At 52.9% G+C, this 143501-nt stretch overlaps 1 protein-coding gene and 1 long non-coding RNA gene across 2 annotated transcripts; one reads left to right on the top strand and one right to left on the bottom strand.

The window, feature by feature from the left end:
* Window positions 1–29914: 29914 nt before the first annotated feature.
* Window positions 29915–139272, bottom strand: KCNK9 (potassium two pore domain channel subfamily K member 9). The gene is made up of 2 exons (XM_070802400.1): window positions 138161–139272; window positions 29915–41649 (listed from the first exon to the last, which is right to left on the bottom strand). The coding sequence occupies exons 1-2, from the start codon at window positions 138828–138830 to the stop codon at window positions 40808–40810; spliced, it is 1512 nt and encodes a 503-aa protein (XP_070658501.1). The 5' UTR covers window positions 138831–139272; the 3' UTR covers window positions 29915–40807.
* Window positions 138285–143166, top strand: LOC139186863 (uncharacterized). The gene is made up of 2 exons (XR_011570469.1): window positions 138285–138389; window positions 142767–143166. It is a non-coding gene; the product is annotated as an uncharacterized lncRNA (long non-coding RNA).
* The last annotated feature ends 335 nt before the right edge of the window (window positions 143167–143501 follow it).

The raw sequence follows: 143501 nt of genomic DNA, 5'->3' as shown, positions 1-143501 counted from the left end.
AACGGACAGAGGAGTCTGATGGGCTGCAGTCCATGAGGTCACAAGAGTCGGACGCGACTGAGCGACTAAACAACAACAAGGCCCATTTACCATCTATGATGTTAAGACCACAGACAATATATTATCCAATAGCTGTTGTAGTATTCTGTCAGTGCATAAATGACATATTAACATTGTTTTTAGATACACCTGGCATGCTGCGATTCATGGGGTCGCAAAGAGTCAGACATGACTGAGCAACTGAACTGAACTGAATAACAAAATAATCTGTAAAATTTCAGAAACATATATACAGAGTTATTTCATGGTTATTAAAAATATCTAAATTTAGCTTTAAGTACATAATCAAATTTTTGCATGATAGAATATACCTACAATTCAATCTTGCAATTTTAGCAATTTCATAGGTATTATAGAGGTGAAAAATGAATCACCATTAATTTGCTAAAGCCTATTAGCACTTTGCTATAAAAAATATTTTCCCTAACGCAATTTGCAACATCTGTCAAATTTGACAGTTGTGAAAACTCAAATTTTTCACTTGTTGAAATAAATACAGTATAATATTACAATTCTGATTTGTTTAGATCTGTGGTGTTTAATAACTTTTTACAGAGCTCCAAAAAAGTAAGGAGAAATGAACTAGCCAATCTCCCCTTCCCTTTCCACTAAAAGGTAATTGCCTCAAACCTGAGTTTAAAGACTTTTTGTTTTATACTAAGGCCAAAACTTTCTCTCTTGGTGATTTCTAAGCACAGTCATTCTATCCTGATTGCCTATTCCTTTTACTTAAAAGGGAAATTAAAAGTTAAATCATATACTTGATATTGAATGCCTAATATTCAATAATTCAGACTTTATTTTGCTTTAAGATACATAAACCATAAACCAATGAATTTTTTTCTTAGTAAATAAAGTCTAAAATTTATCAAGCATTCAACTTGGCCAAGACACAAACTCATTATAAATAGATTCTAAGCATCTGACAAATTTAGCAATGGAAATTTCGTGTCTTCAATTAAGTGTCAAAATTGACTGTTGAGAAGGCACCTCTCCAAACAATTACTTTCAAAACTTTGCAGATGTTGAGCACTAATTTCAACCCAATTATCTACGTATATATGAACAAATCAATGTCCAAACCCATTTCTTAGTAAAAACTGTTCTTACGGAATCCTCTTGCCATAATCGGAATTTTTTTTTCCTCCTTCAGAACCTCAATGATTCTGGCTCTGAGTCAACAATTTCAGGAACATATTTGTTTTGTGTGTGCGTGTTGGCTATTGTTTTAAATTTGTTTGGGGGAAAGAACACACTCTGGAATAAACCAGAGTTTATTCTGTTTTTTCTCTGTGCCGGGGGAGTTAGAAGTTCAGGTACTATATTTGCCAGACCCTTACGTCTGGGATCCTAGATGTTATTCACATTCTGCTAGTGAGAAATCCTCATATAAGCCTGGAAAAGTGATACTGAAACAAAATCCATTTCTTCACCTCTAATGCATGTGCTTGCCAAAATCAGACTTAAGCAGTGTCCTTTAAGAAGCTGCAGGGGAGCTGTGAAGTTAGCAGTGGTTTCAGAAGCATCCTAACTCTAGGTAGCAGCTGCTCTATGAGTCTGCAGCAGAGAAACTGAAAGAGTTGATCCCTCTAAATTTGGTCCCTCCATTGTTCTCTAAATCTGATCATTTCTGTTTGAAATACCTACAGTGGTTTTTCTGTTTTCCTGGACCCTGAATTATATGGCATTTGACGGAAAATGACATGGTCTGCCTATTTCTGACGGTACTAGAGAGATCACAGAACAAAAATGACAAGCTCAGGCCAACGTTTTTTCAGTGCAAGGCATTGTCAGAATTGAGGAGCTTGTTTAAAACAAAACAAACAAACAAACAAAAAAATCCCTGAATATCTCACCTATTGTAGCTATAGGGTCAACGTATTATAACATCAAACCGAATTTTGATACTTCAAGTGGTGAAAGAATTACAAAACTTAGTTTCTTATCCACAGAAGGGCTCTTAATTCGTGAAAGTCAGATTCATTGAAATATCCCCATTCCAGGTTTTCAGGATTCTATTTTCAAATCAGTCATGAACTTCCAAGTCCCACTGACCTTCGTTTCTGCCAAAGTGTAAAGTAGCATCTCCTTCCTGATCTTGGCTAGTGGCCTCTAGCCACGACTTCATCTGAGGAAGTTGCCTTGCAGAGGGCTCTGTATCCCTTCAAAGCCCACTTCCACCAACCCTCTTTCTCTCCAGATCAGTAACTGCAGTTGGATCCAAACATACCAGGGAGACACGTTGAAAACAGGAAACAAGCATGTACACAGTTATAATCACAACTTTTGGTGGTTCTACTAGCCCAAACCTAGGTGTATGTGGGGAAATAGATCAGAAGTGCGTTAAACCAGGGAAGAATTGCATTGGTCCAAAATCACCCGCAAGAGTGCTTATTATACAGGTTCAGCTCTGATGTGTTATCTTAAGCAGCTAGGAGTAAAGATGTTGGTTTAAATAGGGGTTCAGTGTTGGCTTTTATCAAATGTCAAGATGCCAGAACTTCTTTCATAAAATGTAGAAAAGAGAATTCAAAGACTCGGATGAATTTTTATGTAGCGCTTCCCAGGTGGCCCAGTGGTAAAGGATCCAGATCCACCTGCCAGTGCAGGAGACGCTGGATTCAATCCCTGGGGCGGGAAGATCCCCTGGAGGAGGAAATGACAACCCGCTCCAGTATTCTTGGCTGGGAAATCCTATGGACAGAGGAGCCTGGCGGGTGGCAGGCCATGGGGCCACAAAAAATCAGACACAACTGAGCCACACTCACAGTCGCTTTACAATGCTATGTTAGTTTCTGCTGTTCAGCAAAGTGCATCAGCTATGTTATACATATATCCTCTCTTTTTAGGGTTTCCTTCCCATTTAGGTCACCGCAGAGAACTGAGTAGAGCTCCCTGTGCTATCTAGTAAGTTCTCACTAGTTACCTGTGAAAGGTATCATGGTGTATATATGTCAAGCCCAACCTCCCAATTCATCCCACCCCCCTCTTTTCCCCTCCTTGGTCTCCATGCGTGTTCTCTACATCGGTCTCTGTTTTGCAAATCTATACCATTTTTCTAGATTCCACATATTTACATTAATGTGTATTTGATTTTCTTTTTCTGACTTACTGCATTCTGTATGATAGTCTCTAGGTCAGTCCATGTTGATTTAGGGATTTTTGCCCCATCTCTCACTCTCCCGGTCTACATTTATGCTTCAGCATTGCTGCAGCAAGTACAAAAGTGTAGTCTGACAACCTCCTATTAATTGCACCACATCTGTCTTGCTTCCTGCCCCAGGGCTTCTGTTGCCACTACACAAATACCTGTGGGAGTCCACATTTCCATTCTGGCTCAGCCTCAGACGTGGAACTGCAAGGCGGCTACCATTTGGCCAGAGGGTGATAGAATATTGTAGAAATATACTCCCCTATTTCATGCCTTGCACAGCACATTCTGCGTGGTTCCTCAGAGGGATCCAGAAACTTTTAGAGAGCTGTAGCTTCCGGTAGTGGTCAGGACCCCAGTAGCTCACAGTAGCAGATGCTACGGGTGTCTCTGCAGTTCTTCCCTGGTAGCCACCAGCATCTTCCCCTCTCATCGCACAGCTGTTTCTGGCCACTGGAGGCTGCTCTGTTTGTGCACATGCAGACCTAAGTGCCTGAGAATTTCACCTCCCAGGAACCACCCTAGCCAGGAGCTGAGAGAAAGCTGTACAAAAATATCTCCCTCCCTCGCATCTTAGGTGGGATGATATTGATGCTTGGAAAGATTAAAGGCAAAAGGAGAAGAGGGTGGCAGAGGGGTGGGATGATTAGACGGCATCACTGACTCAATGGACACGAATCTGCGCTAACTCCAGGAGAGAGTGAAGGACAGGGAAGCCTGGCATGCTGCAGTCCACTGGGTCACGAAGAATCAGACATGACTTAGCAACTGAACCACAGCAATCCAGAGTCATGTGCTCTGGGTCAGTCCCCCGAGTTCTCCAATGGCATCCATCTCTGGTTCCACAGGGTTAGCTTGCCTGAGGATGTACCACTGACTGGAGGATGATCCCAGGAGATGCTGGTGAAGGAACAAGGCAGTGAACTTGCCCTTGAATCCTTGCCCCAGGATTCGCTCCTATGGGGACAATAACTAAGGTGTTACTGGAAGTGGTCTTAGGAGGCAGATGCTCAGAATGGGGATCTAGTATCAAACCCAGGCACATTTTAAAGATTGAAAGGCTTATTTGAGCAAAAATCCATTCAAATCACATAGCACCAAACTGGAAGTGGCTGGGGCACTCAGCCAGCAGGAGCTGGGGGAAGACTTACATATACAGAGAAAGGTGCAGAGGTGGAGAAAGGAAATTGATTGGCTATAGCTTAAAGCCTGTTGGTCTATGATTAGCTGTCCTCAGGTTTTGGTGTTGTAACCTTGAGGCATTTATAGGCTTAGATTTTGGTTTGGTGAAGTAAGCCAGCGTGGCAAGGGTCTAATTAAACACTAGACTTGGATCACTCGCTGGCCAGTCTTCAAGAAGGAGCCCATCGCTGATAATAAAAGGGTAGGACAGCCCCTGGCAATCTGAGGGTGACGCTGCTAGTTCCCTCCCTTGGGCAGCAATACAAGTGGAAGAGAATGAACATCTCCTGTGGTGTCTAGTGTTGAACACTTGGCAACGTCTAGAGACAGTCCTGGTTATCAAACAGGCTTGGGGAGAGGATAGTTAGCAGCAGTTAGCGGGTAGAGGCCAGACAGCTAGATGACTCAGAAGGCACAAGACCCACCCCCCCCAGAGAATTATCTGGTCCAATGTCACCCAGTGAGGGTGAGAATCCCAGGTACTTTTCAAGTCTTTGATTATGCTCATCTCTGAGGGTTATATTTTTTTGAAGTTAAAATGCTTAATTTTCCGTTGAAATTCAAATAAAATGATCTCTCAAACGTCCGTGTGCCAAACAAAAATACCCTGATTTTTAAAAGCACTTACAAATAAGTAAGAAAGGAAAGTTTAAAATCCCCCAATAGTAGCAAATGTAAATAAATGCAAGCCTCAATAGAAACAACACAAACACTAACAAATTTGTGAAAGGAGAAACCTCAACAGTAGCAAAAAAAAAAAAAAAAAAAAAGGTAAAGAGAGTCAGTTTTGTTGTTCCATGTTGATCCGTGGGGTTGCAAAGAGTCAAACACGACTTAACAACTGAACAACACAAAAATATCTGCAGATACTCACCCACTATGTTTAAGATAGAGGAAACCAGCTAAAATATCCATTGATAGGATTTTTATTGGAATCTGATTGCTTTACAATGTTTTAGCTTTTACTGGACAGCAGCGTGAATGAGTTATATGCGCACACGCAGCTCCTCCCCCTTGAGTCTCTCCCCCACTCCCCGCTTCCCTCGCCCCGCCCCTCTAGGTCATCACGGAGCAGGAGCTGAGCTCCCTGCGCTACACAGCAGCTTTCCACGAGCTACGTACCTTACAGATGGTAGCGTGTTTATGTCAATGCTACGTGCTTCTACATCACACACCCAGGGTCACACAGCCATCAGATGTAATGAGGCATACTTGTATTTCTTGATACATTCTTTTTCTGTGACCTCCATGGTCCTTACGGAGAAGGCAATGGCGCCCCACTCCAGTACTCTTGCCTGGAAAATCCCATGGATGGAGGAGGCTGGTGGGCTGCAGTCCATGGGGTCGCTAAGAGTCGGACACGACTGAAGCGACTTAGCAGCAGCAGCAGCAGCCACGGTCCTTACGATAAAATCCAAAATTCTTACCTGCAGAACTCTGGGTACAATGGCCCTACCTTGCTCTCCTGGCCATATCTTCTGCTACTTTTCCCCACGCCAGCTAAGCCTCAGCCACGTGGTCACCTTCGGGGGCTGCTTTCCCTTCCAAGGTAACCCTTCACATTGTTACCCTGCCCAGAACACACTGTATGATGTATATCATCTGATTTGGGCATTTATGTATAAGCACATGTGAATATATGCGTAGAGGAACTGGATTTTAAAAGGAAGATATTCTCATATTTCTGTATCTATGGTTATATTTGCAACTCTATGGGAGCTTATTAAATTACTTTGCAAAGTGAACAGTTTGAAAAATCTAACAGAAATGATACTTGCAACTTCATGACAAATTTGTAAACCTAGTGGAAGCAGACACTTTTCTAGCCAAAAGGTTAAAAAAGAATGATTCGACAAGAGGTAGAAAATTTGACCAACCATAGAAAACCTTTCTGTCATGGTTCACGTGTTTCTCTTAAAATGCAAGTGGGTACATTTTATAAACCAGTTTAAAAAGGTATTGAGCATGTAGAAGGGTGTTTACGACCTAGGAGTATTTGCCTTATCTTTCTTTGAAATATACATCTACTATTCAAGTTAATCAAACATTTTCAATACCTTGGAAGCCCTCTGTGTTCCTCCTTCATAGTATCCCCTGTTCCTCCCCGCACCATTAACACAGAAACTAGCGGTATGATCCTGATTTCTTTTGTTGTTCAGTCACTAAGCCCTCTCTAACTCTTTGTGACACCATAGATTGCAGCATGTCAGGCTTCCCTGTCCTTCACTATCTCTGAGTTCGTTCAAATTCACGTCCACTGCGTCGGTGATGCCTCCAACCATCCCATCCTCTGCTGCCCCCTTCTCCTTTTGCCTTTCCTCTTTCCAGCATCCAGGTCTTTTCCAATGAGTTGGCTCCTCACAACAGATGGCCAAATATTGGAGTTTCAGCATCAGTCCTTCTGACGAATATTCAGGATGAATTTTCTTTAGGATTGACTGGTTTAATTTTTAATAAATGTAATGGCCATAATAGAAATACCAAAACAATATATTGGATAGCTTTTTAGAGGCCGGATAACTAGCATAAACCTGACTAAGAAAAGAACACTGTAATTTCTGTTAGACAAAGGCTCCTATGAGGGAAAAAACAGACTCCTTGGGTCTTAGCATGCAGTCAGCTCCAGCACATTCTGGTCCAGCTAGCAGACAAGCTTATGAATGAGTTCTGGGAGACAAGAAAACCACAGCTGGGCATTAAGATCTCCCTCACTTGCCTCCAGTTCTGAGGAATCCATCAAAACAGAACAGTTCTGTGTTTAGAAATTGCTGGTCTCTGGTGTTTCCAGCATTGGGACCTAGAGGGCAAGAACTCCATCAACATCAGCTCAAGACAAACCAAGTAAGGAAAAGAAGGGAAATTTCTCTTATCTAGAGAAGTCACGCTTTGAAAGAAATGTGTCTTGGATTGGCCACCCTTGGGAAACTCCTTTTAGGAACCCAGCCACTGTGAGAAGTCCAAGCTCCATGAAGAGGCCATGTCCCTAGCTCAAGGATAATAGAGCACCCACCAAGCCAGCATCCATGGCCAACTCTGTGGGTGAATCACCTTAACATCCAGCTCAGTGGAGCCTTCAGATGACTTCAGACGGTAAATCTTATGTGTCACCTTGGCTAAGTTATGGTACCCAGTTAGTTGTTTGGCCAAACACCAGTCATTTTTAGATGGGATTAACATTCAAATCAGAAGACTTTGAATAAAGCAGATAACAAGGGTGGGTTTCATCCAACCAGTCGAAGGTCTTCAGAGCAAAGTTGACATTGCCCAAAAGGAAGAAATGCTGCTTCCAGCCTGCAGTATAGAAGTTTTGCCTAAGTTTCCAGCCTCTGGATTCAAGACTGCGATATCAGTTCTTGCCTGAATTTCCAGGATGCTGTCCTGTCCTGAGGGGATTGATGTTTACATGTCAACTTGGCTGAGCTACAGCTCCCAGATATTTGGCCAAACATTATTCCGTATGTTTGGGTGTCTCTGGAGAGTGTTTTGGGATGAGAATAACATTTAACTTGGTGGACTTTGAGCAAATCCAATTGTCCTCAATCATGTTGGTGAGTCTCATCTAAGCCTGTTGAAGACCCAAATAGAAGAAAAGACTGACTTCCACCAAACAAGAGAGAATTTAGCCAGACGACAGGATCTGGACTTGAACTACAACATCAGTTCTCCCTGGGTCTCCAGCCTGAAGGTCTACCCTGCAGATTTTGGACTTCCCAGCCTCCATAATTACATAAGCCAATTCCTTAAATCTCTCTCTCTCTTATATATGTATATATTCTATTGACTCGTTTTCTTTGGAGAACCCTGAGTAACACACGTACCCACTACAAGTACAAATACACAAATATAAGCCCCGTCACGTGTGCACTCCCAAGCAAGGACCACTCAGCTGAGTCCAATCAACCCACAGAACCATGAGACATATTGAATTGTTTTGAGCCACTAAGAATTTGGATGGCTTCTTACCCAGCAATAGGTAACTGGACCACTATGCTTTTTTCACTCACAACCAAAAGCATCTTCACACACACACCATCTACCGTCTCTGTTATACTCTTTCCTGCGAGGTCCTGACCCTGGAGGCTTGTTTCTTCTTCTCTCCAGTTTGCCCTAGTAACTCCATTTCACTGGAGACTATTTTCTTTTTGTTCAGATTAATTATCTATTTTCACACTGTCTTTCAAATATCTGTAAAGAATCTCAGTCTGTGTGGAGGAGAAGACAAAAAGCAAGTCCTTCTCAGCACTGGTTCTGCAGCGATGTCTGTGTTTTCATTGGACTCTTTCCAAGAATACACTAGCACTATATAATTGTCATATTTTATTAGACTGGTCATTTCAGCAAGATTTGGGGGAAAGGAATCACACATATAAGCATAATAGGTGTTCTTAGAACTTTGAATATATCATTTTAGACCTCGGTACTGAACATATCATCAAACTATTTCTGCCCATTGTGAACTGGACCATTTATCAATACAAAAAAGCTCTCATTCCATTTCCTTCTGTGTCTGAAATCAGTATCTCCTTGCCACCTTCCTGTTTGTCTGCTTCGTCCTGAAACAAAAACGGAAGGTAAAGACAGAAAGATAAATAAGTCTGTGAGTTTCTTGTTGAGCAAAATGTATCTGAATTTTTTTGTAGCCCAGTTGGAGAGTCAGGCATTTTTGTTTTTAATAAACGAGTTTAAATTAGTTCATCTTTCCTAATTATGGGGCTCTTCTGCAATATCAGATGGTGCTTTCAATTCTGGCTGTTCATAAACAAAGGCAAGTCGCCTTTAGGTATATGAACATGGTCTTAGAACATGTATATGTATGGTCTTAGAAGTTTACTCCCCAGTAAACTTTTTCCAAAAAAACGGGAGTAATGGTGTAAAAGAACTGAAACTATATATATTCAGCCAGTTAAATGTTGCTATGGTTTGATTAACCATGCGTTCATGCGTGCTCAGCTGCATCTGACTCTTTGCAGTGCTATGGATTGTAGCCCACCAGGCTCCACTGTCCATGAGATCCTTCAAGCAAGAATACTGGAGTGGGTCTCCATTTTCTCCTCCAGGGGATCTTTCCCACCCAGGGATCAAACCTGTATCTCCTGTGTCTTCTGCAGTGGAAGCCGGATTCTTTACCGCTGAGCAACCTGGGAAGCCCATCTAAAACCACAGTACTATTGCAAGGATTAAATGTGAGCATGTACATGTCTAAACTTTAACTCCACATACACACAAGTTAAATCTAGATAAGTCTTGATACTTGAATTGAGTTTAACTCTACCCATTGTTGAGAGAATATAATGTTAGATGGGCTAGTTTTAATAACAGTCATTTGGAATCTAAAAAGTGATCTGGATCCTACGATGACAAAAGCTTGAAATTTGATTTTCATAGTAAGAGTAGGGAAGGCAAGCTAAATTTTTAGTTGGTGCCAAGATAAATGCCCCCCTCACCCTCCCTAGGTTTCAGAACACAGAGAACCTAAGAAGGAGTGGCAGGTGAAGCTCCAGTGTATTAGTTTATTATTGATAAAGGTGGAGCTGGGTATTGTAACTCCTTGTAAGAACTAAAGGGCTTGCTAAGTGAGCACCAAGGTCAGCAATCACACCCACCTCATTCCAGACATGCAATGTCCAGGCTTGGCCTGAAGGAGCTGGGAGGATGGTGTTCTCTCTGGCCAGCTGGTACCCAGAGGAGGGGAGGAAGAGCTGAGCTGGTGTGTGTGCTCAGTTCATGCTTCCCTAGCTTACCAGCTGGTCAGATTACACTCTCCCTGACGCCAAATGAATGAAGAGGTGTCACAAAGCCAGGGGTTAACATTAAGGGGGAACTCTGCCCACCTAGGAGGAAACATCTGGGGTAAAGAGGAAAGATCCCCCTCTAATAATCATCTTAGGGGGGATCTAAATGACAGCTACTGTGGAGCCTCAGGAGCTTAGCGCCACTCTAGGGGCTTCCTCCCCCTGCCCCTGCCTCTCCATCACCTTCACTGCATTGTCTTCCTTGACCCTGCCTTTAAGTGTCAGAGTCCCGGCGTCTACTCCTTGGTCCTCTTCTGTACTCACAGCCAGACTCCTAGGTGAGATGGTTGAGGACTTTATAAGTACCAGAAACAGATGGAAAGCTCACCATTTCATTTTCTAGAACTAACATAACAATATCAATCTAAACTAAATCTAAAACCACATGTATTATGAATATAAATGAACATCATGCCGCTGCTCGGCACATCGATCCATCAGTTGTAGCAGATGATATGGTTCATCACACAAATCTCGCACTACCACTTTTAAAGTTTTACTTTTTAATTGGAGGAAAATTGCTTTACAGTGTTGTGTTGGTTTTTGCTATACAATGCTGCTGCTGCTAAGTCGCTTCAGTCGTGTCCGACTCTGTGCGACCCCAGAGACGGCAGCCCACCAGGCTCCCCCATCCCTGGGATTCTCCAGGCAAAAACACTGGAGTGGGTTGCCATTTCCTTCTCCAATGCATGAAAGTGAAAAGTGAAAGTGAAGTCACTCAGTCCTGTCCGACTCTTCGCAACCCCGTGGACTATAGCCTACCAGGCTCCTCCATCCATGGGATTTTCCAGGCAAGAGGACTGAGTCATAATTATCCACGCACCTCCTCCCTTCTGAGCCTCCCTCCCCCTCCCCCAGCCCACCCCTCTAGATTATCACAGAACACCAGGCTGTGCTTTAGTGCCCCCCTGTGTAGCTCTCTGTTTCACACATGATAATATATATGTGCCACTTTTGTTGATGGGATTACTGCCAGCAGATGGGAGTGTTGGTGGCTGATAGCTCTCAGCTGAGACCTTCCCTGGGCATTGACCTTGACTAGACAGAGTGACTCCCCAGACTCCAAGGTTATATAATAACCCCTTTCTTAGTGGGTGTAGCAGGTACAAAGGCCCAACCACCCTGTCTCAATCTAAGACCTCTCAATCCATCAGTTAGTCCCAGCATCCCCTGTAGGGTTAGCAGTTCAACATCCCTTTCTGTCCAACCCTGCTTCCTTCTCTCCCTCTATTGCTGCACACAATTCTCCATCTAAGAACCTGTTTCCATGGAACCCAGTCTCCAGCATCAGTAGACAGTGACCAAGTCAGTTCTGGTCTGAGAGAACAGAGAGAATTCAACCTCAGGAACTCTAGCCTGTGAAGGTAATAAATTACATGATGGAGGTTAAATAATTGTATCAATGGCTACCAAATTGGCATTTTCGTACAGTTCAGTAATTCCTAATAAAAATTTTGTGAAATAGGATTAAATAGAAACTACTATGTATTAAAGGATTTTCATTAAAATCTAGAGCATCTAATGTTTGTTACTAGATATTATAAAGACTATCAAAAACTATTAATATTTTCAGAGCTATTAACACGTATAATAAGATATGCAAAGTAGATGCCTAGGACAAGTATTTGAAAAAGACATCTGGGACTTCCCTGGTGGTCCAGTGGTTAAAATTTCACCTTCCAATGCAGGAAATATAGGTTCCATCCCTAGTTAGCAAGCTGAGATCCCACAAACCTAACGGCTAAAAAAAAAATTTTTAAGTAAAAAACAGAAGCAACATTGCAACAACTTTAATAAAGACTTTAAGAATGGTCCACATCAAAAAAAAAAAAAAAACCTTTAAAGGAGGCATCTTTATTTACAGATGCTAGAATTGCATAACAATAAATTCAGGAAATCTTAGACACTTAGGTAAAAAGAAAAAAAAATTCAGACTTTCAATTTCAAATGGCAAAGAATATCCAGATATACATTAACAAAGGTTTTCTCTAACAATAAAAAGCTAGAAATGAATAAAACCCATTCATAACAACAATAAATCTGAATAACCCCAAAGCTGAAACAACCCAGATGTCTATCACCTGACGAATATGGAATGTATAATACAAAGTGTGGTCTCCACCCACACACTGGAACTCCAGCAAGCAACAAAAAGGAATGAAGTAGAACACTGATAAACCTCAAAAACACTGTGCCCAATGAGAGAGGTCAGACGTTCAAGACCGCACTTTGTATGATCCTAGTAATACAAGCTGTCCGCAGTGGGCAAATCAACGGAGACAAAGATTAATGGTTGTCTAGGGCTGATGGGAGTGACTACTTTTGAGGGTGATGGAAGCATTCTAAAATTGCAGTGACTTTTTTGGTACAACTTATAAAAATACAGCCTCCAAATTGAATTTTACACTTATAATATGCATACCATAAAATTCAGTTTTATCTCAGCATGGCTATTTTTAAAAAGCCAACTCAAATATTTTAAGAGTTCAGGCTCACAGAATTTAGCATATATCTTTTGGCAACTGAGATTAATATTTTTAGATCAACGAAAGCTGAGCTTTTTCTTCTCTGATTTGTCAGTGTTAAATCTCCTATCCATGTTAAGTATAATACAAGCATATGTTTTTATTCTCCTGGGGGATGTTCTTCCAACACTGTTTCAGGTTTACAGATCAAAGCAGCTGACATTACTCCTACATGTTCAATATTATGAAAAATAAATTTGTATTTCTCTAAATCATTCTTGTGATGAACTTGTATCTGTTTTGTGGTTTGTCAGCTTGAAGACAATTTCCAAGATCTTTAGATAACTTAAACCCTTGGACTGATATTAAATTGACTTAGTGATCCTCACTGGATGCCCAGATAAGTTTTGGGTGAAATAGAATTCTGAAGCCCAGATCACAGAGCCTGACTTTAAGGTTATGTGATTTCGCTTCTTGTTTTTGTACACTACTGCATCTTTGGGTCTGTTAAGAACAGGTTTGTTGCCACTGAGATGTTGTATGAGGAATGTGTGTGTCTATTTAACTGTGTTGTGTGTTTCCATGAGCCCTGACAAGCTCAAGCGCTGGAGTGCAACACATAGCTCTCATTTATCCCCCAGTTTTCTGTAAAATATTACTTAAATAACTAGTATAGTTAGTATACTAATTTATTAGATAAGTGTTCCATACTTCACCTGGGAGAGTGGTTGCAAAGACATAGAACCATGCACGTGCTTCTGTTTTGCAAGGGAGAGTAGTTTTGTCCTAAAGCACAGTGTTGAAGGTATTTTTGTCCTCCAAACTGCCTTTCCATTCTTCAGAGTTCTGTGGACTGCTTAGCTAAAAGTCTAATCTGAGATTCCTTATGAAAACTTCCAGCAAAGCAAGCTTAGGGCCTATATGGTAAATTAACAGACTAGGTATACCTGTGTATACAACCAGGCCCAAATTAACAAGACCAGCCTTACTCTGTGATCAAGAATAGTTTTTAACTTTCATTAAACATGTGGCAAGTATATACTTCCATGGAAAATGTGGTGTATCTATAGCACTCTCTCCCTCAAGTGATTCTGAATTTATGGAAGTTACATGACAACTCTGCAAGCTGGAGATAAGTGTCAACAGTGCAAAACCATTCTTGCAGTGAAATGCAATGAACCCTCCACCCCGTCCAGCATCAGACAAATCCATTTCAGCTCCGTTGGCACATCCATTTCAGTATTTCAGATCTATAAATGTGTTCTTTGAATTCTCCTTTGAACTGGTTGTACCACCTCACCAGTTTTCTCATTATTCAGTTAAGCAAAATATTTAATGTTTTATCTTTACATCTGGGTGAGAATCATGATTGTGTTTTTAAAAATTACGATCTGATTTGCTCACTCCATGATAAAGACTGCATTTCAATTCAATGGGAAAGTAACTGTCTAGGTTGTGAATGTTGCTGGTATAATTGGCTCCCTATTTGGAAGAGAGCAAAGCCAGACCCCCAAGTCATACCACGTGCAAAACTGAGCACCAGGTGATTAAAAACGGAAGTGTACATATGTGAAAAATGAACGTAAAAATGTAAAGATTTAAGTAATAACAAATGTGCATAATAAAACTCCTAAAAGAAAATTTAGGAAAAAATCTAATAAGCTTGGTGCGCTGGAGGCCTTCCTGAGTAGGACAGAAAAGTGTGCTACTTGAATATTAAAAATGCTAATTTTTATCTTTCATATGGGTTACATAAGACTCCTACCCATTAAGTTGGTATTATAAAGATAAACACTGCCTCAGGCTATTATGTCTTTTGACTCTATAGTGCTTATTGTTATTCAAATTTTTAATCTTTTTAGTCAAGTTTCTCTTGCAGTTCAGCTTCTGAGTTTACTATTTTGCTTTTGGAAAGTTGCCTTTAATATTTTTTTTGTTCTGTAACAATTCACATTTTGCTTTTAGCTTATTTTTTTTCTGTAACAATTCATATTTTACTTTAAGTTCAATTAGAAATGTTTTTTTTGCTATACAGTAGGTTCCCAGTTATCTATTTTATACGTAGTATCAACAGTGTATAATACATCAGGTTCATTGCAGCACTGTCTACAGTAGCCAGAACATAGATACAGACTAAATGACCATCAACAGAGGGACAGATAAAGATGTGCATACACACAGAGGAGGGCATGGCAACCCACTCCAGAATTCTTGCCTGGAGAATCCTATGGACAGAGGAGCTTGGTGGGTTATAATCCATGGGGTTGCAAAGAGTCAGACACGACTGAAGTGACTTAGCCCATATATACAATGGAATTTTACCCATAAAGAACAAAATTGGGTCATTTGCAGAGATGTGGACGCACCTAGAGAGTGTCATACAGAATGAAGTAAGTCCAGAAGTTGTTTTTATATTATTATTCAGTACTATTATTTTTATAAAGTTTTATATTATTGTTGCACCAAAGTTATTTTCCTATCCACATGTAGAGAGACTTCTTCGTGGATTTTGAAAAGAAAAATGCATCTGAACAGTTACACACCAAAGAATGCATGGTGACTTTGTCCTGGGGTAGGATTATGGATCATTTTATTCTCTTGGGTTCTATTTGCTTACCCTCATTAAACAAGCAATACAGGTTCGTTATAAAACACACACACACAAGAACTTTTTTTCCTTAGAAAATTTAAATGCGTTATCTTTAGAAAGGTGTATATATTAAAAAAAAAAAAAAAAACAGGCTAAATTGGTTGTCTGTGTGGCTGGGGACTGGATAGATGGGGACAGGAGTGAGAAAGAAACTTCACTGAGTCCTCTTTTGTGCCTCTTGAATTTTGAACTATGTAAATGAATTGTCTATCCAAAAAATTAAAATTGTGATTCCTCCGGTCCCAAGGGAAACCCCCTCCCTCCACACGTGGTTTCAGGCACCAAGTTGCCTGCTAAAGTATCTCCCCAGCAGAAGCGTCTTCACACCAGGTCATGAGTACAGCCCACCCCGCATCTCTGCAGCCAGGTCTGGGTACCAAAGGCCTGGGCCTGAAGCCCTGAGCGACAGGAGCCCAGGAGGAACCTGCTTTCCCTCTCTGCTCATTTCCTCATCTCCAGAGTGAAGGTATAAACCTCAACAAGCCTCCAAGTCTGGAGTCGAGATGCTGAACGTCAAGTACCTCATTGCAATAGATGCTTTGAGACTTCCGATCAGGTATCTTCCACAGCAGGGTTCCACATATGGCATTACTGCTGTTTTAGATGAAAATTCTTTTTTTTTTCTTTTTGCTGGGGTGAGGTGGGTGGTCTGGTCTGTCCTGCACATAGTAGGATGTTTAGCTGCATCCCTGGCCTCTACCCACTAGATGCCAGTACTCCCACCCCCCACCCCCCAGGAGCTGTGGCAACGAAATCTGTCTCCAAACTTGGCCAAATACCCCTCGAAGGTTAAATCAGCCCCAGTTGAGAGCCACTGACATAGATGGTCCAGAAAAGTCCTCAAATGAGCTGACTGCTACTAAGTTTTCACACACAGGCTGGTTCATCCAGAAATCTGGGCAGCCCAGCTTCTACAGAGCTCAAGGTCTCTCAGCTTGGCCATCCCTGAGCTTAAGCCTCATAAGGAGGCTTTATTCAGAAAGCTTTACTCACTGTGTGTGTGCTGACGTCATATCACTGGCAACTCCAGCCCTCAGGTGCAAACTGTCCCTGTTGTTTTTCCCTCTTTGACACATTTTTAAATCCCCTCCGTTGGCTGTTCTCTTCCTCCACAAGCTTCCATGGTCTTCATTCCCACCCAGAGTCACGACCTTTATCAACATGGATTTATGAGAAGCTCAGTCTCCTCTTTGGGACGAAGAGAACAGAGGCTGCCTGGAGAGCAAGTCACACAGCGGCCTGTGGGCAGAGATGGGCGAGAGCCGTGTCTTCTGAGGGGCTTGGGCCTGAAACTTTCTGTCTGCCCTAAAGACGCCATATAGTGCAAACATATGTTTCCATTTTCTTCTAAGTCTCCACTAAAACTGCAGAGAATGTTTCATCTCTGCATCCAGAAGCACAGGAAGAAAATAGTAGTGGACAGCGACGCACTTCAGTAAGAGGAAGGCAGATGGGGTGACCGTACTTAGCTCAGCCTCTCTGAGAAACCCAAGTTCTAACCGGGCAGTGGGAAAGCCAACAGACACAGCTGGATGTACCAAGTCCTCAGAAGGCTCAGGAATCAACGAACCAGGTACCTGCAGAGGTGGACGGTGAAACGGGAGCCTAGAATATGAAGGCAATTTAGAAGCATCCTTAGAAACCCCTTTCGCCTCACCCCACTTCAGGGCTTCTCCTCCCCTACCCTGGCAGAAGACTGGAAATTTAGTCACTGAAATGAGTAAAACAGAGCATCTCTAACCTAGAAGATCCTTGGATGCTGAGGGACAGAAGTATTAATGTAGAAAACCAGGGCATTAAACAGCCACATGCACATCGAACAACGAAACATTCCAATTCCTTTTCTTTCTTGGCTCCTAACCACTGGCAGCCTAACCTCAGTCCTTCAGACAGGAGTTGGAAAGAGTGCTCTTTGCAATCTTCTGCCCACCATCAGGGGCTCTTCCCCAAAATACCTTGCTAGATCGCCCTGCATTGAGGTTCACAGTCAGCAAGTCCCACCCTGTGCTCAGAGACCCCATCCACTTCATTGTTCCCCACTCTTAAACGTAACAGCCAACCACAGTACCAGAAATATGAGGGGAAAGTCTGTAACATAAAAAGCAGCCAAAATAAGCAGGAAGGAGAAACACCACTGAAATGAGACAAAGCAGGAAGAAAAGTGGAGGAAAAACACTTATATCCTCAGAGACACTGCATCCAGGATGTGAAACAGGAAGTCATACTTTATTGATTTAAATCTGCAAGCACTTATTGAGTGCCTGCTGTTTGATAAGTACCGTGAGGACACAGCAATGACAATGTTATAGATTCTGCTCTCAGAGTTGGGATACATATGTAGGTGTCCAGTTCTTTGGTTACTGTCTTCTAACAAGTTGTCACAAGTGCTGTGAATGAGAACATCTGCCTGTCAATGCAAGAGATGCAGAAGACACGAGTTTGATCCCTGGCCAGGAAGATCCCCTGGAGGAGGGCGTGGCAACCCACTCCAGTATTCTTGCCTGGAGAATCCCATGGACAGCGAAGCTTGGTAGCCACAAAGAGTTGGACACAACTGAGAGAGCATGAAAGAAGTCTAGGGCATCGTGAGACAGTACAGGAGAAAACTAGAGTTTACATTGAGAGGACCTAGGGGGTACGGCCAAGAAAGCCACCTCTGAGACCCAAACGATGAGTAGGAATTGGCCAGGCCCCAAGAGGGGGGACCCTCCATGCAGACCTAAGAGCAGGGCCCAGGCCCTGAGTTGGGAGAACACAGGTAACTTAAGGATACCAGGAAAAAAAAGATTGTAGCTGGAGGGCAGGGAGCCAGGAGGAGTGTGTTGGAGGCTGGGCAGGACTTGCAGGGTCATATAGTCTGTGGCAAATAATTCAGACAATGGCCTTTCTCTGCCCAGAACCTATTCATGGCCTCCCAGTGGCTTAGGACAACAGCAGCCTGCTGGTGGGGACTTTTCATCAACCAGAGAAGGTGTTGAGAGGTTCCGCTTTGATTCAGAGCAGACAATGATCACTGGCTGCCTTCTGAGATTTGACATATCAGCGAGGGGTGGGATCAGAGTTGGACAAATGCCTCAAAGTCACCCTCAGGGCATGGACCCTGAGGAGGGCTCTCCCCACCTGACAGCATTCTGGTTGTCTGGTCTCCCTAGAGGCATTGGGATGGTGACATGCACACAGCAAGCCCTGAAAGCACTTACTGCTTTGCTTCACTGGTCTGGTTCAGTGCCGTCTGCCCACCTCCCGAGGGTGCCTGGCACAGAGTGAGTGCTCAGTGGGTTGTTTTCTAAGCCAGTGAGGGTGAGCACCAGACTGATCATCCATGGGGCGAGGGAACAGTGTGTAAACGAAGGTGACGTAGCCCCATCCCTTGCCTGGCATCACGGACCCAACACATACCTCTGCTCATCCTTAAAGCCCTGTCGGGGCTTTAAGAAGAGGTGGCTTGTAAGTCGACAGTGTCCTTACAGCAATTAAGTGTGCCTAGGGAAATACAGACCCTCCAGAGAGATTACAGAGGAGGAGCGCTTACCTCATTGTCTTTTAATTATTATTAAATACTCGGTCATTGTGCCGGGCCCTGGGGTACAATCTGCCAAGCAATTAGACCCAGCCATGCCTCAGAGAGAAAGGAGGCAGGAAGCCCAGGCTGTGGGCTCCCCGGGGAGGCAGGACGGCAGGGCGGGCTCCTGCCCCTCTCCCTCTGGGCCTCATCTCTGCAGGCTGGGACTCTTTCACCTCCCTGTGGAGCCAAGATCAGCCTCCGGGGTGTGCGTTTAGGCATCTCCCTGTTGCCAGAACCTTCGCTCCCTGTCCACTGATGCCAAATAGAAACAGGGAGACAGAGGTTGGCGGAAGTAGAAAAAAGTGGCTTTATTTTTGCCAGGCGAAAGGGAAACACAGCAGGCTAGTGCCTCAAGAACCGTGCCCCGCTTCTCAGGAGTCGGGAGAGGTTTCACATCCTCATGTAGGCCTTGCACTTTTTTTTTTTCTTTTGAAAATTTCAAAACGGCCACAGCTGACATCAGGCAACTCAACAACTGGGTCTGGTGTCCCTGAAGTTACCAGCTCGTGACCTTCTTTCTGAAATGCAGAATGTTACGAGAGAACGCAGGAGGAGAAGAATACCAGGTACAGAGTACAATCTATATGGAGTCAGAGTAACTAGCTTTGTGAAGGACAAGTCCAGCTACAAGTGTGTGTTTGGGAGTAACAGCTAAAGGGCAAACAAGATGGTTTAACTCTTCTGGCCTGTGTGGCTGGTTTGAGCCACAGGCTGTTCACTCATTTCTGTTTTTGTTGCAGCATCCCTGAGCAGCAACGGCAGTGACAGTCGTGCACAGCAGAAGAGGGGTGACCGCACTCTAGGGGCGACCACATGTCCCCATCTACCTGGGGCTGGGAGACCCGAGAAGGGGGCACACAACGTTAAAGCCTGCAATGTCCCAGGCAAATCGTAATGACTGTGACACCCTGCTTCTCCCTTTCACATCCAGGGGGCCAGACTCCTTTGAGCCTATCAAAGGCTCATAAAGCATGTTGTCCTTTTGCAGAGGTTGGAGTGGCCCTGCACCCCCAGCTCCCTGCAGACTTTCCATCTCCCGCGGTGGGCAGCCACCTAGCAGTTCCCAGACCTAACCTTCTCTCAGGGCTCCAGCAGGAGATGATGGGGTGTGCCGAGGGTTTCCTCCGAGGGGGTGTAATGAAGAGACCTCCAGTAGAGATGAGGGCAGAGTCAAGGGGACAAGGAAGGGAGGGTGAGGAGCCAGAGGTCTGAGAACTATGGGAAACCTTTGCACTCTATGCACTCTGGGGCCAGCAAGGTCTGGGGGAAAGGACGTGAGGGGTTTTGCCAAGCCCAGAGAGGGACAGGCCACTACTGTTCCATGACAAGGCAGGAAGGGGTCAAGGTCGGCATATACTCTAATATCTCCTCCTGCTTCTGTCTCCTAGCAGTGTCTCCTCTTGACAAACTCCAGCGAGAAGCCAGAGGGAACCTGGGTGATGAAGCTCACAGGTCAACCTCCCGGGGCACAGAGCAGGGAGAGGGGTAGCAGGTAGAGAGCAGGTCTGGAGAGTGGCCAGCACATACATCCTTAGGGAAGTCATCCAAGACCAGAGCTCAGGAGCTTGAGTCAAAGAGCCCCAGGGCCAAACCAGGCACTTCCTCCAACAAGGCCAAGTACCCAGAGGCATAGACCTCGGTTCGACTCCTCACCTGACCCGTGGTCTGTGTCTTCAGTGACCACACGAGGACGATAACGTCCCCTGCACAGGCAGGCACTGAGGGCTCGGTGAGCGGAGAAGCAGGGAAGCAGGCAGGTAAGCCGCCTGTTTAAGGAATGAGCTGAGAAGGAGTGAACACGTAAAGGATATTTCTTTACTCTTATCAAATGGAACTGAATCCTCTCACAGCACTCTCATATGTAAAATGTCCAGCATAGCACCTGGTTTAAAATGTGCCTTCATTTGACTTCTGGATCCTATAAATCTTAGAGTCGGGTTAAATAACCTCTTTGGCCCATGAAGATCAAAGTGATACCTTCCAGACAGGCTCACGGCAAGGATGAAACATGTACTTAGCATGTGCCGGACTCACAGTGCGTTTCCACAACCGTTGACTATGGCTATCACTTGTCTTTATTGCTAGCATTAGGTTTGAATGAGATGCCACGTGTGAATCATGCAGTAAGCTCCCGTGAAAGCCCACTGGCCCCGGCCCCACTTTCAGAGGAGCCACCAGTCCTGGTCTTCTTATGTATCAAACAGTCCCCAGTTTCTCAACCAAGCACTCATTTACGTGTTGCTGGAAAGATATCTTTGTAGATGTGATTACAGGCCACTACCGGTTGACTTCCAGTAAGAAAGATCATCCTAGAGAGTCTGGGTGAGTGTTGTGCAATCCACTGAAAGGCCTTGAAAGCAGAGCTGAGGCCTCCCTGACAAAGGAAAAAAAAAAACTCTACCTGTGGACAGCGGCCTGAGCCTGTGCTGGAGAAGTCCTGTCTGTCCTTCCTGGAGGTCTGCCCTGCGGACCCCAGACTCAGCTGAGCCAGACCCCACAGTCATGTAAACCAACTCCAATAAGCCTCCTAAAACATTATCTCCTCCTGCTTCTGCTTCTCTGGTTGATCCCAGGCCGATTGCAGCATTGAGCCTTTGAGAGGTTAAGACACTTGCCTGGGGCTTGCTCAGAAAGAAGGACCCAAGATAAAGATTCCGGCCCATGTGACCCCAGGCTTTCAGCTTTGCCTTTAACTGGAAGGCCATGTGGTCCGGGCTGGGCCCTGGCCTCCAGGGCTCAGAGATGAATGGGTCTTGATTAAACCCCATCTTTCCCTGTAGGTTCACACCTCAGCTCCCCATTGTGCCCAGACCGTCACCTGTGCTCCATGAAAGCAGCTGACGTTTGTCTCAGGGATGTAAGGAACGGCTGCTTGTTGGCAGGACAGGGTGGAAAGGAGCAGCTGTGCACTTGGGTGGGCAGCCCAGGCCCCTGTGCCCACTCAGCCCCTCCCTCCCCCACAATTGCTAATATTTTTCACAAGATGCCAGCCCCCCCCTTTTTAAAAACCATCTATTCCTGGTGCTGCACTGGGGCGTTGCCATGGCAACAGGGCAACGCGGGAGGCCTGGTAAGCGGGCTTGCTTCTCTGATGGTTCTGTGGGGACCTCAGGGTTCACAGAGTAGCTGTACAAGCCCGCACCATCTGCTCTGTGCAGTGAACGCACACCCTCCCCGCCTACCCCCACCTCACTGAGTTTACCGCATGGCAAACCCAGGGCCCAGGGTCTGAGGACCCCATCAGGGGGGCTGCATAAGAAGGGTCAGCTGAGAAATGCAGAAAACCAAGGTCCGGATTCTAGTGCTGAAGCTAGGAGCGGGGTGGGCTGTACAGCTCAGGAGTGGGAGGTTTGTATCTCCAGGGAGGAATAGGCCTTGTTACCCTCTGAAGGGGAACACGGGGCAGGTGGTGCTTCCGAAGGGAAGAGTGGAGGGACACGCCCACATAAGCTGTGTCCTGTCTCTTAAGTCCAGAGCCATGCTGGGGCCAGCTGCCCTGAACCCTGGGAGGTCAGGGACGGCTGGACCTCAGGGGTGGACACAGGGCTGAGCCTCACCAGGCTGTGCATTTGTGAAACAAAAAGGAAGGATAGGCTTGTCCTCCACATCCTCCTGGGGCCACTGGGCTGAATCACAGTTCAGCAGACGCGTCCCATGGACTGGGTCAGCACAGCTCCTGTCCTGCAGATGAGCACTGAGGTGACTGCTGGGAAACCCCAGGTCCTCTCCATTGCCCTCCCCATGCCCCTGTCCCTTCCTCCACTCCCAGTCTCAGCCTGCTTGCCTTTCTCCCAGCAGATAATGGGTTCTGGTTTTGCAGGAGACATGGCCACATAATCCTGGAGATGATCAATCACAACTCTCATGTCCTAATCACTCATATACTAAGCAATTGATCTCCTTCCCCGGACAACCGAAGTTAACTTTTCCAAGATCAGTGCCTTGGCAGGGATGCGCACCCAGCTCTCAGGATGAGATGATCGCATGGTGACATTTTGCCAACTTAGGCTGAGTTGTCTGAGTGTAGCAGTCGCGACTCATTGGAAAAGACCCTGATGCTGTGAAAGATTGAGGGCAGGAGGAGAAGGGGGAGACAGAGGACAAGACGCTTGGAATGCATCACAACTCAATGGACATGAGTTCGAGCAAGCTGTAGGAGATAGTGAGGGACAGGGAAGCCTGGCGTGCTGCAGTCCATGGGATTTCAGAGAGCCAGACACGACGGGGCGACTGAACGACAGCAACAAGCAGTCGGGCAGTATATGTGGCCGGCAGGGTCTGCCAGAAGACAGATCGCACGCTCACCCTGGGTGGACCATTTTTAAGTCTGTATTGAATGTGTTACAGTATTGCTTCTGTTTTCTGTTTTGGTTTTTTTTTGGCTGTGGGGCACTTGGGATCTTAGCTCCCCAACAAGGGATCGAACCCACACCCCCCGCACTGGAAGGCAAAGTCTTAACTGCTGGACCTCCAGGCAAGTCCTGAGAACAGTTTAATGAAGGGACTGTTTTCAAAACCTTAAGAGTACAAGGAAGCCATAAAGGACATGCAGTACCAGGAGCTGATAATGTCAGGCCACTGTTGCCCCCTGAGTCAGGGGAAGAGGGGTGATTCTGAACCTGGGAGCAGACGCTGTGTGGAGAAGGATGGGAGCCTTGCCGTAGGAAACACCCAGACCCCAGAGTCTCTACAAGGTGAGCAAAGGGAATAAACGCTGCCACCACCTCCACCCCCACCCCGCTGCTTCCAACCTCCTGACTTCCTGACAGAGCTCCCCATTGGCTGAATCTAAATGGAAGCCACACAGGTTCGTTTCCATGGACACAGACCAGCCTGGATAAAGGTGGAGAGAGATTTGGAGGGGAGAATAGGAGCATTCCAGCAAGCACTTGACACGGGGCACTAGAGTCCAGTCTAAGTTCGCACTGGCTTGTTGAAATTGATGAGCTTATGTCATCGGCAGAAAGGGCAGGGGAAGATCAGGTATGGCTTGATTCAAGACCTGAATACTCTCAGGCTCTGTGTCTGAACGCCTCTTCATCCTCTCAGCCCGCCTGCTTCGACAGGCCCCAGCTGGTAGCAGACACAGCTTTTCCACCAAGTCCTGCTGGGCAAGAAAAGAGAGGGCTAGTACTGGCTGCTTTAGGGTCACGTGTTCATCCCTGGAGCGATCTCTGTGCTGGCCCAGGGGACGTGGTGCTGTCATTAGCCCAGCCTGGGTGGCAGACCACGCCTGTGGCTGGGAGCGGGAACCAGAGCAGGGAGCTCACCAGTGCTGAGTGCCCCTGTCCATTGCTGCAGTCCAGAACTTGAAGCAGCCCATGCCGGGTGACTCGGGGGACCCACTGGACCCACTGCGAGACAGACTCAATCTCATTGATCACCTGACCTGTATAAGCTCCTACTCTGACGGTGGAACCACGGTGATGTTTTGAGGTCTCTTGGAATTAGTGTCAGCTCAGAGCCAGTGTCTAGAAATCCCCCCCAAAACAAGTCTATTTCCCTTTCCGCACTGCACAGTCGCCCTGGTTAATGGCCACAGGTCCCTTCGGCGAGGGCTGGGGGAAGATCAATAGTATATACTGTTGGCGATGGACTCGGCTACTTCCTCAAGGGCACCCGGCCTCCTCTTCCTTCGAAGGGTTCTGGGTCAGTAATTTGGCTCGAGTCTGGACTATTACTAGAAGAAATAGCACAAGAGGGTGGGCACCAGACGAATAAACACACTGGAAGCCACTTTTCATTGTAGACACACAGCCCACGGCAGACACACAGTCAAAGGGAATGTGTGTGGAATGCATACAGCGGAACTTCAAATAATAACTGCAGGCGCAGGGTCTCAGAGCAGCGCTGGCACACAGCTAGCATTTATTATGAGCATTGCATGTATTATCTCAGTAGGTACCCTGACTCATGGGGTGATGTCAATAATAATAATTCTTCAAAAGAGGCCTGCTTTACACATGGGGAACCTGCAGTGTAGCGAGGTTAAACAGCATTGCTCCCTAAGACTGTGGGCGCCGAGCTGGGAGGCTGACCCAGAGCTCCCCACTCCCCACGCCCCCACTGTGTCCAACCCTGCAGGTGGGCCCAGTGAGAAAGTCTTACATCCTCGAGCTGTTTGGGTTTGGTTGAGGCTGAGCTGATCAGAGCTGCTAACACAGTGGACTCGAGCTTCTCAGGCAGTTTATAGCTGAGTCTATATAGACTGTCTAACTCCTCAGAGGGAGGGGACTTGGAAAGGACACCCAGGCTGTGTCACTAACCCTCGCCTAGAGCTCCCCACAGACATCTCATGTTCTCTCTTTGGATGAATGCTTCGAGCTCTCAGGAGGGCTTGGTGGGACTGGGATCACAGCCAGGCTGAGGTTTGTTCTCTGCTGCTGCCAGCGCTAGACACATTATGAAAAGCAAGATCTGGATTTTACCTACAGCCAGCGCTGCTGATCCCTCTTCTGCTGCTGACTGAAGGATATTGAGGAGCCTTGAAAGGAAGAGGCTTTCTCAACATACTCATTTGTAAAGGGTGTCGCTACCCCTGGTGTGGGCCCCTCTGCACGTAGGGGAGACACTGGACATGCCAAAAGTGGGAATGGGGCTGGAGTAGCTTGTGCTTAAGTCAGATAAGTAAGACCCTGATGTGGAACTGATTTCACTGCATGCAGCTGTCTCCAGGAATGTGCCGCAGGCTGGCCGCTAACTCAACTCATAGACAATCATGATTGTTACACAACCAGAATTGGGTCCACTTGCCCACAGGCAGTAAAGTCAATCTACTGACACTGGGCTGTGCTGGAGAAAAGTACAGCACTTAATCCAGGATGCCCAACAAGGAGAATGGACAGCTTGGGCTTAACTCCCCAGTGCCTTTCAAGGAAGGGGTTTCAAAAGCAGGGTGTGGGAGGAGTTGCAAGGTGCATGATAAGCTCATGGACAATTCTCAGATGGGTTGGCATCAGGGTGAAGTTTCAAGCATCGCCAACCTTCTGGTTTCAACGTTCTAGGGTCTAGGTGATGTGGTCAGCAGTTTTCACCTGCAGGGCCTCTGATTCCTAGAAAAACAACCTAGGAATGTATATCAGGCCTTTATCTTTCAGGGAACTGGGGGTTTGGTGACTCTGCCCCGTCAGGGATTTATAGTCTAAATCGTCACCTGGCAGCAGATGGACTTGGTTTCTACTTCTTCACATCTCTAACCTTCCAGCCAGGCTTTTGAGACTCATGGGAGGCCTGAGAGATTAAAACAAGGGCCTTTTATTTCCAAGAACAGGGACACAAGGGTTTGTATATGGTTTCAACAGTGAACTCAGCAGAGGAGCCTGGTTTCTTTATGAACCAAACACATGCCCAGGCACCACCCGCCCAAGAAACCAGTGTCCCAAGGCATGTGGCTCAGTCAGGAAATAGGTCATGGACAGTCCCAACCCTGACATCTCATTGGACATTGAAGGTATTTTTCTCGCTCAGAAACGGGGCCTTTTATTTCCAAGAACAGGGACACAAGGGTTTGTATACGGGTCTCGATGCCCCACCTCTTCACTTCAAGACCTGAATTCAGCAGCCACTACCTTGAAAGCTGCCAGCATGGTGTTCTGGAGGGGCTTACACCAACAATTGTGCAGCTGAGAAGGGACCAAGGCCACCGCTCGTGATTCGTTGGCCAGAGCTAGTCACATGATTCCATCCACCCAGCGGACCAGGAGGTGCCAGCTACCTGTGCCTGAAGAGTGGGGTGCTGGGAAGAACTGATATGCCAGTGTGTGCTGGCTGGGGTCATGATGCTTATAAAGAGGTGCCTTGGGGAGGGAGGCCTCCTTTACCCATTACGCTCCCGAGTCACTAGGTGAACAAAGCTCTGAGGTTCTTCATGTGGTAAAGGCTCAGAGGAGCTGTATGTAGTGAGTTGTCAGTCTCCAGGAAAGGGGCTTGACCTCAGTTACACCCTAGAAGGATTGCTGTAAGATTCCATGTGTTGTCAGGATTTGGAAAACTCTATATTCAGAAAGGGTGATTTGTTCTCTGTGTGAGTTATGTCTCGTTAAGCCTGAGTTTAAAATGCAAAGGCATTCTTTGGCTTCTATAATAAAAACAGGGGGTTAGGGGAGGAGAAGGGGATGACAGAGGATGAGATGGTTGGATGGCATCACTGACTCGATGGACATGAGTTTGAGCAAGCTCTGGGAGTTGGTGACGGACAGGGAAGCCTGGCGTGCTGCAATCCATGGGGTCACAGAGAGTCTGATATGAGATGAGCAACTGAACTAGGGGATTGGGGGAAGGGGGAGGGCCGACACAATAATCCAGGGGAGACACAATCATGTGGACCAGGGGGACTGGTAGAGGTGAGAAGGAGGGGTCAGAGTCCAGATAAAGGTTGAAGGTAGAACCCATAGGACTTTGGGTTGGATTTGGGATAGAAAAGAAAGGAGTCAAAGATAATTCCAAAGTTCTTTGGCCTGAACAACCGGAAGGATGGTGCTGACTTAGATGAGATGCCCTTCAAGAGAAGCAGGAATCTGGGGAGATGAGTGGAGGGGGTGAGCAGGGGTTCATGTTGGGCCTGTGAAGTTGGAGATGCCTGATGGAAACCCAGGTGGACTGGGAGGGAGGGAGGGAGAGAAGAACAGGGGAGGGGTGGGAGGGAGAGCAGGAGGAAGCCACCCTTGACTGTTGTCCCCTCCGGGACCACCTGGGTCCCCAGCAGCCCAGCCAGGCTGACACAGGATGGAGGCCTATCACGGTACCCTGAGACTCGTGGAGCAGGGAGAAACCATCATCTCTAAAATGTCGACACACATGGTAGAATACTCTGCCAGGTACTGCCTGGTATCTTCTTGGGAACCTCCCAGAGGCAGGACAAGGAGACTGGACTGAGCAGTTTTCTCGGAGGCGGCATCACTGGGAACCATGGCCTGGGCTCCCTGGCCTCACCCGGGGGGTGGGGGTGGGGAGGCTGCTTCTGGCCCTTACGTTTGCCTGCTGCGTTGCTGTCTGAGCTGATGCTCGATGTTCGGGACGGTGGGGCGGAGGGCTGGTGCAGAGCTAGGAACAGAACCACGGGGGGAGGGTCAGGGGAGGCTGGCCTGGGCCGGCCGGGCGGATCATCTTTCTGAACCCTGCCAAAGGTGGAAGTCCCTGAAGGAGGAGTAAAACAAAAGCTCTGACCTGTGAACTGATTTCTGGTCCTTGGCTCAGATGAGAGCACTGGCTGGTGATAATAGCACCAGGCTGGGACTTGTGGGAAGATAAAATGAGTCTGTATCTGAAGAAGAGCTTAGGGCAGGGGTCTGCAAACTGAGCCTCCAGCTCTCAAACACCAGGCCCACAGTCTCTATGTTGCCCACCAACTAAGAATGAATTTTACATAATTAAATGGTGGTGGTGGCGGGGGGTGGGGGGTGGTATTAGTCACTCAGTCGTCTGACTCTTTGTGACCCCATGGACTATAGCCCACCAGGTTCCCCTGTCCATGGAATTTTCCAGGCAAGAATACTGCAGTGGGTTGCCATTTCCTCTTCCAGGGGATCTTCCCTACCCAGGGATCGAAGCCGGGTCTCCTGCATTGCAGGCAGATTCTTTACCACCTGAGCCCCAAGGATGGGAAGGGGCAGAGCAGGGCACGGTCGGGGGCGATACCAAAGATGAAGAATATTTCTGACCCACGAAAATGTGTGTGAAATTCACATCTCAGTCTCCATAAAGGCAGGTGTACTGGCCACCGCCAAGCCTTTGCATATCTATGTATCATCTCTGGATGCCTTCCTGCTGTAGCAGCAGAGCTAGGGGATTGTATTAAGTCTAAAATACATACTATCTGGCTCTTTACAGTCAAAGGTGTCCAGCCTCTGGCCTAGAAGACCCTGCCCCGCAAACAAGATGTTCTATCAGGGAACAAACTGGTGATGTGATGTCAATCATTAAGAATCAAGGTTCTTACTAAGGACAGGCATGTTCCCTGCATAAGCCTCTGTTATGGGGGAGCAGAGCAAAGCAGGCAGCAGGTACCCTAAAAGAGTGCATTTCCCACCAGACAGGTAGAAAGACAGGTCACACCTGTGACCACGATGTGCTTTGGTCCAGAATCTCTCCTTCATCTCGGATTTGGGACCGTATGGAAAGGATTAGGTTCCTCGAGGTGTGGGCCCCCCTCCAGCAGCATCAGGACCGCTGAGACCTTGTTAGAAATGCACAGTCATGGCCCCATCCTGGACCACGCTGAGGGTAAGCCCGGCAATCTGTGTTTTCGAGGCGCCTTCCGAATGAGGGCAAAATCGGAGAACCACCACCCCTGATGCAAAGAGTCGACTCATTGGAAAAGACCCTGATGCTGGGAAAGATTGAAGACAACGGGAGAAGGGGACGGCGGGATGAGATGGTTGGATGGCGTCACTGACTTGATGGACACGAGTTTGAGCGAGCTCCGGGAGTTGGTGATGGACAGGGAAGGCTGCTGTGCTGCAGTCCATGGGGTCGCAAAGAGTCAGACACGACTGAGCAACTAAACACCATGACCACCACCCCGCTGGGAATCTCTGGCCCTGCCCTCCCTCCCCTCACCAGACGGAGTTCCACAATGCCCAGGCCTCTGCAACACGAGTGAAGTCAGAAGACTCTCACGTTTCAGCAGATACTGTAGGTTGCCAGGAGCAGAGTTTTCCTTTGATGGAGAGATGATTTGAGCATGTTTATCTGCCTGTTTTTCTCTCTTTTTTCCATACACACAGAGGCAGGTAGAAAAAGGGTAAAAGGAGTCATCTCATGTGTTGCAGTCAAATCCCTCAGCCCAAAAAACAAAGAAGTGGCAAATCAGATCTCAGTCAAATCAGATCTCAGTCAATTTTATTTGAAGTCCTTGCTGGGGTTTTTAGCAGCAAGGCTTCTCAGCGGGCCTGCCTGCCGCGAGGAAGACCAGTGATGAGACGGATGCCCAGTTTTGACTCTGTCCACCTTGCTTGAGAAAGTTTTCCAGAGGTGAGATCAAAGCAGGAAAAAGCCTGGATGAAAACAGCTCTTAGCTCCCCATTCTCAGTGAAGGAAGACCAAGACACATTTGCAAACGTGCCATAGAGATTTTAATGAAAAAATTAGAAAAGTGCATTATTTTACAACACTACAGTAAATGGTTCTTTCTTTTTTCTGTAAAGACATTGTAAAATATATACAGGCTGCTTAGTGCATTCGTTACAAAAGAAAGATGCAATCCCTTGCATAAATTACATATTTTACACGGGCTGGATGTCTACTTGGACTTGTAAACATTGGTGATAGTTTTGTTTTTGTTTGTCATTCTTCAGATAAGCTGCGATAGTAAATACCTCTGATATTCATTGGATGGTTGTCTCATTCTGTTAAACTTCAGAACGGCATTCTAAGGCCATTTGTGAAGGCACCCTCTCCACAGGCGGAGAAGGCCAGAGAAAAGAGACAAAAGGAAAACAAACAGGAACAGGAACAGTAGGCTTCTCTGAATTTGGTTCACTGTGGTCCGCGGGGGATCACTGGCTTTGCCAAATCTGGTGCGGCTTCCCACCCAAGGTCTGATGCCTTGACCACTCTCGGGCCTCTCTGTGGTCCAAATCCCAGACGCCCACCAATGTGGGAAGGGAGGTCCCTGCTAGGGGGTTCGGGACAAACCATTCCATCCTCCGGGAACGTGGCCAGGCTGACCCAGCTTCTGGTCGAAACTTCCTAATTGTCATCACTCCCGGGGAGCGAGTTCTGGAGGCTTTCCAGACAGCAGCAGCATCACCATCAGAAAACACGCAGGTCCTTTTACCAACGCAGTCATGAGAATGTCCAGCAATGCCCCCAAAACAGAAAAAAGCCAGAGACCCAAAGACACCCAGTCAGTGCATATGTGTGCGCACCTCAAAGGAATCAGTGACGGTCACACCTCCGTGCCCCCACCCCCCAGAATGAATCCCCCGTGCATACGGGCTGATCATTTTAACCAGTGTGAGTTTGAATTTAATTCAAGCTTAACTTCTTCTACGCCTAGGGTCACAAACGACGCTTCCGTAATGTTTAATGTTTTGAGGTACAAGAATACACAGTTGGCTGAAGTTTAAAAAGTAGAGAGGGAGTATCAGCAATTTCTTGGCCTGCTGGGAATGGACTAGGAATTCTTCCTCCTCGTTAAGCAGTTCAGTGGCTTAAAACCTCCTCATCCTCTTTGACATCTTTGCCTATAGGTCCTGTGTTTGATAAATTGCAAACCTTCTGATCAACATTTATGGACACACGAGAGAGCCCCAACCCCACAGTTGGGGTCAGTCTGTTCTCCTATTTCAATTTCACTCGATAAGGCCAATAGCTTCACCTAACCCAATGCGTTTTCTATTCCGTGGAGGTTTCTGATAAAGCACAGGGTGGACTCAGATGGCCCCTGGAGGTCCCTTCCAGCCCCAAACGGCTGTCAAAATGCTATTTGTGGGGCTGAATAAGCAAAATATATAATTAGCCTTTTTTGGGACTGTGTTCTTCTCTGAGGAGCCATCAAATTATACAGAAATCTTGTTAATTGTGGGTTCTGCTTCATTGGGTTCCCACTAATCGTGTTTTGCCTTTCACTGGATTATTTTTATTTTTCTAAAATTCAGCTCAAGAAAATGCAGCAAGAGCCGAACCACATTATGCTTCCAAGAACCGCTCATCCGACTCTGTTTCGAGGCCTCGTGCATCTTGGGAGCGTACAGTCCATTGGAATTTTAGCCTTATGAGGCGAGGGAACCTGACCGTCCAGTTCACCACAATGGCCTCCTGCTTGAGGTTGGCTTATGGCAGATGCCCAAAGGCTCTGTGGACAATCACTGGATGAGAGAATCAATCAGCAGACAACACTGCTCAGAGGGGGCCCTGCGGAGCCACCAGGCCACTGGGGCTGCGGTTCAGAGGCAGCTACAGTGGTATCTCAGGTTAAGGAAGGGTGGGACACTTCCCAAGGTTTTTCAGGGAAAGGTGGGCTTTGGTTTACTGGGAAACGTCCCCCTCAACACCATCACCGAACATCCGGCCCACTGGGGACGGCAGGGCTGAAAAAGAGAACTCATCAAAAGAAGAGTCAGAGGAGCTGGTAAAGACACGATTCTTTGGTGCAAGGAAGGTTCTAGACTAACTCTACCTGGAAAATGTGATGTCCCCAGGGGAAGGGAGCCCAGCTGAGGAACCCTATGTTGGGAGGACTTGGTCATCTCCCCTCCAAAGCTGCCCCTCAAGGAAACGTCAACCAAGAGCCTGGTACGTAGTGACCTTTATCTCCTTTCGTCTTCGCCAGTATCTGTCTGGGGCATGCCTGCCCCTCCCCTGCCACTCCATCCTTTGTAGAAGAGAGGGAATGACTGGCCAAGGCCACGTAGCCCGGTTACAAAGAGGCAGGAAGGGAAGCCCTTGTCAGGGGTGCTTAAGAAGGCCCAAGGAGCTGAAAGGGACAAAGCTGAGGTTGCATGCTTTTTTAGCAGCCAAGGCTTATGGACGGCTAAACTTCGCAAGACCTCCCTCTTCAAGACTAAGAGTGGCTATCTGGATGGTAGGGGTCTTCAGGAAACTGGACTGGAGTCTCTGGAGAGGCAGGGGTTAGGACCCGAGAGTGAATGGGATGATGTGAGGAATAAACTCTCCCCAAGTACAAAGTGCCCTCGCCCTTAAATGTGCCCTCCTCTCCACCCCGATTCCTGGTCACAGGCAGTTGCAAAGTCTGATGCTCAGAGATTCCATTAGGAAATGGCAAATTCTTCATGCCAAGGAAGCCCAAGAATTATACATTTTCCCTTTACTGGTTTCATGCTAATCTTTGGTCAAGTCGTCAGAAGTCTTCATCAGAACAAGCCCCCAGGATGCTTCAGAAGATGCTAGACAAAGAAGATCTTATCCAGAAATATTCCCATATGCAAACTATAGCTAATGTCTAGAAGAAGGAGGGGGTGGGGGGACCTCTAAACAATGGGACACCATAGAATTCAAGTTGGATGAGACTTGAGACTCCAGGATCTATTTTCAGGCTTATTTTCAGAGGACCCAGTAGGGACCTCAGGATGGATGACTCCGCCATCAGAGCCCAAGACTCAGGCTATGGTTGGTAGAGGGCAGGCGACCCTGAAATAATCTCATGTGTGGGCACTGGGGAGCCATGGAAGGTTCTTGAGCAGGAGGATGGCCTGGATGGATGACTGAAGATGTGACCAGCTTGTGAAGGGCCTGGACAGTTCCCTGCCTCGTCTGTCAGGTGTGACTCTGTGGCAGGACATTCCGACTACTGGATAAGACCTCTGCTGCCCTCACTTTCACATATCTGTGCCTTTGCCTAAAATAGTGCCCATTTGCTCCTTCAAGGCTCCCCTCAAAGATTACCAAGATTCCTCCTCCATGAAGCCCTGCCTGAGTTCCTCCACCAGACCACTCCACCTCCTTTCACAGCTGGACTGCGAGTCAAGGCTCAGGAGTAATCTTGCAGGAAACTCAGACTGGCCATCATGAGAAATGCAAATGACATAAGAAGTCTTGCTTGGCACTCGGCTCAGAGCAGGGGCCCGTAAACGTCATCACACGCTGTCCTTGATCCCCGCTGCACCAGTGGCTGCTTCTGGAATCTCCAACTTAAAGATGGGAACACTGAGGCTCAGAGAGGCAAAACCATCTCCTGCCTGTGAAAAGCAGAAGCTGGTCCCAGGTACACATGTAGCTTTACTGCCCTGCTGCTCTGTGGAGGAAAAGGAGCCTGCCCTGGCCTGTCTCAGGGTCCCAGAGTGAGCGCTGGGCAGGTGCAGAGTGGAGGCCAGGGGTCCTGTCACTCCCTGCGTGTGTCACACACTGCTCAGCATCTATTAGAAGTACCTCAGTGAGAAGACGATGCTGACCCGCCTCCAGGCAACATTCACATCTCAGGGCTCACTCGCTGCCCAGGGAAATGTCACAAGTGTGAGCCTGCAGTTTGATTGAACCTGAGTCTCCTGCACTGTAGGCAGAATCTTTACTGTCTGAGCTCCCAGGGAAGCCCGTGAAGACCTACTGATCACGTTTTATGGGAAATGCCCAGCTGTGGACAGCTCGTGGCCCTATCTTGTGTGGCCCACCCAACATTACTGGGCAAACACCATTGAGCTGCCAATGGTAGGGTGATGGTTTGCAAAGGGGCAAAGCTGAGGTTTTGTGTTTTTTAACATAGAGGATGCGTGTTGGTTTCCAAGGATGAAACAAAGGTCTGCATTGAAGTTAAGACATGCCTCGATGACAGCCACAGATTGCCATTTAGGCAAGATGCTGGAAATCTGACTGTCTTTATTCCCTGCTGTGGGCGCTGCCCAGCACTTAATAGCCAGGACCACTGGCGGTCTACTTCTGATCCTGGTATTGTTAATGTTGTTGTTTAGTCACTAAGTCCTGTACGACTCTTTGCGACCCCATGGACTGCAGCATGCCAGGCTCCCCTGTCCTTCACTATCTCCCAGAGTTTGCTCAAACTCGTGTACACTGAGTCAGTGATGCCATTCAACCATCTTATCCTCTGTCGCCCCCTTCTCCTCCTGCCCTCAATCTTTCCCAGCATCAGAGTCATTCCCAACATATTCCCAGAATATCCATCCATTATGGAAAGAAGGACCAGGGACCCCAGAGGGCATCACTGAATCCTTTGTGGGGCAAACTGTCGGGAGGAGCTGTGAAAGGATTCATGAGATGCTCCCATCTGCACGTCCACACTGCAGAGTGGGAACAGCATGGGTGGAGGCTCAGAGGCAGGAGCCCACGTGGACATATTTTCTTGATCAAAATAAGAGGTAACTGAGCCACAGCAGGTGGGTTGCTGTACGCTACTGGAACTGAGAAGACCATGCTATAGAACTTGCCAGCACAAACAAACATCTCAAACAGAGGTCCCCAGTCTTAGCACTTAATGGCCAAGAAGAGTGCCATGCCAACAAATTACACTTTTGAGGAGTATTGATTGAAAAGGCGCTTACCACTGCTCATCGGAAAGCACCTGGGTGCCAAGTACCCCACTGGCTCACAGGTATCCTTCCAGCCACCCTACAGAGCTCCACCTGCCAGCCCTTTGTAATGGATGAAAGGATGTCTCTGTGCTTCGTCTATTTATAGCTGGACCATCCCCACAGGTGTTTAGGGGAATGACTGCTGACTCTCAGCACAGAAGAGAGATCTCCATGAGAAGTTAGAAATAGCAGAGCCTTATTCAGCTTTGGTGATGAGACCCAGCATCCTGGACACCTCTCCTGCAGCTTCAGTTAAGTGTCTCCAAGAGAGGAGAATGGCATTTAACACGCCTTGTTTATCTACCACGAGAGAGGTAACCACAGGTCTCCAGGGAGCCAGACTTCTCACCTGCATTCATCATTACAACATTAATTATGTGGCTCTCTTGCCTAAAATTCTTTAACCTAAGGAAACAGAGGCAGGTCGTGGGCCAGCCCACAGGACAACTGGCCCAGACTCCAAACCAGCAACATCACGACAAAAGAAAACAGGAGAAAAGTGTCCTAGATTGGAGGGGTCTGGCGCAAGCAGACAAGCAATGTGAGATGCAACCTCAGATTGTCAGATTCACATAAAAAGCCATGGAGGACAATTTTGGGACAAAGTAGGAAATGTGAATATGGGTTGCCTCTTAGATAATTTTATTGTACAAATGCTAAACTTCTTAGCGGTGATTACAGCACTGTTACCAAAGAGACATTGTTCCTGTGAGAGAAACAATTTTTCCTTTGGTCCAACCACTGAGAAGTTAGAGAGACCACTTCCTCCTCCCAGTATCTCTGGGTATGAAGGGGGTGATGTGGAGGGTGGGAAGGGATTAAGCAAATATGGCAAAGTAGTGAAGGCTGGTGAGTCTGGGTGAAAGGGGTACAGAATTTCATCATTCTGGTCTTCCAGTTTTTCTGTGAATCTGGCTTTTCATAACCGAAAGTTGGATGCGGGGGGCAGTGGGGTGGGGGGCGGGCAGCAGGGAGGAATCATGGTAATAGATGTGTTTTTTTCCCCCTCTGAAACAGCAACCTCTATTAAGGTGTGCTCACGTAACAACTACATAAAATGGATGTACGCCCAGGGCGTGGAGGAACGCAGCCCACCCGGGTCCTTGGTGTTCATGATGACCATTGTTCTCAATGCCTCTGCCTATTCCTTCTCCATCTTCCCAGCTCCTAGGATGCTGCCAAACAAATGATTTGGGATTTTCATTTTTGTGGCTCAAATGTGCCCAGTGACCAGAACATCAGGCCAAATGTCTCTCATCAGTCAAACTGATTCTGTGCTAAAGGCTCACGAATTCCACCCAAGCTGGCCCACTGTGTGGATGAGGAAGCCACTGAGGCCCAGGGAGGGGACAGGACTTCCAGGAGCCCAGAGACGTGGAGGTGAGAGCCAGGTTGTCCTCCCAACCTTTTCTTGCCTGGGATGCTCCCAGTTCCCACACACACTGTGGCTCTGTAAGAATGAGTCTTTAGCATCCCCAGACAGTAGGCACCAAGTCCCGCCCCTTTCAGAGTGCAGACACAATTCCCTGCTGTGTTTGACAGATGATGTGGTCCATCCCATCAAGAGAAGGGACATGGTCTGGCATCCGGCCTCAAACCTACACTTCCATAGATGCCCTTAAGTAGGATACTCTAATTAGGGCCTATTCTGTGTGTGTGGGGGTGGGGGGAGGGGCAGAAATCACCTAAAGACACAGGACCAGAAACCTCAGTGATAGATGGTTTTCCTCCTATAATCATTTTCACCTCTTTTCTCTCTCTCTCACGTAATGTGTACAATGAATGCCTTTAAACCATTCTCCCCTCTAGCTTTGAGCTGCTAGTGATCAGGAATCAGGACCCACAAGACTCTTGGATCTGGAGGCAGAGAAGAATGACCTGCCTAGGCTTATCTGTGTGTTTCCAAGTCACCATCCAGATAGTCTCCCAATTGAGGATCTGTGTGCAAAGACTCAGCAGTGGTAAGCCAAGATTAAACAGTCAACTCGCCCTTTTTTATGGATGGGTTTTAATGAGCACCTGCAAAGGCAGGCATCCTGGGCAGCAGTCTACATCCATCTGCTTCCTTTCCTGGAAGGATTAGGGACCCAGTGGGGATTCCTGGGCTGCAAGTGATCTGCTGTGATCATTCCAAAGTGCTTGTACCGTCCTCCCCAATGGGTGATGCACAAGAGGAATACAACAGATGCTTCAGAGAGTGTGTTTTAATTTAGAGCTGTATTTACCAGGCTGATGCCTGAGTTTCAGGATGGAGTGCAGAATGAAAGAACTCTGATCTCAGCCCTAGTGCTGACTGGGTACTTCAAAACCCAAACAGAGTGGTTCACTCCTATGTAAAGAGTCTAGCAGGGCAATGCGACAGCACCATCCAGCCAGGATGGATGCCATGAAGATTAAAGTGGAATGGTCTCTAGAAAGCATGGTGCCCAGAGCTTCTGGGATAATCAATATCATTGCCTACCTTCCCTTGGTCTTTGATGGAAGGGATGGATTTAGACCTCTTAGTGGGAAAGCATTCAAGCAAGAATCCAAAATGTCTAAGTATCTACGTGGTGTGTTGATCTCTAGACCCCATCAGGACTGGGTGGCAGGCCTATTTCCTGTGCTTCTGGTAGAATGTGGTTCTTCCTCAGCTTGCTTTAACATAAGCTGAAGCTCAAATCCAACCAACCTGGTGAGACTTCTTCCCACTCCCTGAGCAGGTGTGGTCAACCGGAAGAAGAGTGTGGGAAACCTGGGCTGAAAGAAGGAAATCACCAGGTATGAGAGGCGGAAAGAGACTTGGGTCTGAGATGCTAAGAAGTCCAGCAACAGGGACTGCTGAGAGGGTGTGAGTGACAGTGGTAACAAAGCAGCCAGGAAACCAGCAGGAGAAATGACTGGGAAGACCCTGTTCTGGCTGTGGGGCCTCAGATTTGTGCAAGAGCCTTTCTGGACCTCAGTTCCCCTCTCTGAAGATGAGGAGAGGCCTCATCAAGGTGACTCAGGTGAAGCGTCCCTCTGGCTTCTGAGGACTCCAGCGCTGATCGGGAGGACCACACTCTAGGAGGAGAGGCCCTGGGCCAGGTTTATCAAGAAGAGAACCCCAGAGAAGCCCTGACTCGGCACCCCCATCAGAGCACCTCATCGGATGCATCTGGAGGACTCCTTGGCCAGACAGCATGGTAGGGAAGAGCTGGACCATCTGAGAAAAAAGACAGATAGCACAAGGGAAGCCAACCAAGGTTGACCTCTGCCCCTGAACACTCTGAGTATAAACAAGGATGTCTGACTTCAGAAGAGAAGACTCAGTAAGTGTCCTTCAGGGGGCCACGTGGGTAGTAAAGGGCGGGGGACAGGGGAAGGGATACAGAACTAAGACAAATTTCAGGTTGGTTCAGACAGTTAAGTTGGTGGTCATCCAACATAAAAGACTTCACCCTACCATCCTTAATCCTACAAAGAAGAGTCAGTTCTGTGGAAACAGAGATTATGGGATGTTTTCTAAACTTTCTTGCAAAGGGAGGAGCTCCCTGTCATTTGGAAGCATTCAAGCAGAAGTATGACCGTTGTACCCTGGTTGCGGAGGGAACAGTCCTGAATGAAGGGTTGAGCCCATGTTCCTCTGACTTTAAGAACCTGGTGTATTTACGTGCGGAGAAAGAGAAGCAGGTTCCCTCATCTGAGGGCTGAGTGAGGGTGTCATGGTATGGTGGAGTCAGTTTCTTGGACCCTCTTTGGGGGTCCAGACTGAAACTAAAGTCTCAGTTCTAGTCAAGACCAGTTTTCTGACATTGAGAAACTCACTCACCTTCTCAGTACCTGTTTCTTTACAGATAAAGGTTATCACACACCCATTCGAGGGCAAGTCTTACAAAGGTTTTCATGAGAAACCCACACTTACTCCAAGCACCTTCCTCCAGAGCATGAAGCAATCTGCAAATACGAACGAGTACTCTTGCACCTGTGACCCCCTAGAGCCAACGAGCTCTTCCAAGAGAGAAAAAAATTTAAAGAGCAACTGCTTCTATTCTCTAGACAGATTTTAGAAACCTCAATTTTTTCTTTTAATCTTAAAAATGAGTTAATCGATATGGCCTTGAAGGTTGGTAACTGTGCATTTTGGTCTAGAGAATCAGGTTCCCAGACTTGTTCCACAGCCCCCCATGTCCCAGACAAAGGGATTATTTTCAACAAGGAAGCTAATGTTAAAGTGCTTGCCTTTTCAGGGAAATCTCAAGGGCCGTGTTCGGTCCAACAGCCCAGACGCTTGGGGCGGGTGCACTGGGGCCATCTCTTGGGAAACCTTGTAGGTCTGCTCTTCCTAGGGAGCAGATCCTCCATCCTGGGAAATCGCACGGGGGCCCCTACTTCCCCTTCCATGTGGCCCAGCCAAAGCCCATTTCCATCCGAGAGCTGTGAACTTCCAGTTTTTGAAAAGGGGGAATGAGGATGGCTGATTTTTTAGAGATGGCAGAGACAGTGATGAAGGAATGAAGGTTCCCTCCATGAATCTGGAGGTCAGACTCTCCTTTATTCCTGCATGGGAAGGGCCACGTTCTATAGCCCAACTGGCCTCCAGGAGATAAGGAGGCCTTCACTTTGGGGGTCATCCCCTCTTGAGAGTGGGGAGGAATTTCTCCATTACTCAGAAAAAGTCATCCCCTGAGATTGACAAGTTCCCAGCAGGCCAAGATGCAGCTCCTTGCCCCCAAACTCTTCCTGAGACCAACATCAACATTCCTTTGTTTATAAATCAAATGCAGTTGGAGACACACTTTAAAATACATTAAATATATTCTTTAAAACGAGGAATGCCCTGTCATTGTTCATTAGGGAAAGAAACCACATCCACTTAGTCATACCCATTCTCATCGTAGCATCCCAGACTATAAATCTCACTCACGTAGGTAGACGCTGCACACATCATCCACATCGTCACATAAATAAGAGAGAAACAATAAAATAGATACTCTGTGGTTGCAACAATTTTCCAGCTTCCCCTGACACTTCCAGTTACATGGAAAATTGTTGGAACTAGAGATGGCAAAATTAAGAATGTCTCTAATAAATTAATATTATTGGCTTTTGATTATTCCATTGCTAGTTTTTTGTTTTCTTGTGTTAACGCATACCAGTTTAACAAAGTGCATGCTTGTTTAAAAAATTTTTGAACTGGCAAGCTACAATGATCCATGATGGCTTGCCCACCCACCCCCTAAAAAGAAGTTAATAGAATTTAGAACCTAGCAGTTAAAACATGTGATCATGACACGCCTGGGATAAAGGCTGCTTATGGAACATGCTTGATTCGGCAAGATGATAAATCAAACACCTCCTGGGTTTTGTTTTCCCCTTTTTGTTTGAAAGCAGCCAAAAGCGGACTATTAACAGAATTGTGTGATGGAAAAGAAAGATGAACACCTGGTTTCCATCTCGTCACACACACACACACACACACAGACGCACACTGGTGTGTGCCCTCACTCGCAAACACTCAGACCACACACATACGGCCACCCGCCGCTTGGGGAGGAGAGAGGAAGGAGTTGGGTCAGAGATGCCACTGTGGGTGGGCACTCAGCGGGGTGTGCAACTTTGGGTAGGTATCCTCTGGGCTCTGTCTCCTTGTCTGGGTCTCACACCTGTCCTGGGAAAGCCACCCCTCCCCACCCCACATATGGGGCAGGTCGGGGAGAAATGTAAGGCATACTTTGCTGGGAAGAAGGACAAAATCCATGCTTCATGCTCAGATGCGAGTTTCAGAGGAAGACGGGCCTTCTTTTCCCTTTGGCCTGCTCTGTCTCGCTGGAAAGGTGGGGGAAGAAATGAAACCAAGAAAGGAAGGAAGGAGAGAAAGGAAAAAAAAAATGATGACGATAATCATAAAGGATAATCATAATAAATAAGACAAGTTGGGCCCATGAGACTGAACGTCAAAGAGGACACAAGACTCGGGCTTGTATTTCCCGCCCCAGACCTAGATGGACTTCCGTCGTCTCATCAGCCTGTGGTTGTCGGTAAAGCTGTGTAACCCGGGGGAGATGGAGCTGATGGGGGACGGAAAGAGGCTGTTTTTTAATGTGCTTGGCGAGATCTCCTCGATCTTGTAAGAGATGGAGTGGAAGTACTGCGGGGCGAGCTTGGCGCTGAAGGAGTTCTGATGTGCCGCCGAGCGGCCGCCGTACTCCTGCGGGCGGTAGCAGGTACAGGAGCACACGGACTGCAGGTCCGCCACGTCCGCCTTGTACCGGGGCCGGCCCTGCCGCGCCTCCTCGGGAATGTGGATGACCATGCTGTTGCGGTTGCCGGCCAGGGACGCCCGCTCCTCGGCATCCCGCCGCTCGTCCTCGCTGTTCATGGTCAGGAACCTGAGGACCACCAGGTTGAGGAAGGCCCCGATGACCGTCAGCCCCACCAGGATATACATAAAGCTAAAGGCCACGTAGAGCGGCTTCTTTTGCAGGGCACCCTTGGTCTGCAGGGCCACGTAGTCCCCGAACCCAATGGTAGTCAACGTGATGAAGCAGTAGTAGTAGGCGTGGAAGAAGCTCCACTCCTCGCACTGGGAGAAGGCAGCCGCGCCGATGCACAGCGTCCCCATGCAGGAGAAGAAGCCCACGGTCACCATGTTCTCCATGGACACCTCCGTGTTGCGCAGGCCACAGCACCTCTTGATGCGCTTCAGCAGGTAGCGCACGAACGTGTTCATCCGCTCGCCCAGGCTCTGGAACATGACCAGGGTCAGGGGAATGCCCAGCACCGCGTAGAACATGCAGAAGGCCTTGCCCGCATCCGTGCCGGGAGCAGCGTGCCCGTAACCTGCAAGGAGGAGGTGAGAAAGGGGAGAGGCAGTGAGGCAGGGTCTCCTTAAGTCAGGGTGGGGTGCGGTGGGGTGGATGTGGGTATTGCAGTTGGGATGCAGCTGGGGTAACCTGAGGCGGGGTGGTGGGAAGAACAGGCAAGAATCAATGAAGAAATGTTCCTCCATGTTTGGAACACTTAATTTAGGGGAGGAGGAGTTTGGGGGTTATTTTACTGTTCTTAGAGTACCACGAAGGTTTTCCAAAGAAAAGCAGCATATTCACTCATATGATTTTGCAGAAAGCTGCAGACGTAGCCAGCCCAAGGGAGAAAAATGAAATACACCCACCATGGATCATCCCTAAGAGCAAACAGTCAAAGAATGCTAACTGGGTTTTCTTGTTGTTGCTGTTGACCACCATGCTTGTATTCTTAAATAAACGCTGGGTCTAAGGCCAGGTTAGGTGGACAGGTGGGTGGAAAGCCCGGGAAGTGTGGATCCTTGCACCTCCCTCACTGGGAGCAGTGGGGCCACCCAGGGAGGTGGGGGCATCTCAGAAGGTAAGAGGGTGCACAGGCTGGAAGGGCATGATGGATCCACCTGAGTCGTTTCTACGTGTGCTGGTAAAGGGGGAGAAAGAACCCCAGTTTCCACAGCCTCAAAGGTGGTGCCAGAAAGCTCAGCATGGTCTAGAGAACCCCCTGCCTCCTGCCCAGGCTCCCCGTACCCAGCTCAGGTAGCCAATCAACTAGTTAGTCTGTGTGACCCGCATCACACACCACCTCTTTCTAACCTTGTGCTGACCCTATAAAACAGACACAATGCAGACACAATGCATCCGACACCACTGGCAGGAAAACAGTTATTTAATAGCAGGGTAACTCGATTTCTTCAGAATTGGGATTTAAGCCCAGAGTTTTCAGCAAATGAGGCTTAAAAGCAGAGGTCTTGAATCTAGAGGTCCCTGCTGAGTGGAGCATAAACACCACAGGGGCAAAGATGTTTACCTCTTTTGTGAGAAATACCGAGCACACAAAATACCTCTTTAACAAAGGACAGAATACATCCATGCCACTGTGTGAATGCGGCCCTGTCAGAATCGAGGGGACACACAATCCTGAAAGACCCCACATGTGTAGGAGCCTCTGAAACTCTTCACGCAGCTCCACAGAACACCCCTCTGTGGATTCCCTGCATGAGCTATGCAAAGCTGAGCCCGTATTCCCTCAGGTTCAACTGAGCACCACTGTGCTGGAACGGTGAAGTTACCTGCCAGGGTCACTTAGGTGCTCAGTGATCATGTCAGAGTCTGGGTAGAGTTGGCACAATATGGCATGAGGAACCTAAGACTAGTTCAAGTTCCAGGACTAATTCTGCCCGGAAAAAAAAAAAAAAAAGGATCACAGGCGGTATGTGGACTGCGAACTTGGAGGATGAACATGGCCTTCCAACATCTCCAATCCCGCCCCACCAAGAAGGGTTCCCCTGGTGCTCCCCTGAGCCACGTGCTCATGGTCACTTAACCGGGTGTATTACCGTGGGCTGCAGACCACCTTCCCAGCCTGGGTGTCCTCACCTGTTACACGGGATAATAACTTTGAGGTAGGTTGTTGTGCAGATGTGCTGAGATCAAAGAGCAGGGTGTGGGACTCAGTAGGGACCTGCCCCCTCCCACTGCCTCCTCCAGGAAGCCTGCCCTGACTGCTCTAGCCCACACCTCTCCACCAGGGATTCATCACTTACGTTCAGACTGCCTGCCTCTCCCCTGCCGTGAACTTGTGCCACGTCCTGCCTGACTGGGAGTCACACTTTTACTGCAGAGTTGACATCACAAGTTTGTACCTTCTCTGGCCCTCAGTCCCATTGAGGCAGCACAGAGCTCCGACCCTCTCAGAGACCCCATGGCCTTTATGAAAGAGGAGAAATGGCAGAACAACATCGGAGTTGGACCAGAAAGGACAGATGAGGAAATAGCAAGAAGAAAATAACAGGCACATGAATAGAAATTATCTAATCTGAAGAGACGAATAAGTAAGTCAGAAAAACAAATCATATATTAACGCGTATATTGATGCTTTTGAACTGCAGTGCAGGAGAAGAGTCTTTGACAGTTCTTTGGACAGCAAGGAGATCAAACTCAATCCTAAAGGAAATAAATCCTGAATATTCATCAGAAGGCCTGATGCTAAAGCTCCAATCCTTTGACCACCTGACGCGAAGAGTCAACTCATTAGAAAAGATCCTGATGCTGGGAAAGATTGAAGGCAGGAGGAGAAGGGGACAGCAGAGGATGAGATGGTTGGATGGCATCACCGACTGAATGGACATGAGTTTGAGCAAGCTCTGGGAGTTGGTGATGGACAGGGAAGCCTGGCGTGCTGCAGTCCATGAGGTTGCAAAGAGTTGGACACGACTGAGCGACTGAACAACAATAAAGCATACATGTGGAATCTAGAAAATGGTACAGATGAACCTGTGTCCAGGACAGGAATAGAAACACAGACACAGAGAATGGACATGCAGACACAGGCGCAAGGGGAGGGTGGAGGTGGGGGGAGGGCGGGCTGGGCTGGGGATTAGGACAGACATATATACACTACCATGTGTAAGGTGCTTGGTGGGAACCTATGGTTTAGCACAGGAAGCCCAGCCCAGTGCTCTGTGGTGGCCTGTGGGGGTGGGTGGGAGGGAGGGAGGTCCAAATATACACGCATAGATGATTCGCTTTATTGCACTGTTAGCAGAAGCTAACACAGCATTGTAAAGCAAAGTATTCCAATTAAAAAAAATTAATAAAAAATGGGATTATTTCCTCAATTTCTCTTTCTGATCTTTCATTGTTCAGTTCCGTTCAGTTCAGTCGCTCAGTCATGTCCGACTCTTTGCGACCCCATGAATCACAGCACGCCAGGCCTCCCTGTCCATCACCAACTCCCGGAGTTCACTCAGACTCACGTCCATCGAGTTGGTGATCCCATCCAGCCATCTCATCTTCTGTCGTCCCCTTCTCCTCCTGCCCCCAATCCCTCCCAGCATCAGAGTCTTTTCCAATGAGTCAATTCTTCGCATGAGGTGGCCAAAGTACTGGAGTTTCAGCTTTAGCATCATTCCTTCCAAAGAAATCCCAGGGCTGATCTCCTTCAGAATGGACTGGTTGGATCTCCTTGCAGTCCAAGGGACTCTCAAGAGTCTTCTCCAACACCACAGTTCAAAAGCATCAATTCTTCGGCGCTCAGGCTTCTTCACAGTCCAACTCTCACATCCATACATGACCACAGGATATAGAAATACAGCAGGTTTCTGTATATTAACTATGATTTCTTCTTGGGAAGGAGAGGCCATCTTCCCTCACTCGTGGCATATGTGCATTTTGTATGCTTTCCGCTGCGTCTCTTGTACCGTAATCTGTAGATGGTGTGTATGCTATTGAGAGCTTCCCTGGTGGCTCCGTGGTAAAGAATCTGCCTGCCAATGCAGGGGATGTGGGTTCAATCCCTGGGTCAGGAAGATCCCCTGAAGGAGGAAAGGGCAACCCACTTCAGGATTCTTGCCTGGGAAATCCCATGGACAGAGGAGCCTGGTGGGCTACAGTCCATGGGATCGCAAAGAGTTGGACGCGGCTTAGGAACTACACAATATTGTTGAGCTACGAGAACGTGCGATCCCCGCAGCGTGGGCATACATGTGGTGCACAGACCCTGTGTCCTGAGTGCTCGCTGCATGTTCACCCACATCCTACGCCACGTGTGTGTGCTGTGGGTGTACAGGAGATGCTCTGCATGTTAGTCTAACATGTAGATGGTATGTGGCTTTCACCTCTACACTTCATATCCACATCCAGTTACTCTACCTAACACATCCACCTTTCACAAAGTTCCAAGCGTATGCCACGTGTATTTATATAAAGCGTCCACAGACACTGAATGAATATTCTAGATGTAGGCTTCATATGCGTCCTGTTTGCATGCGGCGCCCATCACACTGCATCAGAAGCAGATATGGGAAGCGGATCCAGCGGAGCGTCCACATGGATCAGCCAAGGGCTTTGCTCGTCCCAGGCCACCACACCTTCTTCCTTCCTTGCACTCCCGTGCTATAAATAGCCCATTAATTAACTGTTCAAGTTGAGAGTGCCACCTCCCGCAGTCACGGAGAGCTGTCAGTCCACACGCTGTGGATGTAGCTGCCGGCACCTGTAGAGAGTCACTCCAGGGCATGAACCTGCTGAAGAGGTCGACTACCAAGGTCCTCCTCTCCCTCCCTTCCTCAGACCTCCTGCTGGGGCTGTCCCATGGATGAACCCAGCTGGACACCAGAGGGCCAAGAAGCCCTAGAGGTGGTGCAGACAGACTTAGCCTCCCCAGTGGGGAGCAGGGTGCAGATGGATGCATCTCGCTGGGGACACTGAAGATGCCCAGCACAGCTCCCTTCTTCCTGGAGGCTCTGCAAGACACAGCCGCAGTGGGAACAGTCCTGCACCCTGGGCCACTGGAGCCCTTGGAGATTTGTTCACCTGGAAGCCCTAAGCTTTGGGGTGTTCTGGGCCCACACGCTCGTGTACCTGTCTTGCTCTAAGGGATGTCTTTGCTGTAACACACCAGTGAGATATACCACGGGCCATCAAAATGATGGCATTCTTTCCTTCCGCAGGGTGGTGGGCTACAGAAGTGACACCCCCAGGGACGAGATACACAGGCATACTGCTGGCCAGGCCCCTAGAAGGGCCACTGCTTCACTCATCACAGGAAGGGCTGGGGGCCGGGCACCTGATTTTGACCCAGCAAGTACTATGCTGGTTTCCTTCCAGTAAATAGATCCCATCCAGAACCACTAGCTAATTTACCACCTTGTTAAGTTTTCCAGCATCCATCTGGGTTTTATATCAGCCGCACAGGTGAGCTATATGGAGATGTCATGGGACTCCCACCCCTGCGTTTTGTATAAATATAAACCTACTTGTTTATCAAGATGCGCTTCGTTCTTTCCTGAAGACCTCAGTTTCCATCTGGTGTCATTTCCCTCCAGGCAGAAGTACCTCCTTTAGAAGTCACGCCGCTCTTCAGAGCGGCTGGAAACAAGTTTTGATTCTGAGAGTGGATTTTCTCTTCATTCTCAAAAGATATTTTCCCTGGATAGACAGTTACGGGTTATGGTATTTAAAAGGCTTTTTAAAGATGTTGCTCCACTGTTTCTTGGCCTCTGGTGTTTATGATTAAGAAGTAAGTGCTGTTCAAATAGCTGTCTCACTGTATGTGACGCACTGTTTCTCTCTGACGCTTTCGAGAGTTTCTCTCTGGTTTTTGGCAGCTCGATCCTGATGTTTTCTTTGTATTTATCTTGCTTGAAGTTTACCGAGTTTCTTGAATCTGTAAATTTGTGTCTTTCGCCAGATTCGGTGCATTTTGGCCATTATTTCTTCCGTTTCTTTTGAGTTATTCTCTTTCTTCTGGGACGCCTGGTTACAGTGCCCTACAGGCCTCTGAGGCCTTTCACTATTGAGTGAATAGACACGGCAATCTCAAGAAAGAAAAATGGACTAGGAGGGATCAGGCTCCCTGACCTCAGACTATATGACAAGGCTACAGAAATCAAAATAGTATGGCACTGGTACAAAAACAGGCCTATAGCTCAACGCAACAGGATAGAAAACCCAAAAGGAGAACAAGCTGCAAATACTCGATGCCATCACAAAACCTGTGTGACAACTCAAACCCTAAAAGACTTTGTTTTTCCTAATCTGTGAGTGAATGAAGGCAGCCTGGCCTCCTTGGGCGGAGCTGGATTCAAGCATCTACTCATGTTATCCAGACTCACCCAGAGCCTTGACTATGCACACTACCTGTGCTCGGTACAGGGGGCCCACAGGGGCTTTTTGTCTTCCCCTGATATCTTAGGGCTGCCAGCCAGCCCACGGCCAGAACTCCCTTAGGTGGAGGGCATGGGTGTCACAATGCCACCAAGGACTCCCAGGCCGGTGCGTGTTCTCCTCGGCCACCTTCCATCCCACCTGTGAGATCCAACCCCACGAGCTCAGAGCCACACCTCTGTCCAGCTTTGCTCTCTAAGACTCTAGGCTCCCCCATGCCCCCGTGCTCCCTCTAGAGCCTCTAAGCTCTAGGCTTCCCCAAGCACTGGGAACCGCTTTCTCCTCCACCAACATAACCTCAGGAATCCCACCTAGGGCCATACTGTTCATCCTTCCATCATCCTTTCATACAGTTCATCTTCCATCATCCTTTCATACAGTTTATCCTTTCATCAAAGAGACTTCTAAAATTGATCCATACGGGGTTCAGGAGGTATGCATGGGGCCCAGGAGAGACTCTGAAACCCCAGCCCCAGGCAGAAGCCTCTGGGCTCCTGCTCTGTGACCTCAGGAAGACGCACTCACATCACCAGACGGATGTGGGAAATGCAGCTGGCAGGGGACAGTGAGACCAGGTCACAGCCCCTCCACAGGAGACAGGGTCATCCCTCCGCAGCCCTGCAGGAGCCAAGCAGTGACCAGTACGACTGTCAGCCAGACCTCCCCAGCCTGGGGAATGTGAAGGCCACAGGCCGCTGGGTATGAAGCTCCCTGCACGCAGGGGACACAGTGGCTCTCACTGTCCCTCTGCACTCAGCCCTGCAGCCCCCTTGCTGCTGACTCTCCACAGATGCAGAGCCTGAGACTCAGATGTGCTCATGGTCCTGAGGGGCCAGGCTCCTGGGCGTGAGGACAGCTGTGGGGAACAGTGACAGCCTGTAAAGCCCCCCAGTTTGCACACACAGCAGCTCTGACCCCAGCACCGTCCTCCCTGAGCTCCAGGATGCCAGCTCAGGATCCAAGCACAGGGAGTCACCCTGGAGGCCGTCTCAGGTGATGCCCCATCCCGGCTCACTCGCCAGCCAGCCCCTGCTGGGTCCTCGCCTTGCAGCTCCCAGCCCATTGTCGCCGACCAGGAGACAGGTGAGCAGAATGGGATCAGGGGGAGGACCACCCCAGAGGTGCTCCCAGGTCCCAGCCCAAAGCTAGAGCAGATGGGGACACAGACTCTGAATCAAATTCAGGCACCTCGGGGCCATGACAGGAGGTGGAGCCCTTGCCAGAGTGACCCCAGGGCTGAGACCCAGCTTAGCTCACTAGAGCAGTGGGGTGGGTGCGGAGGGCCCAGGGACGGTGTGAGAGGGGCCTCAGGTCAATGCTGGCCAGCATCCTCTCCACGAGGCCCTGCATGGGTTGTGGGAGAATCTGATCCAGGCCCTGTGTGGGTTGCGGGAGGATCTGATGAACACAAGACACAAAACTGAGAGGCTGAGCACAGTATCAGACTCTCAGCATCATCAGCTTTGCCTGGTGGAAAGATCTACCCCAGGGCCCATGCTGGATGTGATAGAAGCATGGAGAAGGCTCCCTGCTCAGACTGGGGCATCAGCGCAGGGTCACCGCCGGATGAATAGGAGCCCGCCAAGAGGAAAGGTGTGTGGAGTTCTCCCAGGCTGCAGTCTCTGCTGGAATTCAGATGTTACTCAGTGCTTCCTGTCTTGTCCTGCTCCCACAAATCAGGGCATCCCCCTGGACCCAGGGTCCTGTGGCAGAGCCCAGGACCTGGCCAAAGGGCAGAGGCAAGGGGCATCCACTTGAGGCCCAAGGATCCTGGCCTCCCCTGCAGGAGCACTGAGGGCATAGCAGGTGGATGTGGGGGCTGATGGAGGTTCAGGAGAACAGAAGACCCTCGAGCTCAGCTTCACAGCCCAGCCCATGCACCTCACCCCAGGAGAGTGCCCAGAGGCTGAGCCCAGGGAGATGGGGGTGGAGTGTGCAAGAGCTGCAGGGCTATGCGTTAAGAGGAACGTGGGGATTCAGCCTGGAAAAGAACCTGCAGAGCCCAGCTCCACACCTGCCCGGGCTTCCTGACCTACACATCCAGAGAGGAGATGGAACTGTTCAGACAACAAGCCCCACCTTGAAGAGCTATCTGGACTCCTGAGTATCCGAGAAAGACACCTCCATTTCCCTGTCTGTGAAATGGGGCCAAGGACAGAAAGCAGAGAGGGACAGAGAGGCAGTGGGAACTGACCGCTCACCAGGGCATCAGATCCCTGCTATGGACTGAACGTTCCTCCAGTCCCGCAGGGAGATTCAGGATGGGGCCTCTGGGATGAGGTTTACATGAGGTCATGAATGCGGGCCCCTCTAATGGGACTGGTCCCCTTAAAGGAGACGAAGGAGCCAGGGCTCCTCTGTCTCGTGGTCACGTGAGGACTTGGCGAGAAGGTGGCTGTCGGCAGGCAAGATGAGAGCCCGCCCACCCAACCAGGCGCTGGACCTGCTGTCACCTGGATCTCGGACTTGCAGTGTCCAGAACTCTGAGACGCGTTTGCTGTTGGAGCCCCGCAGTCTGGCATTCCGTTCCTGCAGCACAAGTGGATTGATGCCCCCAGAAGTAGGCCAGGCTCGCGGCCCCGCTCCACGCCCACCCAGACCTGTGCTCTGCGGCCTTCGGGCCAGGGCACCGGAGCTGAGCTCCCACACAGGACGGCACGCCGACCCAGGCGGGCCTCCGACACGTGGGCACCCGCGTCGGGCCCTCAGCCAGCCACGCCTGGACACGACAGGCTGCCCCGCGGCCTGCCCACACCGCCAGCCTTCTCAGCTGCTTCCTTCTGTGTCTCCTCCCGCCCCCGAGCCCGGGCCGGGGGGCTGGGGGCTCCCGGGGCAGGACCACCACCTGGACCACGTCTCACACCCTTGGGACACCGCCCCGCTGCAGCCACCGTGGGGCTTGGCCTCTGAGTGGGGATGGAGTTGGCCCCCGCCCTTCTCCTCCTTCTGCTGCCCTCCTCTCTTCCACTGCCTTCTCACCAGACTCTGGCTCCCAGGTGGGCAGAAGCCCACTCCTGGTCTGCCCCGGCACATCCCAGGGCCTGGCACGGGGCAGTCACTCAGAATTTAGAAGGCAGCATCCCTGTGCACATGACCTCCATCTTCCAGGCCTGCCTTGAGGCCCTGGTCCATCCCCGAGCCCAGCACGGCTGGGGGCAGCTCTGCCCGAGAACTACATCATCCAGCCTGATTTTCACGGCCCCTTTAATATACTTAGTGGGTCTCTTTGATCTGTCCTGGGAGAGGTTTAGCAGAGAAGAGGCCTGCATCTCAGGGCTGCAGCGGGCTAACAAATAAAACAAATGAATAGGCTGTCCCCGCAAGGGAGCCAGGTGGGCAAGGAGGGTAATGAAACCGATGGTTCCTATTGGGTTGAGGGTGCCCAAAGAGCCCACTGAGGTGACAAGGCAGCACTCCCAGAAAAGCGCCCTGTGCCCCCCACCCCCGATTTCTTGCTAGATTCCCCAAGAGTGTGGCAGCCACCAGGTTTGAGAAGTTCCCGGGCCCGGCTCCTGCTCTGGGCAGCGTTTCCCTAAGACACTGTGAGCATCCAGCAGGCTGTCCTCACTGAGAAAAGTATAAGGCAATGGGGCAACGGGGGTCGCAGACCAGCCTCACTCCTGACACTTCAGGACTGCCCGTGGCTCCCCCGAAACTAAGCCCATCAACAGCTGGCCGTAAATGATCTCACCGGACTTTTGCAGCCCTTCACTGTGTGTGAAGCTTCCCCCACTGTGGGGTGCCCCTCCGTGAAGCCTGCCGGGATCCCTTGGTCAGAAACGACCAACCGTGCTCCGAATTCCCCTCCAGGACACTGTAGAGGGGCGGTGAGGGGTGGGGACAAGATTGGCCCCCGGGGATCAGGACAGGCTGGGTTAGACTCTGCCCTTCAGGGACCATGGGTGATCACCTCCCTGCCCAGGCTGCCTCGTTCTCCTTGGTCAAATGCACTGTGACCCCAAGCTTCCGGGGTGCTCTGCCACTCCGAGCGGGGGCGGCCATCAAGGCCAGGTGCCAGGTGAAAGTGATCCACCATCGCACAGCCCAGGGAAGGAGGAGGCCACCCAGGCATTTGGACATCAGGAAATTTGCTGCTGGAAGACAATGAAATATTTATAAAGGACACACAAGGATTCTGTGCCTGTAGGAATTAAAATAGGCACAAATTCTATTAAAGAATGACTCAGGGTGGCTTTGAAGAGGGATGGGCTGGGGAAGGGAGCTGCCCTTGGCCCCCCATGCTTTCTGGCGGCCCCCCACTTCAGCTGCAACCAGCATCCCACTCATCCATCCTCCCGGCACCGGCCTCATTCCAGCCTCGGTATGGGCTCCCCAGGATTCCTGAGCCCCAGGTGTCTGCAGACACTAAAAAGGAGAATGAATCACAGGCCCTGTGGGGGGTGGAGGGGGGTGAGAGTGGGCAGGAAGGGTCCTCCTGGGGTTCCTGGATAGAGATCAGGAAGGCTCAAGGACCACATCCGGCTCCATCTCCTGTTTCACCAGCCACGACACTGGGAAAGCCACTCAGATGCTAAGCCTTGACTTTCTCCTCTATAGAGGGGAGTGAGGGTCACCCCCACAGCACTCCACAGCCTACAAAGCTTTTCTGAATTCATTCTCTCATCTGGAAGGGCCACCTCTGTGACAGCTCCAGGTCAAGGCACCCTTCTCACGATATAATGGAACCCGAATATCCCCTGGGTCCCACCATGGGGGCTTGGGCCAAGGTGCACCACCCCCATTCAGCCCAAAAGGGGATGACGTTTCTTGTGGGCTCTGCTTGGGTCCACTGGCCAAGCCCTGAACCAATGAGCCTTTTGTTCTTTCCTGCCAGAAAGGAGCCAGAGTGTGATGTCCGGAGCCCCAGAAGTCATTTTACCACCATGAGGATGTGCCCAGCCACAGAGGAGACTGTCCTGAGAAACGGGGCTTTCATTCCACCCCCAGTCTCCAGTCAGCTCTTCTCAGGCCCTCCCATCTGTGTTCCAATAATCTGGCTTCAGCGAGTGTCTTGATTGCAATGGATTAACACTCAACATGTCCTGGACCTCAGCATGACTAGAAATAATTTACAGGCCCCTGCACCTCACACGGTTTCTCTTACAGGCCACCAGGTCTGTTGGAGGGGAGGCCAAACCAGGCCTGTGGGTGGCTGGCGGCCAGCTAGAGACCTGAGTCCCCAGAAAGAGCAGCTGTTCCCCCAAGCCCCGGGACCAGGGCTGCAGGCCAGGGTGACCAGTTTTTAAAGAGAAGCTGGAAATACTGGATATTGAAGATATGGAATCTAATTAGCATCTAATGAAACATTTTAAAACGCGGCCCAGGCCAAACAAAATAAGACAAAACCGACCATCTGTTTGTCTAACGCAGGAGTCACGAGGCTCCAGAGCCGGAGGAAGGGAGGAGAGAAGAGAATGGACTTGAGAGGGCAGGCGGGGACAGGAGAGGGGCGTGAGGGGCCGGCCAGGCCGTGGTCCCCACTGCCGAGCCCTGGCTCATGGCGCCCACCCACCCCGTCCACCTTGCCCCATCACAGCAAGGCTCCTACTGCAGGAGTCACCCGCTGGCCCCATTTCACAGATGCACAAATCAAGGCCATGGACGCGCCTCCCCCCAAGTGGGCAGAGGTCAGCCCCACCCCGCACAAAGTACCAAGCAGAACCACAGCCCGGCAAGCGTGGCCATCCTGGGCAGACAGAGGCCCCTTCCTACCATCCCCATGGGGTTTGGTCCACAAAACCTCAACTGCAACTCACAGATGAGAACCCAAGGCTCCCCGTCCAGGCTGGGGACGCCACTGCTTGAGCCCTGGCCCCTCTGGGAGGCGCCTGGAGCCACCTTGCTCAGTCACCGGTTTGCACTGTGATCTCTGGAGGAAAAGCAGTTTCGGTGTTTTATTTAATGACAGAGCAATTCCCTCATAGGCTTTTTATTATTATTATTCTTATTCATTTCCCAAAACATTCCCTTTGGGTTTCACTTCATTGTTTGTTCTTAAGAGGGAAAGGAGACCTAAAACTATTTTTAAAAATATGCAAGTTCACAAGCCACAGGTTTCTAATGACAGCTCATAGTCATTAGAGGGAGGACCCACACCTGCCCCGCCCCGGGGAGAGCCTGATGAGTCCCTTCCTGGGAGGGCTGGGAATGATGGGTGGGGGGTGCCAGCTGAGAGCAGAGCCCACCCGGCCTCAGGGACCTTCCCGCTCGTACCCCCTGCTTGTGCTGGATGGACATTTCACCTTTCGCTGGGCCTGTGTTATCACTCAGGAGTGCCTGGCGGATGGGATGGGGGGCTCCTCGAAACCCTGGTCCAGACTCCCGCTGGGCTTTACCACCCCGCCCCAGCCCAGGGCTGCATCTCCCTGGGCCCTGCTCCCTCCATGTTATGAGAATCCAGTGGGACCCAAAGACGCGTTATTATTCCCATCTTATAGATGAGGAAACTGAGCCTGGGCAGTCCCGTGTACTTCTCCTTTAGTGCCACAAAGACTCGGGAGGCTGCCATCAGGAGACCCTCAGATGGGGCCTGGATGCATCCTGGCTGGGGGCAGGGGGCCTGGCACGTGCTGGAAATGACCCACGACCGACAGTGGTGACCACCCAGACATCAGAGGGGAAGTAAAAGGCGAGACTTTACAGTTTGCCTAAGAATGTTCTCTAAGAGCAGAAAAAAGTAACCAAAAAAGTACTCCCTTTAGAGACTATTTTTAGCAACTCTACTCCTAGGTGTATAGCCAAAAGCATTTAAAATAGGTATTCAAATACTCCATGCACGTTCACAGAGCACCATTCACAGCAGCTGAAAGGTGGAAACAGCCCAGATGTCCATCAACGAATAATGGACTAGCAAAATGTGGTCTCTCCCTACAATGGGATATTATTCAGCCTTAAAAACAGGAACGGAAGCAACCTAAGTGTCCATTGGTTGATGAATAGATAAAGAAAATGTGGTGTGGAACCTAATTGAACTTAAAGGCTTTTGCACAGCAAAGGAAACCATAAACTAAACAAAAAGACAACCTACAGAACGGGAGAAAATATTTGTAAATGATGCAATCAACAAAGGAATTAATTTCCAAAATACACAAACAGCTCATACAGCTCAATATCCAAAAAAAACCATTCAAAAAATGGGCAGATCTAAATAAACATTTCTCCAAAGAAGACATACAGATGATCAACAGGCACATGAAAAGATGCTCAACATCACTAATTATTAGAGAAATGCAAATCAAAACTGCAATGAGGTATCCACTTTACACCGGCCAGAATGGCCATCATCAAAAAAGTCTAAAGATAATAAACACTGGAGAGGGTGTGGAGAAAAGGAAACCCTCCCACACTGCTAGTGGGAATGCAAATTGGTGCAGGCACTATGGAGAGAAGGATGGAAGTTCCTTAGAAAACTAAAAATACATCTACCGTGTGATCCAGCAAGCTCACTCCTGGGCATATATCTGGACAAAACTCTAATTCAAAAAGAAACATGTACCCCAGTTCATAGCAGTACTGTTCATATAACCTCAATCACTTTGCTGTGCACTTGAGACAAAGACAACATTCTAAATCAACTGCTTCAATAAAACATTTTAAAATAAATGTTAAAAAAAAAACAGTAAATGCACAAAACAAACACGCAGATACAGAGAACCAGGGCAGTGGTAACCAGAAGGGAGGAGGGGAAACGCGTAAAGGGGGCCAACAGTGTGGGCACAGATGGAAACCAAACTTTGGAGTGAGCATGCCTTGCTTTGTACAGAAGCAGATATTCAACACTGCACAAGAAACATACAATGTCATAAACCAATAAAAATAATTAAATAAGAAAACGTGGTGTTTGGGATATTACTCAGCTCTAAAACAGAAGAGAACATACTATTTTTAAAGCAGACTCTTCCCAGCTTCCAGGGTCCCGGCTCTGACCTGAACAGGACAGATATCGGGAGCAGGACCGGGTCAAGGCATACCCCACTCCCAGCCCCCAGCCCCTCAAATATCTCAGGCTTGGACCCACAGAGGCATGGAACCCTGCTGTTGGAGGAGGCTAGAGGCCCTCCATTTGCCAGGTAGGTTTGCTTCTGAAGAGGATCACAGATGGTGTAGCCAGGAAAGAGTTCAAGGGTCTGAGATGCCAGTTAAAGCCCACAGCCCTCGGTATTTTCAGGCCCACTTGCTAAGGAGCCTCCGCGGGCCGCCAGTCAGAGACCAAAAATGCAAGCGCGCCCTCTGGCGGGCACGCGGACGACTGCAAATGGCGCGCAGCCACCAGCCCGCGGTTCCCCTGGGACGGCATCCAGAATCAGGATGCCGGGGTGGGGGGGGGGGGGGGGGGGGGGGGGGGGCGGGGGGCGCCATTCATCTTTTTCTCAGAGGCCATGTGTCATGTAGTGAAGTTACCACCAACCAATAATAGCAGTAATAATAACAGATGATGGTGGCGGCCACAACCACAGTTTACTGAGGACACACACCGGGCCAGGGAGGAGTCACCTTCCTTAACTCATTCACTCTGCAGGAGAGGGGGCACTCTGCAGGAGAGGGAGCACCCTGAAGGAGGGGGAGCACCCTGAAGGAGAGGGAGCACCCTGCAGGACAGGGAGCACTCTGCAGGACAGGGAGCACCCTTCCCACAGTGAGTGGTGTTATCTCCCAGCCATGGATGAGGAGCCCCAGAACTGGGCAGAGCTGGATCCTCCATCTCTCCCATTCCACTCTCCTTCCCTCACCACCCACAGTCCATAACCGCCTCTGAAAAAAAAAAAGAAAAGAAAAACTGCAAGGAAATATGGGGAAACAAACCTAAATATAAAAATCAGGTTCACAAGAAAAATTATATAAAATTGGGCTGACTTTTGAAAAGTCTATGGCAGAATAAGAAAATTGTAAGTCAGCTTTCATACCCAAGAATACTGTCTCATTCAGTAATAACTGATACTTGGGTATTTTTTTTTTTAATGAAACGAAATATTCAAACTCGCGCTTGTTTCTGTTAGAAGTGGGGACTCTTCGTTCAGGGCCTGGAGTAGAGAGGGAGGGAGCAGGTGGAATTCATGGAGGAAAGATCCTTCAGGCAAAACAGAGGCTTGGATATCAAGGTACTCAGGACTCTGAGTGCTGGGACCCCAGCTCCTCCAGCACCTGCCCCCAGCCCCACCCAGGTGCCCCAGCGTCCTGGCTCCCTGCAGACACAGCCTGCGCCTCCCTCCGGGAAGCTCTTGCCCCCCTTTCAGGACCCAGCTCAACGGCCACCTCCTCCAGGAGGCCCTCTTCTCCCTCACTGCGAATCCCAAAGGAGCTCTGGGCACACAGGGACCTAAGGGACACGGACTCCGGTGGCCTGTGGTCAAGCCAGGTGCCCCCCTCCCTGAAAGGAGCATGATCCACGCCAGTGGGGGGATGGGGCCGGGAGAGCAAAGACACTGGCGCTTTCACGGCTGAAAATAGTCATCTCTGCCTCTCGGACGCCTCAAGAGCCGAGTGAAGGTAAATGCTCGGCTTCCCAAACTGCCCGTGTTCACGCGTCTGGACGTGCTGGGCTCTTGTTCCAGGGCCGACCCTGAGGCAGGAGGCTGGGCCTGGGACTCTGGGTTCCCTTCCAGCTCTGCGGATTCCTCCTCTCCCACTGAGTAGGGGTCACAGGGTTCTGTGAGAGCTGGCGGGGCCAATGCTCGGCCTCAGAGGTCACCACCTGACCTCACCCAAGCACATGGCGGTGGTGAGACCGGAGCTCATCTCCGTCCACACGCGTCGGCAGCCACCCATGTCTCCCAGACTGAGAGCCGCTCACTTCCTCAAGAAGCATCAGAAGCAGGCGGGCTCTAGTCCCAGGTGCTGGTGCCCACTTGGGTGTGGGTCCTCCCCTGCCCCAAGCACAGCTGGCCACAGCACCCTTCAGGACTTGGGGCCAGCGGGGCTCCAGGCCTGGCCCCTGAGGGCCTGTCGTGCAACTCTCATCCGCTCCCTTCCTCCTCCCCGCTCTGCCCCGACAGGAAGAGGACTCAGGACCTCAGGGAGGACGGGGCCTCCAGGTGCTGGGAGCCGGGTTCCTGAGTGACCGTGCTCAGCAAGGGCCCCGCTGACCCGCGGTGACTGTGACCCGAGCAGCAGAGGGTCTCACGGTGCAGGAGACCAGGGGTGTTGGGGGAGGGGCGCCTGCTATGCCCCCAGCTCAGAGATGCTATCTGCCAGCACAGAGGCCACATGCAGAGACCAGACACGCGCAGACCATCACTGCCGACCTTGCAGCCCAACAGGAGCCCACGGAGCCCCCGACTCCGATGCAGAACATCTGCTGGGGCGGCCGGGCAGGGACGGTCATGTCCATTTCACAGGCGGGAAGACTTGGGCTCAGGGCCATGACTGGCTGTGTGACCTTGGGGACATTCCCTTAGCAGTAGGGCAAGGCCTGGGACGTGGCAGTGAAACCCGAGTGCAGACTGCTGTACGATGCTGACAGTCCCATGCACGTGTGTGCAAATACACACACATGCATGCATACATGGGTGTATATAGATACATTTGCACACACAGATACACGCACGCACGCACACATACCATATACATACACACACATACACAGACATACACACAGAGGCACACACAGATACATACACATGCAGACGCACCACATGCACTCATGCACACGCATATGCAGACACCCACTACATACACACACGTGTGCACACACAGATACATCTGCACATACACATAGGCACATTCAGATCACACACACACACACACCTCTGGGGCCCGAGGCACTCTGGAAAGTAATGGAAAAGCAGCAAGATGAAGCTGAGGAACCCGAGAAGCCCACTCACTCCTTCCCCAATTATGAACGGAGAACGTGCATCAAATGTGCGCACTTAGAAACACCGCGGGGCAAGGCTCGGAACACGGCCTCTGTCCTTGGTCCCCTTGCTGGAAATCCTGAGTAACAAGAGCAGCAGCCTCACGGAGCGTGGAGGATTAAAGGGTTTCAGCCAAGTCACTGGCCCAAGGACATGCACTAGCATGCGGGCAACCTCAGCTGCCACACAGACACCCGTGTCGACCTCCTTCTCAAGAGGCTGCAGCTGGCACCTGCGGGAAGACACGCACGGGCGTGCATGCATGCACACACACACACAGAGACACACACAGGCATGCACACAGACACAGAGATACACACACACAGACACAGAGATACACACACACACACAGGCATGCACACAGACACAGAGATACACACACACAGATAAACACAGACACACACACAGACACAGAGATACACACACACACACACACACACACACACAGACATACCATAGACACAGACATGCACACAGAGACACACAGACCACAGCACTTCCAGACCCTCGCTTACATAACAGCAACCAAAGGGGTGTCCAGGCGGAGTAGAAAAACCCCAGCCTGGAGCCACACCAGCTCAGCCTGCCTGTCCATTGGTGTGACTCCGGGATCACATGCCAGTGCCTCGCACCCACGTCTGTCCTGACGCCAGGGAGACCCCCGCCTCCCGTGAGGCTGGCTGCGAGCGTTAGAGAAGGTGACAGACACGGAACACCAGGCAGCACCCTCCCTAAGGTCAGGGGCCTCTCCCTGGGCCCTTCTGCTCTTTGACTCTTGCCTTGTGGCTTCCCAGACCCCCTGCACCCATTGTATTAATAAATGAGCTTGTCCCAGGAGCACACGAGTCTCCTTTCTGCTACTTCATTTCCCAGGGACTTTGCACATGCTGTTCCGTCAGCCATGGATGCCTGCGTGCTCCACAGCTCCACCTGGTTCATCCCGGGCCCCTCAAGCTGGGACGGCTCAAGGGCTCAGCTGAAGGACCCAGTGAGGAGGCAAGGGGCCCCGTCTCATGGCTCCCCCAGGCTGATGGCCTCAACTGACCTGTAAGTGCCTGTCCCGAGGGAGCAGGACTTGTCCTAGAGGCCAGAGGGAGGAGGAGACCCCGAGGAAGGGGAGAGTGTGTGGGCAGCCCCAGCCAGTGACTGCCCATGGGGGATCAGCCCGGGGCCCTGACCTCCTTCACAGAAAGGCAGGCATCCAAATGCACAGACGAATGTCTGCAGAGCCTCTGCCTCATGGATGTCTCCGCCACCCTCCTGGCAAGGAGGCGTTGGTGTCTGTGTGCCAGGGTGTGCCGTGCGCCCTCCGGGAGCCCTCAGTCCCCTCACTGAGGGGCACAGGGCAGCAGGGTGTGCCGTGCGCCCTCCGGGAGCCCTCAGTCCCCTCCCTGAGGGGCACAGGGCAGCGGGTCCACTGCCACCAGCCCTGCAGGACAGCGCTGTCCCCCCATCTCGAGACTACCCACCCCTGCCCATCTGCTGGAGGGGCCAGCTCGCCTGTGCAGGACCGTCCGTCCTCCCAGACCAGGGCAGCCTCTGACTTACTCCCGGAGCCCCAGGACCACGCCTGGCATGAGGGCAGGGCAGCTGCCTGCTGAATAGCTAGACAAGGGCGGGCCCCTCTGCATGTCCCCTCCAGCTGTCGTCCCCCACGGGGGTGACACTGCGTGTCAATGGGGTTCCTGGGGGAAGACAGATGATATAGAACTAAACCAGCAGAGGCCGGCAGGGCCCCCCCTGGTGTGTGTGGGGACGCTCAAGGGCTTAGAGGGATCCCGCCTGGAGCACAGGGGATCTGTGATGAACGGGAGTCACCTGCCATAGTGGCTGGGCAGCCGGGTCGGAGCTGCACATGGAGCCCAGCCATGGACAGTGGGCGGCCGGGCCACAGGTAGAGGGGGGCAGGCGGGGCCCCTCACAGAGCTCCCTAAAACCTGTCTCACTCACAGCCAGAAGACCCTCAGTGTCTGGTACATAGACTCTCAATAAAACATTTGTGACATGGATGAATGAGTGGATGAGCAAGTGAATGAATGAAAACCACATGCCTGCCACGTGCCCGGCACTGTTCTAAATGCAGGGTACGGTCACTACTTGCGCACACGCGCTCAGTCGCGTCCGACTCTTTGCACCCCAGGGACTGCAGCCCTCCAGGCACCTCTGTCCACGGGATTTCCCAGCACCACCCCTGAGATTTGAAAGAAGCACACCAAGGCTCAGGGGCCAGTAACCAGCACAGGGTCACACAGCTGTGAAGACGGTGAAGGGGGACCCAACCCAGAAGGCGGCCCCCTCGAACCCCCATCCCCAAGGCCTGCGTGCCACCAGGGTGGGGTCCGACTGTCCTATGACAAAGCAGTGCCCACTGTCCCGTGGGGACGGACAGGGCAGGGCCTTGGGAAGGGGGCCAGGGCAGGAAGGAGAGAAGGCAGTGGAGGGGCAGGTGGGGCGTGGACGAGAGGAAGGCAGAGGGCTCTGACATCGGGGCCAAAGGGCTCAGAACTCTCCGAAGGTGATGCCCGCCTTTATGAGAGCAGACCGCCACGAAACCAGGGGAGAGCATCTCCTTCCTTCCTGTGTTAGTGGGTGGAGCGCCTGTGACTGCCATCACTACGGCCCCAGTGCCTGGCACATGTCATCACTTACTGCATCCTTTCGTTCACTCGACAAGTATCTACGGAGCACCTACGACGTGCCGGGCACTGAGAGCCCAAGGCAGTGACGGCAGTGAGGATGGGGGTGATGACTGGGAGCGGAGGGAGGGAGATTTGGATGATGACAGAGAGGATGGTAACGACGGCCAGGACAACGGACATGACGACGGTGACGACGAGGAGGAGGAGGCAGGCGACAAGGATGACGAGGAGGAGGAGGCAATGAAGACAATTATGACAACGATGGGGAGGAGGAGGAGGCGGAGGGGGGCGCTGAGGGTGCTGATAACAACCGTGATGACAATGATGGCCGTGACGATGGGGAGGAGGAGGAGGAGGCGGCGGACAAAGACAGTTATAACAATAGGAGGAGATGGACGATGCCAGTTACAACAAGGATGACGGCAGGAGGTGGCGGTGACGATGGGGATAAGGAGGAGGAGGAAGAGGATGGTGGTGATGAGGACGATGTGGGTTATAAAGACGACAGCGATACGGTGATAATGATGACGAGGGCGTGCTGCGCATCGGGCCCTGCGCTGGGTGCAGGCAAGGCCGAGACAGCGATGACGCAACGACGGTGAGGATGGTGATGACGAAGACGACGATGAGGACGACACCGGGAGGGCACTGTGTCGGCCACTGCTGTGAAGGCTATAACTCAACGGCATCATCACAGAAGACATGGCAGCCACGAGGGTAGGGTGAAGGATGTGGAAAGATGGGCTCTCAGGGAAGCCCACCATACCCTCTGTTCACACGTGAGGACCTGAGGCACAGAGACCCCACCATTTCCCCAGGGTCTCACATGCCGAGCCCCCCACCCTGCCCCTGGTTGTAAATGAGGAACCCAGCCCTGGGCTCAGCACTTGGGAAGGGGAGGGTACCTGTCCCCACACCCACCCCTGCAGAGAAGACCCTGCCCAGACACCCTCATCCGGCTGCAGGGAGCGTCTACACACAGAAGCCGAGCCATGGAGCCCTTTTAATTAAAGAGCCTGCCAGCTGTCTGTGGATGAGAGATGGCCCTTGGACGGCGAGAGCGGCCCTCTGTCTGTCTGGTGAGCAGCTCAGTGTCCCGGGGCTGCTTACGCAGGACTGGAGACTCGGCCTCGGCCAAAGGAGCCAGTCCAGAGGGGACCGCCCATCCTGCTGCAGACTGGGCTGTGCTCTCCACCAGAGCAGCCTGGCCCAGCCTGGCCTCGGGGAAGACAAGGACCACGGGCTCGCTTCCGTGACTGCCCCAGCGAGGGCCGCTCTGGGATCACCACACTCCTCGGAGACCCTGGGTGCTGGCCCTGGGGAGAGGGGGCCTCCGAGGGACGGGTCTGGGAAGTGCACTAGGGTTGGGTCACAGGAAGAGCGCTGGCCTCGCTGGGACCCAGTTCCCACTCTGCCACATGGAACGAGATCGGTCCTGCTGCCTGGGGAGGCTGGGAGGGCTCGGTGGGGCAACTCGAACTCTGATCAAACAGGGCCAGGTACAAAGCAATTACTGCTCAAAACAATACAAGGTCACCATCCATCACTGATCTTCCTTGGAACACCGCAGTGGACATGAAACGGCATCACAGACCCATAGCAGGCCCTCAGCAAATGCGAGTGGAGACCCGACCCCCTCGGATGAGATGAGGCTGAGATGGGGAGGACAAGAACACCACTCAGGTGTCCCCGAGCCCAGCATTCTGCAAAACATAGCCAGAGACCCTCCTTTCCCCCGTCAAAACCTGTGCCCAGAACGCCATTCCTCCAGGATGGTCTGCTGGAAGGACCAGGTATATACAGTAGTGGGAAAGCTGTCTGGCCTCTCCCCCAAAGGCTGGAGGTGACAGCAGGGAGCCCTGCACTGGCTGGTCTGAAGTGGGACTACAGTGCTCACATAGGGCACGTGCCTGAGTGAGTCACTGAGCCTCACTGTGCCTCCACGTCCTCATCTGTCAAAGGGGAAGGAGTCCCCACAGTGCCAGGGGGAGGGGCGATGTGCTGTGATGCACACGGCCCAGGGCCGGGCACACGCAAGTCCAAGCGGTGGTCGTCATCTCCTCCCGCCAGTCCTGGGCCACCTCCACGCGTGTCCTTCTTTTGCAAAACCCCACATCCCTTCCTTCTGAGGCACCACCCACTCAGGTGTTCCCTAGCCCAGCATTCTGCAAAGCATGGCCACAGGCCATTCATGGGGCTGGGGCAACGGTCAAAATGCAGATTCTGGGCCCTGCCCCTGACCCATGGAATCAGGACCCTGGGAGCAGACCCTGGAGTCTACAGTGTAGAACCACCACTGTAGAACTGGGGTCGGAGAGCTGCCGTCCTGACCTGAGCCAGATTTTGGGATTGGTGCCTATTTCTGAGCCTGCTGTGAGGTGGAAAGTTGACTGGATCTCTGAGAATTTGGGTGCAGTCTGGATGGACGCTCATAGGGCTCCCAAAGGCAGACACCCCGTGATTTAAGCTTCTGGGGACCAGTCCCACAGCGAGAAAAGCATGCCTGCCCAAAGCACTGCCCTTAATACCCTTCCCCAAAAAAAGTCAAGGGTGACAGTCACTGGGGTGGACGCTCTCCTGAATCTGTCAACACCGATTTCCATCACACCCAGCATCAGACACCACCAGCAAGGGGAGCGGGCTGGTATCTCCGAGGGGGATGCTCTACGCCTGTAATCACTCTGTCATAAGTACGAGAAAGGACCCGGGTCCTGGCACCACCTCCTCCGTGTCTCAGCCATGTGACCTTGGGCAAGTCACCTAACCTTGCAGAGATCAAACACTGAGATACAAAAGAAGAGATGGAAAAATCCCCATTGATCTCATTCTCCTCCTTTTATCTCCTAGACTTCCAGCCACTTCACCTTATTTTCTACTTTTGAGGTTTTTCCATTTTGCAAATTTCTAATTGTAGGAATACTTGCCTAGTGAAGAGCACCAGAAGTTTAAAGACAAACTCTACAGAAGCAGGAAAGAATTACCCACAGTGCCACCACTCAAGAGGAGCTCTGTGACCATCTTGTTATACTTCCTCCAACCTTTTCCTAAATACATCTTCCACAGCTGAGAGCAAATCATACATAAGCAATTATGTAGCCTTCTTTTTTCTACTTATAAGAAAGTGCTGTGCCACTATATTGCCAATAGAAACTCTTCATAAACATCATTTTTAATTCTTCATAAACTTCAAGTAGATGAGCCATAATTTCTTTACTTAAATAGGCTAAATAGGAAATCCATTGATCTCCAATTTGTCTCTGTTGCTAATAACCATCTGTGGTTTAGCCAAAAGCACACTGTTTCTGGCCCTTGGTATTTTATCTGTATCACACAGAAAGACCAGAAACCTGAATGCCTGAACTTGGGCTGAGCACTGCAAGAGATTCAACAGTGAAGGAGATCCCTCATTGTCCCCCCTACCTCTGAGGGCAACACCTGGTGAGAACCTTCTTCCCAGGCATGCCCATCTTCTAGGGAGGGTCAACCCCATTTTCCTGGATGAAGACACATGCTTAGAGAGGTCAAGCGATTTGCTCCAGGTCACACAGCGAGTATGACTCCAAAGTCCCAGATATCCTCATGCTAAAGGTCACAGTCAGGACTAGGGTCATCCCAGCCAAGATAAACGGGGCTGGCCCTGTGGCCCAGGATTCAGTCAATTCCTGAGCCTCTCACCTGGCCAGATCTAGAGTCTCTCTTTCCCCTGCCCTCTGTGGCCCCTTCCTTTCAGCAGAGGTGGATCCCGCCTACTACCAATGAACCCAACCCTTAATGTGCTTTCTGAGGTCACAGAGCCTCACTGATGGACGGCCAACTTCCAGAATGGCAGCGTAAGGACTTCCAAAAATCTACTCCTCCAGAGAAACAATGACAGCACTGGGAAAACTGTCAAAATGAACGTTTTCAAATTCTGGAAATTAACTAAAGCCTTTCAATAATCCAAGATGTTTATTCAAGAAAAATGACTAAATTGTAGTAAGAAAGGAAAGCCTTATGGCATTTTAACTTTTCCTGGCCCCATCTCCCTGTCCCCAGCTCCACCGTAGCCTTGAAAACCAACGGCAGAGCATTCATGACAGCTGTGAACGCAGCATCCCAACATCCAGATGGGGCAGAGGAGCTCGAACCGAGCTCCTCACAAAATCCCACACCCAGAGAATTACCACTGTGTGACCTGTCTCACAGCTTCCTGAAAGTTCCACTCGCACAGCTAGTCTTTATTTGACCTGACTTAGAGCCTGCTCAGTGAGAAAGCATATCCCCAGGGCATTTGCTGAAAATAATCAGAGGCAATTTTTTAACAGCACAGCTGCCTGAAGTGGCGTTACTAGCTGGAACTATTAGATTGGTGCAAAAGTAATTGCAGTTTTGCATTGTTGAACTTTGCCGTTTGATATTGGAATACATTCTTAAATGTGGTTATGTTATACATCATTTTAATGAACATTTCTTGCTATAAGCTAATGATATTACTTACTGTCTATTTTATATTTATTTTAAACCAGGGAAATGATGTTAGACAAAAAGCAAATTCGAGTGATTTTCTTATTCAAGCTCAAATGGGTCGTAAAGCAGCAAAGACAACTCTCAAAATCAGTAACACATTTAGCCCAGGAATTGCTAATGAATGTATAGTGCAGTCGTGATTCAAGAAGTTTTGCAAAGGCGATGAGAGCCATGAAGACAAGCAGTGCAGTGGCCAACCATCAGACGTTGACAATGACCAATTGAGAGGATTATCGAAGCTGATTCTCTTAAAACCACTCGAGAAACTGCCAAATAACTCAATGAAAATCATTCTATGGTCATTCAGCATTTGAAGCAAATTGGAAAGGTGGAAAAACTCGATAAGTGGATGTCTCATGGAGCTGACTGAAAATAAAAAAATCATCATTTTGAAGTGTTGTCTTATTCTACACAGCAACAACAAACCATTTCTTGATCGGATTGTGACATGCGTCTAAAAGTGGATTTTATACAACTGGTGATGACCAACTCAGTGGCTGTACTGAGAAGAAGCTTCAAAGCACTTCCCAAAGCCAAACGTGCACCCAAAAAAGATCAGGGTCACTGCTGGTCTGCTGCACTGATCCACTACAGCTTCCTGAATCCCAGCAAAACCATCACATCTGAGAAGCATGCTCAGCAAATTGGTGAGAGGCACCAAAAACTGCAAGGCCTACAGCCAGCACTGGTCAACAGAATGGGTCCATTTCTGCATGACGACACCCGCCTGCATGTCACACAACCACTTCAAAAGCTGAATGAATTGGGCTGTGAAGTTTTGCCTCATTTACTATATTCACCTGACCTCTCGCCAACAAAAACTTTTTGCAGGGAAAATGCTTCCACAACCAACAGGAGGCAGAAAATGCTTTCCAAGAGTTTGTCAAATCCCAAAGCATGGATTTTTATGCAACAGGAATAAATAAACTTATTTCTCATTGGCAAAAATGTGTTGACTGTAATAGTTCCTATTTTGATTAATAAAGATATGTTTGAGCCCAGCTATAATGACTTAAAATTCAGTCTGAAACTGCAATTATGCTTGCACCAACCTAATAACAAGAGGCTGACCAAAAACTTAAAAAGGAAAAACTGGGGAATGGAAGACTTTGACCCCTGTGAATCTAGAAGGCCACGGGCATATACAGGATTGTGCACATTACATTACAGGGAACACTTTATACAGCCCTAAACTCCCCGTTCATGAACATGAGGCTCTAACCAAGCAGGAACAAAGGCTAAGATGGAGCTGTAAGCTGCCTACCAGGGCAATGTGTACCCCCAACCCCCTGTACAAATTCCCTGGCAAGGACTTTTATTGGCTCAAGGCATCTGAGGAAATCTCTGTCCAACAACTAGCTGACAACGAAGCTAAGCCGGCAGAGACTTCTTGGCCACATGTGACAAAGAATACAGAATTTGTAGAATCTTCCAGGACAGTTGCTAAGACAGCAAACAGCAGCAGCATCGGCAACAAAATGTAGCAACAACAACAAAAGCAACATGTTAAATCCTGGAGGGTAAGGAGCAATTTGATTTCCAGAGTTTTCATACCGTATCATTTTAAACATCTAGCTTTCAACGGGCTTCCCTGGTGGCTCAGCTGGTAAAGAATCCACCTGCAACGCGGGAGACCTGGGCTCAATCCCTGGGTCGGGAAGATGCTCCAGAGAAGGGAACAGCTACCCACTCCAGTGTTCTTACCTGGAGAATTCCATGGACTGTATAGTCCATGGGATCACAAAGAGTCGGACACAACTGAGCAACTTTCACTTTTCGACAGAAAATTCTAAGATACACAAAGACACAGGGCAGTAAGGCCCATACACGGGGGAAGAAAGGTGGAGGAGGGAGTCAACAGACACTGTGAGGAGGGCGGAGCCCAGCAGAGACGCTAAATCAAGTGTTATAAATATGTTCGAAGACTGAAAGGAACCATGTCTTAAAAAACAAAGGAAAGCATGAAAGAGTCTCACTAAAGAGTAAAGAGATAGAAATTGTTCTTTAGTAAAAACTCTAGGATTGAAAAGTACAATAACTTTAATGAACAATCCACCAGAGGGCTCAACATCAAATATGAACTGACATATGGAGAAAAAAAACAAAACAGTGAACCCAAAGACAGGGTAATTGAGATTATGAAGTCTGAGGGACAGAAAAAATGTAGAGAAAAAGATGCATAGTCTTCAAAGACCTGTGAGACTATAATAAAAGAGCTACCATTTATTCCCTTACAGTCCTAGAAGAGAAAGAAAAAAAGGGGGGGCAGAAAGGACATACAAAGAAATAATGACCCAAATCTTCCAAAATTTGATGAAAACATTAATCTGCACATCAAAGAAGACTAACAAAAATACGATAAACTCAAAGAGATCCATACCTAGACAGCAATAGTTAAGCTACTGAGTCATAAACAAGGATAGAGTGTTGAAAGAAGCAAGAGAAGAATAACCCAATGTGTACAGGGATTCCCATTAAGATTACAGCTGGCTTCTCATCTGACCACAGAGGCCAGAAGGCACCAGGAAACGTGTTCAAAGAGCTGAAAGAAAAAGACCGCTAACCAAAAACTCTATATCCAGCAAAACTACCCTCCAAGAACAGAGGAGAAATTTAGCCATTCCCAGATAAACAAAAACTCAAAAAATTCATTGCCGGTAGTCCGACCCTATAAGAAATATTAGAAGTAGCCCTTCAGGACATTTGACAGTAATTCAAATCCACACAAAGAAGTAAAGAATGCCAGTTAAGATAACAATACAGGTAAATAGATAAGGATACATATGTGTTTTATATGTAACCCTTTTCTTCTACCTGATTTACGATGGCTGTAAAAAGCAATACTAATAAAACAGTGCTGAAAGGCTTATAATATGCAAAGATGCATTTGTTTTTTCCTTTGGCTGCACCACATGGCTTTCAGGATTGTAGTTCCCCAACCAGGGGTTGAACCTACATCCTTGGCAGTGAAAGCCTGGAGTCCTACCCACTGGATCACCAGGAAATTCCCAAAGATGTAATTTTTTAAACAATAATAGTACAAAGGAAGAGAGAAGAAACGGAACTGTAATGGAGCAGTCTTTACACACCATTGAAATTAAGTCGGGGGACTTCCCTGGTGGTCCAATGGTTAAGAACCTGCCCTCCAACGCAAAGGACATGGGTTCAATCAGGGAACTAAGATCCCACATACTGCATGGCAAGTTAGCCCACATGCCACAACTCCTGAGCCTGTGCACTCTGGAGCACGTGCAGCAACTAGAGAAGCGTGTGCGCTGCAAGATCTGATGTGGCCAACTCAACGAATTAATAGTTTAAAAAAGGAAACTAAGCGGGTCTCCATCCAAACTAGACTTTTTAAGGTTAAGATGCGAATTATAATCCCCGGGGGAACTTAAGAAAATAAAAAACATATATAGTAAAAGAAACAACAAGGAAATCAAAATCATATACTAGAAAATATTTGAATGCAGTACTGCAGGAATCAAGGCACAGGCAAGAACACATAGAGACAGCAAACAGCAGAATGACAGGCTTGCAGCCCACATTATCGGTGACGGTACTCAATATACGTTTACCGCACAGCACAACAGACGGAAACCGGCAGAACGGACAGACAACAGAAGCGGGATCCAACTACACGCTGCCTGTGAAAGACACGCTTTAGATCAAGGACACAAACAGGGTGAAAAGCAAAAGGATGGCAAATACAGACCACGCAAACTCGCCGAAAGAGCTGGAGTTACCATACTCAGTTCAGTTCAGTTCAGTCGCTCAGTCGTGTCCGACTCTTTGCAACCCCATGAATCGCAGCACGCCAGGCCTTCCTGTCCATCACCGACTCCCGGAGTTCACTCAAACTCATGTCCATGGAGTCAGTGATGCCATCCAGTCATCTCATCCTCTGTCGTCCCCTTCTCCTCCTGCCCCAATCCCTCCCAGCATCAGAGTCTTTTCCAATGAGTCAACTCTTCGCAGGAGGTGGCCAAAGTACTGGAGTTTCAGCTTTAGCATAGTAGCAGTTGCCATACTACTACCAGATAAAACAAACTTCAAGACAAACGTTTTTAATAGAGACAGAGAAGGACATTTTATAAGATAAAAGTTTCAGGCTTTCAGGAAGGCATCACAATCACAAACATATACCACCTAATAACAGAGCCCCAAACTGCAGGGAACAGAACTTCACGGATGTAAGGACTGGTTCAGTGTTTGCCCCAGCCACAGCCTTCAACCACACCCTGTCTGCCCCATTGTCCCTTCATAAGAATTGGGGGGAATTCCGTAACTTTTCCAGTGCCTTTCAGTTATTCAAACCTCAAGAAAGTCTAAGGTGTCATCTCAAACTCAATTTAAATCTTGTCTCCTCCTTTACTTCCAGTGCAAACGAAGCTTGGATCCTGACTGGGAAAGAGGAGAAATGGAAGGGGCCCACAGTCTGGCCAAGATACCTGCTCCCACCCCCTCATGGGCAGGTCTTGCATGAATAACAGAGTAGACACAGCAGCGGGGCGGGGAATACATCCCTCTGATGTATTCTGGGCACTTGCTGCCAAGTTAACATCACCCAGATATCAAAGCTGCAGCATTCACACAGAGCTCTGTGGTTTACAGGGGCATTCCATGTGTGCTGCTAATTAACATAAGTGGGAGGGGCGTGGAGAGCAGGGACCCTGAGCTTTGCGGTCTAATAGGCAGCTATCCCACCTTGGGCAAATTACTGCACCTCTCCGAGCTCCACTTTTCTCACGAAACATTCACTGAGCACTTTATGCCAAGTGATGCTGAGTGGATAAGCCCACCAACTCTCACCATAATTCCCCAGCAGGTCCCAGCATTTGCAGGAGCAGAAATGGAGCACAGGGAAGGTGGAGGACCTTACCAGGGGCCAGGCCACCAGCAGGATTAGACCCCAGGTGGTGTGACCACAGACATCTGCTTATTTGCCATGCCTGGTATATAGTAGGTGACCAACACATGCTAGCTACTCTCCCTTCTCTGTCCAAAAGTACCAACACACCCAGAGGCCACAGGGCGAATAAACAGTTGCCCTGTGCCAGGCAACTGGGAAGGAATGAAAACCAAGCTGTTAATACAAAGCAGGTGGCGCTGAGACGGCCTGTGGCTCCACCTCACAACTCTGAGGATGCGGACTTTAAGCCTGCCCATGTGGTTCACTGTAGCCACATGGGGGTCATAGCACACGGGAGCTTCCCGGGTGGCTCAATGTTAAATGAACCTGCCTGCCAATGCTGGAGATGCAGGAGTCGCTGGTTTGACCCCTGGGTCAGGAAGATCCCCTGGAGGAAGAAAGGGCAACCCACTCCAGTATTCTGGCCTCGAGAATCCCATGGACAGAGGAGCCTGGTGGGCTCCAGTCCATGGGGTCGAGAAGAGCCAGACAAACAGCACATGCAATGCCCAAAAGGCTAAAAAGTGCTTCCCTCCAGGACTGGCCTCTCTGACTGCCTTGGAAGCCCAGCCTCCATGTGTGTGGCAAGACCCCAGCACATGGAGCAGCCCCCCTCAAGTCAACCAGAACCCAGCTTGCTGGCTCCACACTAGCAGGCGCTGGCCAGACCTTGTGAGACCGCCCAGCTGGGCCTCGGACGTTCTGTCTGGGCCTCCACGACCGCAAGTGAGGCAAGGACCCCGGCTCTGCCCCATCCATCACAGAGACGTCATCGGGGGAGGGCCTGTCTGTTCAGGGCTGAGTGCCAGCCCCCGCCTGGTCCCCACACTAACCTCCAGCAGATCCTGTGGCCTCTGAGCCCGCTAATCGCACCTCCAAACTACCCTGAGCCCAGCCTCCTTCTGCTTTGCCAGGTAAGGCGTGCCTCCCAGGGCCTCCTGTGCTCGGCAGGCTTCCCAGCCCCTGAAGAGCAGGAAGACCAGCCTTGGCTAACACTACGGACAGGGCCCCGGGCGCCATGCTCAGCTCCACGCGGCATGGAGAGGTCGTGTGGAGCTTAAAGGAAATAGTGCCCATGGCCTTCACATCCACAAAGCCTCTACTTGAGCCCATCGGCACTCCAGCTGGTGACTTGAAACCTGGTCTGTCACCTAACGCACCCCCTTACGTGCCTTTCCCCCTTGCTCTACGCAGAGTCCCCGCCAAGCCCCTGCAATGCTGCCCGTGTTCCACTCCCCAAACCAGCCACCTTGTTGACCTCCGGGGGGGTGATGGATGGGATGGTGCCACAACCCGTGATCCCTCACACCTCTTTCTCCCAGAGAGCAGTCTGGGCTCATCTGTGGGGCCCTTCTGGACTGGGTTGGGGTCCTCCCCCCACTCCTGCAGCCCTGTGCTGGCCAGGGTCAGCCAGAGAATTGTTATTTCTTCAATGCTGATCATCCTGGTCACGGACCTGCACCCAGAGCCACCTGGGGTTCATGAGGGCCTCCTAAAACTACGAGTCCGTCTGTCCTCAGGTCAGGGATCCTGAACCCTGGTGGCCTGTGGATAGAATTCAAAGTCTGGATGGGAAGAAAATACACCACCTTCATTGTCAGCCCCCACTGGCGGCAACGCGGCGATTCCTATACACTTGGGCACGGCAAACCAAAGAGGGATCCGTAGCAGCTGCTGTGACTTCAGCAGAAACGGGGCGTGTTTCCCTCCCACGTGTGCCACTGGGGGCGTTCTGAGGCCTCATGGACACACATCTTCACTGGGGGCTCATCATAGTCACTGGACCCACCATCATCCCTGTTACTGAACTCATTGGTCAGAACGCATACTTATTGGTGGATCAGCCACCTTTAAAAAATGACCTTCATACCTGTGTTTCAGGTTCCTAGTTTCTAGAAGGGACTAAGGGAGATGATCGGGGCCTCACCCAGCCCAGGGCCTGACGCCAAGCAGGGGTTCTGTCTCTTCTGATGGCTTGGGGCATCCTGTGACCTGCACCTCTGGGGGGGCTGTGGAGGCCTGGGCCACCCTGCAGCTGCACCCCAGCTCTACCCTAGGGCCCAGGACACTCAGGGCGCTTCCCCCTCCAACTCCTGCCTCCTCAAACCACCTGGCTCTCCCCAGCCTGCTGCAAAAAGGCTGCCCCTCAGCATGCTGGGCTCCACATGCTGGAACCACATGGCCTGTGGCAGATGACCCGAGGGGTGTTGGGCCTGCTCCTGGCATCCTCAGTCTTCCTCAACCCCCAGGACGTGGGCCTCATGACCTTTTTTCTCCTGGAGGTGGAGTGGCAATAATATGGTCACCCCAAACAACAGTGTCCGCACCCACTCTGACCCACGCCCATCTCTCCAGTTCGCTCCTGCCGCATGTATGCGTGCTAAGTAGCTTGAGTCGTGTCCAGCTCTTTGCCATTCCATGTACTGTAGCCCGCCAGGCTCCTCTGTCCATGGGATTCTCCAGGCAAGAATACTGGAGTGGGTTGCCATGCCCTCCTCCAGGGGATCTTCCCGAACCCATGTCTCTTATGTCTCCTGCATTGGCAGGTGGGTTCTTTACCACTAGCGCCACCTGGGAAGCCCTGCTGCATGCCCAATCTCCAACACACACCCCTTCCTCCATGAGCAGGCCAAGCCCTTTCTCACCAGCAGCCTGGTCTCTTGCAGGATAAGCTGATCCTGGCAGCCCATCCATCGCAACGTTCCTGACCCTGCTTCTGCCCAGCGTCCCACCTCTGCCCTTGGGCAGGCCCATGATCCCCTTGGTTATATGCTTCCCTGGCCCTGGCTGGCCCGCACCTGACCGGGAACTCCCTGAAGGCAAGGCCGGGGCTGCAGGAGACGAGAAGAGCTCTGGAAGGGCCCGGTGGAGGAGCTGTCCTGCTGGCAGGGATCACCCCGTGCAGTGAACAGGCCTACGCTCAGGCTCTGTCAGACAGATGTCCACGTCAGGGGCCGGCCACAGCCCAGTGAGGTAGTGAGCTCCCCACGGATGACAGTATGCAAGCTAGGGCTGGATGACCACTCACCCAGGGTGGTCCCGAATAGATTCCTGCATCAGAGAAGGTACTTTGGAGTGTCCTTACTTCAGGTAGGGTGCTCCTAAAACCCCGAGTGACATCTATGGCTTAGGGGCAGCCTTTTACCTAAACCTGAAATCAACTAAATTCCATCCCTCACCGAGAGCAAATTTAGCGGCTCCTTCAGAGATAGCAGCTCAGGCTCAGGAGATGCTAAGAACGTGGTTGGAACCAGAGGTCCTTGAACAAAGGAAATCCTACCCCCACTGGAAAATTTGGGAGTAGCACCAAAACAATTAAATTAATTGAAAAAGAAGATCTCTAATTCACTCGTTTGTTGTAATCAAAACCAATCAATAATTTCCATGAGCTTAAAAGCACATTTTTTTTTACAAGTCTGAGTTGTTGTTGTTGTTGTTTTTTTAAAGTGAGCCTCCTGCAGAATGCCGTGGGTCTGAACTAGCCCCCAGTCTTGTCAAGTGACAGGTGATTCTGCCAGTCAACATGCCCTCCCTGGGCTCCAGCTGGGGCCCTCCCCTCCTGGCTTAGCCTGGTGGCCCAAAGGCCCGGAGCACACACAGTTCTCGACAGGTCGCCCCCAGAGGGGACCCCGGGAGCAGCTCCTTCCTCGTGGCAGAACCCATCCACTCAGAGGACTTAGGGGAACGGCAGTGGGGCCGGCCCCACGCCAAGCAGATGGAAGCCCCAGGCTGGATCCCACACCCGAGAGACACGGTAAGGATGGGGGAGCGCCTGGGGGGAGAGCAGAGAGAATTCCAGAACCCAGGCCCATGAGGCCAAGGGCTGGTTTCTGACTTTGCCGGGTGACGGTGATCCCCACTCCTGCTCTCCAGCGGCTTCCCTGCCGTGGAGTGACCAAGCAGGACGCCTCCTCCAGCCTCCTTCCCTGCCACGCCCACTCCGCAGAGAGGAGCACGAAGCCCTGCAACAGCTCCCCGCTCGGGCAGAGAGCTCGGCCGGCTGTCTCTGGCCCGGCCTGAGTATTTAATCCACTCTGGGCCCCGGGATCCTCTCTGTCCGGCAGGAGAGCGGGTCTGGGGGCAGGTGGCTGATGAACATGACTTGGGTACTGTGGTCGGAAAGGGGACAACTGCCATCTGCCCCCTGCTCAGATACCCCCAGGGACCCTCCAGACCTTCCAACGAGGCCCAGACCCCTGGGTCTGACAGTCAAGACCTTCCCCCACCTGCCCCAACTCAGCTGGGCCTCCAAGAGCCCCACACACACCCTCGGCCGTATCCCTCTGCCTCTCACCCTTGCAGCAGGTGAACCGGCTTGCCAAGGTCACAGGCGCCCTTATCTGTCAGGCGGAGAATCTAATAGCCCCTCACCCCACCCCATCACAGTCCCACAAAGCAGGGACTCGCTGCCAGCACCAGGATCAGCAAACAGTTCAGAAACCATGACACCAGCCAAGCTGGATCACCTCCACCTCTGCATCTCCAAGTTATGCCCACTCCACAAAGCCCCCTCTTATCGGAAGTCCTCCTGATATTCCAACAGGGAGCATTTGGGAGGGGGTTGGGGAGACCACCCACTGTGTGCAGGCATCATGGGAGCCCAGAGAGCTCCCAGTGGACAGGTCAGGCTGATCAGGCAAGAAACAGGGCCCCCCACTCTGGAAGCCAGGTTCAAGGTCCACCCTGGTCCCCTGGGCTGTGGGAGGAGATCAGGAGGGGACAAGCCGGCAGGTGTCCCTTACTGGGACTGGGGCCCAGAGACGGTGCCCTGGAGGAGAGGACTTCACACCTGTCCCGCTTCAGGACTCAGCTGCAGCTGGATAAACCCCCAGGGGTCAGGAGCAGAGAAGAGGGAGGGACAGGGTCCCAGACAGAAGGACTGTCTGAGCCAAAACCTGGGTAAGACTAAGAGGCTGCTCCTAAGAAAGGCCCTCGGGAGGGCGGGGAGCAGGGCTGGAGACCATGCTCCAGGCCCCGAGATGGGTACATCTTTTCTGAGCTAGAGGCTTAGTGGGCAGATGACTGGAGGGGAGAGCTGCTATGGGGAAGGGGGCTCCAGGGACTGAGACAGCCCAGCAGGGAGGAGGGTCACTGCCAGTCTCCTCTGTCCACAGAATTCTGCAGGCCAGAATATCAGAGTGGGGAGCCATTCCCTTCTCCAGGGGATCTTCCCGACCCGGGCATTGAACCAGGTCTCCTGTACTGGCAAGTGGACTCTTTACTGTCTGAACTACCAGGGAAGCCCAGGAGGAATGCAGGGGCTCTCGGAATTTTAAGGGTGAGCCCAGGGCTCACCAGTAACCAGCCCCAACAACGATAACAGTGAAAAGGGGAGAGGAGCAGAGGGTGGGGAGGAGGAGGAGGTAGGGGAGAAGCAGGAGGAGGGGAGGGGGGGAATGGAGGGGGGAGGAGAGGGGGTGGCTTTCCACAGGCAGTCTGCCTCACTGGAGCTGTCCCCGGGACAGACCCACAGGCCCCCTGCCCTGACTCCAATCCAACCATACTGCAGGAGCCCTCTCCACCCGCTCTGCCTGGAATTATGCCCACACCCCCCACCTGCTACCCAGAGCCTCTCCCACCCTTCAGGCCCTGGTTCACCTGCCCCTCATCCAGGGGGCCCTGTGGTCACCTGGCCAGAGCGCCCTCTTCATCCACCTGGCACTTCCTCACCCCCAGGGCTGGAGGAAGGTCTCTTGCCACAGTGCCGTGGACCCCAGCTCTCCGGGAGCTGGGTGCTCTCGGCATCAACCTGGGGCCCCCGAGGGTGGTGGCTGTGGTCCCCACCCCTCCAGTGGCATCCACGCACACCCAGGAGCAGGCAGCTGCTGCTGAAGTTACGATAATCCCGGCTTTAACACTCTCGTCGTCAGACAGGGCCAGGCCCGCTCTGCGGATGAGGGGTTTGGGGATGGGCAGGTGTAGGTCCTACCATCATCCTTATCACCCCGTCCGACTGACGAGGGGCGGAGGGAGGAACAGACTGGCGTCCGCCACTCGCAGGTGGCAGAGGCGACAGTCAGACCCAGACAGGCTGAGCCCGGCGCGGCCAGGAATGCATGCGAGGCGGCCAGTGTGTGCGGTCAGCCGGGTCTCAGCATGGGCTCTCCTGCCGGCTCGCTTCCTCTCTCTCTCTCTATCCCATTGTTTGATTCCCCTCTATTCTACTGTGCTCTTTAATATTCTGGCTGTGACCCGCTAACTTTATTTCATGACCCACTAATGGATCACCGCCCACAGTTTGACGGTCTTCCTGGGCAGGGCTGTGTGGGCCCGGGCAGGTGCGGTGGGCACGGGGGGCGCTTGGGTGGGCCCCTGGGCTCAGGGGCACCCACTCGGCCCTGGGCATCACTGCCCCCGACTCGGAGCCGTGGCTCAGGAGACCTGCTTGGCAGCCCCAGGGAGCGCAGGGGGGTCTGCTGCCCGGCCCAGCCAGGCGCACACCAGGCGGGAAGAGGCCGGCATCAGACCGAGACACAAAGCTGCTCCTCCCCAGCCAGGGCCCCTCTTGTCACCTCAGATAGGAAGGTGGACAGCAAACCACAGGGCTTCCCAGGGGGCTCTAGTGGTAAAAGAACCCGCCCGCCAATGCAGGCGACACAGGAGATGTGGGTTCAACCCCTGGGTCGGGAAGGCCCCCCTGGAGGAGGACGTGGCAACCCACTCCAGTGTTCTAGCCTGGGAAATCCCCACTAGGACAGGGGAGCCTAGCGGGCTACAGTCCAAGGGGTCACGAAGGGTGGGACACGACCGAAGCGACTCAGCTGGCATGCACGCACGCACTCGGACCGTGGGCCATGGCCCCCCTAAGCAGGGGCTCCCCCGAGGGCTCCATCCCAACAGGCGCCCCCGGGGCCCTGAGCACCAAGGCTGAGTGGAAGATGTGTGCTGTGTGGCTTTAGGCGCCTCACTCACCCTCTCTAGGACTTCCCTGGTGGCTCAGACGGTAAAGCGCCTGTCTACAATGTGGGAGACCCGGGTTCAATCCCTGGGTCGGGAAGATCCCCTGGAGAAGAAAACGGCAATCCACTCCAGTACTATTGCCTGGAAAATCCCATGGACAGAGGAGCCTGGTAGACTACAGTCCATGGGGTCGCAAAGAGTCGGACACGACTGAGCGACTTCGCTTTCGCTTTCGCTTTCTTTCTCTCACCCTCTCTGGGCTCCAGTGGACCCGCCTAAAGAAGAGGTCAGGATTCTTTCACCCTCCAGGGTCTGGGGCTGGCCCGTGAGCCCAAGGTCCATTCGACTCAAGGATTCGGCTGCAGAGGGAAAAGGCCCCTCCCTCTGCCCGCCCAGGCCCACCTGCCCTCAGCACGGGACCATGCCGGGCCTTTGGGGTCCTGGCAGCTCAGGAACCTGGCAACACCAGGCAGGAGAAAAGCCGGGAGGCTTCCCAGGCCTGGGCTTTCCTGTCTGCAAATCAAGGCCTAACCTGCCTCCCACCCAGGGTGCAGAAAGTGCTGCAGGAGAAGTTGTTCTGAAAACTCTGGAACTGGGCTTGCCCAGGGCAGGTGCTCCAGGGAAGCCAGCCCTCTGCCCTCCTGCCCATCCCCTGGCACTGGGGACCCGCCACCACCATCCTGGCCCACGTCTGTCTCGGGGACAGCTTCAGCCAGACACCCTCCATGTCACCTGCAGCCGATTAGCCATGGAGGTGGAGTGCCTGCCTTTGAAGCCCCGAGAGGTGTATGGGCGGATTCGTCATGGTTGCAGAGGCCTTCCACTGCCCTTCTGCTCCCCAACCTCCACCCTGGCTACAGAGAGGGGGATCTCCTACAACTCAGACCCACATGCCGCCCTGCCACTCCTGAAGACCCCCAACACTGCTCAGCACCCCACTGCCTTAGCCTCGCACCCCGAGTCCTCCCAGTTCTCACCCAGCTGCCCCTCCTGGCGAGGTCAGAGGCCCCAGGAAAAACCTGCCCCTTCCCCCCTGCCCATCCTCTAACACCTCCGCCTGGGGGTCCTGCCACTCCCCACGAGGATTCCTCCCCCACTTCTCAGTTGGGAACTGCACCCAGTGTTCAAGGCCTGGCGGCTGTCACCTCCCCAGGAAGCCCTGCCGGGGCCCGGCGAGCAGGAAGACCTGTGGGGCCAGCGCCTGTAGGGAAAGGCCGTGAGCGGGGCATCTCTGCAGCCGCGCCGAGAGGCAGCCCCAAGCCAGCTCCCCCAGAGGTAGCACTGCTTCCGTTTGGAAAGACCGAAACCACTCACAACGGACATTTGGTCAAAGTCATCAGTTTCTGAGTCTCCTCCAGTATCCCATGGAGGAGATGGGTGAACATGTGTGATTGGGGCGGTGGCCTCCGAGCTTCTGTTAATAACTGTACAACAGGGATTCTGGGGACCGGTCAGCACAGAAGGAGGTCTCCAGTGGAAGGCCACGGGGCTCTATCTTGGACTTGACCTCATCAATATTGCTCATCAATGACTGCCACAATGACCCAGAAGAGGCCTCTCACATGGAGCAATGGGGGGACAGTCTGCTGTAAAAGGATGGGTACCCTCAAGGACAGTGCTCCAACTTTGAGTCAGGCAGTATCTTAGACGTGGGAACACAGGTATTCCGGGGACATTTGCTGACTGATTGACTGAATAAATGAATGGTATTTTGGACGGTGCTTGCTAAGCTGCTTGTATACAACAGTTTGTGACCTCACAGACTGTAGCCTGCCAGGCTCCCCTGCCCATGGGATTTTCCAGGTGAGAATACTGGAGTGGGTTGCCATTTCCTCCACCAGGGGATCTTCCCGACCCAGGGATCAAACCCACATCTCACATGGCTCCTGCATTGGCAGGCGTATTCTTTACTGCGAAGCCACCAGGGAAAGCCATTTTTGGATGTGGTAGTTCTGGCCACCTTTCCAGCATTTTAAAATCTTGACCCTAACAAGATAAAGATAAATCGTGATAAACAAGAACTCCCAGAAATGGGCTCTAAGTTTATGGCACAAACATAGACTCAGTAACTAACAGGAAACCCTCAGCTGAACACGGTGAACTGATGTGGCTGCCCCAAAAGGAGGTCTTAGACATCTCTCGCAGGGGACCCTGGCCCACTGTCCTGCCGCTGGTCCCCAGCCCTAAGACATCCACAGGGCAGGCATGCTGAGCATAAAGGGGAACCGGCCCCTCCACGCGCTGGGCCCCTAACCAGGCACTCCCGCCCCTCTGGGCTGGCAGAACCGTAGGTCTGAGGTTCACAGGCACGAGCAGGGGGCCGGGGCTGTGCTCCGGGAAGCGTGGGCTTTCCAGGGGACACGGATGCAGGGGGTCAGGCTCAGGGGCAAAGTCTGAAGGGGGCTCCTGGCCTCCCCAAGCCCGTAGGCCCCTGAGAAGTTGGTGGGAGGTGTGGGGAAAGAGCTCACCTGTGTCCTCAGCTCGTTCGCCCACTCAGCAAATATTTACTTAACCATCAGGCACAGCTGGAGACACGTGGATTCTTTTGTGGGGAGAGGAAGGGAGGGAGGCTGGAATAGGAACTAGCAACCCAGTCCCGCACTCTCACCTGGAAAAGTCAACGGGGAGAGGAGCCTGGCGGGCTGCAGTCCATGGGGCCCCAGGAGTCGGACGTGACTGAGCGCAAGCAGACACACACACACTCAAGGAAGGGAGGCAGCGACCACCCAACACAATAAATAAGCAAACGACACAACTGGAGAGAGGGCGGAGAGGGCACACGTCACAGTCTTCTGCCTGACCCCATGGCCATGGGACAGCTGTGCAAAGGCCCTGAGGCACAGGCTTGCTGGCCCGCTGAAGGACAGCAGAGAGGCCGGGCGGCCGGGGGTCACCAGTGGTGGGGAGGAGGCAATGATGGGGGCATGGGGATTCGACGGGCACGGCTGTGGACCATTGCAAGAGCTGTGGTTTTCCCTCCGAGAGAATCAGGGCGGTCTAGAAGGCTCTGAACCCCAAAGTGCTCCACCCTGACTTCTGCTCTAAAAGGAACCCGCAGATCTCCAAGCCCCACCTTTGCCCCCCACTCAAGAGGCTACTGCAGAATATAAGATGGGCGGCCACTGTATAAAACAGTCTGACAGTTCCTCCAAAGGCTAAACCCAGAGCCACTGCATCATCCAGCACTTCCACTCCTAAGTCCACGGCCTGGAGAACTGACCACAGAACTCGGACAAGCCCACGTTCACGGCAACGCTATCCACCACGGCCAAAGGCTGGAGACAAGCCAAGGGACCACCCGCACGTGAATGCGTCTGTGCCCACAACGGCACACCCCTGAGCTGCGGAAAGTGAAGGCCCGACATAGGCGACAACGTGGACGGGCCTCGAGGGCGTTCTGCCGGAAGAAAGGAGCCAGACACAGGAGGCCACACATGATGGAACCCACGCGACAGCCAGAAGAGGCAGGGCCATAGGAGCAGAGCGCGGCGACAGGCACACCTCAGGGACCATCCGCGCTAGGTCTCAGACCACCGCAACGCATCGCGTGTGCCACGAACACGAGCTTTCTGGCTCCCAGTGCACGCGAGAGCTGTGTTGATGCTATACTGCCGTCTATGAAGCACGTAATAGCATTATATCTAAGAAAATGGATGTATCTTAATTTTAAAACACTTTGTTGCAAAAAAAAAGTACCCCAACAATTACTAATATAATAGAAAGGCAGAAGATCCCTGGTCACAGGTCACGGAAACAAATATAACAATAAAGAAACAGGTTGAGACGCCGTGAGAATTGCTGAAACGTGACACAGACGCACACAGTGAGCCAGTTGTCAGGAAAAATGGTGTCGACACACTTGCTTGACAGCACGGTTGCCACGAACCTTCAATTTCCAAAGCAGTATCTGCAAAGCACAGTAAAACAAGTTATGGCTGTTTCAGGGCTGGGGGAGTGGGGAACAGTGAGTTAGTGTTTCATGGGTACGGGGTGTCCTTTTGGGAGGACGAAAATGTTTTGGAAGCAGACAGAGGGGATGGTTCCACAACACTGAATGTAGAAAATGCCATGAATTGTCTGCTTTACAATGATTGATTTTTGTGACAAGTATTATGCCTCAGCTGGAGGCAGGGGGCTCTCACACACAACCCCGACTCAAGGTGGTGGTAGCTGCAGTGTCGACTCCCACGTGGGGCTCCTGCCTCCTACACTCCCCCTTACCGAGGGGCTGGCCGCTAGCTCAGCACACAAATCCGGGAACTCGCTGCCACCCACTAGCGACCATAAACACCCGCTGGCATCAGCCACCCAGGACAGCTCTGTCTCAACCCAGAGCCTGGTTTAACCAACGAAAAGAACTTGCAGACAGGCAGGGACACAGCGCCTGCCCGCAGGGAGCCGCCCCTGGGCTACAGGTGGGTGGGACAGACAGAGGCCCACCGGCCACCCTGCTGCCTGCAGCTGCATCCCGGGGACCGAGCTGGGGGCCACTGCTGCCCCTCTTCTTCCCCGATTGCAGTCTCCACCTCACAGCTCCCCCCATGGCAGATGCATGCAGACATGCTCAGTCGCTCAGTCGTGTCTGACTCTTTGAGACCCCATGGACCATAGCCTGCCAGGCTCCTCTGCCCACGGAATCTTCCAGACAAGAATACTGGAGTAGGTGGCCATTTCCTCCTCCAGGGGATCATCCTGACCCAGGGATCAAACTCACATCTCCTGTGTCTCCTGCATTGGCAGTGGGTTCCTTACCACATAGCCACCTGGGAAGCCCCGCTGTGGCAGGTAGTCATCTGCTTATAAGGGGAAAGGAGCCACCGGAAGCCTAAGGAGTTACTGCCATGAACTCTCTTAATTCACTTCCGTAAGACATCCCCCAAATAATCGAAGAAGGCTGAGCTGCTCTCGGCCCTCCAAGGAGTGTCCCCTCCTCCCGCGCACACACACACCCTCATCTGCAGACAGGGCCGGACTGCTCACTGGCACTGAAGATGGATGCGCTCCGGTTAAATGATTCTTTTTCACTCTAACTCAGCTGGTGGAAAATGACAGGATTTTCAAGCAAACGCGATCTGGAAAATTGGCCAGAGTGGCGTGTCAGAAGCGTGTGTTTAATTATGCAAACGCTGGCGCCGGGGGTGAGGCAGGCCGGGTGACAAGCTCGCCCTTGGACGTGGGGGTTGGCAGCCCGTGGACATCGTGGGTGTCGGAAGTGGGCGGACTGAGCAAAAACAGAGGCACAGGGTGGGCCCAAGGCACTGCCCCCGTGTGACCCCCGCACACGCCGCCCCCGGCTCCTTGCATGGACCCTGCACCCCGCCTTGGTCTGACTCCCCCTCCCCACCCCCTCCTCCTGCACGGCCCTGCTCCAGTGCCTCTGATGGCTGCCCAGCACCTGTGAGTCAACCGGGTCTGGTTCCAGGGCTGTGCTGCCTGGCCTCCAATCCCAGTCCTTCCACTTCTCAGCTGTGTGGCCCTGGGCTAATTGCTTAACCTCTGTGCCTCAGTCATTCATTAAGAGAACACTGACTGAGCACCTGGCATGTCCTAAGGTCTGGGGACACAGCCGAGGACAGAGCGGCGCTGCTGCTGAGCAGTAAACACAGTCTCCCCACCAGAGCCGAGGATCTGCAGAAGCTGAGTGGAAACTCCCTGTTCACTGCGGGAGAAACAGTGTGGGGAGGCGTGTGGTCAGGGAAAGCCCTCTGTTCTACCTCCTGAAAGGCAGTGAGAGGGCAAGTCAGGCAAGTACCCGAGAGGAGGGCATTCCGGGCAGCGAGAGCGGCACGTGCAAAGGCCCTGGGCAGGGACAGTCTTCTCAGGGAGGTTAAGAGCCGAGGCCATGGGACAAGCTTGGCTCCGAACTCACCAGGGCTTCTCATTTCACCCAGAGCAAGTTCCAGAGTCTTTAATCTGAGTTTACTTTTCTATGGATCAGCCTGGCTGCTTTGTGAAGTGCAGACTATCGAAGGCAAATTTGGGGCACCTCCTGTTAACACAGGTAAAGCCTCAGCTCACTCAAGTTGTCTGCACACCAGACCTATGGGTACCAGTAACCCCCTCGCGCAGCCCAGCCACGGATCTCACTGTGAACCCTGAAACAGCCTGGCACACACACCGGTTCATTCAGTTCTTATTATTACTGTTAACAGTGCCCCAAAGAGTCTGAGGGTGAGCAATGGGGGCAGTGCTGACTTAGGACAGGGCAGAGCCAAGGTGCCCCATGCCCAGCCAGTGTGTGTGGCTGCCCTGCCCCTCCCCATCCCTCCTGCTCCCTGAGGAAGGCGACCCCCAGGGGAGACAGGAAGGAGGGAAAACAGAGGACCATGTGCCCTCCCATCTCAGGTCCTGGCCATCCAGCCATGGCAGGAAGCGATGGGCTTTGCACCAGGTACAGACTGAACGTTTGCAACCAGACCAGAATTTGTTGAGATTCTGGTTGCTGTGAATTTCAAAAACCAGAAGTCCTAGGAAATGCAATGGACATATACCTGGGGAAAACTATAATTCCAAAAGATACATTCACCCCAATGTTCCCTGCAGCCCTATTTACAATAGCCAGGACATGGAAGCAACCTACATGTCCGTCAACAGAGGAATGGATAAAGATGTGGTATATATACACACACACAATGGAATATGACTCAGCCATAAAAAGGAACGCAATAGTGCATTTACAGACATGGATGGCCCTAGAGCCTGATATACAGAGTGAAATAAGTCATAAGGAGAAAAAGAAATATCGTACATTAACACATATATGTGAAATCTATAAAAATGGTACAGATGAACCTATACGCAAAGCAGAACCTATATATGCAAAACAGACATAGAGGAAGCAAGTATGGGCACCAAGGGGAGTGGCGGGTGGTGGGATGAACTGGGAAACTGGGACTGGCGTACACACAGCACTCTGTAAAACAAATGAGAGCTTGCTGTGGAGCTCAGGGGCTCTACTCAGTGCTCTGGAACGACAAAGAGGGGATATGTGCACACACATATAAAGCGGACTCACTCTGCTGTACAGCAGAAATTAACACAACATTGTAAGGCGACTAAACTCCAGTTCAGTTCAGCTTAGTCGTGTCCGACTCTCTGCGACCCCATGGACGCCAGGCACCCCAGGCCTCCCTGTCCATCACCAACTCCTGGAGTTCACCCAAACTCATGTCCATGGACTCGGTGATGCCATCCAACCATCTCATGCTCTGTCGTCCCCTTCTCCTCCTGCCCTCAATCTTTCCCAACTTCAGGGTTTTTTCAAATGAGTCAGCTCTTCGCATCAGGTGGCCAAAGTATTGGAGTTTCAGCTTCAGCATCAGTCCTTCCAATGAATATGCAGGACTGGTCTCCTTTAGGATGGACTGGTTGGATCTCCTTGCAGTCCAAGGGACTCTCAAGAGTCTTCTCCAACACCACAGTTCAAAAGCATCAATTCTTCAGCACTCAGCTTTCTTTATAGTCCAACTTTCACATCCATATATGACCACTGGAAAAACCATAGCCTTGACTAGACAGACCTTTGTTGACAAAGTAATGTCTGTGCTTTTTAGTATGCTGTCTAAGTTGATCATAACTTTCTTCCAAGGAGTAAGCGTCTTTTAATTTCATGGCTGTAATCAACATCTGCAGTGATTTTGGAGCCCCAAAAATAAAGTCTGTCACTGTTTCCACTGTTTCCCCAACTATTTGCCATGAAGTGATGGGACCGGATGCCATGATCTTCGTTTTCTGAATGTTGAGCTTTAAGCCAACTTTTTCACTCTCCTCTTTCACTTTCATCAAGAGGCTCTTTAGTTCTTCACTTTCTGCCACACTTTCTTCTGTGTGGTGTCATCCGCATATCTGAGGTTATTGATATTTCTTCCAGCAATCTTGATTCCAGCTTGTGCTTCATCCAGCCCAGTGTTTCTCAAGATGTACTCTGCATATAAGTTAAATAAGCAGGGTGACAATATACAGCCTTGATACACTCCTTTTCCTATTTGGAACCAGTCTGTTGTTCCATGTCCAGCACTAACTGTTGCTTCCTGACCTGCATGCAGATTTCTCAAGAGGCAGGGCAGGTGGCCTGGTATTCCCATCTCTTTCAGAATTTTCCACAGTTTATTGTGATCCACACAAAGGCTTTGGCATAGTCAATAAAGCAGAAATAGATGTTTTTTCTGGAACTCTCTTGCTTTTTCCATGATCCAGCGGATGTTGGCAATTTGATCTCTGGTTCCTCTGCCTTTTCTAAAACCAGCTTGAACATCTGGAAGTTCATGGCTCACGTATTGCTGAAGCCTGGCTTGGAGAATTTTGAGCATTATTTTACAGCGTGTGAGATAAGTGCAATTGTGTGGTTGTTTGAGCATTCTTCGGCATTGCCTTCCATGAAAATTGACCTTTTCCAGTCCTGTGGCCACTGCTGAGTTTTCCAAATTTGCTGGCATATTGAGTGCAGCACTTTCACAGCATCATCTTTCAGGATTTGAAATAGCTCAACTGGAATTCCATCACCTCCACTAGCTTTGTTCGTAGTGATGCTTCCTAAGGCCCACTTGACTTCACATTCCAGGATGTCTGGCTCTAGGTGAGTGATCACACCATTGTGATTATCTGGGTCGTGAAGATCTTTTTTGTACAGTTCTTCTTTATATTCTTGCCACCTTTTCTTTACATCTTCTGCTTCTGTTAGGTCCATACAATTTCTGTCCTTTATTGAGCCCATCTTGGCAAGAAATGTTTCCTTGGTATCTCTAATTTTCTTGAAGAGATCTCTAGTCATTCCCATTCTATTGTTTCCCTCTATTTCTTTGCACTGATCACTGAGGAAGGCTTTTTTTCTTTTTCTTTTTTTTTTCAGGAAGGCTTTCTTATCTCTCCTTGCTATTCTTTGGAACTCTGCATTCAAATGGGTACATCTTTCCTTTTCTTCTTTGCTTTTCATTTCTCTTCTTTTCACAGCTATTTGTAAGGTCTCCTCAGACAGCTAGTTTGCTTTTTTGCATTTCTTTTCCATGGGGATGGATTCCTGTCTCCTGTACAATGTCACGAACCTCCGTCCATAGTTCATCAGGCACTCTGTCTATCAGATCTAGTCCCTTAAATCCATTTCTCACTTCCACTGTATAATCGTAAGGGATTTGATTTAGGGTACTCCAACAGAGGTTTTGAAAAATAAAGTAAAATAATGAATGCATTTAAGGACCAGCACCTGAGCAATCGGGCAGGGCGAGCTGACCACACACATACAGCACTCCCTGATTTGGGAGAACCGCCCTCCATACCCGGCCCCTAGGCTGTCCCAGGGGCTCAGGGTTCAAGCCCCTGTCCTGCATCAGCACCCCCCCCACCACCGGTAATAAGCTGGGTGGGAGGGGCTTCCTCCAATATCCATCAGGTGAGGGGCGGGAAGAGATGGGGACTGTCCACCTGGGTGTCCTGACTGGCAGGATTCTCATGCTGGGAGCTGGAGGTTAATTAAATGGTTATTTGTTCTGCCTTCCAAATGACGGAAATATGCACCCTAAAGAGCTTTCAGGAGGAAAAAAGTGCTGCGTGATGATTATTTAATATTTTATGGGTCCATAAACACAGCAAGCACCGCACAGCCAAACGCTGTCAACCTCCGGCTGCCGGGACTGCCCGTCAGCAGGTGGCTCTCAGTGGACTCTCCTGACTCCCAGCCCCCGGCGGCGGCAGCCCAGGGTCCCTCTGAGTTCAAAACTGCCGAGACCAGGCAGGGGCTCGGGACCCTGGCTCCATCCTCCTGGAGTCAGAACGCGGTACCTCAGGGGCAAGGGATGGTGGCCATGGCCGTGAGGGCAGACTGCCCAGCTCCCTGCCAGCCACCTCGGGGGCCCTCCGTCCACCGTGGATGGTACAGGCGGCCAGAGCGCTAGCCCGCCTGGGGCCTGCCGCTCAGGGCTCCCTGCAGGAACTGATGGAGAGCCATTCCACGAGCCTCTGATCCCAGACCTGCTTCCAAGTGGCTGAGACCACTCTTTTTATCAAAAAGTATATTTTGTTATATGAGGTCACAAATAACTCGCCAGGAAGTGTTTGGACACATTTTATACATACTAGTTTTACCTTGACAAAATTAAAAGAGCGGGTTTCCCAGGCGGCGCTAGTGGTAAAGAGCCCGCCTGCCAATGCAAGAGACACGGGTTTGGTCTCTGGGTGGGGAAGACCCCCTGGAGGGGGAATGGCAACCCACTCCAGCAGTCTCACCTGGAGAATCCCATGGACAGAGGAGCACGGCGGGCTACAGTCCATGGGGTCACAAAGAGTCGGACTCGACGGAAGCGACTGAGCACACACAATAAAAGGAGCACCTGAAATGTCTCTCTTGCTGCCATATTTGCTTTAGATTGAACTGAGGTTCCCCCCGCCCAGAGCCCCTGCCTACGTAGTCCCCCCAGCCTGCCCCCGCTGGCGGCCCTCCTTCCAATTTCAGGGTCACACCTAGGACCCCTCACCCAAGACCCTCCCTCCCTCCCGCTCTCTCCAGAATGTCTGGGGTGTGACTGAGGCCTCCCTGCGATCGTGAGGAGCCATTCCCGCTGCCTCCCTGACCCCGCAAGGCCCAGCTCCCCCTCGTCCGCCATATGCAAACACTTGTTCGGCAGACACTCAAAACTCAAATCAGATGACACAAGGGAAAATGCTCTCAAAATCCATAAATCGCTCCACAAACACAAGACGGTGTTATCGGCTCAGGAAGAGCCCGTCTTCCACGCTGTCCAGGGGCCCAGAAGCTCACCTCACCCCACGCCAGCCTGGCTCAGCTCTCGGCAACACCCTCCCAAGAATTTCTGCTCCAGGCAGCCCTAGGCCGCACAGTTCCCATGTCCCCCAATCCCAGAGCCTCATCGCAGACGGGGCAGGCTCTAATCCCCATGTTCCTTTCAGCCTGGAGGCAGTGGAGGCCCAGAGTGGACGAGTGAGTGCCCAAAGGCCACACAGCAAGTCAGAGCCCAGACCAGGACACTGAGCCCAGTGCCCAAGGCCGTGTCCATGCAATTCTCTCAGCAACAGAATTTTGCAGGTTAATACACCTGAGGAAGAAAAGGAAGATGCTTTAAGAAAAAAAGAAGACTCCAAGTCCAAGCACAGCCTAGGAAGAGCGGAGGTTTATGTGAATTTTCTGCTTATACTGCGAGGGAAAGCTCTAGGCAGTGTTTCTACCATGTACTTGTAAAACATAAGCCCCGAAATCGCTGGGGTGCCCCAAGGTCGCACTGCCGCAGGCCCCTTCATCTAGGGGCGGCTCTGCCTGATCAAAGAAGACAGTTTCTGAGCAGGAAGCCGGCCTCAGGGCATGTGTCCCTAGGTCCAGACCTTCCCGATGTGCCACGGTCTGCATCAGACGCAGACAGATGCTCGCCAGCACTCTGGGGCCTCGCTGTCTGACCACCCCACCCCTCATTGAGCTGCAGACCCTCCTGCCCCCTGAAACAAGCCCCCTCCCACCTCGGAGCCTCCCCGGCTCCTCTCTCAGCAGAGGCAGCAGAGAGGCGCGCTGGGCGGACTCCTGGCCTGTCTTCAAATCACCCCTGGGACGTCTCCCCCACCAGGAGCCTTTCACTTTGGGCCCTCATGCTTCTCCCACAAGGCACCCAGTTCACATCCTCTCAGACTCCTAGGGATATGTAAGGACCAGAAAGATAAGCTCCAAGTGCCAAGTTAGCTGTTTAATCGTGGCCTCTGTGGGAAAGGCAGGGGGCAAGGGCGCGTCTTGTTTGCCATCCTATCCTGGAGCCTCATACAAGACAACGCACGGATTTATGGGGCTCCTCTGGGATCTGTGGATGCATGGGTAGGCCAATGGATGGGTGGGTGAATGTATGAAGAAGTGGGTGGGTGGATAGACAAATGGTTCACCTGGATAAATGGGGTGGATGATTGGGAGGATGGATGGGTGGAGAGATTAACAGGTAAACATGAATGGGTAAGAGGATGGATGGGTGGGTGAATGGGCGGGCGAGTGGGCAGATGGGCGGGTGAGTAGGTGAATGAGCGGGTGAGTGGGCAGGTGGGCGGGCGGGCGGGCGGGCGGGTGGGTGACTGGGTGGGAGAGTGGGCGACTGGGCGGGTGAGTGCGTGAATGGTGCAGTGAGATCAATGGATGGACAGATGGTTGCGTGGATGGGTAGATGGACGCATGGATGGATGGTGAGATGGACTGATGGATGGGTGGAAAACTGTTTCAATGGACAGATGTTTCATATGGACAAATGGACGAGTGGGTGGGTAGACAGATGGGGAGATGGGTGAATGGGTAGAAGGAAGTTGGTTGCAAATGGACAGAGCAGTGGGTGGATGAGTGGACAAAGGAGCAGATGGCAGAGCTGGAAATAAAACCCTGGTGTGGCAGGACTGAGTTCCCTGCCCTCCCATCCCTCCCCTCCTCCACGCCCTTCTCTCAGATGCTGCTTGGGAGCAAGCTGACAGTGACGAGTGACGGGGCTAGGCTGCAGACCCCGGGTGGCCTCCAGTCGCCAGGAGGTGTGACGGCCCGTCTCACCGAGAGCCGCAGCCCTCGTCCCCTCCCCATCCCCGGCTCAGCCTCCACGCGATGTCCAGGGGAGGAGAGGCAGGGCCCTGCCACCTCTTGCAATCACGAGGAGCAAACAAAACAAAGCACTCCTTCCCCGCTCGTTCCCAAAATAGCCGTGCTCGCCACCCAGACACGCTGGCTGCTGGCTCCCCCTCATTCAGACCTGACTAGGCAGATTTTCTAGAGCCCTGAGCTGGGGGTGGGGGAGGGAAGGGGCAGGAGAGGCTGGACTCCCACCAGGGCCAGAAGGGAAGCAAGGAGCTGGGTGGTGCCAAGCCCCATGCTGCGGTGTCACGAGGTGGTGACTCCCCCGTGCACCCTGCCAGGAAGGCACTGCACCCCCATTTCTCATCCAAGTACACTGAGGCCCAGAGAAGGGATGTAACTGCTTGATTAAGTTGGCACAAGCAGGCGTGGCTGACCCCAACAGCCTACTTCTCCCATGCCCTGAGTCTCCTCATCCAGGGGCTCCTCATTCAACTAGAGTCAGAAGAGAGAAGGCAGATGTGGCGGGCCAACCCAGGGCAGTCATAGAAGGCTTCCTGGAGGAGAAGACAGAGTTCAAAAGGGGATTCTTACGTAACTAAGGCAAGTGAGGCCGAGCAACGCGGCAGGGCCTTGGGAAAGTTCCTGGAGTCCTGTGAGCCTGGGCTTCCTCATCTGTGTAATGAGAACAAGAACCCTTGGAGGGAGATGGGGCAGCTTCAGGTCAGATGAAGAGCTAGGGCTGCTCTCTGATAGGCACAGAGCCACAAGCTCCGTGGACACTCACTCAGGTGACTCAGGGCCCCTCTCTCCCCACTCTTCTTGTGAGCACAGGGAGGAAGGTTCAGATGAGCCAGGGTCAGGGGGTGGCTGATGCCCACAGCCATAGACTGTGTGGATCACAACAAATTGGAAAACTCTTCAAGAGACGGGAATACCAGACCACCTGACCTGCCTCTTGAGAAATCTGTATGCAGGTCAAGAAACAACAGTTAGAACTGGACATGGAACAACAGACTGGTTCCAAATTGGGAAAGGAGTACGTCAAGGCTGTATATTGTCACCCTGCTTATTTAACTTATATGCAGGGTACATCATGCAAAATGCCAGGCTGGATGCAGCACAAGCTGGAATCAAGATTGCCGGGAGAAATATCAATAACTCAGATACGCAGATGAACCACCCTTATGGCAGAAAGTTGAAGAGGAAACTAAAGAGCCTTTTGACGAAAGTGAAAAGAAGAGAGTGAAAAAGCTGACTTAAAACTTAACATTCAGAAAACTAAGATCATGGCATCTGGTCCCATCACTTCATGGCAAATAGGTGGGGAAACAATGGAAACAGTGAGAGATTTTATTTTGGGGGGCTCCAAAATCACTGCAGATGGTGATTGCAGCCATGAAATTAAAAGACACTTGCTCCTTGGAAGAAAAGCTATGACCAACCTAGACAGCATATTAAAAAGCAGAGACATTACCTTGCCAACAAAGGTCCGTCTAGTCAACACTATGGTTTTTCCAGTAGTCATGTATGGATGTAAGAGTTGGACCATAAAGAAAGCTGAGCACTGAAGAATTGATGCTTTTGAACTGTGGTGTTGGAGAAGACTCTGGAGAGTCCCTTGGACTGCAAGGAGATCCAACCAGTCCATCCTAAAGGAAATCGGTCCTGAATATTCATTGGAAGGACTGATGCTGAAGCTGAAGCGCCAATACTTTGGCCACCTGATGCGAAGAACTGACTCATTAGAAAAGACCCTGATGCTGGGAAAGGTTGAAGGCAGGAGGAGAAGGGGATGAGAGAGCATGAGATGGTTGGATGGCATCACAGACCCGATGGACCTGAGTTTGAGCAGGCTCCGGAAGTTGGCAATGGACAGGGCAGCCTGGCATGCTGCAATCTGTGGGGTCACAAAGAGTGGGACACGACTGATCAGCTGAGCAGAACTGATGCCCCCAGGTGCAGGTGAGCAAACCCCACTGATGCCCAGACCGGAACTGAGAGGTCTCAGCCATCAGCCCTCCCCACGGCCAGCCTGGCCCTTGGGAGCACAGGACGCAAAGTGGGAGCCACCTGATGGCGAGCCGAAGGCGGCTCAGCCCCAGACCCTGCCTGTCCAGCCTCCTCCGGCCCCCACCTCCCTGCATGACCGCTGTCCAGATGCAACAGGCATGTGCCCACCTCCGGGCCTCCATCCACACTGTTTCTGCTGCCCGATGCTCTCCTCTTCCCGTGTCATCTCAGGTGGGACCACACTCGCTTCTCCCCCAGTATCTCGGGCCAGCCGGCCAAGGCTGCTCTTCCCAGGGGGTTGGAGGGAGTCCCAATCCCAAGGAGGAGACAGACGAGCAAGCAGCCGGGTGCATGGAACCTTGTCCGATGGCCCCTCCTCCAGGAAGCCTCCACCTTCCTGCCCCTGCCTTCCTGGAAATGATCAATCACTTCCTCCTTTAAGTCAAGTTTTTTCTTTGGTAGGGGGGCTCAAACCCACAATGCTCTGTCCACTGCCACAGACCCTTCCTGAACCATCTTGAGCCTCTCTCAGATCTGTCGCTTCTCCTGGGCTCCATGCACTGTCCGGGTGCAGGCCACCATCCTCTGTCACCCTCCTCACTGTGTGACCTTGGGTAGGTTGCTGAGCCTCTCTGAATATAAACCCTCTTAGGAGTCTGAGCAGGAAAGGAGGACCCACTTGAAAAATTTAGGACAGAGGGAATTCCTCCCAGTCACAGGGGCAATAAGAAAGGTGAGGCAGCCCAGAGTGGAAGACTAAAAGCTGCCACCAGACTCGAGCAGTGAGAGAAGGCAGGCCACGATCAGGTCACTAGGCCAGGGAGGAGCCGTGGGACCTTCCACCGGGAGCGGGAACCGCTGCCAGGGATGCTGGGGGAAGGAGGGTGCAGGGCACACCCTCTCATCACCCTGCCCTTCGAACTTCTGCCGCCACTTGCCCCTGGGCTAAACACTGCCAGACCAGAGAACACGGGCACCTGGGTGTGAGTTCCCTGCTGCCCACCGCAGGAGAAGGGGGCCAAGTGGGTCCTTGAGCACAGCCCTTTCTCTGCCTGCCAAGCAGAGCTGATGGCATGGTCACGGCTAGCAAGGCCGTGTTCCAGAACACTGTAGGTGTTAGCTTCCTGTCTCTCTAAGCCCCGGGTTTGTCAGGGCCCCTGGATTCCCCCTCTAGGTTCCCACTGACTTGGGCGCTGTCCACGGTGCTGAGACTCCACATTCAGAGGGTAACGGGGTGGGGAGATGTTTTCTAAGGGGTTGTGGAGGAGATGGTCCTGGGAAGCTCCCTAAGGGGATAAAATCAGAAGTGGTATGGAAATAAAAATTAAAATGTTGAGGCAGGACAAGTTATCAAGGGAGGTATTCCAGCAGCGAGGACCAGCAAGTCACTGGGAGCCCTGTGGGTGTCAACTGAGTTCATAGGTCAGAAAGTGCTTGTGCCCCAAGGCACCCCATGTGGATGGGGCTCTAGCTGTGATAAGGGACTGGCCCAAGCCTTCCCCTGCCAGCCCACAACTTAGAGTCACAGCTGTAGGCTTGGGCCCTGGGCTCCTAAGACAAGACCCAGGGTTTTTCTTACTGGCCCCAACAATCCCTTTCAAATTTCTGAAGCAAAGCTCATGCCTAGGATTGAGGGCACAGGCTGGGTTTCTCTCCTCTGCCCTCTGCCTCGGCCCTGTCCTACCCCCTGGCACCAGGCACGGGGCCCTGGACACCTCTCCAGCTCAGACCTGACCCCAGTGCTGCTATCCAACAGGGCTGGCCAAGTGATCAGAAATGGGGGAGGGCGGGCTCCTTCCCTAGGGGCCTGATTCTCAAAGGCCCCCCTTCTCTTTTTATTACTAGTTCCCCATTTCTTCTCAAGTTCCAGGAGAGCTGGAATTTGAAACCGGGTCAGGAGTCAAAACTGAGAGCCTGGGCAAATGACAGGTACAGACAACGTCCTAAAAAGCAAGGAAGAGACGCAAACAACACTCAACACACAGGAAAAGACACGCAACCTCACCCGCAAGCTACACCAAGCCACCGTTCCCCACTAACAGGTTGCTGGCGGGCAGGCACAGCTGTCCAACCCCACGGAGGGGAATTTCTACTCTTACCAACTTTGCAAAAGCATTTGCGATTCCACTTCTGCACTTATCCTCAAGGCACACCTGCACACGTATGAAATGACGTTCATACAAAGTTATTCATTCACGAGTTGCTTCTAATCCTTTTCTATCAGGAATAGAACACAAATCAGTAGACGATTCACTGAATTTAGCTACATTTGCATGACAGAATACTATGACGATGTCAAAAAAAAAAAAAAGAAAAGAGAAAAGAAAGGAGAGGTTACATACTGGTATGCCAAGGTCTCCAGGACTTACTGCTATGAGAGAGCAAGAGACGGAACAGTGACTGAGATGCTGCCTTTTATATAAGAAGGGGGGGAGGATAGTAATAATAATAGATATTTGTGTCTCCATCAGAAACATAAGACTTTAATAAAAATGATTCCCTCTTTATTTGTATGGACATGGAAAAACAGATGCAGGTGGAATGAAAAGAACAGGCAGTGAGTTCTTTCAATGAACACCTTTGTATCTTGACTTAAAATCTGAATTATGTAAGTGTGGTACCAACTCCATCAAATAGCTGGTCAGAGCAGTTTTATTTATTTTTATGTGACCCTGAGTGAGTAACACGTTTCTGAAGGTGCTAGTACTGGCAATAAAACTGAGCCTCGGCCTCTCTGGAATGTCCTCATATGGATGAAACGCGAGAATGTCTGAAAAGCACTTACACCACCAAACCACAGGTAGCACGCACTCAGCAGTAAGAGCTCATGGAAGAAGGGGCTATTTTGGCCCAAATCCTTCATAGAAAGCACAAGAATGTCTGAGTGAAACCTACACACTGGATACGTTTCTCACCCAGCCAACAAACATGTGCTGATTACCAGCGATGAGAGCTGTCTGCCATTAAGAAGCTTAGCACGCGGGACAGTCGCTCCCACCCTTCCGTGTCCACGCCCTTCCCCGTATTTGAGACGGGAAAACCTGAGGCTCAGAGAGGTCAAACCATCTGCCTGAGCAGGCCTCAGAGCCCGCTGGCCCAGGTGACAACACAGGAGGGGTGTCAGGGCCAGGAGAGAGTGCGGGCCGGTGGGCTCTGGGCAGATCTCAGCAAGAGTGCAGGTGTGCAAGTGGGGAGCACGCTGCTGGACGAAGATGCGGTGCTGTGCGGGCCGGAGCACGGAGAGCCGTGGGAGTAGGGGAACCTGCTTCCTGCGGGGGAGGACAGGCGGGTGGTCCACTGTGAGGACTTGACTCGAACCTTCCAGAAGCTTCCGTCTCCCTCAGAATGAAAGCCAGAACAATGCAGTCAGACTTCGTCTTCAGCGGGATCGCACTCACTCTGGCTGCGGCATGGGGACTGGAGGGGACCAGCTGGGCAGGTACAGGGTGAGGAGGGGGCCAGGCCAGCATCAGCAACCTGTCCAGAGGGCGGCCAGGGCGGTGGGAGGAGGGCCGGAGGCTGGGCCTCGTCTTGAATGAAGCCGAGGTTTCCAGTCCCAGCGACTAGAAGGAAGGAGGAGCCAACACCGGGACAAGGGGGACAGCTGCTGGAGGAACTGGGTGGAGCAGTTAAGAGGATGGTGATTCACATACTCCCATTCTGCAGATAAGGAAACTGAGGCACAGAGAGGTGAGACTTGCCCTCTGCAGAACCAGAGCTCAGCACAAGTCCCCCCCACCAGGCTGCTGCCTCGACACCCTCACCTGCTGGGTGCCCCCAAAGCATAGGCTCAGCCTCTTTCCTTCATGGGGAAACCGAGGCTCAGAGGGGCAATGGCCCAGCTCCCCAGGTCTTCCTTGGGACTGAGACCTGGGCCCCACCACCTGGGGAGGCTGAGCACCACCCAACCTGCTTCCCTGTTACCATGACAATCTTGTAATTCCTTGCTGCCCAGCCCAAGAGGGAAGGGGCAGGCAGCATCTGCAGTGCCCCAGCTGGGGCTACCAGGTGCTCAGGGTTGGACAGCACTGGCCAGGCGGGTGGCGTTGCCCTCCCCTTGTCAACCCAGGGACAGCTGTGCTCCAAATCCCGCCCCCCTGCAATGCTGGGGCTCAGGGCCACAGATCGGACCCACCCCCTGTGATCCCAGCCGGGATCAGGCCAGCCCTAGCCTCCCCTAGTCCCTGGGCTGCTGAGTGCTACTGCGGGCAGGGACGGGCGAGCGGGGAGGCTGTGGTCCCGCTGCCCTGCCCAGGGCTCAGTGAGCGAAGGCACGAGGAGGAGGACTCAGAGAGCAAAGACGCAGGGGTGGCCGGAGTGAGGCAGACACATGGTCAGAGGCGGCCCTACGGTCCCCCTGCCGCACGAGGTACCATAGTGCCTGGTGTGTGGACATGTCCAGGTGAAGTGGGCCTTTCTTATGCAGCCGTCAGGCGCCCACCCTGCTGGGAACACCTCACAGGTGGTCCCCACGGAGCTGGGCTCCTTCCCCCTCCTGGCCCCTAACAACTTCCTTCTTGTGAAATGGGATGAGGAGGCGCAAAGCGGGGTGGTAGTAAGGGACCCTGTCCCACGATCGACTCCAGAACAGCCGAGGCAGGGTGACCCCAGCCCGCTGTCCCCAGACCAGCACTTCAGCTTGAACGTGCACGGTCCCCTGGGGGCGTCTCCCCAGAAGGCAGCCTGAGGGGGTCCGCCTCCACACTCGAGCAGCAAAGACCTGCAGAGTCAACCACCCAGACAGAAAATCAGCAGGACACAGAAAGGATGTGATGGAGAGCATGACGGGGCAGTGGGCAGAGGATGAGGATCTTGGTTCCCTCGCCAGGGATTGAACCCAGGCCCTTGGTAGTGAAAGCGCTGAGTCCTAACCACTGGAACGCCCAGGAGAACTCCCAGACTCACAGAAGGCTAAGACTCCCCTGTCCCCTGGCTGCCAGGTGAGGCTGGCGCTGCTGGCCCCGGACAGCACTGAGCCAGCGGAGGGGGAGGATCTCGGCTCTGCCCCCCTCGCAAGAGCTCAGCTCCTCGAAATGCATGGTCTACTCCATCAGCACCACGCCTGGGATGCACTAAGCGTTCACAGCCCAAAACTGAACCCTGCGAGGGAAGAGCGGAGACCCATCTGGGATCTGATCCTGGCCGCTGGCCGTGCATCGTGTGACAGCCAGGCAACCCTAATCTAGGGCAGGGGAAACTGGGAGCAAATAGCAGTAACTGATAGAGACACAAGTGCAAATTCTGCTTTTACCAAGTACTGGCTGGTGGCCAGAGGCAAGTTCCTTATAGTCCCGAGCCTTGGTGTCCCTACCTGTACAATGGGAATCAGTTCAGTTCAGTCACTCAGTCATGTCCGACTCTTTTCGACCCCAGGACTGCAGCATGCCAGGCCTCCCTGTCCATCACCAACTCCCAGAGTTTACCCAAACTCATGTCCACGGAGTCGGTGATGCCATCCAACCATCTCATCCTCTGTCATCCCTTTCTCCTGCCCTTAATCTTTCCCAGCATCAGGGTCTTTTCCAATGAGTCAGCTCTTCGTATCAGGTGGTCAAAGTATTGGAGCTTCAGCTTCAGCATCAGTCCTTCCAATGAATATGCAGGACTGGTCTCCTTTAGGATGGACTGGTTGGATCTCCTTGCAGTCCAAGGGACTCATAAGAGTCTTCTCCAACACCACAGTTCAAAAGCATCAACTCTTCGGCGCTCAGCTTTCTTTATAGTCTAACTCTCATGTCCATTTATGACTACTGGAAAAACCATAGCCTTGACTAGATGGACCTTTGTTGGCAAAGTAATGTCTTGGCTTTTTAGTATGCTGTCTAGGTTGGTCATGACTTTTCTCCCAAGGAGTAAGAATCTTTTAATTTCATGCCTGCAGTCACCATCTGCAGTGGTTTTGGAGCCCCCCCAAAAATAAAATCAGTCACTGTTTCCACTGTGAAAAAGTTGGCTTAAAGCTCAACATTCAGAAAACAAAGATCATGGCATCCAGTCCCATCACTTCATGGCAAATAAATAGATAATGGGGAATAAACCCTGTTAAAACAATATACAACAGTCTCTTTAGCCTTGCTAAAATATGCCCTTCTGCTGCTGCTGCTAAGTCACTTCAGTCATGTCCAACTCTGTGTGACCCCATAGACAGCAGCCCACCAGGCTCCCCCATCCCTGGGATTCTCCAGGCAAGAACACTGGAGTGGGTTGCCATTTCCTTCTCCAATGCATGAAAGTGAAAAGTGAAAGTGAAGTTGCTCAGTCGTGTCCGACTCTTACTGACCCCATGGACCGCAGCGTACCAGGCTCCTCCATCCATGGGATTTTCTAGGCAAGAGTACTGGAGTGGGTTGCTATTGCCTTCTCCCTGTGAAATGCTAAATAAATACATAGCATTGGGCACTGGCAGGTGTGAATGGGTCAGCTCCTTGCTGGCACTCTCTACAAACTCGATCGTCCCATTTTACAGATGAGGAAACTGAGGAAAGGGAGGACCCATTCATCCGCCAGCTCTGGAGGCTGGTGAGCAGCACAGCCAGCACTTGAACCTGGCTGCCCTCCCAAGCCTGTGCTTTGAGCCACAGCAACACTGCATCCAGCAGGTGCTCAAATACCTGCCGTCTGAAAAAGCCCCACAGAAAAATCCAGATCCACGTTAAACTGTACCTAACAGCTGAAACCCCACCAACCCTTTCACCAACGCCGAGTGCGATTTTTATTTCTCTCCAGTTACAGTTCCTTCATCTATGTTCCAACCTTCAGCCACGTGCCTCCTTGGGCACTGATGTCCACGGCCTTGCCCTGGCCTGGAGGACTGGCTCTTGCCCTTGAACAAAGTGCTCCCTGCCCCACCTCCATCCACAGCATCCCTGTGGCTGCATCAGAGGCTGGCGCACCACCCACTCGCCCAGCACCTGGCAGCTCTGCGGTCAGGGGCCCCGTGGGGAAGCAGGGCCTGGCGGGGGCCTGCGTGCCAGACGTGATGCGGCTAAGGCCACTCAGCCTCAGAGGCGCCCACGGGGGCAGGGGGCAGGCCCACGCCCACATTCCATACGCAGCTCCGTGACATGAGAGAGTCCAGAGCACGGGGCCCGGCAGGTGATGGTTTCTGGGCCTCTGATGCAGAGACCAAGGGCTTTTAGACACGAGGCATCTACACTAGAGACAGAGAAACGTCCCCTAACAAAACACCAACAGCACCTTAAAACATTTCTATGTGACCCGTCCACACCAGCCATGGGTCAAAGCTTAGGAAAGGCCTCCAGCGGGTCAGGCACTTAATACCTCTGCTCCAGAGGGACTCAGGAAGGCCTCGCCACACCTCTCATCCCCCCATTTCAGGCGAGGAGATCCGGCTGGGATCGGGTCATGAGGTGGCTCACCAGGACCCGGCCCTCCATCCTACGGGGTGCAGGCAGAAGCCAGAGGTGGGCAGCGTGATGGAGGTTCCCAGATGGAGGGCCACGCGGCGTCCCGTGTGGCACACGTGTCCTCTCTCTGAATTCCTGCCAGGACCCCGAGGCCAGGGTCCCTGTACATGCCCCCACAACAACTCGGAGATGCTAAGGCCTCCAAGGCAAAGGGGCTAATCCAACCGTCTGTGCTGAGAGCTCAGGGCTGCCTGACTCCACAGTCGAGGCCGGGACCACAGAGAGAGCCTGCTCCCTTCAGGACCACGGACAGAGCCTGCTCCCTTCAGAGGCTGCCCCTAGAGAGTGTCCACTGACTGAAAAACAATAAGTACTATACGTGTAACTGCTGGAGCAGGAAATAAGCAACCCATTCCAGCATTCTCGCCTGGAAAATTCCATGACCAGATTCACTGTGCTGTACAGCAGAATCTAACACAGCACTCTCACAATACTCTAATAAAAATTAATTTAAAAACTAACAATAGTCACTATGCCACCGAGGCACACTTTGGGGCAACCTAACCTGGGTCCCAACAATAGCAACAATGAAATATTTTTTAACAAGAGAAACAAAAAACACATGACCAAAGGTCCCATCTTCAGGGGATCTTCCCAGTTCTGCTGGGGTCTCCAGGGCATCCAGAGGGAAGGGAGGCGGGGTGCTACAAGAGACCCACAGACCACGGCGGTGGACAGAGAGTCGATTTCCTGGCTGTGGTCCTCATACTTTTCTGATCACGGAAAAGAAATGAAGAGAGAGAAGAGGTGAGAGGGGCGGGGAGAGGAGGGAGAAGGTGGCGAGGAGGGAGGGAGGGAGCACCCACCGCTGCGGGGACCTGTCCTCCGATTTCCTGGGGAGGGGGCCGGGGGGCATGCAGGTGGGCGCCAGGCCAGGGGGTTAAACCTGACCCTCTCTCCTCTCAGCCTGAAGTATCCCAGAGGCATCAGCTGGCCCTTCCTTTCCCTGCAGACAACACCAAGGTCCCGCAGAGGGTCCTGCCCACCAAGGCCACCCAGCCCCAGGGGTGGCCCGGAGCAGCCAGTACCCAGAGCCTGGCTCTCGCCATGCCTCTGGGACCTGTTGTTAAAATGAAGAGGCCCCACAGGGCCCAGCAACCCTTCAGCCTGGCAGGTCCCATCACCCGTGCCTGCGCCAGGCTGAGCCTCACACACGCCTGCTGATGGTGCACCAGTAGAGCCGTCCCAATACATACCTGCCTGGACCCCCTGCCTCCTCCTAAGGAGCCTGGGCTGGGCGGGGCAGGCTGGGGGGTGGGGGGCAGCACCATCTCTGGATCACGTGGGGGTGGGACAGGAGTCTGAGCTCAGGCCCTCCATGGCTGGGGTCCCTGAGCATGATCCTAACGTAACCCCTCTGGCTCCAGGAGGCCCAAACAGGCTCCAGAGGTGTCACCAGGGAAAAAACGTGACTGAACAGGCCCCACCTACTCAGGTCCTGAGACACTCTGTTCTGAAACCTCCATTAAGGAGATTTGGCAACAGGGCCCGGGGCGACCTGTGGGCAGCTGTTCAGGGTGGCCCCTCCCTGCCTGTCCCGCCAACCAGAGCCAATGGACGCGCCCCTCCACTGCCCTCAACGCCCCTCTGCATCTCTGACTGCATCCCTCCTGCTGGTCTCCGTAGTATCGTAACCTGAGCGGCATAAGGGCTCCGTCAGGGCCAAGGAGCAGCAGCACCCAGACCAGCCAGCAGCGCCTGGGCCCGGCCTCCTCCCGCAAACACCTCCAGGTGGTCTTACACCCCCTCCCCAAGGCAGGGCTGCCATGGCATCAACTGAAAAGGGCCCTGACCCCGATATCACAGCTGCACTGCCTTCTCAGGCACAAGAGGGTCCATCGGTGCCCAGAGCCCCCACTCCCAGGCTCTGGACAAGGCAGGGCCCAAGGACAGGCCCACGTGGAGGGGCGGGATCACATGGAGGGCCACCCAGCCGCAGGTGGGGAGCCGGAGGGAACTTGGGGGCCACAGGGCTTGTATCACACACCACACCAGTCTCGACTCCCTTCCTCTCTCTGGGAACTGCTCAGCTAGCGACGCCCAGCCCACCATTAAGGAGGGCTGCGCACAGACCCCAAAACCACACACCCCTCAGGCTTCTGATGGCTCTGACCCACCATGCGGGAACCATTAGTCATGACACCAACTGCTCATCTGAACCCCTATCTCCTGTCCTCCTGGAACGACCTGCAGGAGCCCCAGGGGGCCCTGAAGGTGGCAGAGAAGGGCACTGGCACCCCCCTGCCTTGCTCAGGCCCATCCCCTCTGTCATCACTACAAAATCATGTGAAATCAGTCCCAGACATCACAGGGCATAGAGGGTGAAGTGATTCACTCCCAGGTAGGTTCTGCTGAAATGTGCGGCTCTCCTGTGCCCTCGCCCTGCCCCGGGATGGACAGATGCCACCTGGCCAGAGGCACCATCTCCACCCTTCCTTAGAAAGGCCAGTACCCAACACCACAAGTGACCCGGCACTGAGAGACTTCACCCGCAGGAAGACCCAGTGAGGTGAACTCAGTTATCCCCACTGTAGAGATGAGAAGACTGAGGCTCTCAATTACGTGCATAACTGCCGTGTAAGTAGAGAAAGTTTGTCAACCCCAAGGAAGTTAGGGGGCGTCCCCCACAGAGCAGATCCCCATGCATGAGCTGCTGTCCACGCCTGCCAAAGGGGCCCCCCAACACGGGCTCCACCTTCACAGCGCAGGCAGGGCTGGTGAGGACAGAGCAGAGTGGGCTGCAGATGACGACGCTGCAGTTGGACTCACAGGACTGCACCCAAGAGCAACAGCAGACGAGTGGACAGAGGGCTGTGCACACCATGCTCATCGCGGCACTCCTTACAGCCGCGGAACTGGAGAGGACCAGAATCTCCAAGACAAGAGCAGTTCATTATGGCTTATTAAGAGCCCAGTGCACAGACGGGCCATTAAAGCAGGACTGGAGATGTCCACTGTTCTGCTTCTGTTCCTGAAAGGTTCTGGATACGCTAGATGGCAAATGCCAAAGGTCCAGGCAAGTAAGCATGGTGCATGCATGCTAAATCACTTCAGTCGTGTCCAGCTCTTTGCCACCCGGTGGACTGTAGCCCACCAGGCTCCTCTGTCCATGGGATTCTCCAGGCAAGAATGCTGGAGTGGGTTGTCATCCCCTCCTCCAGGGGATCTTCCCAACCCAGGGATCAAACCCACGTCTCTTATGTCTCCTGCATTGGCAGGTGGGTTCTTTAGGACTAGAGCCACCTGTGAAGCCCAAGTAAGTGTAGTACGATCCTGCTTTCTTATAAAGTAAATAAAAATAAGAATAAGAACAGGAAACGGATGCCAGCTGCTTCTGTACTTGAAAAGTGTGGACCAATTCACTAACAGTGGCAGATTCAGTGCGGAGGAAATCAGATCCTTTTCCTCACCTGTACTTTCTAACTTTACTTAGAATGATCGTGTATGGCTGACCTGATTATAATGGATTTCTTTTATTTATTTATTTTGGCTGTGCACCACATTGCATGTGGGATCCTAGTTCCCTAACCGAGATCAAACCTTCGCCCTCTGCAGCGGAAGCATAGTCTTCACCACTGGAACACCAGGGAAGTCCCCCCAGTATTTTATTTTTCAAAGTGAGAAACACTGCGATGGGACACGTTTGGCAGCCTAACCTCCCACCTTGTCTTTCCAGCTCCAGGATCAGGTGACAGCCGGGGGGACACCCCCGTCACCCCCATCACCAAGCAGAGGCTCTGCGGCCACATCAGCTTGACGGCTGCCCCGATCAGCTTGACGGCTGCCCCGACCCAGCCTCGTGGAACGGGAGCGGAAGTGTCCCCTGCCCATCCCATGGGCTTCCTTCCTGGATCCATGTCTGCTTCAATCATTGCATCAGTGAGAGAATATCCAGGCAAAGCAGCAGCTGGCCTGCGAGGACCCCAGGGGGTCACCCGGCAGCCACTCCTGGAGCCAGAGGCAGCAAGGAGAGCACACGCCTGGGCTCTGGGCAGCCTGACCCCAAAGACGGGCTATCCACACGTGGCTCCGCCCTCCCAGGGGTCACGCTCCCAGACCCCCTCTGGCCGATGCCTTCGCTCCTCTGCTCTGCGGCCCCAGCATCAGGACCCTGAAGCCTGCCCCCAGGGAGGGGACAGATGCCGCCAGAAGCTCCCCCAAGCAGGAGGCCTGGAACACTTCGAGCCCCCTCCCCGAGAACACTCACTCACATTCACTCTCTTATTCCCACATCTTTATTCACAGTTCCCTTGTGCCAGGCACACCGTGGGGATGGCGGGAGCAGCACAGTCCCGGTCTGTCCCCGTGGGGCCTGCAGCCCAGTGAGACAGGCAGATGTTAAGTGTACACACTCTCAGCTCGCAGTCCAAGCTCCAATGAACGCCGTGAGGGGAGACGGGGGGTCGCTGGGAGTCACGAGCGTGGCCAGAGCCCTCATCAGGCCGGGGAACAGTGGGAGAGCTGCGGACAGCAGTCACTCATCAGGGTTTCTGCCAAGGCTCCATCGTCCCTCACCCCCAGACTCTCGTCCAAGTCCCGGTGGCCCTCTCCTGGGCTCAGCATCTGTCCCCCAGGGCACAGCCCCGCCCACTGATGCCCTGGCTGGCCAGAAGTGTGGGGGAAACACCCCATCACACCCTCTGCAGGGGGTCCTCGCAAGGCCCCCACTCCCCACCATTATCAACTGCTCAGACTGTGCTCTGGGCAGGGCACAGCCAGAAACAAACCCCGCCCAGCCCTGCTGGCCAGTCAAAACCCACTCACTTGGGGAAAACGTCGGAAAACCAACAGCCAACACTAGGCAGCATTCAAAATCACGCTACGAAATGGTCTCGAAATAGATCCCAATACACAGTTCCCATGGCAACGGCCCCACGCTGGAGGGCTGCCTCCTGGGGAGTGCGGACGTGGGGCAGGTGGGCCCAGGCTCCCTGGAACTTGGCCCACCTTGGGGGCAGAGGGCCCAGCCCCATTTGCAGCCCTGTGTCTTCTCCAGGGACATGGTGGGCTAGGAGCTCAGGGGGTCCAGGAACACCCTAGAACGTGCAGACCGGGCCAGGCCACGGGAGAAGCTGCCCCAGCCTGCAGGACCGCCACAGCTCCTCCCTGACCCGTCTCCCCAGCGTCACCTCCCCCAAGGTCAGGTGCCAGGCCCACAAGGTGGATGAGGCGAGGCAGCGACCAGTCCAGGGGGAGACGAGACAAAGCAGGAGAAGTAAAGAGCCATGGGTCCAGCCGGCACACCACCAACAGAGCCCCTGCCCCACCCTGTGCAGAATGGGGTGCAGACCCAGAGAGGGGCAGGGAGGGCCCTGGGTCCTCGGCTTCAAGACCTCATCCACCCAGGGGCCAAGCCAACACCCAGCAAGGGCTCAAAGCCCTGCCTGAGAGCCCCCGGGGATCAGCGGTGGTTTCGAGCTGGGGAGGGAGGCAGGGTGACTATTAAAGGCCACAGGGCTTCCTTTGGGAAGACAAACGGCTCCAAATGTTGCACAATCTGTGAATGTGCTACATGGAATTGTACACCCTAGATGAGAAGCTAATATGGTCTAAGAGGGCTTCCCTGGTGGCTCAGTGGTGAAGAATCCACCTGCCAACGCAGGAGACATAAGAGATGTGGGTTTGATCCCTGGGTCGGGAATATCTCCTGGACTCTTTGGTCCATGGGGTCACAAAGAGCCAGACACGACTTAGCAACTAAACAACAACATGGTCTAAGGCCTGTATCTCAATAAAGCTGCTACGAAAAAGAAAATCCCGTGGGGCCTGTGCCAGGAATCAGGAGGGGTCACTATGGCAGTACTTGGCTGGTGCCAGGGGAGCAGCGGGAACCCTGAACTTCCACCAACCCCCTGGACAGTCCCTGTCTCACTTGACAGCCCTGAGAAGCTGACCTGGTAAACGCCAGCAGCCCATTTTATAGCTGGGGATAGAGCTTCAAGAGGAGAAGGCAATGGCAACCCACTCCAGTACTCTTGCCTGGAAAATCCCATGGACGGAGGAGCTTGGTAGGCTGCAGTCCATGGGGTCGCTAAGAGTCGGACATGACTGAGCAACTTCACTTTCACTTTTCACTTTCATGCATTGGAGAAGGAAATGGAAACCCACTCCAGTATTCTTGCTTAGAGAATCCCAGGGACAGAGGAGCCTGGTGGGCTGCCGTCTATGGGGTCACACAGAGTCGGACACAACTGAAGCGACTTAGCAGCAGCAGCAGAGCTTCAAGAGCTCACAAGAGCCACACAGCTGGCAAACACAGGCCGGAGAGACAACCTGTGTACAGGACTCCAGCTTCTGTTTGAGACAGTGGGTGAAACACCTTTTCAGGTTGTGCAAACGCTGCCAAAGAGACAGCCCCGTCTCCCCCCTTCCTTCTCATGGTCCCACAGGAAGAAGACAACCTATCCCAGCCTTAGGCTGAGCACGCAGCCCACCCACCGCCCCACACTTCCTCCGGGGCCGGACCCCACTGCTCCAGCCCGAGGCGGCTCAGCCCTCCTGCCAGTTCGTCTGTCTGGACCATCCTTCCAGCTCCAGACCACTGCACACACCAGGAAGACATAACCCCAAGCTTGTCTTCCGTGGCCCATTTGGAGTGTTAGGCACTGAATGTCTGTGTCTCCCCAAAGTCCATATGCAGGTCAGGAAGCAACAGTTAGAACTGGACATGGAACAACAGACTGGTTCCAAATTGGGAAAGGAGTATGTCAAGGCCGTATATTGTCACTCCGCTTATTTAACTTATATGCAGAGTACATCATGAGAAACGCTGGGCTGGATGAAGCACAAGCTGGAATCAAGATTGCCAGGAGAAATATCAATAACCTCAGATACCCAGATGACACCACCCTTATGGCAGAAAGCACAGAAGAGCTAAAGAGCCTCTTGATGAAAGTAAAAGAGGAGAGTGGAAAAGTTGGCTTAAAACTAAAAATTCAGAAAACTAAGATCATGGCATCTGGTCCCATCACTTCATGGGAAATAGATGGGGAAACAATGGAAACAGTAAGAGACTTTATTTTGGGGGGCTCCAAAATCACTGCAGATGGTGACTGAAGCCATGTAATTAAAAGACACTTGCTCCTTGGAAGAAAAGCTATGACCAACCTAGACAGCATATTAAAAAGCAGAGACATTACTTTGCCAACAAAGGTCCATCTAGTCAAGGTTATTGTTTTTCCAGTGGTAATGTATGGATGTGAGAGTTGGACTGTAAAGAAAGCTGAGTGCCGAAGAATTGATACTTTTGAACTGTGGTGTTGGAGAAGACTCTTAAGAGTCCCTTGGACTGCAAGGATATCCAACCAGTCCATCCTAAAGGAAATCAGTCGTGAATGTTCATTGGCAGGACTGATGTTGAAGCTGCAACTCCAGTACTTTGGCCACCTGATGTGAAGCTGACTCATTGGAAAAGACCCTGATGCTGGGCAAGATTGAAGGCAGGAGGAAAAGGGAACGACAGAGGATGAGATGGTTGGATGGTATCATCGACTCGATGGAGATGAGTTTGGGTAAACTCCGGGAGTTGGTAATGACAGGGAGGCCTGGCGTGCTGTGGTTCATGGGGTCACAAAGAGTAAGACATGACTGAGGACTGAACTGAACTGAACTGAAAGTCCATATGTTGACATCCTGACACCCAATGCAATGGTACTGGAGATGGAGCCTTTGGGAGGCAACTGGTTACAGATGAGGTCGTGAGGGTGGGGTCCCACGATGGGATTCACGACCTCACAGGAAGAGAAGGGACCAGAGCGCTCTCTCTGACACAAAATGATATATGAAAAGGCGGCTGTCTGCAAACCAGGAAGAGGGCCCTCACGTGATCATCCTGGCACCCTGATCTCCGGCTTTGCAGCCTCCAGGGCTGTGAGAAATAACTTCTGTTGTTTAAGGCACCTGGCTTGCAATTTTGTTATGGTCACTGAGCTGACCGAGACAGGGTGCCAGAGTCAGGTGGACAGACGACAGTGCCCCAGGGACCTTCTGTCTGTGAGGCAGGGGACCCAGCACCCCCGTTCCACACATGGGGAGTCTGAGGCTCTCTCTCATACAAGGCTCACCGCCGTGGAGCAGGGAGTCAGGACGCGAAGCCAGGGCCTCCAGGCCTCGCACTGAGCTCTGCCTGTCACACTTGCGCCTCCCCCACCAGGAAGGCCAGACAGCTTCCCTCCCCGGCTTGGCCCGGGGGCCCGGCTCCTTCGCTGACATGTTGACAGGGAATGACGGTGCTGTGATGGGGCCCATGCTGCCAGGGTCATAAGGGCTCAGGCATCGGTGGCCCTGAGGCCAAGCGAGGATCAGGGGTTCAGCACAGGCTGTGCACGGAGAGTGCCGCCCTAAGAGCCACACCCAAGGGCCCTGTCCCCAGCGCATCAGCCCCCCCAGGGCCTTCCCCACACTGGGTCCCCCAGGCACTCCTGGCTCAGCTGACATGGATGTAAATAGCACTGGCCGTGGCCTGAGACACGCTGGGATTCAAATCCTGGCTCCACGCTATTTGGCTGAGCAAGCTACAGGAAAATTACTCATCTTCCGGAGCCCTGCTTGTCCACCAGCCCCAAAGGGAGCAGAGGTGGAAGGACTGATGGAGGTAATAACGTCCACAGCGGGGCCTGCTCGGGGCATGGACACCCAGACCCTCAGGGACGGGGAAGGGGGTGGGGAAGACAGAGGGGAGACATCCCATGACCCCCTGCATGCCCTTCCACACCCCTGATGCCCTGGGTTCTTGTCTCCCCCCGTGTGCTGGGCTCTCCCAACCCTCACCCAAGCTGCAACCCCTGTGTGGAGGGCCCATCTTCCCTCCCCACGCCCAGCCATCTTCCACAGCCCGAGCCAGCCTCAGCCTCTCCCAGAAGCCTCTAGGGACAGACCCCACTTGTTACGGCAAACCTCACAAGCTTCCTCCTGGACACACAGCTGGACTACATCTCCCAGACTTCTTTGCAGCAAGCAGGATCACATGACCGCCGCTGGTCAACAGGATGTTGGTGGGTGTGAAACACAGCAGGGCTGTCTCTGCACACACCTCCAGGCTCTCTTTCCCCACTGGCCAGCGGAATGGGGAGGACTCCAAGGCCCTAGGAGAAGGCAGAGCCACAAGACAGAAGGAGCCCGGGGCCCTGAGTGACCTAGCGGAGCAGAGTCTGTGACCTGCATTAACCTGAGAGCAAACTAGAAAGACGGTTCTGGTGAACCCAACTGCAGGGGAGCAATGGAGACACAGACACAGGAACAGGCTTGTGGGGGAAGGACAGGGTGGGACGAATGGAGACGGTACCACGAAAACATACTCTTTACCGCATGTAAGATAGATAGCCAGTGGGAATTTGCTGTATGACTCGGGGAGCTCAAACTGGTGTTCTAGAGGGGTGGGAGGTGGGAGGGAGGCTCAAGAGGGAGGGGACATGTGTATACCTATGGCTGATTCGTGCTGATGTACGGCAGAAGTGGACATACAACACTGTAAAGCAATCATCCTCCAATTAAAAAAAATGCGTTTAAAATAAACAGAAATAAAGCATCTCATAAAAAATAACCTTGCATTTTGCTAAGCCACTGGGGTGTGGAGGTGTTTCTGTGATGCTGATGGACAACAGCCCTGACTCCTCTGCAACAACAAAGATTCCTCGAGCCCCTCCTGGCCCTCGGTCCTCTGTACCATCAGCCAGGTCCTCGTCTGCCTCCTGCCCTGGCCTGTGAGCTGTCTGAGGACCAAGTGACAACCTGTCCCACACTTCCGCTCCCCGAGCTGCTGCAGAGTGGGCGCTCGTGAATCTTGCCTGATGAAGACCCCAGAGTTCCTCGCACTGGACACCTGGAGAATGTGAAGTCTGTCCCCAGAGGGCCTTAGCTTGTGTCTGATTCTCAGAGTGATGGCAGGGCTGACGTGGGATCAGCCCCACATCAGGCACCCTCCTAAGCTCTTCCCAAGTACGCGCTCAATCTACCCTTCCCCAATCCAAGGCACAAAGGAGCTGAATCGCTTGTCCACAGCCTGTGGAAGGGGGGCTGCCAAGGCAGGATGGAAGCCAAGCCCCAGAATGCACCTGCTTCCCCCAGAGGCAGGTCAGCCCCACCTCCTGCTGAGGACGTCACAGTCTGGCCTGAGGGTCTATCGTCCCCCAGGGCTGCCGTCAGGAGCTGCTCACTCCCAGCTCTTGTGCTAAGATGCTTTAGTTGTGTCCGACTGTTTGCGCTTCCAAGGACTATAGCCCGCCAGGCTCCTCCATCCATGGGATTCTCCAGGCAAGAAAACTGGAGTGGGTTGCGATTTCTTCCTCCAGGGGATCTTCCCCACCCAGGGACTGAACCCATGTCTCCTGTGTCTCCTGCAGTGGCAGGCGGGTTCTTTACCACTAGCGCCACCTGGGAAGCTGCTCACCCTCAGCTGGGCTGAGTGCAAACTGCAGGCACTCAGGACAAAGGAATCAAGTGGGACAGAGACTGCCCCCCAGGTGAGTGGACGTGAGGCATCAGAGAGGGCCGCTGGCCCCCGAGACTGGGCCTGCCCACCCCAGGAGCCTACTTGGGCTTGAGAAGGAGGAACGCATCCCAGGGGCCCGGAGACCAAAGGAGACCTACAGGGACGCTGCGCTCTGCACACAAGGTGCCTCAGATGCCACCATCCCTCGTGAGGTGGGTGCTCATGTCACTAGCGGCTCTCGACAGCACTGGGAAGCCATGCTGCTGAAATACCGAGAGTCTCTCACCAGCTGGGAGACGGCCACTCCCTTGCTCACCACCCTGTACTCCCCACGGTCCATCACTCACATCTACCAACTCAAGGTTGACCCCGGGCACAGCGGGGCTCCCGAGCAGGTCTGCATCACCCCCTCCCCGTGGCTCTGTCCACAACACGGGTCCTGCAGGCTAGTCTGACCCCAAAGGCCAAGAGACGTTCATCACCCGGCCTGCCTGGTTTGTTCAAACCCCAAGAGGCAGCCAGGGGCCAAGTGAGAGCATAATTCCTCTAAACATCGAGCACTAAGAACAGGGCAAAAGTGGGTCATAACCCTTGACAAGAAGAGAAGTGAGCCGGCCGCGCCCATGGCCAGTGTGGGAACTGGCAGCCCTGCCCGACAGCTCAGCTGCCCCACTGCTTGGCTTGGAGCTCCAGATCTGCACGCCCTGCCTTCTTCCCCAGGCTCCGCAAGACCCCCAAAACCCCAGGAAGCCCTGGGATCAGGGTTCCGCCAAGTGTGGATACCCCTCTTTCAGCTGGATGGACTCCACGGGGTCGTGGCGAGGACTCTCATGGGAGGTGGGCCTCTTGGGTGCCACGCCCCTCAGATTCGGGATCTGAACCCACCTGCCCTCTGTGGGCTACGAGCCCCAAGGGCTCTGTGCCCCTGGGACCACTGCCCGTGTTCACCCAGGCTGCCGGGACACCCCGCTCCAAGTCACTTGGAAGTGACTCTCAGCCCTTCCTCAGGGGCCTCCAGCTCTGCAGGGGTGAGGCTCCGAGGAGCCGGGTCCTCACGCTTCTAGGATGTCCTCTGGGTCCCCAAGGGCCTCTGGGCCCACTCCTGGGAAGGTCCCTGGTCCACCACACGGCCACTGCTAACATCCGCAGACACTATTCCCTTTGGGAGTCTGGGGCCTGCTGGCTTGGGGGCACTGTGGCCAGGCTGAGGGCCATCAGGGGGCCCTTTCGGGGCTTATGGGCTCCGACGTGGACCCAAGGCCTTGCTGTAAGACTTAGTAATGAAGGGCCTCTTCCCGGGTGTTAAGTGGGCAAGAAAACCACCCTTCCTCACCGGGTGTGGCTCCACGTCACACCCGCATAGCGGCAGAAACACAGGGGCTGCTCCAGAGACCCAGCCTGCGCTGACCTGAGACCACCTCGAGGCACTTGCGGGTTTATGGGGTTTTAAGCCCATTTCAGAATAGGAAGCATTCGATTAGGGGCCTGAATCTTGTATGGCCGCTCCATACCGTTCCCCCTTTTTCTTTACCGAGAGGACCCCAGTTGGACACGGAACCACCACGGGCCCAGCTAGAAACACCAGGCATGGGCTCAGGCCTCCAATCTGCCCAGTGACGGCTGGAGTGGGCGTCGGGCAGGGCTCCGGGAGGGCCGTGTCCCCAGTACGCAGGTGTGGCCCCCCGGACACTGACCTTCGCTCCTCCCTTCTTCCCACAAGGAGGCAGGATGATGGATGACAGACAAAAGCTGCCCAGTAAGATGGGGGCACAGGGGCCGGAAGGGGCTGGGTCCTCAGCGACTTCCCCAAGGAGCAGTACCTGCCTGGCCTCAGTCCGTTCAGTTCACTTCAGTCGCTCAGTCGGGTCCGACTCTCTGCAACCCCATGGACTGCAGCACGCCAGGCCTCCCTGTCCATCACCAACTCCCGGAGCTTACCCAAACTGATGTCCATTGAGCCGGTGATGCCATCCAACCATCTCATCCTCTGCCTGGCCTGCAGACACCCAAACTACCTGTTCTAGGGAAAATCCCGAACCGGTTAAGCTGCAGTGGTCAGACTTTTACAAGATGCTCAAGAAGGGAGCACAGTCCTCACGGACACAGGTAGAGGTCATTCCACCGAGCACCTCTGGGTGTGCACATCCCTGGATGAAACCGGGGACTGTTAGCAGGAACCAGCCAAGGTCATCAAGGGCTTACATGTGCCAGCATTTTCTCCGTCGGTCCTCACACCAGCAGTCCCATTTTACAGATGCAAAAACACTCAAGAGTGATTGATGAGCTCACACTAGGCCACACAGCCTGTGAGGGCACAGGTCAGGGTTTGAACCCAGGTCTTTTTAGACACACCCAGGTCACAGGACTGGAAAAGGTCAGTTTTCATTCCAATCCCAAAGAAAGGCAATGCCAAAGAATGCTCAAACTACCGCACAATTGCACTCATCTCACACGCTAGTAAAGTAATGCTCAAAATTCTCCAAGCCAGGCTTCAGCAATATGTAAACCGTGAACTTCCTGATGTTCAAGCTGGTTTTAGAAAAGGCAGAGGTACCAGAGATCAAATTGCCAACATCTGCTGGATCATGGAAAAAGCAAGAGAGTTCCAGAAAAACATCTATTTCTGCTTTATTGACTATGCCAAAGCCTTTGACTGTGTGGATCACAATAAACTGTGGAAAATCCTGAAAGAGATGGGAATACCAGACCATCTGATCTGCCTCTTGAGAAATCTGTATGCAGGTCAGGAAGCAACAGTTAGAACTGGACATGGAACAACAGACTGGTTCCAAATAGGAAAAGGAGTACGTCAAGGCTGTATATTGTCACCCTGTTTATTTAACTTATATGCAGAGTACATCATGAGAAACGCTGGACTGGAAGAAGCACAAACTAGAATCAAGATTGCCGGGAGAAATATTAATAACCTCAGATATGCAGATGACACTACCCTTATGGCAGAAAGTGAAGAGGAACTAAAAAGCCTCTTGATGAAAGTGAAAGTGGAGAGTGAAAACGTTGGCTTAAAGCTCAACATTCAGAAAACAAAGACCATGGCATCTGATCCCATCACTTCATGGGAAATAGATGGGGAAACAGTGGAAACAGTGTCAGACTTTATTTTTTGGGGCTCCAAAATCACTGCAGATGGTGACTGCAGCCATGAAATTAAAAGACGCTTACTCCTTGGAAGGAAAGTTATGACCAACCTAGATAGCATATTCAAAAGCAGAGACATTATTTTGCCAACAAAGGTTCGTCTAGTCAAGGCTATGGTTTTTCCTGTGGTCATATATGAATGTGAGAGTTGGACTGTGAAGAAGGCTGAATGCCAAAGAATTGATGCTTTTGAACTGTGGTGTTGGAGAAGACTCTTGCGAGTCCCTTGGACTGCAAGGAGATCCAACCAGTCCATTCTGAAGGAGATCAGCCCTGGGATTTCTTTGGAAGGAATGATGCTAAAGCTGAAACTCCAGTACTTTGGCCACCTCCTGTGAAGAGTTGACTCATTGGAAAAGACTCTGAAGCTGGGAGGGATTGGGGGCAGGAGGAGAAGGGGACGACAGAGGATGAGATGGCTGGATGGCATCACTGACTCGATGGACGTGAGTCTAGGTGAACTCCAGGAGTTGGTGATGGACAGGGAGGCCTGGCGTGCTGCGATTCATGGGGTCGCAAAGAGTCGGACATGACTGAGTGACTGAACTGAACTGAACTGAGGTTCCTCCTTCACAGACGAGAAACTGAAGCCAGATGCGGGAAGCGGCTCCACACCGGGGTCAGAGGGGGACTCCAGGGGGATGCCTGCCTTGCTAACTCGTTAAACACTGAGCTAGGATATGCGGGCGAGAATGAAGCAAGGATAGAGCCCACAGCACGCCGCCCTCCCACCTCCGCTCTGGCCCTGGAGTCCTCAGTCCACCTGAAGCCGAGGGCTTGTTCCAGCCACGCCTGGAGCTTCAAGCCACGCCTGGAGCGTGTCACAGCTGTTACTATCCAAACGATGGAGTAACCCCCCGGGGGTGAGCCTGGGGGCCGCAGCTCCTGGGTCCTGTGCCCTGAGCCACCTGGTCCCACTCCACGCCTGCGGGGACCTGGGGCCTCAGGCCTGAGCCCAGCAGGCATTGGCAGCATTTCTTCCGGCTGGCACAGACTCTGCCCAGGGCCAGCCAAGTGTGGGCGCCTGGCCTGGCCTTGGCCAGCAGTGGCAGAGGTGGAGGGACCGTAAGTCCCAGGGCCCGATCCTGCGGGGGTGTCCCAGGGGCAGGGCAGGCCCGAGCATCAGGAAGAGGCCTTCCCCAGGGCGGCCGCAGCACATCCTTCACCAGTCCACCTCGCCCTGGACTCCTGCTTCAGTGGCCCCAGAGCGAGGGCTTCGTCTGGGGTCTGCAGTGGGCCCTGCACACCTCCAAGGGCTGTAGTTGGAGGGGGACAGCCCCAGGGCTGGGCGAGGGGCAGAGGGAGGATCCTTCCCACAGAGGAAGCTGCCCTCCTGGACTCTATCTCACAGGTTACAGGAGGTGTTAAGGAAGCCACACACTGGTACACAGTGCAGCCGGGATTTGAGCCCCACGGGTCAAATTCTCTAATTCCAGAGTGCGGCCCCCTCCCTCCAACTCTTCCAGGCCCCACTGGCCCAGCCTGGGGTGCATGCCCCAGCCTTCTTTCAACCCCTCTCCTGCCACCCAGCCTTTGCACACGCCACGCGGCTCCTTCATCCTGGGAAAGGGCCTTGTCCCTACATCACGCCTCAGTTCGAATGGCGCTTCTGGCAGATGCCGCCCCTGGCCACCTCATCGGGGTTCAGGCCCCTCGCTCTCACAGCATCCACCTGCCCTTTACAGCCCATGCCACAACTTGGAGCTTCAGATGTGCGTTTACTCGTTTAACAACTATCGTCCCGAGCAGACATGTGGCATTCGGGTCTGTGTCACCCACCTCTCAGCCGACCGCACTTGGCGGAGTTCAGCCCATCATCACCATCACTGCATCCAGCATCCATCCATCATGGACCACGTGCCACGTTCCATCAGCATCACTGCATCCAGCATCCATCCGTCATGGACCACGTGCCACGTTCCATCACCATCACTGCATCCAGCATCCATCCGTCATGGACCACGTGCCACGTTCCATCACCATCACTGCATCCAGCATCCATCCGTCATGGACCACGTGCCACGTTCCATCACCATCACTGCATCCAGCATCCATCCGTCATGGACCACGTGCCACGTTCCATCACCATCACTGCATCCAGCATCCATCCGTCATGGACCACGTGCCACGTTCCATCAGCATCACTGCATCCAGCATCCATCCGTCATGGACCACGTGCCACGTTCCATCAGCATCACTGCATCCAGCATCCATCCGTCATGGACCACGTGCCATGTTCCATCAGCATCACTGCATCCAGCATCCATCCGTCATGGACCACGTGCCACGTTCCAGGCCAAGTGCTGTACCCACCTTCTCTCAGTCCTCACAAAACCTCTCGGAAGCAGCCAGCTGTCTACCCATTTTACATATAAAAACACTGAGGTGTCCAAGAGGCAGGCCAGGACGTGCACCCATGGGGATGAGCCCACAACAGCTCTAACCACGGGACAGGGCTCCTCTCGCTAACAAGCTGCTCCACATATGCATGTTGAATAAAGAACCAACAGAACAGCCTAAAAAGGTATCGGGCAGAAAAAGCTGGCTTAAAACTCAACATTCAAAAAACTAAGATCATGGCATCTGGTACCATCACTTCAAGACAAATAGATGGACAAAAAGTGGAAACAGTGACAGATTTTATTTTCTTGGGCTCCAAAATCACTGCGGACAGTGAATGCAGCTACGAAATTAAAAGACACTTACTCCCCAGAAGAAGAGCTACGACAAACCTAGACAACATATTAAAAAGCAGAGACATCCCGTTGCCAACAAAGATCTGTATAGTTAAAGCCATGGTTTTTCCAGTAGTCATGTATGGATGTGAGAGCTGGACCATAAAGAAAGCTGAGTGCCAAAGAATTGATGCTTCTGAATTGTGGCACTGGATAAGACTCTTGAGAGTCCCTTGGACTGCAAGGAGCTCTAACCAGTCAATCTTAAAGGAAATCAGTCCTGAATATACATTGAAAGAACTGATGCCAAAGCTGAAGCTTCAATACTCTGGCCACCTGATGCAAAAAGCTGACTCACTGGAAAAGACCCTGATGCTGGGAAAGACTGAGGGTAGGAGGAGAAGGGGGTGACAGAGGATGAGATGGTTGGATGGCATCACCAATTCAATGGACACAAGTTCAAGCAAACTCTGGGAGACAGTGAAGGACAGAGAAGCAAGCCTGGTGTGCTGCAGTCTGTGGGGTCGCAAAGAGTTCGACTGAGCGACTGAACAACAACGGAGGACTGACCTGAGCCTGGGTGGGAGGCAGGAGCCACGGCCCACGGTGTGAAGAAGAAAGGATGCTGGCAGAGGCAGGCGGGGCCGTGGGGGGAGGTCCACTTATCTCAGAAGTTTGGACTTGACCCAGCAGACTTCCCAGAGGCCCTGAGGGCTTGGGGGCTGGGACAGGGCTGCAGGCTTGTCCTGTGGTGGGGGGGGGGGTGGTGGAAGCTCACCCCACATCACAGGGAATGTTGGGTTGACTGCTCCCTTGGCTGGAAGGTACTAAAGTTCCAGCGGCTTCTCTGGTGAGGCCAGTGGTAGGTCAATCCTACATCATGGGATGGGGCACTGGCCACCTGCAGTGGACGTCTGGACCCAGCACCCTACTTAGAGAGGTCGGGCCATGGACCAGTGCACAGAGCGAGGCTGCAGAGAATTTTTATTTGACTGGCAGCCTGTGTGGCCCACAGTCAGAACTGCACTTGGGGCTCAGGAGAGCGAGCAACCTGGAAGAGAGGCACAGCCCCAGGTGGATGATGGAAGGCCCCCTTCCTTCCTAGGCCTGCTCCTACGAAAGCTCCAGCCCCAAGGGAACCAAACCAGAACCTGCAGGCACCCTGGGATCTGCAGGAAAAAGGGCAGGGTCCTCAGAGCAAGCCGGGTGGCCAAGGGGCACGGGGAGTAGCCCACTTTCAGCACAAGGCGGGGCTGCCTGCCCCCACAGCTGCACTGCCCACCACTTCTTGCAGACACCGGCTATTCAGATTCGCAGGCTGTGGCTTTCCAAGGATTTGCTTGTCTGAAAGAGTTGGAGAATATTCTCGAACAATTAAACATAGCCCCCGTGGAAGCTGTTCCATTTCCATGCCTATATTCATTCAACCAACACTCTCCAAAGGTCTGGCAGGTGCCAGACGCTGGTGGACAAATGTCTCAGTCTCTGCTGGGAAGGCTGGGGGCAGGGGAGGAAGTTGGGCGTGGGGGGAGCTGAGCACAATACGGAGAGACGGGGGCTGAGCTGGTGGGGGTCTGGAGCTACAGGATAATAGGGGGCTGACCAGCCAGAGAGGAGGGGTCTTCAGTGGTTAGGGGCTCTGGCTACATGGCACAGGGTGCCTGCGGAATGAGGCCAGGAGGCAGGTGAGCGCTCAGACTCCAAGGGCCGCTGTGAGCAGTGCATGGATGTTGTAGGCAGCTGGGAGCCATCGACGGCTTCGGAGCAGCAGAGTGACTCGATCTGATCTGATGGCCCATGGCCAGCTTGATGCACATCAGCACAGACCTTGAGCCATCTCAGAAATGCACGCGCTGGGACAAGGCCGAGTGGGTAACGTGGTCCCAGAGCACGGTTGCATAACGCCCCGTGGCCCCCCGCCAGCCCTCTAAAAACAAATGCTTAGGTCATTCCCAGAGGAAGCCAAGAATGAGAGAGGGCTCCTCCGTGTGCCCAGAAAGGACCGAAGCTGAGCTGGAAAACAAAACCTGAAGGAAAAAACCCAGAACATTTCTGATGGCTGGGTCTCCTGGCTGTGGGAGCAGGTGGGACTTCAGCCAGGGGGCACTGCGGCCTGGGGAAGGGGGCAGGACATGGTCCTGGCGGATGGCCAATGTCCACTTGATAGGCAGAAGCGAGGAACAGGCACCACAGCACTGAACACCCCACCTTGTAAGGGTCACTGCTGGGCCCAGGAGGAAGGGGTTAAGGAGACGAGGGCACTGGCTCGCCAGCAGTTGCCCTGCTGGTGGGTGGGGAGCAGGTGTCTGGGGCACCAGCCTTGAGAAGGCGGCGGCCAGGGACAGGAACACTACCTCGGCCAGCAGCTCCCTCTGCTCACTGCCCTCCCCCCATCTCTGCCCCTCCCACCACAGGAGGTGCTCCCCGGCTGACAGCACGCCCATCTTCTCCTTCCCTCCCTTGACGGGGAACCTATCTCTTGGGACACCCTGAGACGCCAAAAAAGCAGCCAGTGGCCTGTGTCTTCAGCAGTGGGTCCAGGGGTTTCCACCGGGGACCTCAGAGCCAACCTCGCCTGCGGGATCACTTCCCACTTGGGAGATACAGCCCAGGCAGGGAAGGGAAACCTGCCCAAGGGGCTGGAGCTGACCACAAGGTCCTGGGTCACACCCCATGACATGTGTTAGATGACCCTTGCCAATGGCTCGGAGGCCATACGGGCAGAATCTGCAAGGCCCTGAAACAGGCTGTTGGGAGGTCCCTTTCACTCCAGGAGTCCAGGCTCCAAGCCCCTACGCCTCTCGGGAGGTGTGAAATGCGGCAGGCAGCCACACCCCCTTCTCCATCATCCTCCAAGGACTGGGCTAAGGGTGGCCACGTCACCCACCCCTGGCCCATGAGGGAGAAGCAGCAGTTGCTGGGTCGGGCTTCCAGGAAAGTTTGTTCAAAGAGCAATCTCAGCTGGCATAGCCCATCCTGCTTCTTCCTGCCTGGAACACAGATGTGATCAGCATAAGTGACGACACATAAAGAAGATGAAGCAAGAAAATCAAAGGAACCAGGACCCCAGATGACCCTGGACAGAGTCCCGCAGAGCTCAACACCGTCACTCCCTGGACGTTCCACCCAGAAGTTCTTTGGGAACTCCACGTCCTCCGGTTACCCTCCGGGTCAGCCACACCTCAACAGAGCCCTCGCTGATGGCCCTGATGCCAACAATGGGCTTGGTGAGCCCTCAGTGAGGGCGTGAGAGCAAATTCTTGTGCAATTTAGCCCAAACACTCTACAACAGGAGCGTTAGCATTTGATGTCTTTTCTTTTTTGTTCTTTACCCTAGCAAACTCCAAGTAAACTTGATGTTCTATCATGGCCATCCTATACATGAATCACACACACACAGAGTCCACAGTCTTGGACTTTCGTACCTCATTTCTGGGCATTTTGTTACCAGCCACATTAAAATCTTCCTAGAAGAAAAAGGGTAAAGTTAAGCTAAAAATATGAACAGACACACACACACAGACATATATATACATATATATACACACACACATACACACACGCCTACATTTATATATATAACAAATGCTAATAAAAGAAAGCAGGCACAGAAATAATATCAGGGAAAAAAATAACCCAAGGCAAAAATATCAAACACAATTTTAAAAAGCTTGTTATATAAAGGCAAGCTTATCTCCACACCCAGAAGAAATAATAAACACGAACCTTTATGCATCTAACCACATAGCTTCAAAATACGTAAAACTAAAATACAAAGAAGTGACAAGCCACGGCTACAGTGACAAAGCACTGAAAAAGACACTGACATGTCTCCCTAATAACAATGATAATCAGACGATTATAAGCCAAGGACACAAGCGGAAATGTCTCTAAAGCCAAGCAGCTGAGGCAAATTAGTGAGGTGACCTTATGTGACGAGGATGGGGACTGCGGTGAACTGGATGGACAGAGCACACATTCCATGAAAGGCATAAGAATTAACAAAATAATGATCATTTCAAAGAGTATATATGCTTAATACAACATGTGTGCAGGTTGATTTAGGCCATAATCACTACTAGTAACCCTTGAAAGGTTTTGAACAACATAATAAAGCTTGATTTAACAGACTTACAAAGAACTTCATGCACAACCAAGAGATGTGTTCTTTTCAAATATACATGAAACTACAAAAAAGCAATCATTAAGCTACAAAGAAAATGTCTAATAAATCTTAGAATACAGAAATTAGGCTTTAGCAATGTGCCTGAGATAGTGAACACTCAATAAATGTTTGGAATGAAATAGCTAACAATTTTTTCAACTTGTGGGTTATTTTATTATTATTATTTTAATTATTATTATTATTATTACTACTACTACTACTTCTACCATTATCCTCATTTTATAGATGAGAAAAGCCCACAGTTACAGTCAGTAAATGACCAAGGAAGAACCTTACCCAGGAGATCTGCTCCAAAGTTCATGCTTGTAACCACTATGCTAACTTTATGTGTGCACAATATTAAAACACATACTTCAGATAATTCTTGGATTCAAGAAAAAACTAATTTGCAAATTGTTTACAAATAAGTGATAATGAGAGACCTATGGGACGCAGCCAAAGCGGTAAGCAGAGGAACATGTATAGCCTTTGATACGTTTATTTGAGAAACACAAAGACTAGTAACTGTCAGGGTGTGAAGGGAAGAAAAGAAAAATAAAACTAAAGAATGTAAAATAAACAGTTAATAAATACAAAAGCAAAAATCAATAAGATAGATAACCTAACTGTAATATAATAAAACCAAGAGCTCTTTTTTTTTAAAAGATCAATATATGTTGGCAACTAATTTAAAATATTTTCAAGCATCATGAGGGCCAAAGAAACCTTGTGAGCAGGCCAGAGCCTGCATGGGAGCCAAGTGCTTAATACTCTTCTACTCAGCCACCCACCCCAGTCATCACCTGGAAGTGGGGCTGAGGGGCCAGACTGTGATGAGACTTCCACTTCTACTTTACGTTTTGCTCAATACTTGAAATTTTTCAGTATAAAAATTCTCAAATACAGACTAAGGTAAAGGTTTAAATGATACCCACCCCCAAACACAAACAATAAAACTTCAGTAATTAACAACCTTATTTCACCTAAACCTTCACCCACTTCCCCTGCGAATTCAGAAAATTTTGAAGCAAATCTCAGACACTTCATCTGATCGCTAAATATTTCAGTATATTTCCCTAAAAGATAGGAACTCATTTATTAATATTATATATTGTTGTTCCGTCACTAAGCTGTGTCTGACTCTTTTGCAACCCCATGGACGGTAGCCCTCCAGCCTCCTCTGTCTGTGGAATTTCCCAGGCAAGAATACTGGAATGGGTTGCCATTTTCTTCTCCAGAGGATCTCCCTGACCCAGGGATCAAAGCTGCATCTCCTGCATTGGCAGGTGATTCTTTACCACTGAGCCACCTGGGAAGCCCCATATTACATATAACCATACTAAAGTAATCACACCAACAACGTAACATTAATATGTATGTGCTTAATTACAGAAGTAACACATGCTACCTGTTTAAAAAAAAAAAAAAACCAGAGAGAAGTTTAAAAGAAGTTCAGTAGACCTCATACATTTCAAAACATGCTGAAGGATCACCCACAAATGATCCTTGTACAAATGGGGACACTGAGGCTGAGACCAGGGCAAGGGTTTGCCTGTCATCCCCCAGCCAGTAAGATGTGGAGCACGGATTTGAGCTCAGAACTCTTGGTGACACACCCCAGGCTGGGTCCACTCTACCATGGCAGCCTTTTAACCTGACTTATAGCCAGGTTCTGAAAATAACGATAGAATACTTAACACAGTGTGGCAACAAAACCTCCTCAGCCATAAGGATACATGCCATAAGATACATCACATCTTACAGGTGATGGGGCAGAGAACTAACATCTGTGCAGGAAACTCTGCCTGGTAAGCCTGGGTAGGTACTTTCATTTCCATCTTCTCTTTCAAGGCTCCCGGCAGCCCTAGGCTATGGGCTGAATTTGTCACTGTTGTTCAGTCACTCAGTCATGTCTGACTCTTTGCAACTCCGTGGACTGCGGCATGCCAGGCTTCCTTGTCCCTTCACCATCTCCTGGAGTTTGCTCAGACTCATGTCCCCTGAGTTGTATCTCCTCAAATTCATATGTTGAAGTCCTAAGCCCACATCTCAGAATGGGACCAAATTTGGAGATGGGGTCTTTAAAGCATGATTACGGTGGTGCCAGTGGTAAAGAACCCGCCTGACAACGCACAGGACGTTAGAGACAAGGGTTCGATCCCTGGATCAGGAAGATCCCCTGGAAGAGGGCAGGGCAACCCATTCCAGTATTCTTGCCTGGAGAATCCCACGGACAGAGGAGCCTGGTGGGCTACAGTCCAAAGGGTTGCAAAGAGTCAGACGTGACTGAAGCGACCTAGCACGCATGCTCATGTTAACATGAGGTCACCAGAGTGGCAGAGCAGTCCACCGTGACTGGTGTCTCTCTTTGGCTGTGGTGGGTCTTCGTCACTGCACGCAGGCTTCCTCTAGCTGCGGTGAGTGGGGGCTACTCTTCATTGCGGTGCCCAGGCTTCTCATTGCAGTGGCTTCTCCTGTTGCAGAGCACAGGCTCTAGGTGCATGGACTTCAGTAACTGCAACACAAGGGCTCAGCAGCTGCAGCTCACAGGCTCTAGAGCACTTTCTTCGTAGTTATGGTGCACGGGCTCAGTTGCTTTGCCAAACTGTGGGATCTTCCCAGATCAGGGATCAAACTGGTGTCCCTTGCACTGCAAGGCAGATTCTTCACCACTGAACCACCAGGGAAGCCCCTGGTGTCTTTATAAGAAGAGGAGATTAAGACACAGACACCCACAGAGGTATGACCATGTGAAGACCAGGAGAAGAGGGCCCTCTCTAAGCCCAGGAGAGAGCCTCCGAAGAAACCAATCATGTCAACACCTTGATCTCGGACTTCTGGTCTCCAGAATTGCAAAAAAAAAAAAAAAAAGTCTGTTGCTTAAGCTACTCAGTCTAGGGTACTCTGCTACAGTGCAGCCTGAGCTTCACCGAGAGTAGATGTGCACCGCGTACTTCACCGATGAGAGAACAGCACTCACCTTACAGCGCTGAAATGGGCTTGAACCCAGATGAGAATCCAAAGCTATGTTCCCCCCACCGCACCAGGCAGCTAGGCGTGCGGGCGAGCAGGGCTCAGCAAAAGTGAGGACAGACGCAGTCAGCCAGGAGGGTGAGCAGACCGCGCCCCTGCCTCGGCCCCACCGTGGGTAGGCACACCTCCAGCCCTTCGGCTCTGGACTGTGTCACCTGACTTGCTTCCAACGACAGGATGTGGCCAAAATGACAGCACGGTAGCAGGGGCAGGGCATGATACAGCTCACTTGCTTTCGTGGCCCTCATGCCCCTCTGACATTACTGAGAAGATAGCACACAGTGGCTTGGGACGGAGCTGCCCCATCAGCTCACAGACCAGCAGTGAGAAAAAGCTGCCCAGCAGAGCTCTCCAGGGCAGCCAAGCCCAGCTGACCCACAGTCTTTGAGCGATAAGAAACAGTAGCTGTTTTAAACCTCTAGGTCTGTGGGTGATTTGTTACATGCCACTACGTAACTGAGATAAAAAGTCAAAAGAAGCAGCATATAACCAAAGAGATACAAGCGCAGACTCTAAAGTCAGACTGCTGCTGCTACGTCGCTTTAGTCATGTCCAACTCTGTGCGACCCCATAGACGGCAGCCCACCAGGCTTCCCGTCCCTGGGATTCTCCAGGCAAGAACACTGGAGTGGGTTGCCATTTCCTTCTCCAATGCATGAAAGTGAAAAGTGAAAGTGAAGTCGCTCAGTCGTGTCCAACTCTAGTAACCCCATGGACTGCAGCCTACCAGGCTCCTCCGTCCATGGGATTTTCTAGGCAAGAGTACTGGAGTGGGGTGCCATTGCCTTCTCCGAAAGTCAGACTGCCTGGGTGTAACTCCTGGCTTAGCTACTGTTCTGCTGTGTGACCTTGGGCAAGTTGCTTAACCTCTCTGATCTTCCGTATCATCTGTAAAACGGAATGCATGAAAATATCCATCTGATAGGGTTGTGGAGAGCATGAAATTAACTGAGATGGTGTCTGAAGAAAAACAAAACTTGCTGAGTGATAGCTCTACTGTTGCGACTAGGAACTAGAGGTTAAGCTTGTCCTGGGGTGCTCTGGTCAGTATGACTGAGACAAGAGATGAGAGACCTTGTGTTTTCTTTTAATATCCATCCCACATCTGCCTTTCCCTATTAACTTAGTGAGACAGTGAGGTCCCTATCACTGGAATATCAAGCAATGATCCACCCTCAAAAGATAGGACCAGATGCAATAATCACTGAGGCAGGTAAACAGTGGTATCAAGAAGAGAATGTTGGGCTTGAGGGCAGATCCGGGGTTTTGAGTCCCAAGCTCCATGTGTGACCTTGGGAAGCCATTTGACGTCTCTGGTCTCATGCTACAGAATTGTTACTTGGATGAAAGGTAGAAATGGATGGGACTTTGCCTTGTAAACTAGTAACACCAAGACAAGCTATATCCACAGGGTCATCACAGAAATGTTACTCCAGGCATATTGATGGAAAAGCCCTCCACCTCTGAAGTTCTGTCTCTCACCGGCTTAGGGCGGGCAGGCATGCTGACACCATCCATGCTATACCAACCGCATGACTGATGGATTACACACAGCTCTCTTCCCCGGTGGGGCTGCCTCTCAGCCCAGAGTTCCAGTGACCAAGTCAACTGGCTGCATCAGGTCATCATCAAGCAAAACCTCCTACCCTGGGAGCCAGGCCAAAGCTCACTGGCTCCCTTCTCTCTGCCTGCTTCTGGGGTGTCCGGGAGATTGTGGGTTCTGGGTGTCAACTGAACCCATGGACCCCACTGGACCAGCTGAGCCCACAGCTGTGGACACCAGCCTTCCAACCCCACGTGACCTGGTTCAGGCCACACACAGATTACTCGTAAAATGTTCTAAAATAGTAAGAACATCGAAAAAAAAAAAAAAGTCTTCAATATTGCTGAGGGTTGCTGCAATTGCAGTGAGACCAAAAGCCCTGCACCATATGCTGTTGTGTTTACCGGGCAACACATACCACCACCAGGTGCTTCTGCCCTCTACCCTAGGAATCCTGCCACGACAGCAAAGCCTTAAGTGGGGAAATAACCCAGCAGGATCTACACACACACACACACACAAACAGATGTTCAATAATTGCAACAAAAAAAAAAAGGAAAGATGGATACATTTGTTGTTGTTCAGTTGCTAAGTCATGTCTGGCTTTTTGCGACCCCATGGACTGCAGCACGCCAGGCTTCCCTGTCCTTCACTATCTCCCAGAGTTTGCTCAAACTCGTGTACACTGAGTCGGTGATGCCATTCAACCATCTTATCCTCTGTCGCCCCCTTCTCCTCCTGCCCTCAATCTTTCCCAGCATCAGAGTCATTCCCAACACATTCCCAGAATATCCATCCATTATGGAAAGAAGGACCAGGGACCCCAGAGGGCATCACTGAATCCTTCGTGGGGCAAACTGTCGGGAGGAGCTGTGAAAGGATTCATGAGATGCTTCAGTTTGGTCAAATTCATGTCCATTGAGTCAGTGATGCCATCCAATCATCTCATCTGCTGCCACCCCCTTCTCCTCTTGCCCTCCACCTTTCCCCATACACATTAAAACATAAATATAGAAGTAATTAAATAAATGATCATACATTCCTTTAGTGGATATGGAGCTATGAAAATAGATTTTCTTTAAGACTGCAGAAACACAAGATAATGTTTGATGTGTTTGATGTAAACTTAAACAGAAAAGGACTCTGAAATACCAGGCATATGCCATAGACACCATGGGAGAATACATATCTCTGCTCCTTCCTCACCTTCAGAACCCATTCAGTTTGAAAAGCAACATGCCATATCTTCCCAGACTCCCTTGCAGCTAGGGTTGGCCATGAGACACACTCCTGGCTAATGCTGCTACTGCTGCTGCCAAGTCGCTTCAGTCATGTCCGACTCTGTGCGACCCCATAGACAGCAGCCCACCAGGCTCCCCCATCCCTGGGATTCTCCAGGCAAGAACACTGGAGTGGGTTGCCATTTCCTTCTCCAATGCATGAAAGTAAAAAGTGAAAGTGAAGTCGCTCAGTCGTGTCCGACTCTTCTCGACCCCATGGACTGCAGCCCACCAGGTTCCTCCGTCCATGGGATTTTCCAGGCAAGAGTACTGGAGTGGGATGCCATTGCCTTCTCCGTCCTGGCTAATGAGATGTAGGTAAAAGTCCCTGGGTGGGCCATCCAGGAAATCTGTTTAGAAAGGAGCAGATTCAGTGGGCACACATCTTTGTCTTTTGTTCTCTTTCTTCCTGCCAGGAAAGGATGCTGGAGGTGATGCCGGATGTGGAGCAGCCATCTTAGAGCCATGAGGCACCAGCCTAAGAACTAAAGCCAAGATAGCTGGCTGAGCAGAAAGACAGAAGGAGTCTGGGTCTCTGAAGGCATCATGGAGCTACCTGTCAGCCCGACTACCTGCCCCAGACTCCTTCATTGCTGTTTGGTCCAGTCACTGTAGGCTAGGTTCTCTGCTACAGGCAGCTGAACACAGTCTCTGAAAGATTCATCCTGATGAAATGACAGAAACAGTGGGCATACATTTCAGTTCAGTTCAGTTCAGTCGCTCAGTCATGTCCGACTCTTTGCGACCCCATGAATCACAGCACGCCAGGCCTTCCTGTCCATCACCAACTCCCGGAGTTCACTCAGACTCACGTCCATCGAGTCAGTGATGCCATCCAGCCATCTCATCCTCTATCGTCCCCTTCTCCTTCTGCCCCCAACCCCTCCCAGCATCAGAGTCAACTCTTCGCATCAGGTGACCAAAGTACTGGAGTTTCAGCTTTAGCATCATTCCTTCCAAAGAAATCCCAGGGCTGATCTCCTTCAGAATGAACTGGTTGGATCTCCTTGCAGTCCAAGGGACTCGCAAGAGTCTTCTCCAACACCACAGTTCAAAAGCATCAATTCTTCAGCGCTCAGCCTTCTTCACAGTCCAACTCTCACATCCATACATGACCACAGGAAAAACCATAGCCTTGACTAGACGAATCTTTGTTGGCAAAGTAATGTCTCTGCTTTTGAATACGCTATCTAGGTTGGTCATAACTTTCCTTCCAAGGAGTAAGTGTCTTTTAATTTCATGGCTGTAATCAACATCTGCAGTGATTTTGGAGCCCAGAAAAATAAAGTCTGACACTGTTTCCACTGTTTCCCCATCTATTTCCCATGAAGTGGTGGGACCGGATGCCATGATCTTTGTTTTCTGAATGTTGAGCTTTAAGCCAACTTTTTCACTCTCCACTTTCACTTTCATCAAGAGGCTTTTTAGTTCCTCTTCACTTTCTGCCATAAGGGTAGCGTCATCTGCATATCTGAGGTTATTGATATTTCATACATTTGGGCAAAGATAAAAGTGTGAACATGAAAAGCTAAAGCCATTCCCACATACGACCATAGGACCATAGGGGAACGATGGGGAACTTCCCCCCCTTTATGAAACCATCTTTGCACGGCTCACTACTTCTCCTTTTCAGCCATATGAGAGCTACTTTGTGAACCAACACACACTGACATCCACTGAGCTCACTGGTGTTTGAATCCCTCTGGCCTAAACACTTGCTCCAAATAGATGCTGGACCAAACAGATGCCCCTCAGCACTTGGGGTGGGGTCAAAGAGGTCACTGTCTCCCTGAAAATGGTGCTCACACTGGGAAACCTCTCATGACAACTGGACTCAGTGGGAACATCCCCCACAGCCTGGGTCAGGCCCTTTCCTGGGGCCCAGATGAGACCTGTGGTCAGAGCCCAGCCAGTCCAGCCCTGCATCGCCAGTGGTTTGAGAGAGAAAAGGTCCCGACGTTGCACACGTGAGGAACGAGGGGCATGGGGCTGCCTCCAGACTTACTGGGGCCTCGCAGCTAGGCTGTAGCAGAATCCATGCCCCCTATGACACAACAACGCTGCCGAGAGAGCTTCTGCCTCGGGAGAGGGGAGGCCGAGTGTCCTCCTGTGGCTTTCCCCAACGCCTCTCGCCCCCTCCCCCTGAGTGACTCACCCCAGGGGCACCTGAGCTCCCATCTCCCCTCCACACAGGACTGTACCTGAGAGTCACCTCCCTCCAAAGACCCCCGCGCACCCCGGGCGGTTGTGTGGCTTCCTCCGGGCAGGAAAGAGGGAGCAGGCAGAGGGAAGGAACCCACGGCCCAGGCACGCAGTGCGCACGTGCACACGCCACATTACGCAGCTCCTCCCACCACGTGCTGTGGAGGCAGCTCTTTCTCCCCGTCCGCAGAAGTCAGCAGGGCAGGGGACACTGTGTACTTTGGAGGTCACGTGGCAATGTCTAGAGACGTTTTTATCTGTCATTGCTGGGTGGGGGAGGGGAGTTGCCACTGGCAACTAGAGGACGGAGACCAGGGGTGCTGCTCAGTGTCCTAAAACGCACAGGAGAGCCCCCACTGCAAAGAGGCGGAAGCGGAAGTGAAGTCGCTCAGTCGAGTCCCACTCTTGCGACCCCATGGACTGTAGCCCACCAGGCGCCTCCGTCCGTGGGATTTTCCAGGCAAGAATACTGGGGTGGGTTGCCATTCCCTTCTCCAGGAAATCTTCCAACCCAAGGATCGAACCCGGGTCTCCTGCACTGCAGGCACACGCTTTTACCACCTGAGCCACCAGGGAAGTCGCAGAGGCATCCAGCCCCAAACGTCGGTGGTGGGAGGGGGGAACTGTGCCCCTGCCCGAGGTCACACGGGGACCAGAGCCGGGGCCCCGCGCACAGCCTGTGCTCTTCACGGCATTCACAGCGGCATCCTCATCATGGGTCACGAGTCGTCACGGTCTCCTACCCACGGAAGCAGGGACACTGCCGGTGGGCCCCGGGAAGTACTTAAAGGAACAGCAAGAGCCAACAGGCAGATCCCCACCAAGCTCCACTGTGCCAAAGACCACAGTGCAAAGGTGTGGGGCGGGCATGCGTCCACAAGTGACTCTGGGGGCCCGGGCTCCAGGGAGCAGCCCCGCTCTCAGCCTGGACACCCCAGGGCTGCGGCGCCCATAGCAGCTGCCAGCGCCAGTCTCTCATCCCCCGCCAGGCCTCACCTGCCCCTAAGACTCACTGCACCCCAGCACCCCAGACGCCTGCCCCCTCACACACCTCCAACAAGTGGCCGACGGGAACCAAGGACCCCACTGCACATGCTTCACACACTAACGTCTAGTCCCGGGCAGTCAGTCATCCAGCAGCCGGTAAGTACATCCCCGGGGCTCAGGACACCGGGATAAGAGCCCTGACCCCGGCCCTCTAGCATCTTTCGTGTGCAGAGACCCAGCACAGCAACGGGGCCCGCTGTCACCTCCCGACAGTGTCAGGGGACAGGTTCAAGGGTGGCCCCAGAGCCCTGTGAGTGCACAGGCCAGCTGGGCGGGGGACCAGCACGGGCAGGGTCTGAGATGGGAGCAGCCTGCCAGGGGTGTCCAGGGAGGGGTGGAGGGGGATGGCGGTGGAGGGGGGAGGCTGGAAGGGCAGGGAGAATGCGCCAGGGTGGAGGGCTGGGTGCCATGACAATGCGGCGCAGAGGGCAGACACCTGTGCCCCTCGGCCCCGGGCAAAGGCCAGTGATGCTGGCCTCTAGGAGGCCTCTGGCCTCCTGCCCTGCGTGTCTGGCAGGGCTGTGACAGCCCAAGGCTATTTTGCAGGTGGATATCTCTCCCCGCCAGGTGCCTGGCAGACTAACATGGGCCTGTCACTGGTGGTGGCCTTGGGGGCTGAGATCACACATTCAAGCTATTGGAGCGAGGTGCTCCCCATCAGCGAGACGGGTCTCCAAACTGCCATCTTCCCTAAAACTGACAGCTGAGGTTCAAGAAGCTGGGCCTGTGTCCTGCACGTGTCCAGGGGCCCCAGGGCCCAGCCATGCAGGAAGAGGGCCCCTAAGCACTCACTTAAAAGTCCCCCCCCAGCTCTCAGGACCAGGCGTGAACCTCATCCCCAGTAGGTGCCCTGAGGAGGGCCCCGGAGAGCCCGAGACCAGTGGGCGCCCAGCCCTGCCCTGGGCACTCAGGTGTCCACTGAGGAGGTTGCGGCACACACACAGACTGGGGTGCCCTGAGGGAAAATGGTGGGGCTGGCTCTGACCCGAGAGGTTGGGGGTGCAGAGGGGTCAGTTGCAGTGGGATTTGGTGGTGTGGACTTCAGAAGGGCCACTGCGGCTGCAGGGTGGAGGAGGGTGGCCTCCCAGGAAGTCACATTTTCCCAACAAGCCTGGGGTGAGAAGACCTACGGCCCAGGCTGGGACCCCACGACTCCAGAAGCCCCCAGCCTGGCATCCCCCCCACCATGGGAGCCTCCTTCTGCTGCAGGCCAGGTTTGCTATCTCCAGGAGTGTTCTCTAATGCAGCGTGGACACGGGGCAGCACCCACAAAGGCCAGGGCGACGGGAACCCTCAGAGGCGTGGCGGCCCCCAGAGAGTGGGCAGGGAGCTGGGCTGGGAGGCTGTGATGACGACACTTCCAGTGTGGTTCCCTTCCTGTCCCGAAACAGTCTTGGGAATTTGGAGATGGTCCCAGGGCCCCTGAGCTGGTGCGGCGCAGGGAGGCGGGAAGCACCTGCCAGCCTCCGTCATCACAGCAGAGCCTGGGGCTGCGAGAGGAGGCCTCTCACTGCACATTCTGGTGTGTTCTCTGATGCTCGAGATACACAGCCACCAAGCTGTGCGTCCCCATCTCATGGATGAGGAAGCAGGTTAAAGAGGTGTGCCCAGGATCGGGCCTCCAGGACAGGCTGACGTGAGCTGCCCTGCCCGAGGCTGGGGGACCCCGTGATCTGCCGGCCCCTCGAGTCTCTCTGCACTCAGGCTCTGGAGGCAGGCGGCACCGTGACCCACACCTCCGGATGGAATATCGAGGCCAGAGGTCGGGCCTGGCCCTGGGCCCCTCTGCTCTCCACATGCCAGGCCCAGCATGCCCCTTGCCACACCAAGTGCACCTGCACACCCACCAGCCCGCCACTGCCCACAGCTCACCCACCTCAAGGTCTGGCCCCCTCCTTCACCACATTGCCACCACCCAGGGACACTCCCAGGGCTGGGGACGCAGCAAGGGTGAGGGCAGGTCAGGACAAGCCCACTGCACAGGGCGGGCCCCACCTTTAAGCAGCTGTTCCCCAGCCAGGCCCCCTCCTTGCTCAGGACCAAGACTCCAGGAAGGAGCATGGCTGGGAAGGTGCTCGAGCCAATAGAGGGTCACCAGCTGGGGACACTGGTGTCCCCAGGCCTGGGGGCAGACATCTCATGGTGTCCTGACAAGCTGGGCCAGTGCACTCACGGAGCTCCTGAATTTTCCCATCTTCCCCCGCTGCAATTTCTTTCCATCAATCATCTCTATTTCTCTGGGTCCACGGCACATAATTGTTTTCTGCTCTGAGATCAATGTCAGGGTCTGGGTTCACCCCAGTTCAAGACAGTGACTACAGGAGAGTTCTCTTGGAGCAGACAACAAACGTTCGAGTGGGCCGAAAGCTCAGAACTCATTGGTGCAGGGAGGGGGCTGCCCAGAAAAGCTGGCATACTGAGCGGTAGCATTAACAGAAGTATAGTGCTAGGCCAGGGGAGGTGATTCTCTGCTCTCGCTGCGTGATCAGACCTGAGTTGGAGAGCACATGTGCGTGCCAAAACTGCTCAGGGGAGAGGGGCCCAGCTTATGAAGGCATTATCGAAAGAAACCCAGGGGCCCTGGGACCAGTTCCAAAATCCCAAGACTGTTTTAGGACAGGAAGGAAACCAAGCTCTACTCAGCCCTTCCGCCAGAGAACTGGTAAACCACAGGGTGGGCGCCTTCAGTTTGAAAGGGAGACCCTTCTACAAGCAGAGGTCCCAGAGTGAGGGCAGGCAGGAGAAGGAAACTCTGAACATAATCCCTTAAGGAAGTGAATGCCAGACCCTCCCGGCCCCTGCACATGGGTGGCAAGGAGGAGGATGTCCACCAGGTGGAGGAGAAGACCCTCAACCAAGCTTTCACATCCCAGACCCCGCTGCCCATGGACTCCCTCAAGCGCCCACTGCCTCTGCTTCTGCAACCCAGGGGCCTGGCTCCCTAATCTCAGTATCCCACTCGTTTCCTCCTGTGCTTTCCCTGGTCCTCTAGCACAGCTGGTGTGACTCAGAGCACAGGTCAGCTGCCCGGGGCTGGCTGCCTGTCCATCCTGGCTCCCTGTGCCCATCACACTCTGGACCACGCCACATGCCTCCTGCTCCAGACCCACCGCACTCTGGGTGCTGAGTTCTCTCTCCTCTTCTGGCTCTGGACCCCCAAGTTCGTTTCTAAATGGAGACCTTCTGGTCCCTCGTCAAGTGACCACCATGGAGACTGGCCAGTCCTTTGAGAGAAGGCCAGTCCTCGACATGCAAACTGCTTTTCCCTGTGGAGGGAATAACCTCCACATTCATCAAGGCACACACACTTCATCACATGTGAAGTGATGAGCTCCCTGTCACGAGAAGCATTCAAGAAAAGGCTGGCTGATGATGCAGGATTCAGGGGGCTGACAATGTTCTGTCTCTTGAGCTCAGTCCTGGTTGCATGGTAGGGTTTGTTTACAGGGATCACTGAGCAATACATTTGTGATAGGTGTGCTTTTTCATACAAATGTCTTAAAATTTTTCAAATTAAAAGTGACTGAGATCTGCCGATCATCTGATGGGAAGATGAGGCTGGAACAACCTGAAGATCCCCTGCCATCGAGGCATTAACACTCACTGAGCCTGCTGGGGTGCCATGCACCTCCCCCCCACAGCGGCCGCCACCCGACTCTGCACATGGGAGCAACTAGGCACCATCCCACCGGTAGAGGAAAGCGTGAACCATGAACAGAGCTGAGTGAGTGCTCTGAGCAATGAGGAGTGAGTGAACAAGCAAGCGAACGACAGCACGGAGGAAAGGATGGATGCACACGTGGGTGTGTAGGGTGTGACACACGGGTGCAGGGAGGACGTTGGGGATGGGCAGAGACAGGTGTGAACACAGGTGCATGGGGATGGGCAGGTGCAGGTGTGAACACAGGTGCATAGGGACGGGCAGGTGCAGGTGTGAACACATGCATGGGGATGGGCAGGGACAGGTGTGAACAGGTGCATAGGGACGGGCAGGTGCAGGTGTGAACACACGCATGGGGAAGGGCAGGGATAGGTGTGAACACAGGTGCGTGGGGATGAGGGGACAGGTGTGAACACAGGTGTGTGGGGACGGGCAGGTGCAGGTGTGAACACAGGTGCGTGAGGACGGGCAGGGCAGGTATGAACACAAGTGCATGGGGAGGGGCAGGTGCAGGTGTGAACACAGGTGCGTGGGGACAGGCAGGTGCAGGTGTGAGCACAGGTGCGTGAGGACGGGCAGGTGCAGGTGTGAACACAGGTGCGTGGGGACGGGCAGGTGCAGGTGTGAACACAGGTGCGTGAGGACGGGCAGGTGCAGGTGTGAACACAGGTGCGTGGGGACGGGCAGGGCAGGTGTGAACACAGGTGCAGCGAGGTCTTGGTGAGGGAGGGCATGGGGTGGGCAGGCGGAGATGTGGACGCAGGTCCACAGAGGCGGATATGTACATGGAAGCCTGATTGACCTCCTGCCCCAACTTTCCCAGGCTTAGCTAGTGAAAGTCCAGGCTGATGAAGACAACAGGTGTCCAAACACGGGGTCTCAAGCTGTACCTGCCATCTCGAAGCCCTCAGCGTGGTGGTGTCTCTTACACCTCAGGAGAGCCATCTCTGTCTCAGGTTGCCCCGAGTCAGGGAACCCACCCCTCTGCCTCCCCCAGGCCGTGTACAGACAGGCCGCGTTTGCTGAAGGGCCAGGGCCACAGGGCGCAAGGCCAGGTCCAGGCAGCCCTGGGAGGCGGAGCTCAGCACGGCCTGTCATGCAGCCACACCCAGCCCGCTGCCACACACAAGGTCACGAGGAGACCCCAGCCCTCCCCTCCAGCCCACTGTGTGTGGGTGGCCAGGCCTCCACCTGAGTCTGGCTGAGCAGGATTGCTGGAGGCAAAGGGAGAAGCAGAAGGACACAGATGGAACATTCCACAGGCCCGTCCCTGGCTCCTGGTGGAATCCGTACTTGGAGCTGGCAGTGAGGGGATCCTGACTAGGAGTTCTGGGCCCTCTGCCCCAGTGCACACTGCCTCCTCTGGGCCTCAGTTTGCTCATCTGTAAAGTGGGGCAATGCTCCCTCCTACCTCAGGGGTGACGTGTGTGGAAGCTGTGTACTCAGGGGTCCTGCTCCCATCCAGGGTCCTCCTGGAGGTGCCCACTCCATGTGAGGCTCTATATGGGCCCCAGCATGCCAGGAAAGACACACTTCCCCCGGGGCAGAATAAATGGCATCCACAATGCTAGAGCTGGAGGAGGCGCTGAGGGCAGCGGCAATGAGGGGTGGAGAGGAAGCCAAGTGTCCTGGAGGACGAAGGCCAGCAGAGACTCACCAACTCAGGGTGCCTGCTAGTGGCACGGGAAGGGTTAAGTGAATTCAGCTGTCCCTGCGTTTCCCGCTGGACGGTACCCAACTGTGTGGGTTTCCAGCCCCGCTCCTGCCTCAAGGCCAGACCTTATCTTATCATCTTAGACGGTCCCAGAGCCTCAGAGGCAATACAGGCCAGGCAGGGGCAGCACAGCGAGGCTGTGAACTATGGACAGAACACCGCGCCAGGAGCGCCAGAGGATGACGCGGGAAACACTTGCCGCCTGGTGAGAACTCTGTTCAAGGTCCTGTGTGTGAGCAAGGAAAGGGGATGTCCCACCACATTCTCAGGGGACCTCGAGCAGGGACAGTGTCCCACTCCCCACCAGAGACCCGCTCCCTGAGCCGATCACCTTGGTTCCTGCAGCAGCCACCCCGCCTTTAGCTAGGGGGATCCCCCCACCACGTGTCAGTCTCCCCTCCTCCAAACAGCAGCAAAAACATAAACCCACGTCCTCCACTCCCTCCTTCCCCTGTGAGGACCAGTTTTTAAATCGTCCTCTTAGATCCTCCAAATGAGATCAGAATTCTAAGCACAGTTTCTTCCTTAATGATCCCGAAGGTGGTAACAGCTTAGAACACAGATGTGAAGAGTCTGAAGAGAAGTGTCGAGATTCCCGCTGCTGTCAGGTGTAGTAGCTGAGTGTGGGACATAATTTTGGCCTCCAGCGCCTCCGTAGGAAAAGCACAAGTTTGTTGGGGCTCCTTCCTCACCCGGGCCTTAGCCCCAGCAGAGCAACTCAGCCCAGGCACCCTACAGCCCTGCCAGGCCGAGTCCCACCGCTCCTCCCGACAGCCCAGGAAGCGGGGTGGGAGGGCGTCCAACCCTCCTGCGAACCAGACAGGCACGGCAGGGTGTGCAGAAGGATTTTCATCTTGACGTGATGGAGAGTTCCAAAGGCCTAGGACTTGCCAAATTTAGAACCAACATGATCTACTGGGCAGTAGCTACAAGTGGCACAGACCTCAGAAGCAGTGAGCAGGGACAGATGGCACCCAGACCTGGATCAACGACGGAAGGGAGTCTGCCCTCTCAAAGCCAGTGTGACCTGTGCTCGTCCCTCCTCGGGACAAAGTTGGCTGAGTCTGGGCCTCCCGGGACAGCAGGGGCTGTGGTCGGCATGAGAGCCCAGCAAAGCCTCTTACGAAGACGGTGGCCACGGATCCAAGGCAAAGTGGTCATTATACGTGTTCTTAAAATCCATTTCACCGAGGGCGCTAATAAGTGCATCCATCCGGGAAGCAGGGTTCATTAGCAGAGCGGGAGCGGGTGCGGGTGGCACCTGCCCCACCTTGGAGGCTGGAACTAGAAGTTGGAGCACACAGGCTCAAGAAACCGCTCAAGGTGAGATGAAAAAGAATCCTGCGAAGACGCACCTGACTCATCAACATCACCATCTGATAGGAGATGGCTCCTCAGAGGGCCTGGCTTGGGGCTGGGTTTTGTTCTAGGCCTAGGAGAACCTTAATTTACATTTATATTAAAAAAAAAAAAACAGAAATTAACTAGAAAGGTGCTTGGTTTCCTGCAAATGCGAGCTCTTCAGAGCTAAACAGCTTCTTAGGGGAGAATCTGAGGCTGATGTCAAAATTCCTGGATTCTCACCTACTAACTGCAGACAGCACTGTACCAGGTGACTGCACTGGCCACTGGTCCTTCAGAATCACCCCCGTAGGTGTTCCCAAGTCACAGTCCTCCTACAGGTGGGGGTAACTGAGGCTAGGAGTCAGGAACCAGCCCACCCGACGTGCGCCATGGTCTTCCAGGTCTCACCGGCCTCAGGTTCCAAGCCTGGTCAGTGGGCTCCAGCTTTGGCATCTTTCCACGGCAGGGAAATGCTGTTAGGACAGTCTTGTCTTCCTAACCTTACACATATATTCCAACCTTTCTTGCTGGAAAATCAGTTGGAAATTCAACAAAAGAACTGAGAAAACGTCACCCAGTCATCAGCGGCCCCTTCTCCTGTGCTGACTGGAATCCCACCCGCACCTCTGGCTAAGATCCACTCGGCCACCCTGTCTCGACTCTTTGTCTTTGGAGCCCGAACTGTTAGAAGCACATGTCCAGAACCACCAATCAGAATCAATCAGTGCAATTGACAAGAACCTGATCAGGTAAATGGACCATCTCTGGGTTTGATTTGTAACTCCAACCACCATCTCACCAAGGCTGCAATTCAATTCTCAGGACTAGCCCAAGCGAGGTATCCTGGGCTCCTGTCACTCCTGGAGGCTGGTATGCCCGCAGGTTTTATCTCTTTTGAGTCTACATCACCCAAGGCCCTTCCAGGAATGATGAGTTCTTCCCCTCCCCCGGGGCGGTCGGTTGTGGGGGCGGGGGGGCACATTCCCACAAGCAGGCCCCTGCCCCACAAGATTGCCACCCTGCACATGTGTGTCTTGGCCACAGCTCACGCTGAAAGTTTAAAGACAGAAACGCTGGCCGGCTGGCCCTTTCGGGAGCTGGAAGCACAGGGTGGGAAAGGAAGGACTTTTCTGTGTTTTGGCCACAGGGCCAAGGGCGTGTGGCAAGAGGGAGCAAAGCTGGTTCTGCTGACAACAGAAGGACGATTTCCTTCTGAAAACATAGAAACCTACACCAATGAATTAAACATTTCAAACAAGATGACTCTCTACAAAGTCTTTTCAACCAAGAAGGAAAGACAAGCCGTCCTGTGCTGGCGCTTCCTGTTGCATATGGCACTGAGAAATACTGTTTTTGCAGCATGCAGAGCTTTCCAGAGAAAGGAAAATATCAAGGGAAGGAAAAATCAGAGAAAGAGGTCCAGAGAAGTCAGGCAGGAGGGATAATGAGAGGCTGGGGAGAGAAGGGGCCTTTGCTCAGGGCGCAGGGGCACAAATACGTGGAGGGGGTCAAAAGAGTGATGGCCGTGAGCCAACGCGGTGGCCCCGACAGGTCCAAGGGGGTGGCCGTGGAGAGGCTGGAAGCCGCGCTGGGACAAGTTGCAAACCAGAGACGCCACCCTACCTCCTGCCTCCATGGGGAAGGGTCCCCACCTCCACTGGGCTACAGAGACCTACTCCTTCCCCCACCTCTTGAAGTGTGATAGACACAGTTCTCCAAACACCTAGGCCTCGGTGGGGGTCCTGCCCTAGGAAGCCCCCAGAGACTGCCTGGTGGGCAGTGCCTTTGGGCTCAGAACCCACAGGATGTACCAACTGGACTCTCTCCCTGAACCGGGCCAGAACTTCCCCAGCTTCTCAGCAGTAAGCACACTTGCCTCACCCACCCTCACAGCCCAGGGGTGGACTGGTCCTGTCCCCACCCCACCCCAGCCCCCCCCCCCCTAGAGCCTTTCAGAGGGCTGTCACGGCCCCCTAGTCTCCCCCCAACCCCCCGCCCTCCACATCACCAAACAGCAAACTCTCTCCTGCCAGGGGCCTGGCACACCCGGGCTCCAGCCCTGGAACAAGAGGAGCCAGGAGGGAGGAAAGCTAAGATGTGGGCTCGGAGAAGGCTGGCGAGGGTCAGCGCCTCCCACGCTCCAAGAGCAGTGCCCGGGCCATCTGAGTCGGTCTCCGCGCCGCGAGTGCCAAGGCAGCCCTCTCCAACTCCGGGAGAGGTAGTAAGTGTAAGGCTTGGAGCCCCGCGCAGCCCAGCCCGCGCCGGGGCGGTGGGTGGGTGGGTGTCTGCTACGGGATTATTCTTAGCGCTCCACTCTCTTCGCAAAAGTGGCGCCTCCGCCCTCTAGGCTCGGCACGCTCGCTCCGGGCTCGCACGCCCGGTCCAGACACCGGCGCGGAGGAGAGCCCCGGGTGGGGTCCGCGAGGGGTGAGGCCGGCGAGGAGGCGCAGGAGAGGCGGGGGGCTCCCGGAGAGGAGGGGGCGCTGCGGGAAGGGCCCCCCCCCTCGCGCCGGCGACAGGCGGCGTTTAACCCTCGGCGCCCCGCACCCAGCCCTGCGCTGCGCGCTCAGCCGCCTCCCCGGACTCCTCCCGGGACGCGGGGAGCCGGGCGGCGGCGCGCCCAGCTCTTACCTATGGTGGTGATGACCGTGATGGCAAAGTAGAAGGAGCCGGCGAATTTCCACTGGACGCCGGCGCGGTGTGGCTCCGACTGCAGGATCACCAGCTCCAGCTGCCGGTAGTCCTCGCTGCTGATGTTGTACTTGCCCTTGATCCGGATCTCCTCGGCTTTGAGTTTCTCCTCCTCGCGCATCTCGTGGTCCGACTCGAGGGCGTCGAAGACGGCGGCGCCCACCAGCAGGTAGGTGAAGGTGCAGACGATGAGGGACAGAGTCCGCACGTTCTGCCTCTTCATGGCCGCCAGCAAGGAGCCGGCGCGGGGGGCATGTCCCGCAGGCTCGCAGCCGCGCGCGTCCCACTGCAGCGCCCGGCGGCCGCCGCCGCCGCCTCCTCCGCCGCCGCCGCCGCCTCCAAGTTGTAAGCGGCGGCGGCAGCAGCAGCAGCAGCAGCAGCAGCGGGGAGGCGGGGGGCGGGGAGGCTGGGGGGGCCCCCCTCCGCCGGGGCCGCCACAGCCGCTGCCACCGCGAGGCGGCTGGCGGGGCAGGGGCGGCGCGGGCCCGGGCTCCGGCGAGAAGGCGGACAGGCACAGGAGGCTGCTGGAGCGCCGGGGCCAGGAGTCCGGGAGCCCCGACACCCTGCGCCAGACCCGGCCAAAACAGCCCGCCCCACTGCGCAGGGCCATGCACGGCGGCCCCGCCGGGCACCGCGAGGGCCTCGCTGCCCTCCGCACCCCGCCCCCCGCTCCCGCCGGAAAAGCAGGGGCGGGAGCGGGAGCCGGAGCGCGGCCGCCGGGGCCCGCGCCCCTCCGGGTCCGGCTCCCGGGAGGCGGCGCCCAGCTAGGAGCCCGCAGGTTTGCGCGCGCCCCGCGGGACCTCCTTCCCCCTTTAGCCCTCCGCGCCCCCCTTTGAAGGGGGGTGAAAAAGTTTGCGAAGTGGCTGCGTCTCCGGAGTCCCCAGCGATCCGGGAAGGGGCCGAGCAGGTGCAGCGGGCCGGGCGGCCGGCTGCCCGGAGGTCCGAGCGCCCTGCGTCCACCCGAGCGCCCCGGGACGCGGCGGGGTCCCCGCCAGGCGTCGGCCGTTCTGCGAAGTTTGCTGGGCTCAGCCCCCGAGGCGCGGGAGCGGGGCGCGGCCCCCGGGCGGCAGGGCCCGCGGCGGAGCGGCCTCGGGGGCGGCCGGGGGACGGCGCGGCGGCGGTCGGCCAGTCCGCTCCTCCGGGGGCGGCGGGCGCGGCGGCGGCGGCGGCGGGAGGGGTCCCGCGGGCCTCGCGGAGATGCGGGGTGGGCGCGGGCGCATGAGCCGCGCCGGGGTCGGGGCCCTCCGGCGTCCGGGGAGGCGGCCGCAGCGCTGGTCTGCCTGGAGCGCTGCGTGCGTGCGCGCCGGAGGGAGCCCGAGTGTGTGTGCGTGTGTCTGTGCGTATGTGTGCCCGTGTGAGTGAGTGTGTGTATGCGCGCGCGGGCGCGCGTGTGTGTGTATGTGTGTGTGTGTGTGCGCGCGCGCGCGCGTGGCAGCCCGGCTCCGGCGGGAGGGCCACGGGGGGCGGGGGCCGGGCTACGCTGAGGCCCGGCCTCCCTTCCTCCTTCCCCCCTCCCGCAGCCTCTTGGGTGCGCCACCTCCCGCCTGGTCCCCAGCCAGCTGGCGAGGCAGCCGCGGCGGCGGCTCCCGCTGCAGACCGAGCGCGGCGCAGGGCGCACGCGGAGGGGGCCGGGGAGGGGCGCCCGGTGGCACCGGGAGGGGGCGGAGGCGGGCGGAGGGCCGGGTGTCGCCCGAGTGGGGGTGGGGGGCGGAGCGCCGACAGGATTTGGCAGGGGGATGGGAGGATAAATGAGGCTTCTCGGGCGGCTCGAGTCCAGCTCCCCGAGAGGCGGAGAGTTTGAGAGACCCGGACTCGGACACAGAGACGGCATGCAGCCGGAGAAGGCAGACAGGCAGCTTAAGGGAGAGGAGAAATCCAGCGGAGAGTGGGAGCACGAGGGGCGGGTCCGCGGACGCCCGAGGGGAGCGCGCCGCCGCTCGCGGCTTCCCCCGGGGTCAGCCACCTGGCCGCGGGCGTGTGTCATGGGTCTGGATGCACCTCCTCTTGGCGCGCTGGGATCCGGAGGGCCGCGTCGGATCCGGAGGGTGCCGCCGGCCGGTCGGCCCAGCCCCGGCCGGGGAGCGCTGAGGATTGCAGGAGCCGCGGCTCCTGGGATGGGGCCGCTGGGGAGGACGCCGCTTTCCCCCGTCCGCTTCCTGTTGCTTTTCCGAGAAACACTCCTTAGTTCCCCTAGGCTGGGCGCGGGGTGCCCCCGTAACTCAACCCTGACCCTCCCCGCGGCTCTCCGCCCCTCGCGACGGCGCCTCTCCCGGCCAGCCTGGGGAGGAAGCCCGGGACTCGGCCTGGGCGCAGCTGCTCGCTGAGCCCAGAGAGGAGCCCTCGCTCGCCTCGACTCGCCTTCTGTTTCAGCCCCCTTTGCCCTCTTTCCCACCCCCGTCTTCCCTCAGGTCGTCGAGGGAGTTTTCCTCGATCACCAGCCCCTTTAATAGCCTTTTGAGCAATGAAGCCCGAAGGGGCAAGCGGGAGTCGCGGAGACCCCTGGGCGCCCCTTCCCTTGGACCTCGGCCAAGAAAGGGGAGACTTGAGGGAAGGGGCGCCTCCCCCGGGCGGCGGGCTAAAAAAACGGAGCAGAAGCTAGCCATGGACTCTAGGCCAGGGAATTAAACTCAACCCTCGCTCATCTCGCTCCAGGAGCCCAGATCCCTGCAGAGCATCCCCTCGGGCCGTGCTGGGCTCCCTGTTCACAGGACTCAGGGTCAAGAGAGTCTGGGGACCCACGGAGGCTCCCCGGCTGGAATGCTGTCAACCACATTTTGGGGACTTGCGGGTGGTTGTGCCCCGGGCGTGCGTACCGGGGAAGGGAACCCGCGCTGCGGGCGACGTCTGGGCCGCCGGGTCCCCTCTGGGTCCGAGCTCGCCCTCGGGCGCGGGGGCGGGGAGCCCCACCCGCTAGCGGGCGCGCTCCCCGAAATTCATTTTGGAAACCGAGGCCCCCGCGCTCGGCGAATGAGCCTGACCGCCCGGTGAGTCACCGCGAGCGGGCGACAAGGATTCCCAGCAGCTGGTAATTAATTGCGCCGTGGCGGCTCGGCCCACGGCGGAACCCCAGCCGGGCCTCCCGCCGCGCGGCCGCGGCGCCACCCCTGAGTCACAGCCGTCGGGCCCACGCCGTCCGGAAGCCGCCCGGACGCCACCAGGGGGCAGCGGACTCCGACCCACAGGTCGCCCGGTTTGAGTCAACCCCTGGTAGGAAAAGTCCAAGTTGTCCCCGCTGGCAGGTGCGGGAGCGGGGGATGGAAGCTGTCCACCCACGGATTCCAAGCTTCGTAGGGAGCCACTTTTATTCAGTTTACAACCTTTCAGGCAAACGGAGCAGCCTTGTGTGCAGCATTGGAAGGGACCTCAGAGACGAACTAGTCAGAACCGCTTGTTTTACAGATGGGAACGCTTCCACCTGTAAATTGCTAGGCAATTCGGGTCCAGAACCAGCACTGAACTTCCTCCTGGCTTCTGACCTGCGTTCCTTCAAGGACCTGGCTGGCCGCCGTCCGACCCCAAGTTCAGTGCCACGAAGAGCCCCAGACCACTCCCAGACAAGGGTCCTTCTTTCCTCTCCCCTTCCAAATACAGCCTTTAGACTCCAGAGACACAAGCCTGGGAGCCGGACCTCTGGAGGGTTCTTGATTGGGGAGAAAAGAAAGAGGAGGGCTCCCTGGTCTGTCCCCCCAGCACCCACACTGCCCTGTCCTGCCATGGTCTTGACCTGCAGGGGGAGGTTAGCTACCTGGAGCAGAGCCTGGGTCTTGACACCTTCCCTGACCCCAGACACTCATCCCCGCGGCAGTCACTCAGCTATAGCCCTGTGGGTTGCTCAGTCCAGAAAGCAGGCTGCTGGACGTGGGTCTGCAGAGACCACCTCCCTCTTTGCCCCGTGGTCTGGGAACACCAACTCCAGCTCAGCCTGGAGGTGGATCCAGATCCCAGGTATGGCCAGTCGGCCAGGATCCCCTAGCCTGCAGTGATTGGCTGGGCGTGGCTCACCTCCTAGCCAATGAGAGCCCAGGGAAAGCATTTCTTGAGGAGCCGCTCAGGTCTTGAGGGTGGAGGAACGCTGCAGGCCATCTCCCCGGAGCAAATGCTTCATTCACTGTTTGGTTTAGGCCACTGTGAGTTGGTGCCCAGGAGACCTGTGCGCTGGCAGCCTGTCTGTGCTCCTCCGGGGAACTGACCCTGGGCCTCCCTGGCCATTAGTGTCTTTAGTAAAGCCAGGTGTATCTGATTAGATAATAGATAATATCATGGTTTTATAACTCTGCCTACTTGTTTTCTCGGTTCTCTACACATGGTGAGGTGTCCAGAGCCCCTGGGGTTAGAATCACTACCCTGCCTCACCCAGGGAGGCCAGCCAGTCAGGTGGACCTCACTTCCGGTCCAGCGCCCCTTCCCCATCAACAGATGAGTCTGTGGGTGGTCCCGCCATGGGGCGGGGCCAGTGCCCAGGGCAGCGGCCTCTTCCAATCCTCACTCCTCCCTGCCTTTGCTCTTGCTGTTCCCTCCACCTCATTACCGTTTCATGCCCCTTCAGGCTCTCCTCTCCTCGTCGTCAAGATCCAGCTCTGGCATCTCCTCCAGAAGCTTCCCCTGTCCCCAGGCTGGATGAGGCAGGCGCCTGCATCCCTGCACTAACTTATATCCCGTGACTCCTTCAGTGCCAGTCACACCACCCCTGCCAGTCAGTGAGTTCCTTGAGGGCAGGAGCTATGCCAGCATCAACTCAGTCACACCGGACCTGCCACACAGTAGGCTCCTCTGTCCGTGGAATTCTCCAGGCAAGAATACTGGAGTGGGTAGCCATTCACTTTCTCCAGGGGATCTTCCCCACCCAGGGATAGAGCCCAGGTCTCCTGCATTGTAGGAAGATTCTTTACCATTTGAGCCATCAGGGAAGCCCCAAGGTATACAATAAATGTTTGTTAAAGACTAAAGAGCAGAGTTGAATTCATGTGCCAGTAGGTCTGAGGTCACTGCCCCAAGCGGGATCTCTCATAGGAGGGCAGGAAGAACTAGAGGCAAAAGAGTGAAAGGGAAAAAAAAAAGCTATGCAGATGGCAAAGGTGGTTACCTGCCAGGACCCCAAAGTGCCCAAGGTTTAGGCGTGACCCTGATGCCCCTGGGGGTCCAGTGCAGTGAAGGAGAAAGAACACAAAAGACAAAGGTGGAAGAGAGGGCAGGAGGGAACAGGAGCTCAAGCAGGAAGCAGTGAGCTCGGAGAGGGGAGTGGCGCCAAGGCTGAGCTCACTGATGTTAGCATACGGGCTGC

This window comes from Bos indicus, chromosome 14, assembly GCF_029378745.1.
Source record: "Bos indicus isolate NIAB-ARS_2022 breed Sahiwal x Tharparkar chromosome 14, NIAB-ARS_B.indTharparkar_mat_pri_1.0, whole genome shotgun sequence".
Lineage (NCBI taxonomy): Eukaryota > Metazoa > Chordata > Mammalia > Artiodactyla > Bovidae > Bos > Bos indicus.
Note: the sequence above shows the minus strand (reverse complement) of the source record. Positions and strands in the feature narration are given on the sequence as shown.

What these genes read in the sequence shown, in the direction of transcription:
- KCNK9 (XM_070802400.1), bottom strand. Translation starts at nt 138,830, where the DNA reads ATGGCCCTGCGCAGTGGGGCGGGCTGTTTTGGCCGGGTCTGGCGCAGG. An exon ending in CACGGTCATCACCACCATAG is followed by an intron (nt 41,650 to 138,160) that starts GTAAGAGCTGGG and finishes TCCTCCTTGCAG; the next exon opens with GTTACGGGCACGCTGCTCCC.